We start from the raw sequence: 136048 nt of genomic DNA, 5'->3' as shown, positions 1-136048 counted from the left end.
ACTTAGAGATATATTAAGAGCAGGGTTAGAAGAGTGACAAGGAGAGGTGCTAAAAAACATGACATATGTGGAAAGATTCAAAGAATTGGAGTGACTCAGGTTGGAGAAGAGAAGGCCGAGAGGAAACTGAATCATTTTCTTTTAGACAAAGAAGTGCTCTCTTGCTGGGGGATGGTGACCAGCTGTCCTCCTTTGCCTCTGCATGCAGAGCAAGGGGAAATGGGCTTAGACCGAAGGCAGGGCTAAGATTAGAGAGAAGGAAGAACTTGGCAGTGAGGGATGTTGTATAACCTACTTTTCGAGACACTTGGGGACTGAGGAGACTCCCACACTCCTGGTCCAGGCCCAGTGGACGTGTATTTGGGGATGGTCTGGTAGGCTGGCTGGGAACGGAGGAGGGGGTCCTGTGGGCCTTGTGTATGTAGCCTGATCTTTCTCGGTGTCCTCAATTTCCCGTTGGAAGTTAAGTTCCCAAATTTTGGAGCTGGCAAGGCAGCACCTCCCCTACCCACCACGCACTGCACCAGCGTTCTGGGCTGGGTAATAATGCCTGTCATTTCCTCTCCCGGGGGAGTGGGGCTGCAACCGCCCTGACAGCCCCGAGGGACTGAAGGCAACTAAAAATAGTGCATTAAATATAATCTATTGAGGGGCACATTTGCATTGCTTTTCTTTCCCCATGCCTGTCTCTTCATGCTTCCGGACAGGCCAGGCCTGGGTCTAACTCTGGGCACTGGGAATCAGATTCTGGGCTCCAGCTGCTCTCATTTTGTTCTCTAGACAAGAGATCTGAGGGAGCAAATCCATAAAGTACAGTTGGGGGGCCTCAGGGGCATGCCCTGCCACTCCTGCTCATTTCCCTTTGGGTCCTGTGGGTCCTTTAGGGCCCAAAGGTACAGGGAGAGAAGCTGGAAGAGGGGGAGGCAGTGTTGAAAAAGAGAGCCAGCTCAGGCTTTGTTCTCCCATCAGCCACTTCCGTCTGCTACACAATCTCTCTGAGGTTAAATATTAATTAAGAGCAAAATGACAGTGAGAGCTGAGCAGTGTCACTTTCTGTCCCAACACAAATGCTAATTTCCTTCTTGGTATAAAGTGACTTTGGAGTGGGATTGGCAGCCCAGGGAGAAGAGCTGGGGAGGGGGAGCGGGGGGAGGTGTGGAGAGATGGGTGGCCCTGCTTCAGAACCATTAAGAGGAAGGAGGCAAGGAAGGTATTGGTGCTAGAATTCCAGAGGGAAGAAGAGGGCTCGTTAGGTTACAGAGGACACGGTCACAACACAAGCCTAGGCTCTCCTCACTTGAACAACAGTAATCTAAAAGTTGGGATGGAGCGGGCTCTCCCACGTCCAAGGCAGGGTTCTTAACCTGGGATCCATGCACTGGTTTCAGGGCTCATGAAACCCTGGAAATTGTTTGAAAAACTGTGTTTGTGCACATAAACAGCTTTTGGGAGAGTTGTGAATTTCCACCAGAGCTGGTATGATGTCCCACAGTGTCATCCTCAGCATGTAGTACCCATCTTTGAGGTCACCTCACGATTCAAGATGGCCGCTAGAACCTTAGCCAAACATCTATCTTCTAGGCAGAAAGCAGGAGAAGGGTGGAGTGGGAGAAGGGGGCAAAAAATGTCCACTCCAGTTTTTGGTCCCCTTATTAATGAGCTATCCCAGAAATCCACTTCCATCTTCCTATCCACACCCGCCTGCAAGAGACGCTGAGAAATATGGTCTTTCAGCTGATCGTGCTGCAGCTCCATATAAAAATCAGTGTTTCTGTTAATAAGAAAAAGGAGGGCCATCCTGGTGGCCGAGTGGTTAAGTTTGCACGCTCTGCCTTGGTGGCCCGGGGTTTCACCAGTTCGGATCCTGGGTGTGGACATGGCACCACTCATTAGGCCATGCTGAGGCAGTGTCCCACATGCCACAACTAGAAGGACCTACGACTGAAAATATACAACTATGTACTGAGGGGATTTGGGGAGAAAAAGCAGAAAAAAAAAGAAGATTGACAACAGTTGTTAGCTCAGGTGCCAATATTTAAGAAAAAAAGAGAAAAAGGAGAGCATGGTAGACAGCTAGGAATTTCTCCTGAAATCTGCCTCACTAAAGTTCAAGAATCTCACATTCGTGGGGGGAGATGTTACCATCTCTCCAGGGTTTCCATGTCCACTGCCCAGACAAAGCCGAGTAAGGAAAAAGGCCGCTCGTCCAAGTGTCTGCCTTGTTTTGGAGTCCCATCAGCCACTCTTGAGTTCACACTTAGGGGCTGGTCCTCCCAAGTGAGGTTGCAGGTTTAGCCTCTGACAGGGGTGGCTATCTGAAAGGAAGCTAAATAAATAGGCGCTTGTTCCATTGAGGAACGTGGCCCAACAGGGGGCTTTGTGGTGTGTGTCTAGGAATGGCTTTGTTTTATCTCTCATAATTATCTTCTTCCTGGCAGCACTTTGCTCCCCACAGCCTGGAATGGGTAGCTGAGGAGAGGAAAGACATTTTTACTTCTTTCTGAAATATGCAAATAGGAAGGGGTCTGGTGTGTGGGTGTCAGAGAGGTGAACTGGGCCAGTGTGACAGTCCACCTGTTAAGGACCTGGGTGGTATATTTGATTCAATCTATTTCTCTTAGGTCTTTGTGCCTTTGCATGGGCTGTACCATATGATTGCCGTGGTCATCCCATGGCCGACTTTTAATCTCTCTTGAGGCATCAGCTCCATGAAACGGTTCCTGATTTCTCTTGCTACTTCTCCACCCACCCCCAGCCCTGCCTCAGGAAACGTCTTGTAATTCTGAACATATCTTCATTACAATTACAATGTCCTCACATTGTTTCATACTTTTATTTGTCTTCCTCAACTGGGCTAAGAGCTCCTTCGTGATAGAGAATATTTCATGATTACCTGTGGTTTACAACTCTGGGGAGGGCTCATTACATGTTTGATGGAGATGAAAAAAATACTTTTAAAGTGTTAATGAGCATCTTGTGTGGGCAAAATATTCTAGAGGTAAGAAGGGGATTAAAAAAATAAAAATTGCGTAGACACTGGCTTCTAGGAGTTCATAGTCTAGTGGGGGAGACAGAAGAAGAGATTACTTGTCTGACACAAGGTGATGGTGAAAAGGTGCAGGTATTTTTAGAACAGGGGAGGGAGAGATTAATAGAACGGAGGGGGATCTGGGAAGGTAACACGGATTTGTGTGAAGCTTTGAAGGAAAAGTCCACCCCCCGTCTTTAGGGCAGTGACTGGGAAAGAAGGGGGAGGAGAAAGGAGAAAACATGAGCCCTCTTTGGAGATCAGGGGTTTTGGCAGGATTGGAGAATCCCTCTGGGAATCTAGAAATGTTTCTGTTTGTTTGTTTTCGTATAGGAAAACTGGTGCTCTAGGTGTGTCAGGTTGAGTACAAAGCCTGACCTTTTTCTGGAGGAAGACTGTTGTTTTGTTCCTGCGTGGCTTGAAGGTGCTTGTGAAGGTGTCAGGACTGGGAGATGGCGTACAGAGAAGAAGAGGCAAGAGGCCTGGGTGGGGCTGGGGTCTGGGCTGGGTACTACCTTGCTCTGGGAGTTTTGGAGGGCTTTGGGAAGGTGGTCCTACAATAGGTCCTCCCCTCACCCTTCCCTTTTCTGTCTTTCTTAAAATACCCTGTGTTCCTGCAGCAGTGCGGCTGCTAATCTAAAATAAAAACAGCAGGAAATGCAAATGGTCAGGTTCTCCTAGCAACAGGAGCCAACCCACGCAGGGCGTGTGGAGCAGAGCAAAACTGTCCTGAGGCTGAGATGCGGGTGGCTGGGGCGAGGAACAAGTCTTCTCTAACAGCTTCGACCCTCTAACTTCAGAGATGGACTGTCTTGTGGCAGCCGCCTGCTATGCAGAAGGAACTCTCCATGAACGGGACTGGAGCAAAGGATCATGTGCTGGGGAGAAGGTTCAAGGGTAGGGGAGACAGCAGCAGGCCTAGTTGAAGACATCTCCTGATGGCAGTGGTTGTAATGGTGCCTCTCAGAACGTGACACTAGGGGTCGAACTAGGTGCATGATTGAGAAGGGCCAGGATTTGTGTGTATGTTTCTATGTGTCCATTTGAATCAACCCATGGAGCTTTGTCATTCCTAATGTTATGAAACAAATGGAAGTATAAGATGCCTCAGATTACAAGGTAAGGGATCTAAATCAGGAAACTGCAAAGACTCTTAGAGATGCCTGGTCTAACCCCCTTCTGTTACAAGCGAAGAAACTGAGGTACAGAGAGGTGAGTGACTCTCCCAGGACACAGATTTAATTAGTGGCAGAGGTGGAATTAGAAAACAGGTATCCAGGCCACGCCTCATTCCATTTTGAGTCAAAGCTACTATTGGCCCTCCTCTGCACACAGCTAGATAATTAGAAGCCATGATAACCTTACTGGGCCTTTGGGGCCGAGGGCAGGGGGCAGTCATCTTAGGGACATCAAACAAGTGTAAAGTTATTTGAGAGACAAATGGCAGCTGCAACCCATGTGAAGTGCTGTGGAAAAGTGAGCACCTGACGATGAGAGAGGCATTGAATGGAGGTTAGAAACAAAAGGATTGTCGCTCAGAGTGCCACATAGCTCCTGGCGGTTGCTTTCCACAGACATTCCGTGGGGGTCTCTCAGTGGGAAACGAGAGGAAGAACATTACCCTGCTAAAGTTACATGGGATGAAACTGGAGAAAGTGAGGTGACTTGCTCAAGGGGACAGATCCAAGTGCGGTAGAACTTGGAATAGAACCCTGGAATCCTGCCTCCCAGAGAGGTCCATGTGCCCTAGAAAGTGTGGTTTCCTATTACATAAGCAACTCTTTTATTACTCACACTCTGGCTTCCTCCTGCAAGTCTCGTACAGCATCTCCCCCAGAAAGCATGGTGGAAGAAAAAGGGTTCTTAGTTCCAGCTGTCTTGGCGACTGGAGTGCATGGTCGAATCGTGAGGATTCCAGGATAGGTAGTAGGGTGGATAACAGCAACAAGCCATGTTGGGGGAAACGGCTAATGTACTCAGAGCTTGATTTCAGAACCACTGACCTCGGAACGATCTATACATCTGCATGCTTCACTTCCTCGTGGCCCCGTGGTACCTCATGGCCAAAGGTGCCCTCAGTCCTCACTTTCCCAAGTTGCCTCATCTTTCCGGGTCAAAGCTTGAACTGAGGCAGTCAGTTGATGAATAGAAGAAAGAACATGGGCTTTGGTGTCAGCAGCCTGGGCTCAAATTCTAGCTTAGTCATTGGCTGTATGACCTTAAGTAACTTAGCTTCTGAGAATTGGATTCTTTATCTGTAAAAGGAGAGCAATTTGGTCTCTCTGATAGAGTCATATCTCATAGATGTATATAAAGTGCTAGCACAGTCAGACATACAGTAAGCACTCAACAGATATTGGTTTCTGCACTTCTTACTTGTGGCTGCAGCTGCTCAGGGACCAGGTGGGAGTTTCAACTGCCATTGCCAAGGCAGGGAATGCTATTTTCCAGGTAGCCCAAGATGGAGCTCAGAATGTAATTCTCCCACACGTGAAAATTAGTTTGCTTTTCTTACTGATTAAATAGATTTTTATGGATTGATCTGGGAACATAACATCCATGTCTGTTTTTCACCATTGTGTCTCCAGCACCTAGGATAGTAGGCACTCAGTAAACAATTGTGAGTGAATGAACAAATGTGTTGTTTATGAGAGAAAAGGCATTTTAAATTAAAGATAAACAGCTTACAAAAGAACATTTGAAACATAAGGAGTGCATAAGTTTGGTCTGCTTACAAAATCTCTTTGAGGCCAGGCCTAGAGAAGACAAGTCGGGGTCCAGGGTGGGTCCCTGATCTGCTATCGGGTCTACCAAGCCGTGACCTGAAGCCCAGCGCTGGACAGCCTCCTGGCTCAGACAAGACATCAAGCTACAGTAAATCACTAAATGGGTTCTGAGGGGGAGGGTCTTCCTGGGATATCTCTGGGGGGCTGTTGGGGCCAGGAGAGTGGACAGTCAGCCTTGGCCTTGGAAACTCCACCCTCTATCCCACCCTTCCAGCAGGTGAGGGGAATATTCAGCTGAGGTCTCCTCCAAGGAGTGCTTTGCTCTTCCCTGTTATTTGTAAATATCTCCCTGCCACCTACCCCACCGTCTCAGTCTCTCTCTCTGTTTCTCTCTGTCTCTCTCTTCTCTCTCTCTGTCTCTCTTATACACACACACGTATATGAAGTTGGATATTGATACCACCATTTTAACTCCAAATTGTATTTTTCAAATGAGGATGGTTCTGGCTTATTCATTGTTCTCTTGCTGCTGAAGTTGTCATAAAGATCGATTTCTCATTACTGAGATAGGAGCTCCCTGTGTCTCTTGGGGGCAGGGACGATGGCCTCCCCATGGGACCTCTGGGAAATCGCAGAGGGTGTTATAGCTGTGGGCTCAGCATGTGAAGTCCCAAGGGGATTAGAGCCCACTCCTCCTGAGAAGCGTGCACCCGCTGAGCTTATCTGCAATCTCTTTGAGTCCCAAACTCATTGAAGTGTCCAGATCCTCTTCTTTTTGCTTCCTACACCGAACACATTATACATCAGAAGAGGATTCGGCATTCCAGAATCCCTAAGTGAGAGACAAAGTGTTTGGTTTTAGCTTTTCCCTTTCTAAAATAAGGGTCTTTGCTCCCTGGAATCCAGCTGCCTGATATCATTATCCGTGAAACTGGTGGTGAGTAAGAAAATCGTATTTCTCTTCATGGGTGGGAAATCAGGTCATCCTCTCCAAAGGTAAAGAATACTCCCCCAGGCTGCGGAGAGCAGATTCTTGTTTCTACCCAGAAAAACTACAGAGGAATACTGTGGCTGCCTACTACTGAGTACCAGGGGAAAAAGCCGAGATATTTTTAACATACGGAATATCAGTGAACAGAATGCTAAGGAACTAGAAAACTTATTCCAATAAATATGAAGCATATGCTCTGCCTAAAGCAAACGGAGCTTTTGCTATATACAAATTTCATGAAGGAAAAAATGTCGGAAATTGCAGAAATATCTGGCCGTAAGTGGGCTGCAACCACTTGCTGCAGGAGACCTGGAAGGCTGGGCAGATGATGTGGGAAAAGAGACTGGGTGGGTCAGGGGTGCATGGGGTCCTTGGCTGTCTTGTCATGCAGGTCTAGGGATTGTCCAGAGCCCTCTGGAGTCCTGGGAGCACAGGCTCCAGATGGACATTCCCACACACACAACCTCAGTTTGTAATGTCAGGGTGTGCATCACCAATAATGGGAACATCATCTCCAGCTTCACTACCCTGAATCCTCAAACATGGAAAAAGCCTGTCTCAATGGCAGAGATTCCTGTGAAAAATGGCACTTTGAGTTTTATGCGAGAGGTTCTTCCTTTAGCAACCAGAAAAGGCAATTTGTATTCATCTCATTAGTGAGGTTCTAGTAATTGGGGATATTAATTTTATTGCTAAACCTGACAAATATTTTACTCTCTCCTGTAGTGGGTAATTGCATCCCCAACAGCCTCTCCTTTTGTGCTGCCAGATGGAAAGGATGTGTGTTTGCCATTTTCATTAATACAATTAGTACCTTAGCATCGCGCCTGCTCCCTCCCTAATGCACGCTCCCTAAATGGGGAGGGGGAAGGGAAGACAAGGCAGGAGGCCTGCCCAGGGGGTCTGGGTCCCAGCCGGCTTTCGGCGGAGCTGGCGGGAGAGCTGCCCCAGGGGAAGAGAGCCAGTGAGCAGAGTGGAGGGAGGTGAGGCGCTGCCAAGTGCTAAACCCCGACAATAAAACCACCACCACTAACAACTGTGTGGTTGAGGAGAAACAAATCATTATGCTGCCTAAAACTCCCCCTGGATCATCTCGGCCCCAGAACAGCTCTCCGCACAAAGGGCACCGCCGCACGAGTGGGCGCCTGGAGCCTGACGGCTGACACGCTGCAGCCACTCCCGCCCCCGGCTGTCCCCACGCCTGGGCTCTTTTTCTCCTCAAGCGCGGCGGCCCCACTGCGAGGTGCTGGAAGCCTCGTAAGGGAAGCGGGATAGCTGCACTTTCAGCAGGCAGATACTATTTGAAACCTGTTCTTTTCCCTCAGAGTAGGAGCAAAAATAATGCTCAGGCTGCCTGGGCCTCCATGTTGCTCTCTGAATCATTCCCTTCTCCATTCCGGTTCCGAAGGCTGCTAACTTTGCCAAATATTTACTACGCTCTTGGCCCCGCCTCCTCAACCATCAGAGGACTCTGACAGGCAGACCTTGCTTCTGATAGAATTTCTCTCCTGGAGAGATGCAGCAGGGACAGCCGCAGTGTGGGGGATGGACTTCCGCTGCGTCTCAAGATTCCTTTCTGCTGGTCTCACGAATGAGACCCGTGATTCACTGATGGTTCGCCCGACTCCCCTGGCTGCCGCCTTTTCCCTGCTGCTAGGGAGATGGGTGCGTGGTGCCGCTGATTTCCAACCTCGCCAAAACCAGAAGGAAGGCAAAACTAGACAGGGCACGCTTTCCCACTCTTCCACTTCGTCTGGCCTCTGAGTGCCGATTTGGGGACCGACAGAGGGGAGCCTCGGAGAGAAACCACTTCTAGGACGCCCATAGTCTGCTCCTAGGAAGGAGTCTGTCCTTCAAGGGACTGTGGTTGTTATAGAATGGAAAACAGTTTTCAAAAATCACCCTTGGATGTATCAGCTAAGAGTGGCCATAGCCACTACACTGCAGATTTACCAGGGATATTACATTCTTTTTCCCAATTTTGGGTCACCTTCTGAACCATCTGAGCCAGACATGGCGTTGGTGGGAAAGACTTACTTTAAAACACTCGGACTATTTCACAGGGATTTGGAATAACTTGGGTAGAAAGCAAGCCCATGACCTCTAATCCTGGTTGTGTCCCCAGAGGACAGGAAACTCTGAACTTCACGTGACTTCTCTAAGAATGACGCTTCTTCCTGCAACTGGGGCTTTTGAAACAAAGCTAAATGGAAACACATGAGCCTTTTACCTGTTTTCCCTGACTAGAATGGACTCACCTTTCCTTTCCATCATATGATTCCAACCTCTTCTTCCCCCAAGAATCTTTCCTTGACCGTAGCTGTGCAAAATAATCCTCTTGGAGAATGCACAACCTGACCTATTCACTTACTACTGATTGGTTGTCCTGTACAATTAAAAGCGGCAGGATAGATTGCTCTGCATCCTGTTGCAAAGTCTTTTCTTGTTTAGACCTCACTTAAAACCAAGATCCTTGTTCTGAGTTTCCTGATAAATGGATAGGAGCAACACATTCATATGTGGTATGGTTGCTTCTAAAATCCGGAGAGTCCTGCCAAGCATCGTGCCTCTTTTTTGTGGGTAGATGCAACCAATTGTCTTTCACTTTAGAGAGTATATCTTGACATGAACTAGACCACTAGATCCTTAAGAACTTCCCTGAGGTGGCAAGCTTGAGCTTTCTATCATAGTCCCAATGTAATGGACCAGTATGATGTTCTACAGGGTATCAAGACAATCAAGTTTTCTCCAGACTCTGTTATGACAAAGAGCAAGAGCATTAACAGTATACTGTTGTTCCTGGCACATGAAGTCAAATTGCTTCTGATTATCTTTGGTGATAGGAATGCAGAGTGGAGTTACCACATCCAGAAACAGCTGCAAATGGCACCACTGATTAAGTGCGTGATAATCTACAGCCATTCTTCAGGACCATTTGACTTTTGCAAGAGCCAGGAGGGAAGTTAAAGGGGGATATGGTTGGAATCACACCTCTGCCTCTTTCAAGTCCTTAATGGTGGCACTAACTCTGTAATTCTTCCAGGATGGTGGGCTTGCTTTTGGGTTACTAAAGTGGCAGGGGGGAGTGCACTGGGGTAGGGCAGTTCTAGTGCCTTCTACCTGGCCCTCCCTTCTGGCCATAGACGACTTCACTTTGTGGGTCAGGGAACCAATATGAAGGTTCTTTCAGTTACTAAGTGTATCTATTCTAAATATGCTTTCTGAGACTGGGAATGGTGAAACGATGCATGGTCCCACTGGACTTGGATGAAAACTCCATCTTTTACCTGACTTTCATAAGCACACTCTGACTAGTGAATGAAGGTGGCATTTCAGCTTTTAGGAGTAGAGCCAGTTCAATTCATTTCTTAAAGCCTTGAAGAATAGAGTAGCCTCTGGAACCTCATGAGGGAATATAGCTAGGGGGTGGTTGAACAGGTTGCATATAATCCATTTTAGCATTCTCATGTTCTTTAGCATTTAGACTTCTTCCTCTGTCTATAGGATGCCAGGGAAGTTCTGGCCTTTCTCTCTTACTGGCTGTAGCTTACTGTTGAGACTGGCTAACCTAGTTGACTATTAATGCCACTTCTCAAGTGCTCAAACCATGACATTAAATCCTAATTTCCAGTTGTACAGTACCCAGTTGTAAATTTCAAATAATTTTTAGCTAATTGAGTCTTAAGTCAAGCTCTTCTTGGCCTAACAACCTTAGAATCCACTTAAACGCATGCTCCGCAGACTCGTGTTGATACAAGTTTAGTGAAGTCCTGCAGCTATTTTGGCGTACAGTCTATCTTTTCTAGACCCACGTCTCACACTTTACAGTCTGAACTATGCTGTCATTTAACTTTCCTTGAGATCTAGAAGCAATAAGGGTACTGGAGGCGGGTTCTGAGGAAAATCGAATATCCTTGGTGCAGTCATTGAAAGATTTTAGTTCAATGGAAATTGGGTTGCAGGATATTCAGGGAGGTTTAGGAGGATTTGAGCATTTAAGTTCTCAGTCTCACCCATGTCTGCACAAATGTCTCCAGCCCATATCTTGGGGTCCCACTTCTTTCCCATCCGTACCTTCAGCTTATTGTAAGGGACTGAAACTGAAGGATTTGAGTATTTAACTGGGTTTGCAACTCTGCAACCATTAAAATCAGTTTTTAGACTGGGTCCTCAACCATGTTAGTCCAGAGAATACAGGGGAAGGAGTCTTTTGGAGCTACCATAGAGACTTTCTGATTTTCCACCTGAGTTGGGTATTCAAGGCTTTCGATATGTCCTTTTTCCTGTTAACTCTCTTTGGAGCCATCAAAAGTGGCCAGCTGATTCTACAATCTTTATAATCTCTATTGTCACCATGGTGACTAAGTGTCACAGCCACTTTATTGCTGTTGTCCTCTACCTGAACTTCATTCCTTGCCACCATCAGTGATAAGTTGGGTCACGGTGATGCCACTGAATGCCATGGATTACCAGTATCCCATTTTATTCTGGCAAGGAGGTTAGTTATGTGCTTCTTAAATATGAGAGCAATAGAATATCAGAATCTCATTTTGAGGGGTTGTTTTCTTGGGCTCTTCCTGATATCCATTCTTACATCAGTCTAGAGCCTGGAAGACAACACATGGCACACTCAAATAATGTAATTGAGGTGGATTTAATAAAGGGACTGTTTATAAAGATGAAGGCAGGGCTGGTAGATTGAATAATTGAGTTCGATTATTCTTCGTTCCTATATTTATCCATACACTTTCATGTCCTCATTGTGGATGGAGTGTACTTCCTTGACTCTGTGGGCTTGGTCATGTGACTTTTTGGCCAAAAGCACATGGGTAGAAGTGAGAGCATACCGGTTCCAAGCTTAGGCCTTAAGAGGAATCACATGTTTTTGTTTGTTCTTATGAGCCTCTTACGAGCCATCACAAAAGAGAATACCTCCTGGTCCAAGGAGGATGAGAGACATGTGGAACAGAATTTCTCCACCTACCCCATAGACCTACAGTGAGAAGCATAGCTGCTCTAGCTACCAAAGCATGAAGTAAAGATGTCCAACTGCACGTAGCCTAAATCAGCTAAATTCTAGCTGACCTGCAGATCTATGAGAACAAATGGTTGTTTTAAGACATTGGACTTTGGAGTGGTGGATATGCAGATTAGCATAGCAATAGCTAGCTGATACACTAGAATAAATAAAAACCAATAAGAGATGGGACAGAACCTCAGAGATGTTGATGGTAGGCTTAAATGATCAAGGAGAGAAAGAAGTTACTAGAATGTGGAGAGAGTAGCTATAGGAGAGGATGTTGGACAAGACCTGTGACCTTTAGTAGAGGGATATAGACAATCCATAGAAACCGAGGAGGGAGGCAAGGGGAATTAATATCATCCCCTTGCTCTGCTTCTGCCGTCTAACCTCCTGCTGGTGTTTCTTATTATCAAAACTAGAAGGCAAGGCAGCCGATTGATGGAGGCCATTTAAAAAATTCTCCTAGTGCACAAAACAGGGTGAAGGTCTGGAAGGGAAAATGGAAAATATAGAACACATTTTGTGTATCTGAAAATGCCTTGTTTTACCCTCATGCTTGTATGATAGTTTGTGGAGTATGGAATTCTAAGTTTGAAATAATTTCCTTCAGAAGTTTGAAGAAATTTCCAGTGCAGTGTAGCTGTTGAGAGATGTGAAATTCTTCTGATCTCTTACCCTTTATGTGTGACCTGTTGTTTCTTTCTCTCCCAAAATTAGAGAGAGCCTTGCAGTGGATTTACTTTCATCCATTGTTCTAAACCCTCAGAGGGTCCTTTCAATCTGGAAACCTGTCTTCAGTTCTGGAAATGTTTCTAGAATCATTTCATTGATTATTTACCCTATTCTGTTTTCCTTCTCTTTATTTCCCTAAATTTCTAATTTTCTTTTTCCTACTTTCCATCTTTTGTCTTTTTACCTCTCTTTCTAGGAGATTTCCTCAACTTTTTCTTTCAATCCTTCTATTAAGTTTTATTTTAATAGCATTTTAAAATTGAGATATGCCTCACATAGCAGACAGCTCACCACATTAAAGTGTATGCTTGAGTGGTTTTTGGTATATTCACTATGTTGTGCAACTAGCGCCGCTATCAAATTCCAGAACCTTTCCGACATCTCCAAAAGAAACCCTGCACTTTTTAGCAGTTAACCCCAATTCCCTCCTACTCTCATCCCCTGGAAATCACTAATCTATTTTCTGTCTCTCTGTGTTCACCTATTTTGGACATTTCATATAAATGAAATCATACAAAATGTGGCCTTTTGTGTCTGACTTCTTTCACTTAACATAGTGTGTTTAAGGTTTATCCATGTTCTAGCAAGTAACAATACTCCATTCCTTTTTATGGCAGAATAATATTCCACTGCATGGATATACTACATCTTGTTTATTCATTAAGCAGTCAATGAACATTTGGGTTGTTTCCACTTTTTGACTATTATGAATTTTCGTGCTATGAACATTCATGTACAAGTTTTTGTGTAAACATGTGTTTTAGTTCTCTTGGGTATACACCTAAAAATGGAATTGTTGGGTCATATGGCAATTCTATGTTTAACTTTTTGAGGAACTGCCAAACTTGATTGAGTTTTAAAATTCTGCTACCAAGTTTGATATTTCTAAGAGCTCTTTTTTTTCCATGTTCTGAATGTTTCTCCTTTTGAAAAATTAACTGTAATATCTCTTCTCTCTGATGATATCAATGATATTTTTTCTTTTTTTTTTTTAGATTTCTTCTCCCTGCACAGTCTGTCTCACAAAGTTAATTTAATTTAACTTTTAAAAAATCTTTATTTTCTACGTTAGAGGCTTTGCCCAAATGTCTATGTCTTGTATTCCTTGGCTGATCCAGAGTGATTCTATTCAAGAATGAGGAACAAGAAAATGGATTAGACCATTTTCTTTGTCATGTGGGTGGTCTTATTGACTGAGTTTCAAAGTGATTTGATGGGCTATTCGTTGAGAACTCCTGATGTCAGTTATTTAGGTTGGGTTCTTCAGAGAAGGACCTTCCAATCTCTCATCTGGAAGGTTAGGATCTTTCTACTCTTGCTCTGGGAGATGATTGGGAAAGAGAACTGGAAGTCTCTGGACTCATGATTTGGTATGCACATGGTCACTTCACACTGTCCTCACATGGGCCTGGCATCTTCCAGTCTGCAGGCTGTTCTCTTCCCTCTGGACTGAAGGCCTCTGGATTTCTGCAAGGATAGGGGTGGTGGGCAGGTTCCCAGCAGCATGGAGTGGCAAAGGGAATCTAAGGATCCAACTGCTTCTCAAACAGCTTTTTACCCAGTTTTCTTCTATTTAGCCTTCCCGCTTTTACCTCTAGTTCCAATGCTAGCTGACACTGCCTATTCCTGTGCCTCTCGTGAATTTTGCGGTACAAATTGTGTTGATTCTCAGCTGTTCTCACTTTGGGCCTGGGATTTGGCTCTCTCGATTCTGCTGAATCTGGTTCCCAGCTTCCAAAATTTGTTGATTTTGTCTCATTTCCTGTTGTACTAACGATGTTTTAATTTAAAAAATTCACGTGCTGTTTTTTTAATGGAGTTTCCATAGGATACAGAATTAGATGCATGTGTTCGGTTTTCTATCTTAATCCAGAAGTCTCCAATCCACCCTTCTAAGTAAAAGAAATCTGATATTTTGATTCCTATCTGATTTAGTCACTGTCTAATTACTGGACAGAAACTATTATACTTTTTTTTTTGGAGCAAGATTAGTCCTGAACTAACATCTGCCACTAATCCTCCTCTTGTTGCTGAGGAAGACTGGCCCTGAGCTAACATCTGTGCCCATCTTCCTCTACTTTATATGTGGGATGCCTGCCACAGCATGGCTTGATAAGCAGTGTGTAGGTCCGCACCCAGGATCCCAACTGGCTAACCCTGGGCTGCCGAAGAGGAATGTGTGAGCTTAACTGCTGCGCCACCTGGCCAGCTCCCATTATACTTATTTTAATAGATAGAATTTCATACAAAGAATTGTTAACTAGGTATAAAGAACTGTTACATGGTGGCTGAAAAAGCCAAAAGAGAGAACTCAGCTGTTATGAAGACAGAAATTGCAGGCAGCAGCTACCACTCCTAGGGCTGGAGGAACAAAGAGAAGAATTACTCAAACTTAGAAACTTAGTAAAAGGGGCTCACAGGGATGAAACTCAGACCTCTGAGGAGGGACACTGCATGGCTGGGGCTGGTGTCTCGGAGGGGACATGATGAGGCTGGCTATGAGTGTTGGAAAGCTGCCTTCAACTGCTCCTGGCCTGAACTGCTCCTCTGGGGTGAGGAAGAAGCAGTATTGTGTGACACTGACAAGCATAGGAAGCCAACAGGAATAACAGAAAGGAGCATGTGCCATCCTCCTCCTCCCGCCTTCAAGTCTTTCCCTGAAGGCCTTGTTGTCAGAGCTGAAAAGAGAGCCAGCTGGCAAAGAAGAGCAATGTGCAGAGCCCAATCCCAGCATCATGGAGTCAACTGGAAGGCGGGCTTGAAACTGAGGGGCCATAGCTCAATAACTGATATAGCCTACCTTTTGGCTACTTGGATTCGCACACACCCTGGTTAGCATAGCTAAACTTCCATCGACAATGTGATCAATTCTATGTTTCCACCTTCTTACAAAATCATTCTCACTCTCTTCCCCAAATGAGGAGACACAAAGTCCAAACAGCAATTGTATCCATATATGGGAGATGGTCTCACTATTTCTGAACTATATCAATTGCTGATTAAATTCAGTCATAGTCCCATCTGAATATTCTGTTTCTAAACACTATCTTTCGATCTTAATTTTCCTCCTTAGTTTCCCTCAATTGGTTCAGAATTTGGGCTGGGAAGAGAGGGATGTTATATATTGACCTTCTTAAACACTAACAGGTATGCTTATCATCAGCAAGTTTATTAGCTATTGTGCCAATTTACATTCATTCCCAAGAGCAGTATCAGTGAGTTCCAGTTGTTCAACTTCTTCTAATTAGTGTTGTAGGACTTTTACGTTTTGCCATTCTACAAATGAGAAATTGTTCTCACTATTGTTTAATTTACAATTCCTTATTGGGGAGGCTGAACATCTTTTTTTCCCATGTTTATTGGACTTTGGTTTCTTCTTCTGCTCATATTTTTGGCCCATTTTTTTTCTTAGTGATATTCAGGAATTCACAAATTTTTTTGGTAAAAATATTTAAAACATAAAGGTAAGAATAAAAGATGATATAAAAGGTATCCATGTTCCTGCCATTCAGCTTCATTAAATTGTCTTGTTTGTCTTCATTCATTATTTCATTTGCTTCATATTAAAAAAATAAAATAAAATGTAAATATCCTTGAGATCTTTTTACCCTCTTCTCCAATCCTCTATTTTCTTCCATTCCTCCCAAAGTAATCACTATCATGAATTTAGTGTTTATCACTGCTATGCAAAGTTTTTATACTGAGTAGGTGTTATATTCTGGATACTAATCCTTTGTTAATTTTATGCATTTTTGAATTGCAAATATCTCCTCTCATTCTGTGCTATGTTTTTCACTTTGCTTATGGTGTTTTTTGATATATGAAAGTTTTAAATTTTAATGTGATCCTATTTATCAGATGCTTCTTTTATGGTGTGTGCTTTTTGTGTTGTATTTTAAAAATCCTTTTTCTATCTTTTCTGTACTCTTTTTGTGAATGTATGTTTTATCTCCTTGATCAATGTCTGTGTTCCTTTGAGGAAAGGATCATGACTTATGTGTTTCTATCATTCTCTGCAACGTTAATTCCAATAACTCCCAACTGGTAGGTCAAAAAAACCTAACTGGTGGACAGCAGCTCATTGTCTTTCTCTGCGTAGCGGGCTCTGGCTGCTGCTCTGTTTAGTCACTATCTTATGTCCTTTCCTCTCTTTCCCTTTTTCTTCTCATCTAAATTTCTCCTTTTCATTCTTTTACCCGGGACTCATGAGTTTAGAAGAATATCGGTTACAACTGAACACTATTAAAAATGAAGGGGATTAGTTGGCTCATACAAGTGGAGAGTCTTTGGACTTCAGCTTTGATCCAGGAGGTCATTGATATGATCGCTAAAGGAACAGATAACATGTCTTTCTGTTTTTTTCCCCTCTTCCTACTGGGTCAGCTTTATTCTAAAGCTTGTTCTTCCTTGCAACTATATGACATTTTTATGCCAATTCAGGGTTCCTCAACCTTGACACTAGTGACATTTGGACTGGATATTTCTTTATTGTGGGGGTGGGGTGTCCTGAACTTTGAAGGATGTTAAGAAGCATTCCTGGCCTCTACTCGTTAGATACCAAGAGCACTCCTTCACCCTGCCCTGAGTTGTGACAACCCAAAATGTCTGTAGACATTGCCAAATGTCTCCTAGGGGGTGAGCTCACCCTTGGCCGAGAGCCTCTATCCTAATTAGATGGGCCTAAATCACATATCTGGTCCTGAAACAATGAGAGCCTGCTGATGGATGGAAGGTACTAAGTGGCTTAAGCCAATCTGGATTTATCTTTAGAGCTGGTTCAACTTTTGGTCTGTCTTGATGAAGCATAGAAACCAAAAAGAAAAGCTAGGTACTAGTAGAAAGGGCGAAGCTGGAAGTGATACTGTATAGTCAAGAAATAGCCACTCCCAGAAAAACTTGATATGAGGCCCAAAGTGGCAGTTAAGTGGCCATTGCCGCTCTTCTCCCATTTTAATATCCGATAATCAATCAGTCCTAAGCCCTCACCATTAGCTCTTCCATTCTAATGGAAGCAGAGAGAGAGAGAAGTATCTCTGGTGTCTCTTCTTATAAGGGCACCAATCCCATCATGAGGACCCCTCCCTCAGTACTTCATCTAAACCTAATTATCTCCCAAAGGCCCCACCTCCAAATATCACTACATTGAGGATTAGGGCTTCATATGAATTTTGGAGGGGACACAGTTCTGTACATAATATTACTATTTGGAATTTTGGTAATTATAATTCATTTAGAGAAGAAATAGAAATTTATATTTTTCTGTTACATCATTGAATTTTTATACAGATGACATTAGAGGAAGCAAAGAGTTTTTAAATGTGCAGGTATTTCAGAGATTTTCAATTTACCCATCATAGGTCATGTTTCCTGGGAACGGTTTTCGAGACAGGGTTTGAGTAGAGGTGGTTTATTGGAGAGTACATTCAGGAACAACACCTGTAAGGATGGTAGGGAAGCAAGACTGGATGGAGGATGAATTTGAACTGTGATGAAGTTGCAACAGAGGCTCAGCCAACTCCAAGGCTGAGAGCTGGGATGGCCCTGGAGAGTTGTTTCAATTTGAGGCAAGGGGTCAAGTGGTATTACCACTGCATTGACTAGTCATTACAGGTAAGCCGCCTCCAGGGAGGGTACACCTAGGGTGAAGCAGCTCCTTAATGCTGAAGGCAATTCTTAGAAAAGAAGCAGCCTTCAGGCCTGAAAAAGTCGAGTGGGGCTGAGGACAGATCTGGGCAGCATGCCACAGCCTTCACTACATTACCCAAGCAACCTAAAAGCAAGTGCCTCTAAATTCATTATTGGGACAGCATTGCAGTGATCATATTTCCCTACTAATTGCTTGTTAAGTCTCCAGGTAAGCTTATTTTCTTTTGCTTCAAAGATTTCAAAAACAAGTTTTCCTGGTAGTTTCCCAAATCAGTTTAAAGCCTGGTTTATCAAATGGGGCCCTACTTCTTAATCATTTCAATGAAATAAGACGCTGTAGTTCTTTGTCAGAAGCCTCTGAGACAGGTGTCTTCAGGGATCGATTGATGGCAGACTTTCACCCTTTCTCCATTATATCTGACCCCCTTGGGATAGTATGTTTGTACACTTCCTGTGGTGATCCCTTGGTCTTGGAATGTTGACAATCCTTTGTCAAGGTGTTTGGTAATGAGTGTGGTGGCTCTAGAGATTTTAGTTACAATAACATCATCGTCCAGTGGGCTTTTATTTTTTGGCTCTACACAACAGAGACTGGTTACTCCCAAGCACATTTCTTTCACAAAAATAACTTCATGTTCTGAAGTATTGTATTTTCCATGTTCAGTCTCCTCTGAGAACCTCACAGGCATAAATAATTGCCAATCCCAGTAGCTATATTTGTAAAAAGCACTTCAGATGGGAAATGAGTTTATCAACATTATAAATTGATATAAATGGGTCACCATTATATGTTCGTTACACACATTTGGAAGAGGGAAAATAGGACTAAAAATGAAGAGACAAAAGTCCTAGTCTTTCGTCTGTAATCTGCTTTTTAGTAATATCCTTAAGCCAAGAGAGCTTCAGGTAGGAAATTAGTACCTGGCTCCTGTATAGCCTCTCTTCCCTCCCATAAAACAAAAACATGGATATAATTTCATAGGGGAAAACCCACCATTTGAAGAAAATTTGGTGCTTGTTGAAATGTGCCCAAATGTCAGAAAACTCAAGTTGTTTTGAGGTTTCCAAATGTTAGAAAACTCAAGTTGTTTTGAGAAGAACTACTGGGCTGATTTTATTGAGAAAATTAGGGGAGTCAGAGTTTAGTTTGAGTTAGAACAACAACAAAAGTGAATATCATATGTTTAGAGACAGAATAAGAGCAGAGATTCGGGTTCTTTTCCTGGGCTCATCTCTTCCTCAGAGAGACACTGTTTGAGCTCCACAGCGTAGTGCGGCAGAGAGCAGGTCCCTCCAGATTATGTTGGACTTAGATTTATTAAAAAGGCTGATTGATGGTCTTGACAGCAGACTCCAGAATTTTCTAATTTCTAGGTACAGTGTTTATAAGAATATTTTATGAAAAATTCATGTTCACAAACTCTAACTTAGCCTCCCACAGAGCAAAGTTTTGCATATATTTTAAAAACAGTTTAAGTTCTTTCTCTCTCACATGATTTTTCATATTCTCCTAGACTCCATAGCTCTTTCTTTGGGGAGTTTCCCCTGTTTGCATTGCACAACTCCAGGAACACCATTAACATTGCAGTTTATGGGGCAGGCTATCCAAACATTCCCATGTTTGTCAACCCCTCATTTGCTGTTTTAAGTTTTTCCTTTCATTCTTGATACTTCCCTGGGCTTTGGTTTGACAAATAATTTAATAAACAGTGCAGTGTAGTGAGAAGCCATGTGGTGATTAAAGTATTATGGTGGGTATTTGTTGGTTGCCTGCCCAGCATCCAGTATTCCTTCCTCCTGACAACATTACCCTATTTTCTATAAGGGATTTCAAACTTCCTTGACTTTCAGCCAGGGTTTTCAGGCAGACCTGACCCCTACTCCAGGGGTGGGTTCTGATGGTGATAGGTATAAGCCAATTTGCATATTCTTTTCCCTGGCTTTAGTGATTCATTCGGGGATGGATGTATAACACAGCCAAAGCTAATTTGATGGAGGGAGATATCTGTTGGAGCTCCTCTCACTTCTATATGAGCCGTTAGAGATGATTCACTCTTTCCTGCTGCATGTACGAAAGGCACTAGTCAGTGAACAAAATAGCAAATCTCTGTCCTCAGGGAGCATACATCCTAGTAGGAGGAAGAGGGTAGTGAACAAGATATATTAGATGGTGATCAGAACCAAAGAGAAAAATAAAAGATATGGGCAAGGGGTTAGAGAGGTAACAGGAGGTAAAATCTGCATAGAACTTTGTAGACCATTATGAAGACTTGAGCTTTTATTCTGAGTGAGATAAGAAGCCAGCGGAGGTTTTAAGCAGAGGAGTGACGTGATATGAACTAAACTATAATAGAATCCTCTGGCTGCTGTGTCGGAAGGGGAAAAGGGTGGAAGCAGGGAGACTAGTTATGACAGTTATGAGGCTTTAGTATATTTAAATATTGGTTCCTTGGGGCTAGCCCCGTGGCCGACTGGTTAAGTTCTCACGCTCCGATTTGGCGCCCCAGGGTTTCACCAGTTCGGATCCTGGGCATAGACATAGCACCCCTCATCAAGCCATGCTGAGGCAGGGTCCCACATGCCACAACTAGGAGGACACACAACTAAAAAAATATATACAACTATGTACCGGGGGGTTTTGGGGAGAAAAAGGAAAAATAAAATCTTTAAATATTGGTTCCAATTAGTCACTCCTCTTAACAGAATGAAATCTAGAGAGAGAGAGGGAGGCAGATCTTGAAAGAAATTGTGAGTGCGGCTTTTGGCACACCCAGGGGTTGACTGGAGTCAAACATGTAGATACTCACAAACTTTTTGAGAAAAGTTTATTGACAAAAGCACTACCAACTACCAAAAGAGACTGTGAATGTGCAAGATATAAACAGAACTTTGGGCTCTCAGTTTTTTTTTTTTTTTAAAGATTGGCACCTGGGCTAACAACTGTTGCCAATCTTTTTTTTTTTTTCCTGCTTTATCTCCCCCCCCCCCCCATACATAGTTGTATTTCTTAGTTGCAGGTCCTTCTAGTTGTGGGATGTGGGATGCCGCCTCAACGTGGCCTGATGAGTGCTGCCATGTCCGTGCCCAGGATCCGAACCCTGGGCCGCCGCAGCGGAGCGCACGAACTTAACCACTCGGCCATGGAGACATCCCCTGGGCTCTCAGTTTTTTACAGGTAGGAATCAGGTTGAGAAACCCACTTACTCACCAAAAAGGACATATTTTCCAATGCCCTTTCCAAGTGACTAAGGAAGATGATGGAAAAAGAATGATTTAGACTGTAGAACCAAGAACCATGGAAAACAGACTGGAGAGTCATTCTTAGGCAGCAGAACCAGTGCCTAATCATGGAACATTATCCCCCCTTCCCAAATAGAGGAACCTGACAACCTTTGCTCAGTGGGATTTCATAATTGTTATGGACCAGTGACTGCTATTTGCTTCCATTATTCCCCTTTTCGAATGAGAATAATTTTTTTTGTGGTTATATTGTCCCTGTCCATCATTTATTGTATGTTGGGTATATGAGAAGAAGATACTTGCTCTTTTAATTCATAGGTCTCTACATCAAGAAGAGCTGTATCTGGATCCAATGTAGATCCTGGATTTCAAGGACTTGATGGATCTTTTAGGGGTCTTGGGATGGAAGTACATGAGAAAGTTACATGTGAAAAGGATGTGAATAGTTGTAACCAAGAGAGTAGACTGTGGTAGATTGAATTATTGGTTCTTCACAAATCTTCACTAACCTGTTGTAGTATTATGCATACATGAGGCCTTTGCGATGGTTGCATGGGGAGCAGTGTATTTCCTCACCTCTTGATTTTGGGGCTGGTCAAATGATTTTCTTTGGTCGATTAGATGTCAGTGGAAGTGGTATGAGTAAAAGCTTGAAGTATTCTTCCATATTGGCTTTCCCACTTGTGCTTCTGTGAACACCACGAGAAAACCATGCCTTGGGTAGGATTTTCCACATGGGCTCTGAATAGGGTATAGGAAACGGAGGCACTACAGTTGACCGTTGGGCTCACAGCCTGAAGCAGACCTTCCCCAGCCAACCCACAAATCCTCAGTTTAGAGCAGACCTGAACCTAATCTCAAGCCAGGAGTCCAGCCTAGCTCAGCTAAAGTGCTACTGATCCACTGACCCATGAGAAAAAGTAATTGTTTTAAATTACTTACTTTGGGATGGGTTGTGCAGCATTGACAGAGGTTAAGTGACATGGAGACTAATTGCACTAATTCATGAGAGAGATGATGGGAACCAGGACCAGGGTGGTAACAACAGACGTGGTCAGATTCTAGGTATATTTTATAATTAGAGCCCGTAAGTTTTGCTGATAGATTCCAAATGGAGTGTGAAAGAAAGAGAGTTGAGGATGAATTCTAGGTTTTTGGCTTGAGCAAATAGAAGAGTGGAACGGTCCGTTTCTGAGATGGTAAAAATTGAGGAAATTGAAGAATGAGGGGTAATAGCAGGAGCTGTTATCGTGAGCAATAACATGTTACTGTACATGTTAAGTTTGAATTGCCTATAGACATCCAAATAGGGATGTTAGGTAGGCAGTTGAATATACAGGTTTGGAATTGGAATAGAAAAGGGTCCATTGTATACAGGTATACATCTGGGAGTAATCAGTATGTAGATGGCTTTTAAAGCCATGAGATCAACAAGTAAATGTGATCACTTGAAAAGGGGTCTGAGGACTGAGCCTGTGGGCACTTTAGAGTTTAGTGATTGGGGAGCTGAAGAGTTACCAGCAAAGAAGATTAAGAAGGAGCAGCCAGAGAGATAAGAGGAAAACCAGGTAACTGCTAATAAAGTTTTATTCATATGTGTTGTTATAATACCACATCCATTCCTCCATACTCTCTCTTCTTTTTCCTCCTTTACCAAAAATATTGCCACGAGACTTGTTTGTGTGTGTGTGTGTGGGGGGATTATATGGAAAGCACAGTATTAATCACATTACTCGTATAACAGAATTATTTAAAAAGTTAACTTTTTTTTCTTTCCTGCTATATACTCACCAAGGAAAAAAAATCTTTTTCTCTTTTCATCTCCTCTCCAAGGACAGGGAAGCTAAGTCTTTGCATTAATTGTAGGTCCCCTTGACAATCCCCCAAGCAAAATGACTTTGTTTGAGGAGAAAAGGAATTGGAGGCTGGTGCTTTGAATGGACTAAGGGAACAAGAAGCTGGAATCCTAGAGGAGAGTTGATTACTTTTTTCTCTCTAAGCCTGGGAAAGGAGGGGGCCTAAGGAGGGGAGGAAGGGACCCAGTGGATATTAGAGACTTGTGTTTAGCTGGTATGCAGCTCTCTAGTGGCAGTAAGACACTGGAAAGGGGATGGCTGCCTGGAGGAGATTAGAGAACCTATGCCGCAACCTTGAAATCATTGGCGTAAGTCATCTGCATTTGACTGGAGAAGATCACCTGGGTGAACCTGTACAGCCTGATAAAGTCTCAGTGAAAGGGAAGGGCAACGGGGCACCTGAAATAAAACTGCTTTGCAGAAAGAGAATGTCTGAGCTTAAGACAAGGATCTAAGTGTTTGCAGGAGAGCACTTGTTATGCATAACACATGGCTAGTTTTAGAAGCTCAAGACCGAAACACCCAGGCATGTTGTTGAGCTTTGGGGAACAATGGCTGTGTGGGGAACTAAGAGAAGTGTAACCCTAGCACCAAAGCATGGGGCATCCACTGTGGTGCAGACAGAAATCTGAACCAGTCAGGACATTACTTCAGTTTGCTGGACTATGCTACATTATTGTGGTAGCAGGCAACAGCATTAATTAAATAAGACTCTTTCTCCACATTTCGTTTTGGGAAGTGAACTGCATCTTTTGGTCTAAGACATGAACCCCCTGTTTCTTGGATATTTAAGGGTAGGGAAGCCTCAAAAAGGAGAAACTGAACTTTCTGAAAATAAGGCACTGAGGGCTTGAATGTTTCCTTGAAAAAAATAAAATAAATAAGGCCTCTGAGTTTGTGCAACAGGTATTATCATTTATACATTAAACTTGAGAAGTTTTAGCTGAAGAAGATAGTATTTACGATGTTATGATAGCTTTTGTTTTTTTCAAATATAATGTATCAGTCTTATTCTGTGTGGTTCTGGAGAGCAAGACAACAAAAAAACTGTTGGCTGCATGAGTATAAGAACAGATATTTACTACTAAACTATTAAGCACATGAATTATGCACCATACACTTTTCAATAAATGATTGAATGCATGCATGATAAATGAAAATCAATGGGTGAAACTTATAGGGAGGCAGATTTTTGACTCAGCTTATCTTTCTAATAATTTGAGTTACCCAAAAATTAAATGGACTATCCTTGAAAGGCAGTGAAATTCTCTATCACTAGGAGTAAAATAGGAGTTAAAGGACCATTTTTCAGGGATGTGACAGGATTTATTCATTAGATAATGGTTAGACCACATAACCTCTGAGATCTCTGAAAACTCAAGATTCTCCGGTTCTAAATCCAAGGGTCTCTATACATAGACTCGGGAGAAGTATAAATAAAACTCATGATCTCAGAGAAATCTTCAAGAGGCATGTGTTCAATGGCATGTTTATTAAACAAATGCTCACGACAGATTTTCATAACAGCAGCAAATGTTATTTCACTACATTAAATCTCACTAAGAAAAAAACGACAATCACAACAAGGTTGATGGATTTGGATTGTTTTTTTCATGTTTCCTGGGGGGCAAAACCAGTCTCCTCAGTTTTCCTCTATTTGCTGTTCTTCATGGTCATCCGATTTCATCTTCTTCACCTCTTCTCTGACTAAGTGTCCCCGGAAAGCTGCTTGGATCTTGACAGCAGCATTCTCCTCTTTATCCTTATCTTCTTCAGAAGCTTCCTTCAAGGAAAGGAGAAAAGTAAGAGACTTCTTGATGCCACAAAAATAAGTGCAAAAGTTTAATCAATTTAGGGGTGCAACAATTGAGATCTGTTGCTTCCTGAGGGAATTTTATATATTGCCGTGTTGTATATGTACCAAATGGTTAATGCCAAAATAGCAGGCATTTTATGTTGTCACACTTTTATACATCTCTTCAATAAAAGATCATTGCCAACTTTTCACCCCCCAAAATAACTCCTGTTTAACAGTTTCCTGAGCAATAACATTTTGGGGAGGGAAAATAGTTAAGAATTCTTGAAGCATGGTAAAAATGTCAAGAAGAATAGTAAATGTGCTGTTTCAAACAATCATGATTACATAAAATAGATTAAAGTGTTCACTTCTTAATTTCTCAAAGATTAGCCAAAGAGAAATCCATTTAGTTTGATAGTGTCAGTTTTAATATGGTTGGTTGAATTTTTGTATATAGCTTCTTTTTTTTAAAATTTAGGTATAATTTAAGACAGTGAAATGCACAGATTTTAAGTGTATAATTCAATAGATATATAGCTTTTAATATATCTTTTTAAATCATAAAAGTGATACACACACATTTGAAAACTTAAATATCGCTGTTAGTGAAGTTTTCTCCCACTTCCCGAATCCTACTCCTAAGAGGTAACCATTACTATGGGTTGAGTATATGTATCCTTCCAAAATTTTTCCATATACAAAGTATTCATGTGGGTATATGTATGCCTCTTTAAAAAATGAAATCATGCTAATCACAATGTTCTGCAACTACTTTTTCCAGGTAAGAATATATCTTGGTTCTCTTTTTCTATGTTATTATTCAGTATATAATTATGCCCATTCTTTTTTTTTTTTTATAATACCATTGCATTACATTGTACTGATGTATTTTATTTACTGAGTCCTATTGATGGATCTTTAGGTTGTTCACCCCCACCCCCTCATTACAAACAATGAGGCAAATCTAGCTGTTAAAACCTTTAAATGCAAACAGAATGGTATAAAATCCTCCGAGATGTTGCTCCACTATGGGCAAATGAATTATGCTGAAGTTGGAAATCAATGGGATCTCAATTCAAAGTCACGAAAACCTGTGTACGGGCACCTATTAAAGATGTAAGAAAATGACACTCCTTTTCTTCTTCCCTGATCTCCCATTGCATGTTATGCCAATGTTAGGCTGACTGAGCTGTACTGATATAATTCTGGGATAATTTATAGAGATTATAGGGAAAAGTTATGTCCCACTGGATAGGAGGTAAGGTATTCTTTGAGGGGGTGGTCCATTTTGGGTGTCAATTATTGGGTAACTAACTGGGACATTAAGACATGGAAAGGAACTCAGAAGTTTGGCCTTGAACATTGTAAAGAGTGTGTTCTTTCTCACTAGGCTTGCTCCTCTTGAGTCTGGACTACGAAGAATATAAACAGTGATATGCTGGTAAATGTTTAAAAACTGGCTCTCCAGAAAAAAAAGTCCTGATTTGTAGTATTTGCTATGGTCTTAATACTTTTACTGTGACTCATTTCAAGTTACCAAAGTGACATTACTGAACATGGGGCCGTGCAGAGATGTGCCCAGTTGTCTCTTGAGAGCTGGCTGTAGCACACCACTAAATACAGCTATCTTTGAGGGTGGACCCTTCCTAAGTCTTTATTGTTTAAATGCAGACTGTCAGGCAGGAAGCCATTTTTGTAGCGGGCAATGCATGGAAGGTGAGTAAGACACATCGTGTAAACCCATTTTATTTGATTGTATGTAATTCCCTGTGAGTTTCCTTTTGTTATCTCTGAACCTTTGACACTGTGTAGTGGTGACAGCATCAATTAGTGAAAAATTTCCAGTGTGGAAGGTGAACCTGAAGGATCAAGACTGGCGCTGTGAGCTCTGCCTGTTCTTCCCCTCGGTGAGATTTTTCCATCCACTGACAATCTTGGAAAATAAGATTTTATTTTTAAGGGGAAGAATGAGTTTTCCTTTATAAGAGGCATCACTAAAAATGATCCACCAGTTAGTTTATCACGATGCTAGTTATCTAGAAAGCAAAATCATAATTTTAGCAATATGGATAACAGACTAGATCCACATTTGGAGTACAATTTTAAATTGAGTGATATCATTCTTTGTAGGAATCCAGTAGTACGTGGAAACTATAACTTACCAAGGCTGTGACTGGAGTCTCCTCTTTCACAGATGTCTGCGACTTTTCTTTGCCAGGCTCACATTTCTCAGGTGATTCTTGCTCCTGGGGAGAGGGGAGAGGGCCAGATAGGCAATGTTTCCAAAATAGTAAAGTCTTGGATCAAACTGCTTAAAGGTAATTAAATATTACTTTAAGTTATTGAGAAATAGTGGGAATTAAATATACACTGATTTTTCAACAAGGAAAGCAGGTTGGAAAAAGAGGAAACAAATGAAAACTCTTAAGGAAATACGCATGAACAAATTTAAAGATGAAAGACCTGGTAAAAAATGATCTTTTGCTTTTGGAATGTGTGTGACATTATTTGATATTAAAAACAAACCAGTGTCTTATACTAAAAGTTGATAAGATGCTGTAAAAAACCTGAAAAAAGTATAAAAAAGAAGTGCCAGTAGTTTCTAAAATGGAAACAAAATAAATATTGTTGTGTTCCATAGTATGAAGTCAAGTTGATTTTTTAATGAAGTTTGTAGATTAAAAACTGAGTCAAACTTACTTCAAGTTTTACTGTGGGCAATGATTTAAATAGAAAAAGGAAAACTACCTCTGCCCATTTTTACATGGTTATTAAAATCTTCCTTCAAAATAGAGGCATTACTAATTCACAACCTAGGGAAAGAGCTTCTTTTATCCATAAAAGAGAAATTTAAGGACATGTAAGCTAATCAGACAAAGTCTTTTGAATTCAAAAGAGAAGAAAAAAAAATCCTGAAATTGCTATGTGACACAAGGATTTAAAAATTATTTTTTTGATTTCAATTAAACATGAACACAGAGAATCCAGTTAAATGGAAATAAAATACCCCCATATCTGGCAGACACAAATGGATGGAACTTCACTTTTAAACTCATGGAATAAGTGACAGATATTTTTCCAGGAAATTCTCCAAATCTGCTGTGGAACACCATCAAAACTTGAACTTGTTAAGTCCTTTTAATTGTAATATCTGCTGTTGTTTTGTGGCTAATGTATTATCTCAGTTGCCTGCAGTAGTGCTTCTCAGACTTTAACATATCTACAAATTACTTTGAGGATCTTGTTAAAATTCAACTTGATTTGTAGAGCTGGGGTAGGGCCTGTGACTGAATTTTCACCAAGCTTCCAGTTGACACCAATGACACTAGATCCCACACAGCCTTTCTCAACTAGTGTTCCTCATCTCAACCATACAGTACAGAATGTTTTGAGTGACTATTTTCTCAATTGTCTCAAGGATGGTACATAACTAGAATCATTCTAGATACAAAGGAGAGACATTGATTTCTTTCATGCAATGGGTGCCTTTGGCTTAGGGTTTATATTTTGAGGAAACTTGGTTGAGAAAGGCTGGTTTTGAGAATGCTGCTAAGGAGAAGACAGGTTCAGTCTCTAAACAGATTAGTTTTACAGAGAAAACTCTATACCATTACCATCTTTAATTCTAATCAGTCTTTTGTAAGAAGTCAATGATAATGAAATAATTGGACAAATAGTGTTTTATTTTACAAAATATCATTTATTAATTCGACAAATATTATCTGCTATTGCTAAGCACTGTGATAGTCAATAAAATTTGAAGAACAAATGAGAGTGATTATTCTCTAGCTTTCAAGTACATTCTTCCTGTTGATCATCTTTAAATTTGAGCTAAGTATCTGTACACGATTCAGATATTTTAGAAAAGAATTTTTTGTCAGAAAGAACAGTACAACTGAAAAAGTTTAATAAGGTATTTGTGATGCCTCTCACAATTTTCATGATTCTGGGGAGATCCCAATAATCTTTGTTTTAGCAACAGAGAGAAGAAATAACCAAATCCAGTAGCTTCACAGGACCATACCTGGAATGCATGGTTGTTATAGAAGCGGTCATCTACCTTAGCTCCCCATTCTGCTGGATCAAAGTTGGTTTCTAAATAATAAAAATATAATAATTGCAGAGTCATTTCGAATTCATTAAAGTAAATCTAGAATAGTAACACAAAAGTTTTCTTTTTCGAATCACAGGTTCTTTACTGCCAGCTGAAAATGATATTGATGTTGTACATAGCCTAGCACTGCAGAGATAAACAGTGACCAATAAATGTATGATGACAAATTACACATCAGATGAGCCTTTGAGGATATTTAGAAAGGCAGTAAAGAAATACAATTGCTGCCTTCATAGAATTTATAATACAATGGGAGAGAGTGAAACAAATGTCAATACTTAAAATATAAGTATAGCAACATATAAACATGTATTAGTAAACACAGGAAAATGTATAAAAATAAATGCTAAATAGTAAGGAAGTTTGGAAAAGAGAAGGATGGGGGAGGTTTTAAAAAAATGAGACATATTATATAGCCAGTTGACATACACAGGAAGAACTACCTATATTTAAACAGAATTTTTCTCTAACTTTTCATTATGAAGAATTTTAAATCTAGAAAAGCAGAGAGACTAATACGACAAATTTCCATGTGCACATTACTCAGATTCAACAATTATAAATTGTTAAATTTATATTTATCTTAAATTATTATAAATTATGATTTATCTTATTTTAGTTCTAATTCCAACTTTCCTGCCCTCACTTCTGATTATTTTCAAGCCAATCCCAGGCATCCTCTTACTTTATCTACAAATATTTATTTCAGTATGCATCTCTAAGATACAAAGCCACAATACCATTATCACACCTAAAAATACTAACAATTGCTTAATATGATCAGCCATCCAGATTTCCCCCACTGTCTAATACATTATTTATTTATTTATTGTTGGTTCGTTTAAATCAGGACCCAAACAATGGGGACATACAGCCTTTTGTTACATCTTTTAAATCTCTTTTAATTGAAAGCTTCCTACCTCCCACCCCGAATTTTTCCTTGCAATTTATTTGTTGAGGAAATTGAGTCATTTTTCCTTTAGAGTTTTCCACAGTTTAGATATTTCTGACTGCATTCCCATGATGATTTTCAACAAGTATCTTTGCCTTTGAATCTCCTGTGCTAGTTAGATGTATATGTTCCATCTGATTCAGGGTTTTTTTTTTGGCAAGAATACTTTATGTTTTAATTTGATCATTGCTTCTTAATTTCTGGAGTACTCAATAAAGAAAAATTTTCCTTCATCAACTACTTGGTTACCCTGAAATACAGTTCTTACAGAAAAGACAGGTTAAAGATTTGACTCTTTCCCATAACTTACCAGTTTTCAGAATAATCACTTGGTTCCTTAGGATCCTCTCAAGGAGTTTTCCTTTATTTTTTTGCTTAGGAAGATTCACCCTGAGCTAACATCTGTTGCCAGTCTTCCTCTATTCTGTATGTGAGCCACTGGTACAATGTGGCCACTGATAGAGGAGCGGTGTAAGTCTGCACCTGGGAACTGAACCTAGACAGCCAAAGTGGAGTGTGCTGAACTTAATCACTAGGCCACCAGGGCTGGCCCTGTTTTTATTTTAAAAAAATCATTTTGAACTCATGAGTATTTAACAAATTGGATGAATTTCATTCATTGCATTTATTATTCTTATTGATGCTCTAATTGTCCAAAATTGTCCAGGAGGAGCTTTCTCGGGTACTTAGATGCTCCTGAGTCCTTTGGAAATAACTCTAGTAATCTTCGATAGTTTCTTTATTTTCTGGCATGGCAAGATGTTCAGGCTCCTCTTGTATATTTCTTGCCCAGTTCATGGAATTAGCTAGTTCTCCAAGAAGCCCTGGTTCCTGGGAAATGGTGGTCAGAAGGCCACAGGTTAGGGCTTAGGTGCTCACTGGTTCTGGGTTGGTCATTATTTTGAGGCATTTTAAAAAATGTACAGAGCTAGAAAATATTTTTTTCATTTTTTCAAGAGAAAATATATCATGAGGTCACACTGATATTTTTCAATTCGAATTTAGGATTACAGGATTTTATTTACTTCTTTCGTTTTTGTACTTGTATATCATTTTTCTTACACTAAAAATCTTATTCCTAATGACAGTAGGATAGTTACTTATTTGCTATGTCCTACAATATATAAAAAATAATTTCAAAATAACTATACTATACTATTATTAACAATGACTACTGAAAACAATTTAAGAATTTTTTTTACTTCATTTTGCTTTTAGGCTATATCCATCAGGGATAGACAGTCAAATTACTGTGTTAGAAAGTCACTTGAAATAACTCCTTTCTGTGTGGTTATGCTACCCACCCAATACTAGCTGGTTCTTTTGCTTCACTTTCCTTCTAAATTTTAAAAATTGCTTAACAATTTTTAAATTTAATTCCATTTTATAACTATGTTAAACATTTATGATTTTGAATTCAGGATATATTCAGAGAAGTCTAGCTTCTACCCTGTTTCCTCCACTCTGCTCCTTCTCCCGCTAGAGGTAAATGTAAATTTTGTAAAGATTTACTCTTCCATTTAAAAAATATAAATGAACAGCTACATATTCACATCAACACCCCCTTGTTAGATAGTTGGTAGCATACTAAACACACTTTTTTCCACCTTACTTTTTTCACTTCATCCTGAAGATCGCTCCATAGCATCATATAGAGATCTTCCTCATTCTTTTTTTTTTTACAGCTGCATATTATTCCATTATGTGGATGTACTCTAGTTTATTTAGGGATATTTGGTTTGTTTCCTCAAATAATGATGCAATGAAAAGAGAAGAAGTGGAATTTCTGGTGAAAGGTTAAATACATACATAATTTTGGTAGATATTGCCAAATTCCCCTTCTTCTCACTCCAGCAACATACGAGTGCTTATTTCCTCTCTAGCCTTGCCTAGAATAAATTGGCAAAGTTTTGGCTTCTTGCCAATCTGATGGGGGAGGGTGGTGGTGGTATCTGTTGCCCGTTTTTTATACAGGGTTGTTGGTTTTGTTATTTTTATTTTTTATTTTGCTGATGAAGATTAGCCCTAAGCTAACATCTGTTGCCAATCTTCGTCTTTTTCCTGAGGAAGATTAGCCATGAGCTAACATCTGTGTCACTCTTTCCCTACTTTGTATGTGGGTCACTGCCACAGTATGGCTGATGAGTGGTGTAGGTCTGTGCCTGACCAAGATCTGAACCTGTGAACCCGGCCGCTGAAGCAGAATGTGCAGAACTTAACCACCACGCCATGGGGCCGGCCGCATTTGGTTTTTCCTTCACTGTTTTTACAAGCTCTTTATTTATTAGATTTATTAACCTGTTGTGATATAAATTGCAAATACTTTTTTCAGTTTGTTATTTGTCATTTTATTTTCCCCGTGTTGATTTTTGCCATGTAGAAGTTTACTTTTATATTGTCAATTTTATCAATCTTTTCCCTAATTGCTTTTTGGACTTTTAAAATAATTATAGCAACTTAACCAAATTCTTTTTCTCTTTCATGTTATAGAGAAACTCATCCATGTTTTTTTCTACTATTTGTGTAATTTCAATTAAAAAACATTTAAATCTCCAATCAATCTGGAACTTATCCTAGTGTATGATATAAGGAATAGACCCTATTTTATCTTTTTCCATCTTTATCACACCACCATTTAATAAAAAACCCACCTTTTCCCTACTGATTTGAGATGCCACTTTCATTATATACCAACACATTTCCTATCACAAAAACCAAAATTAATACTAGTAATTACCTACGAAGAATGCCAGCAAGGAAATTCTCACATTGCGTGAGAGACTGTCCTAGAGGACTTTTTTCTTCCCTTTTGGAGAGACTAAATTGTATTACTCATATCAGTTGGATAATTCACCTTTGGTTTACATGAGCGGAAATGGGTGTGGTGCTCAAAATTTTTTGAAACAGTTTTACCCATTTTTTTTTTAGTTACAGAGCTAGTATTTTGAGACCATTAATCTGAATCACCAATTGCTTTAATTATCATGATCCAGTAACAATGACTCAAATGTTTTTGTAATGGGATGTTTCTGAGGTCTAAAATTAAGTAAATGACTACAGATTTTTTTATTGCATGAATTTGTAAAATTAATGTTATAGTAACAAAATTAAATTAATGTTAATTACAATTCATCTCTTACCCTAAAGGATTTCTCTTAACAGGTTTTTTGTGGCACTTAAGTCTCAGATTGTACAATAAATATTCCACTGACTGAATATAGAAAAGACCAGCAACATTCTGGAAATTGGCAGAGATTTTGAGCTTTACCAGGGTAGGACAAAGAAGGCAAGGGGGTGGAGCTGTGCAGTGTATATGGGAGTTGTTTCAATTCAAGCCTTGGGGTAGGTTTCTTCCCTTTGTAAATTGATTTAAAATGGAATGTGGCTATTTCTAGCCACCTTTACCGCTCTGTTAGAATATCGTAATCAAACGTAATGATGACAACGGCTTATAAAAAATGGTTGTTCTAGTCAAGAATGGGATTTTAGTAGATACTTATAGCTGTAATAATTCCAATTTTGGCCATTGGGTCAGGTCTTGATAGTCCTTGGAGATTTGGAAATTTTACTTAGGAAAGTGAAGAAACTCTGCTTTGGCTCTTAACCAAAGACTAACTGTTAGCTTGAATCTTAGTCTCTGGGCAGGATGGCACCTTGGGAGTACAGAGAAAGAATATAAACTACCTTCCCAAGGTGGAAGTTCACTTTTCAAAGCAGTTTTTCTCTGTGCCTTTATTGCAGAACAGTTTCATGTTCCCCAGCGAATACCAATGTATTTAATCTAAGGAGTGCAGAATTATTTTTTACACACTTAGAATGCTTTCAAGTAAGAAGAATCAAAATGTAAAGAAAACCACGAACTCTCCTCCTAGGAAGAACGGACAGTCAACTGCCTGAGATACACAGGAATGGCCTGCTGGAAAATGAAGAGCTCGGCTGGATGATCTCATGAGGTCCTCTTCCACCAGTGTGTCCATGAGGAATACAACAAAGAAGGTCTGGGTAATAAACTGGTAATTTTCAATAATGTGACATAATGTGATTTAAGAGAACCTGTCAAAAAGGCACATGTTGTTTCAAATAGCACTAAGTATCATTTGAAGCTAGCTGCCTCATAAAGGCTTTCCGTGGAATAGGAGTAGTCTTAAGCAAGTTTCACCATAACCAAATGCTTAGTCTCTTACTCTTTTAAAAATGTCTATTTTAAAAAAGCTTACTCTCTCTTTTCTCTAGAAGATTCTCAAAATACGCTGCTGCAAAAGCTGGTATATTGTCCGGTTGCTCCCTCAGAATCTCGCATGTCAGCCCTTCAAGGAGATTTCCAAATCCTTGAGGAATTCGGTAGTGGGTGTTGGAGAATGGAATCGACATCTCCTTGGAAGGAACTGCCTATTGCACCTAGAGATTCATTAAAGAGTACGGTGTTTAAATTTGTCTGATTTCACTTATATAATCACAACTATGACAGCAAATTATTTCTGAGACCCAAATTTTCTGATTGTCAATTCTTTGTTCCCCAACACAACCCACGTCCATCCATTTCTTCCCAAGAATTCTGAATTCTCCATTATTAGTTAGAATATTATAAATACAGACCCATTTAATAGGACAAATCATTTTTAAAAACTTACAAAAATCACAGATTTTTCACTACAACAATAGTACTTTTTCTCTCTGTCCCTCTTCTTTCTGTCTTTAAAAGGTGAGGGTAATTTTTGATATCCCACAGGAATTGAGTGAGAATAATTGTTAAAAATTCATGATAAATTGCCAAGAAGACACTGTGTAGGGTCTAAAATTAAAAAAAAAAATTACTCCTTGTTCTAGAAATTACTCTAATTTGTTGAATGAAGAAGTTTCACTCTTAGTCTTTCCTCAAAGCACCATACGCTCTGGAAGGGGCGGGGATGGGGAGGGCAAGGTCAGGATTTCGCAATCCGTCTCCAAAGCTTTAGGATTCTTGTACTTTCTGGTTTTGCCCTGACCAGGTCTTCGTTTCCCGTCTTGGAATACAAGGGCTCGATTAAATACAGCTCTCAAGCAGGGGTTGGGCCACTGAGTATGCAAACAACGCTCAGGGACCTGGCCTGGTTGTCCGAGAGGATGGTCACTGCCAAATAGGGCCGGGAGCCGTGGTAGGGGTCGAGGTGAGGGGCTAGACGGTTTGATGCGGCCCAATCCTTGGAGGTTTTCTTTTTCGAGGGAACAGGAGATGAGGTACCGAATCAGACCAGGGCTGTGAAAGGCCTGGTGAGACCCTGAACCAACCTGGGGCGTGGGGGGCGGTCAGAGGGGGGACTCAGGTCTGGCGCGGGGCGGGACGTCGAGGATCTGGGCTTTCAGGCGCTCGCAGACGGGCTGCCTGGGCTCCCAGTCGGCCCTAGGGTTCCCGGAGTGTGTCCGGGATCCTGAGAGAGTACGAGAGGCGACGGGAAAAAGCGAGGCCTCGGTTGTGGAGAAGAAGTGGGGTAAGCCGCCTCACCTCTTGGTTCTCTCAGAGCTGGTGCCGATGGTTCCAGTTGTTTTTCTCGTTGCTGGGTAACCGTTTTTTTTTTCAAAATTCAACTACGGCGGCCGAGAAGCGAGGAGGAACGGCCTCGTCCGGCGGCCGCGGGCCGCTTCGCGGACTGAGCCGCCTGGGAGGGCGGAGTCCGGCCGCGCCGGCCCCGCGCAGGCCCCGCCCCCGCCTGGGTCGCGGCCCGGAATTCGGCGCTGGGGCGGTGGATCCTCGCCAGCATGGTCCCCCTGGGGCTTGTATTTGAGTTGGTGCTGCCGTTAATCCTGTGGGCCGACATAAGTGCAGGTGAGGCGGCCTGGCCCGAGCCCTGCCTGTCAGTCGGCCTGCGCGGGCTCCGAGCTCCCGCGCCCCCCTCTCAAGGTCGAGGAAGGAACCCCGGCCCGGAGCCAGGCTCTCCGAGGGGGCCTGGGCTGCAGGTGTCTGCCGGGCGGGAGCTCCGGTCGTCCGCTTCCTTCACTCTCTTCCTCCTCCGTTAGGGTGCAGCGTGTGGGGCAGCGGGAGAGTTCGGTTTCCTGCATGGCGAGGCCCAAATGTGCCCAGACTGAGGCCCCCAGGGTCTCTGAATAACTGCAGGGGAGCTCGGCGGGGAGGGGCGAAGCTAGTTGGGTAATATTTGGAAACAGATGGCTGAGTCATCGGAAACATTTCAGTTCTGCCCCCTCAGGGGTACCCTTGGGGAGGGTTTGCTTCAGGCTGGGTTCCTTGGGGGAATTAAATTTTACTAGTTTAAGTGGTGATTAGGGCTAAGAAATACAACCCCCTCACTAGCTCAGAATATTGAAGGCTCAGCTTTGATTTCTGGTGTGGCTTAGAGATACTGGTGGTGGGGAAAAAGGCATAGATAGCCCTGGGGAGGAGAGTGACTCATTTTGACGATTGTGCAGGTCAGATCCTCTCTTTTGACCCTAGGCTGGACACTGGGTTACAACCATGGAGAAACCGGAACATGAAACCTCTCTGCTAATGCAAAGTAAAGTGATAATGCTGGACCTGTTTTTTTCCTTCACACCACTCAAGTAGTGGACCCCAGCATCCCTGTTAAGAAGTGAAAGTTGAGGTGGAGAACGGACAAAATGCAGAAAAATGCTGCACTACCTGTGAACCCAAAAAGTACCCAGATTCAGACAAGCTGCGGCCCATAAGTGGTTTTTCAGGGTTTAACAAAAGTGTAAACTAGCAGCGCTTGTCGTTTCCTGACTCTCATCCCCACTCAGTGACCTTTGAGTCAAGCATATGAGGTTGGGAGAAGGTAGAGAGTAGGGCCATAGTTTTACTAGTTTCTCTGTTAAAGGCTAACTTTAATATCAATATTTTATCTTTGACTTTTGGTCATATTCTTACTTAGCTTTCATGGACATTGACTATATTTTTCATTCATTAGTGCTCTAAATTTTCCTTCCTTCTTATTTTGTTGCCTATCCTGAGATCTTTCCTTCAGATCATCCCCCCTGTGCTCATGTTTATCATGTAATGTTTGAAAAGTACTAAAATATGTGTAGCTATGGGAGCCAGCCCGGTGGCGCAGCAGTTAAGTTTGGACGTTCTGCTTCGGCGCCTGGGGTTCAGCAGTTTGGATCCCAGGTGCCGACATGGTACTGCTTGGCAAGCCATGCTGTGGCAGGCGTCCCACATATAAAGTAGAGGAAGATGGGCACGGATGTTAGCTCAGGGCCAGTCTTCCTCAGTAAAAAGAGGATGATTGGCAGCAGACGTTAGCTCAGGGCTGATCTTCCTCAAAAAAAAAAAAAAAAAAATGTAGCAATGAAACAATCAAATAAACACCCATGGGCACTTCACCCAACTTAACTAGAACATTGCCTGTTTTACTGGATGTTCCTCCCCAGTGCACCCGCCATTTCCTCATCAGAGGTAACCACTGTCCTAATTTTGTCAGTCTACTTTTAATGACTACTTTTAACTTCCCCAGAACACTAATTCCTGTTTTCCTACTCCAACACCCAAATGAAGGGAAAATTGAAGACCTAAAAAATATTCAAATGTTAAGAGTCTTGTATTTGACAAAAACAGTGAGCAGTCCCGCCTCCTTTCTTGTTCTCCTGTTGTCCATTGCTCAATTCCTTGGTAATGTTCCACTGTCTACTCTTATCACCTTGGACTGTGAGCTTTATAAGGACAGGGAATATGACTTTTCTTTGATTTACCACCAGTATCTAACTGTGACAGACTGGAAATTGCAATAATTTTGGAATCAGGTGGTGTGGTTTCTAGGCGTGTCATAAACCTATCTGTGTGATTTGAGACCAGTCAAAGAAGTTTAATGTCTGCAACGTGTTTAACACTGTGCCTGCCACAAGTAAGCCTCCCAGTAGAATGTAAGCTCCCTGTTGGCAAGGATTTTTGTCTCTTTTCTTTTTGTTTTTCTTTCACTGTTATTTCCTCAGTGCTTAAAATGGTACCTGGCACATAGTAGGCGCCAATAAATATTTGTTGAATTAATTAATTAATATGCAAGCTATTTAATAAAATTACCTAATCTACTTGGGTCTCAGTCTATTGATCAGCAAATAACATGATTATACCTCAGGGTGTGAAAAAGATCTTTTCCACCGCTAAAATTCTCTAATTCAGAATACAGCCACGCACAAAGAGGTTTGGTAAATGTGTGTTGCTGAAAACAGACTGACTTGGAAAGGTATTTCCCCCAGCCTATGAAACTGGCTGTACAGGTCTCTTTGAGCCCCTCACTTGCACTGGCTTGTATGCAAGCGGCAGGCAGTTTTCTTCACTCCATTGCCCTACCCCCTCCCTCTCTCTGCTTAGCTCTTAGGCCTTTGGTTTTTGGTTTTTGTTCCATATGAAGCACCTACCCAAGACTAGGCCCTCCCACACATGTGCCTCTTCTTTTCCCTCTAGCAGGCTGCCAATGTGCTTATGCAATCCTGGGGTGTTATAGTCTCTTCTTAGAGCATTTTGCTCATGGTAGCTGTGCCTCTCAAGCCCTGGGGGCCTTCTGGATGATCTTTGATTGTCACGTAGGTTTTATGATGGAACTAACTCATAAGAGAGAGCTGAGGATGTTTAGGGACTGGGCTGTTATTTGAAGCAGTAGGACAGATAAGTCCCGGGGTCTGTGTAGGAGACCCCATTAGCTATGCTGCCCTGTTAAGTATAGCCTAAGGGGCTGTCATCACTTGTATCTTGCAGGGAGGAAAATGTCAACCTTGTTAGTTCTAATTCTCTTTCCTGCCTGTAATTTTTGTTTAAAACCCTTAAAAAAATCTTAATTTTGCTAATTAGTTTCTTCTAAGGATTTTTGTCTGTTTTGTTCAGACAAATTGGGATGTAACTTAAGTTTTTTTTTCTTTGTTGAGTTTTGATGAGGAACTCACTGAGATAATTTGGATAGATGCTTGTTATTAATAAAATACTTCAGATAGGCTGGATGTTAAAAATAGGAATGATCTCATTAAGGTGAGTTCTTATTCAGTCTTGTTAGTGACTCTCTAGAATAGAATCCACAGTTTCAAGTGTTCTTCCTCTTGTTCTTTTTGAATAATTTCGCTTGTGAAATGGGTAACATTGCAACGAAAGACCTTTGTTCAGATATTTTGACCTTCTGTCACTCACTGACCTCAGTTTTTGTGTCTTAGTTTATCTGAATTTACCTTAGAAAGAAGCAGACTTGTCACAGATATTCATAAATGCTCATTTAGAATTTTCGATGGGTTCTCAAAAAACCACAATAAGGGGAATTATTTGAGGGGAATTGACACTGGTAGGAAAGAGAGGGGGAGATGAAGAATGGGGAAAAGATTAGAGAAGGCTGTATTGGAGAGAGGCAGGCTTCTTTATTCCCAGCTACGAGAAGTAGGTGTGGTAATGGAAGTTAGGGGAAGGAAATGGCTTATTTTTCTCATAAATACCATCTGTGGTGTGCAAAAAAGGAGCATTTTAGTGATTTGGGGGAAAGAGTTAAACCTTAGGCCAACCCTGAAAGCAAAGGAAGGTTAAGAGCTCTGAATGGGAGGAGGCTTATGGCACATTGGTTACCCCAGGCTCTTTGAGTTTTCCTTATTCGTCATCTTGTACCATGATGCATATTGTTGGAAACTGTTCTTGTTATGTTGCTTACCTAATTAGGAGAAACAAGATCTAGTTTTAGAAGATTAAAAGGACTGGTTATTCAAATTCTCTTGTATAAAGACTGTCTGTTCCTTGCAGTTTAACCAGATTCAATTGGTGACGAATCTCTCCAATGATGTTCTTCTAAATTTTTTAGGTGTTGGTTTTCGCTTTGCTTCGTACATCCATGATTACATGGTGCTGCAGAAGGAGCCTGCAGGGGCAGTGATCTGGGGCTATGGCGTATCTGGAGCCACAGTGACAGTGACTCTGTGGCAAGATCAGGAAACCATCATGAAGAAAGTGACCAGTGTGAAAGGTAAGGCAGCCCATCCTCTGTTCAGCTTTTGTCGTCTTCTGCCACCTGCTGGATTATCTGAAAATGAATGCTCATGCTCCAGCTCAGGTCATCCATCCATCCATCCATCCATCCATAAAAGTTATTTGAGTATTTACTATGTGCTAGGCACTGAGGACACACACACAAAATAAGACTGAGTCAAAGTCCCTGTCCTTAAGGAGCTCATGGAATGATGGAAATAGACACCAAGTCGTACAGTGCACTGTGATAAATGCTATGATGAAGGTGTATATGGGGTGTCATGGGATACAGAAGAGAAACAGCTAACTCCGATTGGATGGTAAGGGAAGGTTTCCACAGAAGGTTATGTTTGAACTGAATCATATTTAAAGGAGAGGCAGTATGGAGGAGAGATTAAGAACGTGGGCTCTGAAATTCACTGTCTGGGTTTAGGTCTTGACTCTGTCAACTAATGGGTATATAACCTTGGACACGTTATTTAACATCTCTGTGTCACAATTTCTTTATTCGTAAAGTGGAGATAATAATATTTAGGATTATTGTGAGGATTAAATATATGTAACATATTTAACATATGTAAAATACTTAGAACAGTACCTGGCACACAGTAAGTACTAAATAAGTGTCAGCTGTCATTGTTATTGTTATTATTATTATAATATTTAGTCAGTCATTCAAATATTTATTGAGTGCCAACTATGTGCCAGATAATGTGCTAGTACTGGTGATACAGTGATGAGCAAAACATTATGTGGTCTCTCCCCTATTGAAGCTTATAGGTTAGAGGAGGAGACAGAATATTAATAAGCAATTACAGTTAACTGTGGTAAATGCCATAATGGGGAAGTATGGGGTGCTATGGGAGTACTTGGGAGGGATAATTAACTTAGTCTGAGTTTTATATTGAAAGATGAGTATGGCAAACCCGGTAGAGGGAAGAGCCTGGCAAAGGCAGGGGACATGAGTTAGCATGATCATTGGAGAAATGGCAAGCAGGTTGGTTTTTCTGGAACACTGGGGTATGTGACTGGTGGTGGATGATCTGAGATAAGGTTGGAGATGTAGGGGGGCTTGTTTGTCTTTGCTAAGGAGTGTATACTCTGTTTTGGATCAATGGATTTTAAGCAGCAAAATAACACAATCAGATTTGTATTTTCTAGAGATTACTCTGGCAGCACTGTGGAAGATGGGTTGGAGATCAATAAGACTAGAGGTGGTAGGACCTGTTAGCAGGCTATTATTGATATTCAGGCAATAGACAGTGAAGAGTTGACCCAAGATAGTGGCTGTGATGATGTTCAAGAAGGTGAGAATTAGCAGTCTTCATGAGCAGAGAGGTCTGTCTAGAAGAGATAAAGGTGTATAAGAGAGTGTGCGGAGGAGCAAAGCTAGAAGTTATGGGATGCAGGAAGGCATACTCAGGGCTGGGTCAAATGGAGACCTGATTATATCTTAGTTGGAGGTAGCTACGCAGCTGTGGGATATTGAAGTGAGAGGCAGGCAGGTGAGGAGGCTGCTCTGAAGGGTGGTGGAGTTAATGTGGGAGTTGGTGGTTTGAGCAGTGACTTGAATACATATGTGACGGAGAAGCTTGTGGAAATTTTATTGGCCCCTGAAAACCAGGGTGGCCTAATTAGTCTTGTCAATATACGGTACTGATATCCAATCCAGAGTGATCCAGACCTTGCTGCAGGCTCTTCATAATTCATTTCCATTCAACAGGCATTTTAAAATACTATGTACCCGGCATAAATGCAAGGTAAGTGTTTCTAGTTCTTGGATTTTAAGACTTTTTCAGGTAAGAGTGTTACTTGGTGAAACTAAGAGACTCGAAAGGGAAGCTTAAGCTGATTGAGAAGTTGTTCTCTTTTAGATTTAAATGCTGTTAGTGACTTGTAGAATGTACGGAAGATGAAGAATTCAGGAGACTAGCAGTGCTTTCCTTTTGTGTCCTGTCCATTTTAGAAATTAGCAGCACAGAGTACAAGTAGTGGTGCTCTCAGTAACGGTGATAATTTAGAAATCCAAGGAAGTGCATAGTGTAAAAATAAGAAATAGGATTTCCTTGGTGCTAATAGTTAACATTACCAATAAAAATTTAGAAAACAGAGACTACATAGTACTGTAGAGATAGAATAGAAAGCACCTAATATATAGCATTTCAGTTTGAAAACATAATCTTATTCATTACTTTTAGTTTTGCTCCCTATCATGGCTATTTCAGGACCAATATTTGGAGTGGCCAGAGATGAGGCAGGGAGGTAGGTGGTGACAAGAAGGAATAAAAAGTATGAATTAGAGAATGGGCCTCTCTTTTCCTTTACAGTGATAGTGAACTTGCTCACTTAGAGTTCAATTCTATAAATGTCGATTGAGGGCTGTCTATGTATAAAACACCAAGCTAGGAACCCTAGAGAATACAAAGAAGAATACAAACAGTGCCCGTCCTCCAGGAGCTCACTGTCTCATGCTGTCCTTTCACATTTTGTAGTTTAGGGTCAAGTCGTGCCTCAGTTGCTTCACTGCAAAGTGATGCGTCATTTGGAGTTAAAATATCCAGCAGCAACTTAAGGGAACCAAGTGATTCATGGACTATTGATGGCAGTTTCACAGGAAAAGGGGTTGTTGTTATTGGTGGTGGGGGGGTGTAGATCTATTTAGTAGGCTCTTCACATTTGCTTGGTAGAGAAGAAAGGTATTTCAGTTTATATAAAGCTGCAAGCCTACTTCAATGGGCATCTTGTTCTGTCCTGCCCGTAAAGTACAATGGATAAAGTGTTACTTGGAATGAAGGAGGTAGACATATAGGAAATTTCATAAGGCAGAAAAGAAAATGTTCCTCAAGGGAGACACTACAGGGTACGTTGAAAGGTTGACTTCTGTTTAAATTTTGATGAGGACTCTGGGATTTTCAGCCAGACTACCTCAATTTGCCACTCTGTCTATCTCTATTAATATCTAAGTTATTACCTAGAATCCCTTAGGTGCCCACAGCAAAGTGGAATTAAACAACAAAAAAGTTTTGTCCAGCAGACTGACGCTTAAGCATTGGGAAAATTAAAGCCTGAGGGATGCTTGGGAATACGGTCAGGGACTGGGCCCGTTCGAGCCATGTTGTCAAATGAGTCGTCATGATTCTTTCAGACACCAGGAATAAAATTGGGGAGAATAGGGTATATCTTCTCACATGGTGGATACATATATAGGTGATAAAATGAGTGTGGGTCTGCCTGAATTTATCATGATTGAGGTAAATAGATATATTTTCTCTAACTTAGAAAAACACAAAAAGCCTAAAGCTCTTAGAAAAATAAAAAGCTCCTGGTTGCAGTGTTAGCATGCATACTAGTTTTCTATGCTACATAATAAATTACCACAAACTTAGGTGCCTAAAACAACGCACTTTTACTATCTCACAATTTGTGTAGGTCTGAAGCCTGGCCGTCATTTAGCTGAGGTCTCTGCTAAATGTCTCTGGGGTCTCTCTCAGTCGAGGTATTGGCCAGGGCAGCTCAGCTAGGGATGATCTACTTCCAAGGTCCCTTCGGTTGCTGGCAGATTCGTTTCCTTGTGCCTGTAGAATTCATGGCAGCGTCTCTGCTGCTTCAAATCTCTGAGCTCTAGACCTTCTTTTAAACGGCTTACCTTGTTAGGTCAGGCCCACCCAGGATAATCTCCCTTTTTATGAACTTAAAGATAACTGATTAGGGACTTTAATTCCATCTGCAAAACCCCTTCATCTTTTTTGTATAATGTAACCCAATGACAAGAATGAGGTCTCATCCTCTTTGTCAGTTTCTCTTGGTTGGAAGCAAATCACAGATTCTGCCTGCACTTGAGGGGTGGGCATTACACAAGGGTGTGACTTATTGGGGGTCCCCTTGGCGTATGTCTGCCACAGAATGCTATAGTTTAAGAAACTTGCACAAACGTTTTATTGATAGAAAAGTATTTTAGGTTTTCTTGGTTTTACCTTCATATTTGGTGGTGGTAGAGATGAACTTTATACAGAATAAATGCACATTGGGGAGGGGCAGTTTAGGCAGTAAGAACTTCTTTACCTCCAAGTCACTTCCACAAATTACTGAACCAGTTCGCAGCTGTGAAGTGCCAGGGTTCTGCAGGGGAAGAAGTGAACAGGGCTGCTTCTTTTAGTTTTAGGTTTTTCCTCTTGGGAAGGGAAAGGTCATGGATAATTTTCCTTTTTCTCTTCTTGGCATCTGAGATTTGGCACAATAACCTGAAAAATAGTTAACATCTGATGTGAATAGCAATAGGAAAAAAGCAAGAAAGCTCTTTACGACCAATCCTGTCTCTAGACAAATTATCTTAATTTTTTCCCTTTGATTGTTCTTCCCATTTTGAGATGGAGGTTGGTCAGGGAGGTGGAGAGAAAATGGTGAGAGTTCTTTATTTATGCCCTTGGCTGGAATATGAAGAGAAGAGAGACAGTAAGAAATAGGCCACCAGATATGCTAAGCATTAGACACGAAAACACAGAGCCCCAGTCAGTTTGCATGGCTTTCTTGTCAGTGTAACCCAGGGCTTCTGTCTGCTTGATGGAGTGCTTGGCACACAGTAGGCACTCTAAGTAGCTGTATAATGAAGGAGAGAAATGAATCTTCCTAGATGGGAGGAGAAGGAATGTGAGGAAGCAGAGATTTGAATGCAAGAAAAATGAGAATTTACAGAAACCTGGGCCTGGATTGGTAAGAGAGGTTACAAAATAGCAAGTGACTAGGGCCTAGAAGGAGGAACCAGAGCAACTGTTGCTTGGAAAGCCCATCATCAGTAGAAAGCCAGCTGGATGGTGAACTTCAACTCTTTGTGGTTGGTGACTCAATTTTATTATTTGGTGAGTCAACACAGTTTCTAAAAACTATAATGGTCTTCACTGGCCTGTGGTGAGCTCCACTTTAACCAGTTAATCCTAATCTGACAGGCCAAGGACTTGTGAGATGTGGTGGCCATTGCCTTTATAATCCTGTCCTTGCCTTTAGTCTAAGAAACAGTCTTCACAGGGGCTGCTCTACTTTGTATGTATTTACAAGGGAGTAAATCCTCATTCTTTTAAATGAGTTGTTTCCGAGTTAGTTTGACCATTAGTGACTTCTCTGTAGTGGATCTTGTTTCCCCTGCCTTGCCTGGCAGTTCACTTCACTTAGTACCCATTATTGTGTTGGAGTTTATTCTTCTTTTATCAAGTGGGAGAGGAAAAAAGCTAGAAACTGAAACAGCTTGAGGACTATCACAGAAGGAAGTTCTCCAAGGTCTTTGTGGAAGTTGAGAGATTTCCTTGTGAGACCAGTTCTTCGAAATAAGGCTCAGGTTTGATGCCTGGTTATCTTCAGATGCTTTAGGCCCTAGAGGTTGCTCATTGTCTGGCTACAGTAGGATGGTTTTGCCATGGTTTGCCCAAATGTCTCCCCCTTCCCTTGTTGTCTTTCTATTGCTGGGCAGCAAAATTTTTTGAAGCTCTGGTGAAGGTAGGTTTCTTCACCAGCCTTGTTGCCTGGATTGAGACTAAGTGTAAATATCTAATTAATAGCAGTCACCAGGAATAGATTGTACAGTAGTCGAAGGTTAAAAAATGGTTCTGTCCTAGGTTTTCTGTAGGTTGACCTCATCACTAATAATGAGTAATGTTGGTGGCAGGAGGACAGAGCTCCAGTAAGATATGTCAGTGCAAGAAGCCTGGAAAGACCTTGGCAAGAGTGTAGTGGGGACAGATTGGAGTGTCTGCCTGCTCAGAAGTGAGCCATACGGAGCACATCACACCTGTCCGACACAATCTGTACTAGCTGCCCACTGTTTCCAAAACAGTGGTTTTTCTGCTTTAGGTGAATTATACATTTAATATGTCGATGTCTGGCTATTAGTGGTATAAAAACACTAGTGAGCATTTGGTCCTGGGCTTAATTGACCTCTTAGGCATGGGAGTAGCAAGCTTAGTCAGTTGTGCTTTTGAGAGGAGCAAACATGCACCCTTTCACTGATGCCTGGAGGGTTTTGGACATTTCCCCCAAGACTCTGAGCAGTCCTTTATGGTTTGAGCTTTTACTAATCTCCAATCGTGCATTGAGACTTTTCATGCTTTTGCTTAGCTCTTGCTGAGTAGAAAGAACTTAGCACAGTGTCTGCCACATAGTAGGCACTTGGACAGTATTTTTATAATTATTCTTTACAGGTTGGTATAATAACTTTAGGATGCTCCATTTCCAGTTCTTACCACTCTTTCCCTTTGAACTTACATTGATCTGGTGGGCACAAATTATAAATCAGTTCGTATTCTTCAGCATTATACCAAGAATATTTATTTTAAAGTGATCGTTTATCTGTTTAGTCTCTTTTCTCACTCTTGTTTCTTCAACTTTGTTCATGTTGTTTGGTTTTCCTATGCATAATTTTGCCATTTTCAAGATATCTTTCTTAAGTTTCCAAGTGTGATGTTGGCAGCGGTGGTGGGGTGAGTGGGTGAGAGGTAGGAAGGTGGTAGGGAGGTGGTTCCTAAGGAATATGCTATGAATTTCTGAAATAGGGTCTTGGATAACTTTTCATCTCCCTAATTGAGTTCGAAAACCTTAAGTCTGGTGAATAACTCTGTGAAAATAATTAATTGGGCAAGCCTAAATGTCTTCTTTGTAGAGGTTAATTTATATACCTCCCACTCCTTCTTTATGTGTCCCTTTCCACTCACCTGGTTAACTGTTGATAGAACCCAGAACCACTAGTAGTATTAATCTTGGTAGCACTATGGGGAGGAGGTGGGGGGATTGATAACAAGGATGATACCATCAGTGAGGCGAAGTTTCAGATCGTGGATGATTATCTCTAACCTGTGCTCACATTTGATCAGATAATCACAAGTTAGTTTGGGGCACTATGTAAATCTATTAGATTATGATTATGTTAACAGTGACTGTTCGAGAGTATAATAAGAATTTCTATTTTATGTTTTTTATTAAACTCTCCTGAATTTTAATCTCCATGTATTTTTGTCTGTCCTCTTTTAGGATTATAACTGGTAACTTATTATTCCTGTAAATGCTTCAGTTAAAAGTAAGGAGGGATTGGTACAGATTAAGGATAGAAATGGTGCTGCTTTTATTATTTCTATTCACTTGTCTGAGATTTGGCCAATCTTTATAGCTTTGAATTCAGTTTATCACAGAGGCTTGGAATAGCCACAAGTGAGTATGATACATGACAGGATTGGGCTTTAATTTCATTTTAATTAATTGATTGATTAATTCCATGGAGCCTTGTTGTTATTTCAGCACACTCTAATAGCTGGATGGTGGTACTGGATCCGATGAAGCCTGGTGGACCTTATAAAATGATGGCACAGCAGACTTTTGGGACAATGAACTTCACCCTGAGAGTTCATGATGTCTTATTTGGAGATGTCTGGCTTTGCAGTGGGCAAAGTAACATGCAGATGACGGTTTCCCAGGTAATTTGGAGAGTGTCAGCCAATACGTAATGATGATGATGATAAAGAGGAAAAAGGGGGCCAGCCTGGTGGCGCAGTGGTTAAGTGTGCACGTTCTGCTTCGGCAGCCTGGGGTTCACCGGTGCGGATCCTGGGTGTGGACATGGCACTGCTTGGCAAGCCGTGCTGTGGTAGGCGTCCCACATATAAAGTAGAGAAAGATGGGCATGGATGTTAGCTCAGGGCCAGTCTTCCTTGGCAAAAAGAGGAGGATTGGCAGCAGATGTTATCTCAGGGCTAATCTTCCTCAAAAAAAAAAAAAAACAAACAGGAAGAAGAAGCCGGGTAAAGAGGAGAAGGAGGTAGAAATCTTCTTTTTTACCATGTGCCAAGATCTCTTCTAAGTACTTTGCATGTATTAATTTGATTTAACAGCTTTATGAGGTAAGAACTGTTACTCACATCTCACAGATGAGGAAACTGGCCCATGACGTTAGATTACCCACCTAAGGTTATGCAGTTAATAGTGGAGCTAATGTGACTCCAGAGCCTGCTTTCCCGATCACGGCTAGTGTACTTAAGTGTGCCAGGCACTGTTTTCTCACTTTTTTTCTTACTTTTGTTTTAATGCTGAGCAGCTAATATACTATGTGTCTTTTGTTGTCATGGAGATTAAAAAATTGAGACTGAGTGTTAGTCATCCAACTAGTATGACTTCTAGCAAATCACTTGGTATTCCTGAGACTTTGTTATTAAAACATGCTTTAAAAAAATTATGGTTAAAATGAATATAACAAAATATTTATCATTTTATCCATTGGTAAGTGTGCAGTTCAGTGGCATTAAATATATTTGCAATGCCCTGTGTACTCATCACCACTAACTATACTCAGAAGTTTTTCATCATCCCCAACATAAATTGTACGCATTAGACAGTAACTCCCCCTTTTCCCCTTCTTCCAGCCTCTGGTAACCCCTGTTCTGCTTTCTATTGTAGCATATATCAAAATTGTATTCCTTTTAATGGCTGAATTGTATTCTATTGCATATACCACATTTTGTTTATCCATTTATCTGTTGGTGGACACCTGGGTTGTTTCTAACTTTTAGCTATTATGAATAATGCTTCTATGGACATTGGTGTACAGATAACTGTTCTAGTCCTTGCTTTCAATTCTTTTGGGTATATACCTATGAGTAGACTTTCTGGGTCATCTGTGAATTCTATTTTTAACTTTTGAGTAACCACCAAACCATTTTCCACAGTGGCTGTACCAATTTATATTTCTCCCAGTAATGTGCAAAGGTTCCAGTTTCTCTACATACTCACTAACGTGTGTTACTTATTTTTTTCTTTTTGTTAAAGCCATCCTAGTAGGTGTGAAGTGGTATCTCATTGTGGTCTTGATTTGCATTTCCCTAATGACTAATGATGTTAGGTATTATTTTGTGTGCTTATTGGCCATTTGTATATCTTCTTTGGGGAAATGTCTGTCCAAGTTCTTTGACCATTTTTGAATTGAATTGTTTGTTGTTGAATTGTAGGAATTCTTTATATATTCTAGATATTAATTGCTTGTCAGATATATGATTTGCAAATATTTTCTCCTATTCTCTAGGCTGTTTTTTCACTTTCTTGATAGTATACTTTGATACACAAAAGTTCTTAATTTTGATGAAGTACAGTTTATCTATTTTTTCTTTTATCTGTGCTTTTGGTTTCATAGTCATGAAATTGCTGCCAAATCAGTGTCATAAAGATTTTCCCCAATGTTCTCTTCTAAGAATTTTATAGTTTTAGCTCTTAAGTTTAGGCCTTTGATTCTTTTTGAAGTGTATAGTGTATTCTTTATGCATTGTGAGGTGAGGGTCTAAACTTCATTCTGTTCCAAGTAGATATCCAGTTTATCCAGCACCATTTGTTGAAAAGACTGTCTTTTCCCCACTGAATGATCTTGATGTTCTTGTCAAAAATCCATTGACCATATTTATGAGGGCTCATTTCTGGGCTTTCTGTTCTATTCCATTGGTCTATATGTCTCTCCTTATGCCAGTATTGTTTTAATTATTGTAGCTTTGTAGTAAGTTTCAAAGTTGGGAAGTGTGTCTTCCAACTTTATTCTTCATTTTCTAGATTGTGTTGACTATTCAGGGTCCCTTACAATTCCATATGAATATGAAGAATTGCTTTTCCATTTCTGCAAAAAAAGGTGTTGAACTTTTGATAGATATTACATTAAATCTGTAGATTGCTTTGGGTGTGTTGACATTTTAACAATCTTAAGTCTTCTTATTCATGAGCATGGGATGTCTTTCCATTAATTTAGGTCTTTAATCTTTTTCAGCAATGTTTTATAGTTTTCAATGTACAAGTCTTTTATCTCCTTGACTAGATTTATTCCTAAGTATTTAATTCTTTTAGATGCTATTGTAAATGGAATTTCTTTCTTAATTTTCTCTTAGGATTGTTGATTGCTGATGTATAGAAACATATGATTTTTCATATTGATCTTGCCCCCTGGAACATTGCTGAATTAGCTTTAGTAGCTTTCTTGTAGATTCTTTGGGATTTTCTATGTATAGGAGCGTACCATCTGCAGACCGAGATAGTTTTACCTCTTTCTTTCCAATTTGGATGCCTTTTATTATTTTTTTTCTTGTCTAATAGTTCTGGCTAGAACTTTCAGTACAGTGTTGAATAGCAGTAGTGAAAAGTAGACATCCTTGTCTTGCTCCTGGTCTTAGGGGGAAAGCTTTCAGTCTTTCACCACTGAATTTGATGTTACCTGTGGGGTTTCCGTAAATACCTTTCATCATGTTGAGGAATTTTCCCTCTATTCCTAGTTGCTTGAGAGTTTTTATCCCGGAAAAGTATTGAGTTTTGTTAAATGTCTGAGGCTTAGTTTTTATGACTATACTATACCTGTCATTATATCTGACCCAACTAATTTACAGGGCCATTATGAAGATTAAATTATTTTGTTTGTCTCTAAAGGCCCTTATAAATTGAAAACTGCTGTCTAAATATAAGATGTCATTATTTTTTCAACTTTTTATCATAAAAAATTTCAAACACACACAAAAGGTAAGAGACTTATAAACACCTATACACTCATCACCTAGATTGACACGTTAACATTTTGCCATATTTAGCTTATCTTTTTTTTCTGTGTGTGTGAACCATTTCAAGGTAAGCTTCAGACATCTTGATACTTCAGTTAGCTGTCTTATATTATGTTGATATATATTAATATGTATATCAAATTGACGTGTATATATATATTTCTTTTTTCTTTTCATGGGAAGAAGAAATAATAATAGACCAGTGATTAATTTTTTGGCTCAACTTTTTCATAGCCTGGAATTTCTTTTGTTAGTGTCACTTTTCTTCTCTATTTCAGTCATGACCTTTGAAGATTAATTATTCTTTTTTTTTATTAAAAAAATTTTTTTTAGGGTAGGTGGGGAGAGTAGGACCTGTCGGGGAGGAAGTGACTTTTTTTTTTAAAGATTGGCACCTGAGCTAACATCTGTTGCCAGTCTTTTTCTTCTTCTTCTTCATCTCCTTAAAGACCCCCAGTACCTAGTTGTATATTCTAGCTGTAGGTCCTTCTGGTTGTGCTATATGGGATGCCGCCTCAGCATGGCCTGACAAGTGGGGCTGTGTCTGTGCCCACGATCCGGACCAGCGAAACCCCAGGCCGCCAAAACAGAGCGCGTGAACTTAACCAGTTGGCCATGGGGCTGGCCCCAAAGATTAATTATTCTTAAATTTGAGACCTAGCATTTTTTTCTCCTTTGTTATAACTATACAGAGGCTTCACTGGGCTCTACTTACTCTGCTAGAGTGTCGGGAGGAAGAGCACTATGTAGGCTCCCAAGTAGGGATGGGGCACATGCCATACATGGAGAATCAAGAGGGACAGAACAAGGAAATGCTGACTTGCTGACATGTTGGTCTGCGATGAAACTCACCTTGAGGTGTTCCTGTCTCCCGTGTTAGAGCATAGGGCCCATTTGATAGACTATGAGTGAGTCTTTTATGTAAAGCTGGATAAAAAGGACATTGAAAAGGTTATCAAGGGAAGCCAGTCTCTTGATAGTTTGATTGGTATTCTAGCAAGGCAGCAGTGGTAGAACAAACGCCTTGGAGCTATATGTCTTTAGCATTCATTTATTTTTGGGATCAACTCTACTTTCTAATTAAACACAAAAACAATCTAGAATAAAGAGCATGGATTTCTGGGTACAGCATGATAGGAGTTAGTGCTCTGGGCCTCAGAATTGTCATTTTATTTGTTTAGTGGAAGCTATCTGACTTAAAGGTATGAGTGACCATTGTCGTTTCATTTAAATTAAGGTCAAGGCAAGACAGTGTAATAGCAAGTTCAGAGACATTTTTAAACTATATAGGCTTAAAATATTGCTGAAATATTAATAGATATTTTTTACTCAGTATCAGAACTCCAGAGAAATTAAAATGAGTTAAGTTCTTTGGCACGTTTGAAATTGGGATTGGTTTTCTCTGCTTATCCGAATCATGTGATTTTTCCATAATGAACATGAAGTAACTATAGTTTTTAAAAGAAAGTTACTAAAACAAGAAATTGATATTGATTTCACCTCTTAAATATTTATCAAAGGCTCAGTTTACAATAAAGAGGCAGATTATGTAAATAAGAATTTTAGGAATAAATTCTTGAATTTGAATTATTGATTAGCACTAATATGTTCTGTATACTTTGATTTGTTTCCTTTCATAGGTTGAGAACTTTGAAAGATGATTGTCTTCTCTAGCTCTTTCTCTAAAACTCAGTTTCTTCTCAAGTTATTTTTCTATCTACTTCTCTCTATCTATCTACTATTTATCTATCTACTTCTTCATCTGCGAGAAATATTTAAATTTGAGATTTAAAAGTCTCTCCAACTAGAGCATGGTCTCAGTTTATTTCTTTTTTTAAAAGATTTATAAAACAGCCCTTTCATATGCTTTATGATTTCTTGTTTTGCTTCTATGGCTTCTACCCCTTATAGTTTCTTCTTTTTCTCACTGTTTACTAAATAATGCTACTAAAAATATCTCCTGGACATATCCATTTCATTTCATCATTAGTTTTCTAATTCAAAGTTTAAATTCTCTTATTTATGTCTTCCTAACCAATATTTTGTTTTTTCTTGCTTCCTGTCCTACTTAAATATACAGAATCCTTTTAAATTTAAATGTTTATTAAACTGAGCTTTTCTGGGCTTTTTTTTAGCGTAAGTGAAGGGAGGCAAAAATGAAGTTTTATCTCTTGATAGAAGCGTGGTTCTGTATAGAAGTGGGGTTGCTGTTAAGTCCTTTCCTTAATGTTTTGATTGCAGTTCCGTGTTTGCACAGAAAGGCGTGGACCAGATCTGTTTGTATCCATACAGTCAGGTTCTCAGTTGCAGTCTGTCAGGGGATTCCATCCCATCTTCTGTCAAGCTAAATCAGATTTTGATTGTTAAGAGTGAACACATTCTTTCTGCCTAGAATTTACTCTTAAGCATTTAAGCATCTTACTTCTTAAGCTAAGGCTACAAACTCTGAGATAGAGAAATAGAAAAAAGAGTCCATTTGAAACATCCCATTTGTTGATTTTTTGTTTTTTTGTTTTAATTCATGCACTTGCTTTGCAACACAGCATTTTAGGTGCTGACAGTATCAAAAGCCGAGCTTTCTAGTCTCCTAACACTCTGTAGAACTTTATTTCATGATCAAAAGGATGTTCTACACAACTCCCAGCACACATGTGCAGGCATATGTGTGCACACACACACGCACACACACAGGCAAACACAGTGTTTGTCTCTTTCTTTCTCCTTCCCTACCCCCCATGTGATTTTTCTGAGGAGGTAAGATTTCCACTATAACCTACCACTCTTCACATTTAAATGAAATGGCAGATTGCGTGCCCATCTTGTTGTCAGGGTAAAGTGGAATTTTAAAATCAAGTGTTATTTATAACATGGAGTGAGATGTTTATAAATGGAGAAAAGTCTAAATGTTCATCTGTTGCCTCCTAAGTCAGGGTAGGTCTTTTTTTCTTTTTCCTGAGGAAGATTCACCCTGAGCTAACATCCGCTACCAGATTTCCTCTTTTTTGTATGTGAGCCACCACCACAGCATGGCCACTGAGAGACGAGTGGTGTAGGTCCACACCTGGGAACTGAACCCAGGCCACCGAAGTAGAGTGGGCCAAACTTAACCACTAGACCACTGGGGCTGGCCCCAGGGCTTGGTCTTATTGGATATTTCTAGTTAGGCTCAGAAGAAGATGGCCAATGTTAGACAGTACACCCATTTTTCACTGTTTTAGCAATCCCCCCATTCCTGCTTTACACGTAGAAAAATTAAAATCCAGAAGAGAAGGGCTGGTATCACATTACAATAAAAGAATCACAGGATGGGGCCAGCATGCTGGCGCAGCGGTTAAGTGCACACTATCTGCTTCGGTGGCCTAGGGTTCGCCAGTTTGGATCCCAGGTGCGGACATGGCACCGCATGGCAAGTTATGCTGTGGCAGGCGTCCCACATGTAAAGGGGAGGAGGATGGGCACGGATGTTAGCTCAGGGCCAGTCTTCCTTGGAAAAAAGAGGAGGGTTGGCAGATGTTACCTCATGGCTAATCTTCCTCAAAAAAAAAAAAAAAGAATCACAGGAGTTATGTTGGCTGGCTTATTTATAGTTGCTACCCTCAACTTTAGAACTGCTGTATTGCATGTAGTAGAAGGTAAAATGACTTCTAGGGTCCAAATTCTTTTAAGTAAAGTTTCCCTGTGTCCTTTAGCATGTGTGCGTGCCATGCATGTGCATGCACGCACACACACACATACATACGCTTACACCTATGCCTTGCTCCCCCATGCAGACCCCAAGCCAGGATTCTCTGAGGAAATAGATTCTTGATGTTTCTTCATTAATTCAAGAATGTGGTATAAAGGTTACAAAATGAACACCGGCGAGCAGCTGCTTTGATGGTGAACCGCCGGTCCCTGGAGAGGCAGCGGTGGTCTCTCTCAGCCGCAGCAGTCTTAATGACTTCAAATACTTTGGTATTCATTTACATCCTCATTTAAATACTCGGTAGCAAAATAATTACACTGAGGTGTTTGATGAGATGAAATTTGATCTCAGCAGATGGAGTAAGGCTTCCCCTTTCATCAGCAGGGAAACCAAGTGTCATTTAAATGAAAATCTTCCTGAAATCTCTTTATTCCTAAATTTGCTGCCAATATCCCTGAGGAAATGCTTCCATCAAAAAAGGCTTGGTGATATTGGGACAGGCTACCAATTTCAGAATTAATTGTCATCAGGTATAGCAAGAATTTTCCCCCACCACCATTTTTGTTAACGCTTTCTGTGGCTTTCAAGTTTTGGCTTGAAATAATACACAAATGTGAGTTTGAACATGGAAGTTCTCCAGCCAATGTTTTGGCTCCAGTTCTTTGTGCTGGTAACAATATAGGAGAATGCCAACCAGCCCAACTCTGTTGGCCTTGAATACTCTGCAGTGTTAGAAGTGGGTCTGAAAGACAAGTAGCATGTTCCCTCATACTGCCTCCCAAGCTGGCATCTCATTGCGACGAGGCACTTGAGTCCCAAGTCAGCACGGAAGCTGGTGTGGGTGGAAAGAATGAAAGCAGTTTTATCCACTGTTTCCATGGAAGCAACATACGATCCTTAGCGCTTAGTGCAGAACTGAATTTCAAGGGAGGTGACTTTTTACAGGTACTTGCTGCTGAAAAATAATTTCCCTGCCAGAGTATACTGTGAGTGCATTAGCCTGTTCTTACTCTTTAATGTTTATTTTACATTAAACTTGCCAGGCAAGATCCTGAACTAACAGGTCTGGATTTCCCATGGAATTTTCCTGAGGCCATGTGTAATCTTTGTCCCGATAGTGGGAAGACCAGTAACCCTGACTGGCTAGAGCTTCTGCTACCCAGGGAGCATTTCAGGCTGTGGCTCCCATTGTGACCAAAAGAGCCATGTCATTTGCATCTGGCTATCTTACTGGCCACAGCAGGCTCAGTGGCAAGTCAAAAGGCGATTCAAGGGGCTGCATATTTCAGTGAAATGCTCTGTGGGGGCACTCTGGCTGCTCCATCATTTCTCTTACACTGTGGGCTGGAGGGCCAGCTGTATTCTCTGTGGTGAGTGGGAGGGAAAGCAAACCAGCTGCACACTCTGTGGCTAGCGGCCAATGGAAAGTATCCCAGCCTCCTGTGCATCTCACTGTGGCCGTCCTGTCTCAGCTGGAGCTCTTTTCCCTGAGGCCCATGATAACTGGGTTTCCTGATGCTCCTGTTAGCCCTTTGTTTTGGGAAAACTGGACTAGTCCAGGGAGATAGAGAGAAGACAAGAAAAAACAAACACAAATAAGAAAGCAAAATATGTTTATGATACATTCTTTTTAAAATAAAGGAAAACCATAACTAAAAAATCAAGATTGAAGGAAATAGCACTTATGTGTAAGCTCAGAGAGGAATGATGTTTCATAGGACTAACAAAGAAACTACTCAGTGTAGCACACACATTTTTGTCCAGCAAAACTGTAAGCCATTCCTGTCGTACTCTTGGCAACTGATGAGGTTTCATGAAATGATTTTGGAAAAAGGGATGTGTCTTTGGATGGCCCCTTTTCTTTGTCTGGTTTCCTGGGACTGTCCTCAGCAGTCACCCTGAACACCACTTTTCAAATTGCCATGTTTCAATGCTTTCCTTTGGTGATTTGCCGGGACTGACATGAGAGTAGAAGCATTTTTGAGACTGACTTCAAGGTGTTTTAGTAGTTCAACAATCATTTCTCAGGTATGTTTCCTTTGAATATACTTCTCCTATGTAGTAAAGATTACACAAACCTACCTCCTCATGGCCTTTTTGGCTCCATTTTTGAAAGAAGCTAATACTGTGGCTTTATGTTATCAGATACTTTTTTTGAATAGAAATATTTTAGTTTCAAGATATCACAGTGGTCTAATTGATAGTTGATCTTCTTTAGCCTAAACTACTCCATAGCTCCTCTCTTCTAATACAGACTTGCTCCTTGAGATCTCAGATTTCATTGTACTCCTGCCTTCTTTGGGGACATGATTCATCAGGATCTCTGTTGGTCAAGGTGGATCAAGGTGACTCAGACCAGCCCATCATCGGTTTTGGTCATTCAGTTGATCTTGGTATATGGAAGGCTCAGAAAGAGCTCAGAGGGTTGGTAGTGTTTACAAAGAGGGAGTAGGATAGTTGACACCCACTAGGTTGGTCTAAGAAATGACATTCCTATTTCTTTTCTAGATATTTAATGCTACAAGTGAGCTGTCTAACACTGCTGCCTATCAGTCTGTCCGCATTCTCTCTGTGTCTCTTGTTGAGGCAGAGCAGGAGCTGGAGGACCTTCCTGAGGTTGACTTGCAATGGTCTAAGCCTACCGCAGGTAAGTGATTGCTAGAGCATGCACCATCTCTTAGACTGGGCTAGTGCCCTATGGAATCTGTAATCCTGAATTTTGTTCTGATCTATTTATTATTATTCAACCATCCTTTCATTCATTTATTGACTCTCCACCCCATTCCTGTTGGTGGCCAATTCATATGTTTCTTCCCAAGAGTCTAACAATGAATCTTGCCCTTTGCTATGAGCAGATGACTCTTCCTTCACCTTCACTGAACACCCTGAGGCCATTCAGCATGAGCTCTGCCAGCATGTCTCTTCAACACCTCAATGCTCTATTCTCCTCTTCGCTATCTTCCTTTGGTTCTGTGTCTGAACACAACTGACTGGTGTCTTTTCAGGGCCACCTTTGATTTTGTCTCGTACCTCCTTCAGGGTCTTCTTTTATCCCTCAGGCTCTGTTCTTTTACCCCCTGTCCATTCGGCAAGAAACCTTTATTTCATGCCCACTCTGTGCTATGCCCCAAGGATATAGTTGTGAGCAAGACAGACTCTCAGAGCTTTTCTTTTATTCTAACAAAGCAAAGCAAAACTAAATATAACAAACACCCTCCTCACCTCTCCCCTTTGCTTTGTTAAACTTTTCTAGAACATCTTTGGTTTTCATCCTTTTCATTGTCTTTCCATGTCTTCACTCTGACCCTTTGTAATCTGGCTTCTGCTTCTACCTCAACAACTTGTTCCCCTCAAGGGTGTTACTATTCTTCTAATTATACACTCTGGACACTTCTGTAGCATTTGACACTGCTGACCACCGCTTTGAGAAACCACGTATTCCTCTTAGCTTGCATGGTGCTTCCTTTCCCTGGGTCTCTTCCTCTGTCTTCTTCCTCCCTGTTTCTTCGCTTTCTTCAATCTCTTCCTCCAAAAGTAGTCCCTTCTGCTCTTCCTAGTCCTTTTTCTCTTGTCTGTATGTGCTTTGTCTTGGTAACCTCAATTGCTCCTATATTTTCAAGTATTAATTCATTCAGCAAATTTGAGTGCCGACTGTGTGTTAGGTACTGTTCTCTGTGCAGGGAGTGTAGCAGTGAATACAACAGGCAAGACCGTCTAATCTTATGGAGTTTATATCCTAGTGCGTGGGATACGGAAATGAATAATAAAACTAGTAAATTATATATGAAGTGTTTGATACTATTTAGTATCACACTATCTGAACTCTCCCTGTAACAACTTAGGAATTGAATAGATTCGGGTAAATTTTTGGATGAATCTTTTGGTCTATGACCTCCTCCTACATGTTATCCAAAACGCAAGAATCAATTATATTTGGATAATTTATTATACCTTGCTGTCAGCTCCCTTTCACTCTCTGAACTCAGAGACTGAATAAATCTTTGAATATTAAGGGATAGGTTAGATGGTGATGCATGCTGATGAGACAAAAATAAATCAATGAAATATACCAGGGAAGGGGGCAGTACAGACCAGTGGGGCTGGGATGGGGTTGTGGTTCCCCGTTGAGAGTGGCTGTGGTACTCCCAACTGAAAAAGGTGACATTTCAGTAATAACCTGAAGGAGGTGAGGCAATGCAGATGTCTGGGGAAGAGCATAGGAGGCCAAGTCCCTGTCATATTTCAGATCTCGCCTGCCTCTTCGACTGTTGTCATGTCTCTTTGACTGCAGCTGGGAAGGTTCTCTGAGTTTAAGGACTCATGTAATTGGATTGGATCCATCTGGATAATCAGGACATTCTCCCTGTCTCAAGGTCCTTAACCCCAATCACATCTATAAAGGCCCTTTAGCCACAGAAGGTCATATTCACAGGTTCTGGGCATGGGGTGTGGATGTCTTTGGAGGTACTTTTGCTTACCACACATTCTCACTCTCAAGCATTTTCAAGTGGCTTTCTGTTTTCTTGACTCTAAGATGTGACTCTAACCTCCCCTCCTGTCTTATCTCCTAATATTCTCCTTTTATAATCTGTGCTCCAGTCAAATACTTTCAAAATTTTCCTATTCTTTGTGCCTTTTTATGTATTGTTTCATCTGCCTAGAATGCCAGCTCTGCTTGTTAAACTCCTGTCTACCCTTCAACGCTTCCCTACCTTTCTCCCCTTCCCTCTTATGTACCTTTCCCCCTGTCTACATGTCAACGAATCCACCTTGATACTGGCTACCCACAGGCACCCTCACCAGTCAACAGACGTTTACTGACTCTCTGGTAGGTACTAGACACTGGGGATACTGAAGTAAATAAGATGAAGTTCCTGCCTTCAAGGACCTAATAGTTTGATGGGGAAAGGGAAACACTATGCACAGAGTGTTATGGAGCACAGGGGAGGAGGTCAGGCTTTGTTAGGCTTTTTATGATCTGCCTTTCATTTGATATTCTTCCTTTTTGCTGTTAAAACCCCTTAACACTTGTTTGTACCTCTTAAGGCTCTTAACCATGTTTTTTTCTTTTATTTTGTTCAGCTGAATATTTGTTGTATTCTGTACAATATAAGACCTATGCGGAGAGGTTCCGTGTCTCTCCATATTTCTTTAATTACTGTATCTCAACCATCTAGAAGTGCCTGGCGCCTAGTAGTTGCTCAGTCAATTGTAATTATGTTGAATTCTCATTATTACACTATCAGCTTTTTGGGCACTGGGCCTATATTGAGTTTGAATCTTTTATAGTGCCGAGCGAGTGACTTATACATAGTAGCTCTTTAATAAATACTGGGTTGAATTGATCCCGTCAGTTCTATGTGTGTGCATGTTCCCTTGTTCATCAGCTTTCTTCTGACATGGAAATTGCCCGTTCTGGTCTGTGTTGGTTACTGGGCTGTATGGACACATGAGCTAGACTATACTGAACATGTAAACACTGGTTTTGGTTTCTGTTGCTTTCCTTTTTGGCCAAACTTCCTGTGACTTACTTGTCCATGTTTTCATTACCATAGCTATAAAATTGGGTATAAAACTACCCAGAAAAAATATACATTTCTTTTCAACATGCTCCCTGCTTGCTTATTCCCCTCCACAGAGCTAAGTGGGGATGAATGATGAGGTGAGAGGAGAGGTGTAGATGATAGTAGTATAGAGGCCCAATGGCCTTTCCGCCCCTCACCTGTTAAAGAGGAATATTAATATTCCTAGGTTCTCAGGAACCTGTAAGTGATGGGGTAGCATGCGGTGGGGGGAAGCCGTCTTGCCTGGCCAGAGAGCTTTGGCTCTCTGCTAATGAGACAATTGCCTCTCAATCTTATCCTACTTTTTGAAAGTCTTAGAAAAGAATACAAGGAATGACCCATACCCATTCTTCTCACCTAGACTCATCTAGTAGCTACAGTTTGTATCCATATACTTTTTCCCTGACTCTTTCTTTAACTATTTCTGTGAACAGAAAACTTGGGCCATGGAAGTTTCCAGTACATGTCAGCAGTGTGCTGGCTCTTTGGGCGTTACCTGTATGACACTCTGCAGTATCCCATTGGGCTGCTTGCCTCCTCGTGGGGTGGGACACCCATTGAAGCCTGGTCATCTGGAAGGTCACTGAAAGCCTGTGGGGTCCCTAGGTAAGGGTAAGAAAGCATCCTCAGTCTGGGAGAAAGCTTCCCAGGAAATTATGGAAGAGAGAAGGATCACGGTCTCCTCTGGGGAGTCAAGTGTGTGTTGAATGTCCAAATATGTACTGAATGTATGTAACTTATTCCATGCACAGAAGTCACCATTGCAATCCTCAGAGAATATGTCAAGAAGCAATTATGATTCCTTTCCTCAATAAGTAATAGCTAATACTTACTGAAAGCTTTCTGTATGCCACATATTGCTGTCAGAACTGTATATATATTAATTCACTTAATACAACAACCTCTTGAAGTGTAGAACCTATGAATATTCTATGGATAAAGATACCAATTCTGGGAGAGGTTTAGTAACTTGCTCATGGACACGACTTGTGAGTGACAAAGGCTGCTTCAATGTCTGTGTTCTTAACTACTGTGCTATATAAGAATAAATAGTCTAATAGGAAGAAAAAATGTACCTGTAATCAAAGAAATATCTTAGTCTACTGATTATGAAAGCACACTTAGGAAAAGCTAGACCAGGAAGAATATTTGGGGTGGGAGAGAAAGGGCTAGTTACTAAAATCCTGGTATTAGTATTAACATAGAGATTAACAGTCTGTGACCTGCTTTCACAGACATTGTCTCATCAATTCTGGGAAGGCCTCTGGGAAGAGGATGGACTTGGGCTCTTGAATAGTGTGGTAAAGGCTTGTCTGTGGGGAAGTGAAGACATTCAACTTGGGAACAGAAAGAATGGCCTGTGGAAGAATAGGAGGGATCTAAAGCTGGGCCTCCCAGATCTCTGGGGACATGGAAGGGACAATACCAAGGGTGTAGGGAAGTGGGCATTCTCTTACATGACTGCCACGAGTATAAATTCATATATAAGTATTTCACAGAGAAATTTAGGAACATGTTTAGAGCATTACAAAAATGTGCCTTTTGACCCAGCAATTTCCTTTCTGGGAATTTATCTTAAGGAAATAATTAAGCCTGTATGAAATGATTTAGCTGTAAGGAAGATAATCTTGGCATTGCTTATATAAAAGCAAAAAGCTTAAAAAAATCTAAGTGTCTATCCATTGAGCAGTAGTTAAATACATTTATTGCCTCTATGAGAGACTCATAATGAAACACTCTTCCTCTTTGGTTTTGATGACCTTATCTGCAAACTGGGATGGCCCACTTTGAACTCACAGAAAGCTGACTGATACACTTATCCTGGGAAGAACCTGGAGGTGAAATTTGGAGACTGTTCACTTGTTTTCATGTGAAACAGAGAGGTTCAATTTAATTCTCTATTGCTTATCTCAGAAGTTTGACCCAAATGAAAGGTGGATACACTCCCAGCTTAGGGATCATCATGTGATCGATCACTAGCTCTCTCCTGACACTATGCATCTTACTGATTTCAGGTTCACTGCATCTGATTTTGTAGCCGGTCCCAGTCAGCACTCTGTCCTCTGGAATGCCATGATCCATCCGCTACATAATATGACTCTGAAAGGGGTGATATGGTATCAGGGTGAGTGTTCCATTTACTATTTCTCCATTGTATCAGTTAGCTTTTCCTGTATAACAAACCACCCCAGAACTTAGTGACTTAAAACAGTAATAATTTTATTTAGCTCTGTTCTGGGGGTCGGCAGGTAGTTTTTCTGTCTGGGCTGCTTTGGCTAATTTCTGCTGGGATCTCTTATGTGTCTGTGGCCACCTGGCAGGTTGTTTGGTGGCTGGATGACTCACGATGGCCTCTCCCTCATGTCTGTTGACTGGGAGCTGTCCATGTGCTGGAGTACCATGGTTCTCATGTGGCCTCTCATCCTTTAGCAAGCCAGCTCAGACTTATTTATCATTTACATAGCAGTTTCTGGGTTCAAGTGTATCAAAGGAGAGCAAACTGCAAAGCTGAAGTGCTTTTCAAGCCTCTGCTTGCCTCATGTTTACTGATGCCCCTTTGGCCAGAGCAACTCACAAGTCCAGTCCAAAGATCCTGCAGGAAGGCCCACTTCCTAAGGGCAGATAGAAGTTGGGGAGTAACGTGTGGCTGTTTCTGCATCTACCCCAAACTCCTCTCACAATTTGGACTGTTTTTAGGGGAGTCCAATATAAATATTAACAGAGACCTGTACAACTGCACATTCCCTGCACTCATTGAAGACTGGCGCCAAACCTTCCACCGTGGCTCCCAGGGGCAGACAGAGCGTTTCTTCCCATTTGGATTTGTTCAGGTATGTGTTGAGAGGAAGAGGGTTTTTGGGCACTGAGGTGCGGATGTGCTGTCTAGATCTCTTTCCTGGAATCCATGTTCCTTTTTATGTCCTCGTAGCCTGCTGGTCAAGACCTGAATGTAAGACAATTCATCTCAGTTCATTGGTGGGACAATTAAATCTTTAGAAAAAGTTAATTAGTAACTAATATTTCTTCTTATTAAAAAAGCATTACATGTTCATTAAAGAAATATTAAAAAGATAAGCAAAAAAAGAAGCTAAAAACATTTATAATTCCACAATCCAGACATAACCAGACCTTTTCTGCTCATGTATTTTTAAAATAGGATCCATACCACAATACTGTATCTTATCTTGCTTTTTCTCATAATTTCATATTCTGAACAATTTTCATGACAATAAATATTAATCTTTAGCACAATTTATAATGATTGTAGAGTGTTCAGAAATGTGGCTGTATTGTAATTTATTTAACTAGTCCTCATTAGATGGGCACTTAGGTAGCTTTAAACATTTTGCTTTTTTAAGCAATGGCATGTTTATTTTTTTTGTAGCTAAATCATTACATATGTGCTTAGTTATTTCCATAAGATAAATGAAATTGCTGGATTAAATTGAACACTTTTTAAGGCATTGAAGATGTCCACAAATTTCTCTGTAGAAATTTATAAATTTGTATAAAATGATTCTCTTAGCACCTGTGTGTGAGAATGTCCACTTCCCCACACCCTCCCAACTTGGTGTTATCCCTGCCACTCCTTAGAATGAACCTTGCTTTCGCACTCCTAGCCCATCTCACATGCTCTTTGTCTGGGGTGGTCTTTCTGTCTCATACTTTCCCAGCTAACTTTTCATCTTCCTTTAGGTCTCAGTCTGCATATCAGTCAGAAAGCCTTCTGTGACTATCCAAAGTCTGGGTTAGACACCCTCTCTCTCCAGATGGGTGATTCTTAGCACCCTCTGCTTCCCCTTTTTACCTGCATGGAGGTTGCACACATGGCTGTATTTCCCTGGATCACATTTATATCCCCAGTACCTAATTGGTCGACACTTACTAAACATGGCCTAACATACAAATGAAAAAATAGATCAAGAGAAACCATACTTTTAATTAGCAGTAACTAGTCAGTTTCTGCTTTCAGCCTTGCCTAAAAGGAATAAACGTATTTAACCAAATTCATAATTGCCTTGCCTTACCTGTTCATATGACCCCTCCAAGACCTAGAGTTTTTAGCAGAGTGGTAGTTCTGACTTTTCTCAAACATAGCAAATCAAACAAGTAAGGTATTATAAAAACAAGGCTCAAGTCAACATAATAATGGAATGGGCTTTAATGTTTGAATTGGACATACATACTTCCAGACAGCTGCCTCTGCACGTCCCACGCATAACCTTCTTCTCACCATCCTCCCTATCTCCTCTACCTTGTCCTATTTCACTATACCTTTTTTTGGATGAAGACTTTTATAGACCTTCTTTCCACTTATAATTACTTTACAATCATTTTCTTCCTTCTTTCTTACATTTGTTTTGACTTTGAAAAAAGATTTTTTTGCTCATTATTTTCAAAATAGCAACTCTTGGCACCAGTTCTGAACTACTCTTGGTGGAAGCTACATTTGGACTTTTGAGGTACATTTTTTTTATCTCTTAGCCTGTGTACATGGTGATTTGAATGTGACTTCAGCCACTTCAAACCTAAAGTGTGTGTTGAATGCTTATTAGATGCCATGAACTGTGTGAAGGGCTGGCAATGTAGCATGAGTCAGAGGCCTGGTCCTTGCACTTATGTTTATGTCTTTCAGTTTATTAGTTCTTTAGCCTTTGGGCTCTAACTTTGTCAATGAAAATATGCTGGTTACTTGTGGAAAACTGGGAGTATAAATGTACATCTTCAAAGGGAAGTATCAGCTATGAGAATGTAATGGATCAGGCATGGATCCTGGAGCTAGTCTGCCTGGATTCAAATCCCAGCTCTGACACTTCTTTAGGTATATGATTTTGAACAAGATATCAAACCTCTTTATTATTTTAAGTATTAAATGAGTTAATCCATGTAAAGTGTGGCACATGCCAGATAATAATGTTTATTATTATTAATGAGAGAAGTCAGAAAATCTGGAGGGACAGTTGGTCTGTAAGGAAAGGTGAATTGGCTTTATAGAAGTGCTGGGTCTGAAATGATGGTTGCGGTAACTAGAGCATAGTTAGAGATGTGGGACTGAGCTCAGTGGAGAGACCAGGACTAGAGACATGTACCCGAGAGTGATTAGTAGAGAGGTGTCCTGCAGCATGAGGGGGAAAGAAGAGCATGTGGCTAGGGACTGAAGTCCTAGGCGTATCTTTTTTAAAGGGGTTAGGAGGACCAGTGGAACAGACTGCAAACTGTGTGTTTGTAAAATCCTCTAAATTTGGCCACTTTTACATTTTTTGCCTAATATATGCCTTCATTAGCAACAGTATTTCTACCAAACACTGTGGGAGACCGCACAGTGCCCTACTAATATCTCAGATTAGGAAAAACACAGGAATTTCTTTTGGTTGTGGAGTATGCTGGTGTCCCCATGTGGCCAGTATGTAGTAGTGCAATCAATGAAATAAGTGGAGAATTGCTACAGGAATTTTCAGCAAACTGCCATTTTGAGAAAACTTCCTTGGCTTGAGTGGCTATTATTAGCATTCCTTCCTGTTGTGCTTGAAGCTGGAACTTACTCTAGACTCTTTCTGGTAACTTTGTTGCTACGATCCTTATTATGCCACTGGCTGATGAACATGGTTCCACTTTCATTCTTCTGGGTGTAGTGTGGGAAGAAGATCACTGGATCTTTCTAGTCCTGTTTTGTAGTTTTCTTGAGATTCCATTGTGAAGTGTCAGCACCTTTTATCATTTCATACATTAAAACCGATTTACTTAAGAGATTTTAATAAGAGAATTGGAAGTGTCCTCTTAGTTCCATCTCATATCCTTTGTTCCTTATCCTTTCTGCTACTATTGCGACTTCTCCAGTGTTTTCCTGATGATTTTCTAGTCTTTCTGGAACAACTCAAGAAGCAGAAAACTTCTTCTATCCAAAGCTTCACTTGGCCACATTTGGAGGGATGATCTCAGGTCTTTCCTGGGCTATGAGAGTAATAAGACTAGAAGGAACAGTCTATTGAGAATGCAGCTCCTCTGATGCAGAAATTCTGAAATGGAGTTCAAAGACAATGTGGTTGCTTGCCCAGGCTGTTTCCCAGTTTGCGACTTGACTTACTTTAAGATCATAGTTTGTAAAAGAGAGGTAATAGGTTGATGCCTCTCATTGGCTGGAACTAGGGCTAAGAATAGGTGCTAGCTAAGTCAGAGAAGAGGGTGATATAGACATCGAAGAAGTAAGGAAGGAAGAACTAGTGGGACCACGTGCATTGTAGTAATATTAAGTGTTTTTAATATTACTATGTCATATCAGAAGGCTCCAGTGTTTCCTCCATATGACTGAGGTCAACAAGGCCATACATGGTCCCCCTGCCTCCATTACCCCTCTGACCTCATCTCCTAATTTTCTTTGCCTTGCTTACCCCATTTCAGCCACACTGTCTGCCTTACTTTCTTTAAGCGCACTAGGCATATTCCTGCCCTAGGGCCTGCCGTTTTCTTTTCCTTCTGCCTGGAAAATTCTTTCCCCAGTATATTAGTTTTCTATTGCTACATAACAAGTTACTGCATATTTAGCAGCTTCAAACAATACCACACACATTTTTTACCTCACAGTTTCTATGGGTGAGGAGTCTGGGCATGCATGGCTTAGCTCAGTCCTCGGCTCAGGGCTGTGGTGAAGGTGTTGGACAGAGCTGGGGTCTCATCTGAGGCTTTGGGTTTTCTCCAAGGTCATGTGGCTGTTGGCAGAATTTATTTCTTCGAAGCTGTAGAACTCATGGCACTAACTTCTTGAAGGCCAGCGGGTGAGAGGCCTCTGACTTCTACGCCCTCTTTTAAAGGACTTACCTGACTGGATCAGGCTCAGTATCATACTCTTCCTTTTGGTTACCTTGAAGTCAACTGATAAAGGATCTTACTTACATCTGCAAAACCAAGCACATAATTCAGATGTTATAGATTTTGAGTGTTGGATGTTATCCTTTCTCTTGTGTCCCATATCCAGTGGCTTGCCTGGTTCTGTCAGTTGGTTTTTTAGATTATCTTATTTCTAACTATCCCATTCCCACTACAAAACTTCTAGGTTAGACCTTTCTCTTTTGTGTCTAGAATATTATAGTAGCTTCTTAACTAATCAATCTCTCTGCTTTCAGTCTTTTTTCTTCACAGAACTATTTACATGATCACTAGATTAATCTTTTGAAATAGTCCTTTAGTCATGTCAGTAATTTCAGTGGCTCTCTAATTTTTAAATTGAGGTGAAATTCACATAATGTAAAATTAGCCATTTTATTATTAGTCAATTCAGTGGCATTTAGTACATTCACAGTGGTTCCCTATTGTTTATAGAATAAAGTATAAACTCTATCAAACACTTGCCTCACTGTTTTTCCACCTTTGTCTTTCCTATGTAAATCCTCTAGTCCAGCTAGATTGGTCTCTCCAAGCTGCCTTTCTGCTTCCCATCTTTGCATCTTACGAGGTTCTAACATGTGAACTATGAGCATCCTATTTGTAGTGACTTCTCATATTTTCTGTGCCCATCCAAATTTTTTTACATATTCTAAGGCCATGTTTTCTTATTATAATAAACTTTGTATCTTCTAAACTTAGTGCATTTGCTGTCTGTGCCACCAGTAAAGCATGAAATCCATACTATTTTATACTGTATTTATTAACATTTCTTATGTGCCAGTCTGTCCCCTCAACAAATTGTGAAGTACTTGTACCAGTTAGCTACTGCTGTGTAACAAACCACCTCAAAACTCCATGACTTAAAATAATATTTATTTTTATAGCTCACATGTCTGGGTAGCTGGGTTGGTTGACCTTGGCTGAGCTCCACTGGGCTCTTCCAAATCTCTGTGGGTCAGCTGGGGGGCTGTGTTCTGGTCCAGGCTTGGCTGGAGTAGATTAGATGAGGCAGCTCTGTTCCACAGCTCTCATTTTTCTTCAGCGAGTAGTGGGCTAGCCCAGGCATGTCGTTCTCGTGGTGATGGCAGAAATGCAAAAGAGCAAGTGAAATCACACAAGGTGTCTAGAGACCTAGGCTAGGAATTGACTGTGACTTCTGTTTCAGTCTGTTGACCAAAGCAAACCACATAGCGAAACTCAGAATCAAGTGGTGGGGAAATATACTCTTTCTCTTAGTGGGAGAAACAAGCAAGGCTATATGGCTGGAAGGTGGGGATATAGGAAGGTGTGAAGAATTGGGGTCTTTGATGCAATTTACCACGAGCTCAAGGGCAGATTCCTCTCTGCTTCCTTACAGTACCTGGCCCTGTGTTGTATACAGATGTATCAGCTACCTATGGCTTTGTATCAAACTCAGTGGCTTAATACAGCAGCCATTTTATTTGCTTATGATTCCATGGGTTGGCCAGGCAGGGCTTAACTGGGATGGCTTATCTCTGCTCAGTGTGATATCAGCTGGGCTTGCTCATGTGGCTGCAATTTGAAATTGGACATTGGCACCTCTGTCTCCTCATGATCTTCCAATTTCTAAGGCCCCTCTCTCCACATAATTTCTCCAGCAGGGTAGCTGGGTTTTTTTTGTGTGTGTGGCCATCTCAGGCTTCCAAGAGAAAGAAATCATAAGGCAAGGGCTTTTGAGGCAAAGACTCAGAAGCTGCACAGCATCACTTCTGCTGCATTCCATTGGTCAGAGAACATCCAGGCTTAGCCCAGATTCAATGGGAGAAGAAGTAGACTCTACCTCTTGATGTTAGGCATCGCAAGGTTACTTTGTGCCATGTGGGATGAGAGGGATTCAGCCACAACAGTAAGAAGCTTAGTGAATACTTGTTGAATGAACATTTAAACAAATGAATGAAGCAGAAGCAGGGTCTGCTTGTGAAAAGGACTCCAGTGTAGGATTCTGACACAATAAAATTCTGATATAACAATCTCTTTACTTTGCAGTTATCTTCTTATTGGTCTGCTGCAACCTCAGATGATGAATTTCCTGAGATCCGTTGGCATCAAACAGCAGACTTTGGCTATGTTCCCAACCTAAGGATGCCCAACACTTTCATGGCTGTAGCTATGGATCTCGGTGATCGGAACTCATCTTTTGGCAGGTATGGTTGCTTCTTGTACTTTGCTTGAACAATATTTGTTCTTTGTAGGCTTCACTCTGATGTTCACTTGTGAGGGAACGGAGAGTAGGTGGTCTAAGGATTGGACCTTAGAAGCATTATCTATCAAGCATTCATGCTGGGATGTGCTGCAGTAACAAAAAACACCTCTTAACATTTCAGTGCCTTCATGCAACAAAAATTTATTTCTTGTTCATACTACATGTCCAAAGAAGGTCAACAGAGAGGCTCTGCTCATCATAGCCATTCACAGATCCAGAGTGACAGAGGCTCCATGGTCTGTGCTTCTGTGGTGACCTTAAAGTCTCACACTGGCAGTTAAAGGCTTCCACCTGGAAGCAACGTGAGACACTTCTGCTCACGTTGCATTAGCCAAAGCAAGTCATATGGCCATGCCCACCTTCAGCAAGAGCAGGAAATGGAATTCTCCCATGGACTCAGGGGAGGAGTAATGGAATATTTGTGAACAGCCCTGACGACTACCACATATTAGCTATAGGATATGAGGGGATTTCAAATGTGAAATGGAGCCCAACACATAGTGTCTGGATTATAGTAGGCTATTGAATAAACAAATATTTCTTTATTTTTGAATGAATGAATATTTATTGAAGAGACAAATAACAGCTGGAGGGGACCAAATAATGAACAGCTGATTCGAATGAAACACAGGGCTTTTAGAGGTTGGAATAGTCTTATGAGTTAGCTCTCCTAGGTAGGTAGAATGCCTTACCTTCTCCCTCCCTCCCTCCCTCCGTATGTTCCTTCCATCCAAGTCATCTTTTTCTCACGGTTTCCAACCCATAGAAGGCCCAGAGCTCCATCTATGGTTGCCATTCACTATTTCTCTTTAACTAGCCCCGATCATTGGCTATTAGGGTCAGTCAACTTTATTTTCATCTTCTTAAAGCGTGCTTTATATAATATTTCCTTTTTTAAAAAAATATGGTTATTATTGAGCTCAAACCCAAAGTTCTCTACTTGTTCTTTGTCCTGTAGCATCCACCCTCGAGATAAACAGACTGTGGCATATAGGCTGCATTTGGGGGCCCGTGCTGTGGCTTATGGTGAGAAGAATTTGATCTTTCAAGGACCACTGCCTGAGAAGATAGAGCTCTTGACTGACAAGGGGCTGCTCAACCTCACGTATTCTCAGCAAATCCACGTGCAGAGGCAGGACAAGATATTTGAGGTGAGAAGAAGAGCAGGAACAATAGCGCTTCATCCTGTGTTGGGAGTCAGATTTTCTCCACACTGAGGCCCATCTTTTTAATTATCACTTTACTGTGGGGGAGGTCTTGGATGGTGGAGTCTGAGTTTATCTTAGAGGGGCAATAAGCACCTATTCATTCATTCACTTAGAGGCAATTTTGATAGACAGGACAGTCAAAATGAGTCCATATTGAAATGATACTCCTTTTAGATTTTCCCTTCCAGAACCACCATCTTGGCTCTGGGAACGGCCTGCAGCTTTATTTGTAGGTTACCTATTGAAAGGATCCTTGTTGTAGAACATTTCCCTCATCCTTGGATGTCTCTTTTGTCACACTATCCTAAATTCTGATATTCTTTTGAGTTTAATGTTTCCTTTCAGTGGCTTAATCTTGGTGATTTGTCACTTAGTGTGAATTAATGTAATGAAACTACTTTGTTCTAAAACCTAGCAAGGATCATGCTACAGTGGAACTGGGCTATTGATTAGAGGTTATAGGAGTCTCTGTAGTTGGGGGTGAGGGGACAGAGGCATTCCTAGATGGAACATTTAAATGAGTGTCTTTGGGAATCATAAGGCCATGAGTGTGTGTGGGGGGGTTTGTACGAAAAGAGGTCATTGGAGGAGGTGAAAGATTACGAAAGGCAAACTTTAGTTACACAGGAGTTCATCTAGGGCTACTCCTCCTCTGGTATCCTGACTATCATATCCACTTGCCTCAGGTGCTTGGTCAGTGCTTACTCTACTTGGCTTCTTTAGACACTGGGTTTTAGATGAATTCTAGCTCCCAAGAAGTCTCTGTATTCTGAGTTTTCCTCTTCAGTCAGTTGCTGGCAGTCTTCCCATCATCGGGACTGGGAATCATAGTTGGGGTCAAGACAGAATTTAACCCTTGAGTCCTGGATAATTTATGTTCCCCTCCCTGAATTGCTTTCTGAATTGAGAAAGGCTTATTACCTAAAGTTCCTCTGTGCTCCTTCTTCATTCCTCAGCTCCTTTGGGAGTGCCAAAGAGTAGTGGCAGCTCCTAGATTGCTTCCTCACACAGTCCCTGCCTGCTTTGCTGCTTGGTGGGAGTGGTCATAGCAGGAATGTTCAGGGAGGCCTTCTCTCTATGCTTTGTGTGGTTATGCTTCCTTGTCTTCCTCAGTAATTTAATGTTTTATTTATTGATTTGTTATTTATTTTATCACATGAACATTTATCAACCTGTGGCTGTGCTGACCTTTGATTGCTGTAGGAAATGGGTGGCTCCTCTTCCCGGTTCTAGTCTGGCTGAAAGAGCAGTTCCCAGTCTCTTGGAATAACCTACTAACACACCTAACTGTTCCTGTTTTATGCTCTCTTATTAGATCTCATGTTGCAGGGACCAGCAATGCAAGTGGCTTCCAGCTCCTATGAACACTTTCTCCACCCAGACCCTGGACCTGAATATCAGTTCTTGTCATGATACTGTGGTTGCTGTTCGCTATGCCTGGGCCACATGGCCCTGTGAATATAAACAGTGTCCCCTATACCACCCCACCAGTACCCTGCCAGCTCCTCCCTTCATTGCTTTCATTACAAACCAGACTCCTGGATATCACAGCAAGGACATGAAATAATTTAGCTGCAATATGATCATATCTTAGATGGAAGTGTGGATCCTTTAGATTTTGGCATTTAGGAGTTTAAATGATGACAACCATTGCTTTTAAAGGAAATTAATACAAGGTCTCATTGGACAGCCCCAGCTAGCACATGGCTGTTTTCTGTATTCTGAGATGATCCAGGGCTCATAGGCAAATGAAATGATTACTTTCTCCCCCGGTTGGTCTAGGTGTCTGTATTGGACTAATTCCAAACTACAAATTGAACCTCATTGTCATTCACTTCCTTCATTATTGGGAGTGCAGTGTCTAACACTTTTGTCCCCTTACATTCAGAGTTGTGGAAACTCAGGATTGGCAGAGATTTCAAGGCCATGTAGGCCAGGTAGTATTTATATGTACTTTACAAAATTTGACAAGTGGTTATTGAATTTCTGTATAAAGTTTCCATTCTAAACTTCCCAAGTTTTTCCTTATGTGGAACTGAAATCTTTCTTCCACTACCCAACCATCTATCAGATAACTGAAGATAGCCCTATTTGTGTTCTAAGCCCCAAACAATTCTGTTCCTTCAATCTAAATAATGAAAATGTGAATGTTGAAAACCAACAAACCAGGACCCTGTGCAGGCATTTGGGGGAGGTGCTGAGGGATTGCTTTAAGGAACAAAGAGAAAGGGTGAGGTGGTGGGAGCCCAGGATGGCCCTCAGGCTGCCCGGAGCAGGAGTGGGGGAATCACAAGCTTTGAAAAATAGGAGTGGAGGTCACTGAGAGGCAAACAGGTCGTTAGAGTTAAATATGAATCTCAGGCTCTTTAAAGGTAAGAGGTTTAACTATAAAAAGGATGATCCAGATGGAAGAAAAAAGTCAGGCTGAAAGTAAAGCTACATGATAAGCGTTTAGAAAAATAATCCAGGTGGGGCAAATATGAAAGAGGGCTTATGTGTGTACTCTGAGGAATCATAATGCTGTTGATTGGTTGATTAAAAACAGCTAATGGCACTTGATAATTGTGGTTATCTACTAAAAGTTGGAAATAAAAGTATAATCATTAGTGGCATGTATACATTTATATCCAGTCAAAACTGGGTTAGGAACGGGCTTGTAAATTGTCCTTTGAAGCATGAGAAAGGAGTAAGACTGTTACCTATGAGTAGCTTCGATTCCCTTAATGTGAAAAATGAGAACTAAAGCAGTAAGCATCTCTCCCCACACCTGTCCCCCAAGTCATCCTGGTGTAGCTCTGAACATCAGGAATAGCTTTGTCAGTGTCAGGATTTTATTTTAGTAAAAACCCAAAACAACTATGTAGTCTGCAAGGAACTTTGGTTCCCCTGAGGACTTCCTAGTACCATTAACTCCTAACAGCCATATACATCTGGCCTAATGGGAACCATGAATGTAGTAACAGACTCCTGAGAAAAAGTAAATCTATCCAGCCACCCCTCCCCACCCCCAATACACGTACACTCAGGGGTTCTTCTAGTTTGGAAGCAGCTGGAGATAGCTCAGCTCAGGTTCCTTTCACCCGCAACAACCTAGTGCACAGAGTGTAAAAAATTAGGCTTAGGTAGTGGATATATTAATGGAGGCATGTGAATTTATTTTTAATGGTTGAATAATTTAAAGCATTCTGTGATAATTCAGTTTATTTCTCAAATTAAAATAACTTTTTATGGTTTGAAAAATGAAAGTTATATCATTGTAGAACATTTAGATGCTAAGAAAAAGCCTAAGTAAAACTCACCCCAAAATTCATAATTTGGAGAGAAACACAATATTTTGGTCAATGGTCACTTGATTTGTTTGGGTTGTATTTTACATATTACATGGTATATTATCTTGTAATTTGTGTTTCTGACTTATTCTAGCAAAATAATTTTACTATGTAAATTGAATATAGATTTAGTGTTTCAGTTTGTGGGAGCCCCAGGCTTTATTTAACCAGTTTCACATTAGTAGACATACAGGTTTTTTCTAATTTTTCCTCTATTAAACTAATACCATGATAATTGTTACCTGCAAACATCATACCACTCTTATTTCCTTAGGGTAATTAATGTCGAATGACATGTTTAACGATAAATATGTTTAAAATTTTGATTACCTACAGCTTAACCCTCCCAAAGTGTTCAACAGTTTACATTCCCACCAAGGTATAGTCCCATTTTTTCCCCTCATTCTCATTGACGTTGGATGTCAAATTTAAAAAAACCTTTTACAATCCAGTAGATGAAAAGATATTTTAGGTATATGACGGCAGTGTTTTTCAAGTTTTTTAAAATGATGATCCATAGTAAAAGCATTTTTATTGTTCCATGTATCCCCAGTATTTATATAAATACATAAACACACTATAGTTGAAACCAAAGTTTCAACCTTTTGACATGCAATGCATTCCAGTATGTTCTTTATTTAATTTTAAAAGATGCAGGTCTTGACTCCCTAAGTTTAAGAATAACTAATGGGTTGAGATCTGCAGTCTGAAAAACACTGTTCTAGGAAAGCTACAAAGTGAATACTCTTATTAAAGAGCACAGTAACTTACTAAAAAAATGTTAAATGTCTTTCTTAAAATGAGACTCTCTTTTAATATGTATTTTACTCAGGCTGTAACAGAATGGAAAGATATTTGCTATATGAGAAAAGCAGCATATATCATTTCTGTATAAGTGCAAATATGTTCAGGCAACTTACGCAGAGAAAAAAGACTAACGAAAAACATTAAAAAATTAACAACTTTGAGGGGGCTGGCCCCGTGGCCGAGTGGTTGGGTTCGCGCGCTCCGCTGCAGGCGGCCCAGTGTTTCGTTGGTTCGAATCCTGGGTGCGGACATGGCGCTGCTCATCAAGCCACGCTGAGGCAGCGTCCCATATGCCACAACTAGAACGACCCACAACAAAGAATATACAACTATGTACTGGGGGGCTTTGGGGAGAAAAAGTAAAAAATAAAATCTTTAAAAAAAAAAAAATTAACAACTTTGAGTAATCCCCTTTCCACCCCTGATTTGCTATTATCCAATTTTAATAGATTATTTTTTTGCAATGTAAAGTTATACCAACTTATAAAAAGACTGTAATTAAGAATCATAAAATTAATACCGTTTAGTTTCTGATACTTTGTATTGGCCACTTTGGCGTGCTCTAAATGCTATTGTCTGATGCCCTCCCTTAGCTGCTCAGATTTATTCCTGTAAAATGTTAATCCTATTGGTGTTGTCCCCAGTTGGCAGTTATGAACTGTAGCACAGTAACAATCCAGTTCTCACCACTCTTTCCCCTTTCTTCTACTCTGGGGTCCATTTGTTCCTTCCCATTCCAGCCAGTCCTGGTACCTGGTACCATGTCCTTGCTGCCCATCCAACCAGGTGCTGTGGAGTGGTCAGGTTAGGTGATGCAGTAAAATTCCACCTTAATGCCATAAGCAGGCTCCAAAAAATTTAGCTGCACTGAATGTGGAGTTATTACATGGTTAATGAAATGATGGGGTGAGCCTGTTATGGAGGATGGGAACCAATCCCCAATCTTATCTAAATCTGTGTTATCACGTGGTTTCAATCTGTTTAGCTGAAAGCACACTCTCCAATAAGGAACCACAAATACAGAAAGGGTAAAAGCAGACTTGTTGATTTCCTTGAAGGATGTGTGAAATGCAAAGAAGATGAACAGCGTGCTTTGGACTGGACTCAAGCTTAGGAATAAACAGGATTTGATTTTGATGATACTGACATGAAAATAAAGCAGCAGCTTGGGTTGCAGGAGCTAGGACTTAATATTCCTTGAATTAGAATCAGAACCAAGGGTAGAAGGTTGTTAGAATCTTAGTACATCCATCCTTCATGAGCAGCAGCCATTTCTCACTCTGGCTTATAAAGGACTTAAGTTTACCTCAGGCAGAACTAAGTACAAAACATTATGTTCTGATTACAACAAGATGAAAATAAGCAGGATTGTCAAGAGAAATTTATTACTAAAAATAAAGCAGCTGAAGTTTTTCTCAGGGAAAATTGTCACCACAGGAACCTCCAAGACAAAAGGTGTTAATATCTTCTTCACTCCTGAATTGCTGCCTTCTTCCATATATTCTAAGTTTTAATTTAAGTTAAAAAATTCATCACGATGAAAATGATGTGGATCTGATCCCTTCTTGTTCAGTCTGAAGACTGAGTTGGGCTACACGGTGACGGAGACTTCAAGTGCTGTAGGTGAGTATCTACCAAAGGTTCGTGTGTCAGGAACATGGGTTGGTAAGAAGACACAAAGACTGTAGGCTGAAGCTCCGGGAGGTCCAAGGATCCTGGGGGAAAGAATTCCTTGAGTTCCAGTGTTGCCTGGGAATCTCAGGAGACTGATCAGACACATATATGTTCTTTCAACTCTTTAACATCCTTGCCTCTGTCAACCCAATTTTGCCTTTGTTTGCTAAGACAGGACAGATACTTACTTTTACAATGAAGAAAACTGTGGCTGAAATAGATTAAGTGACTTGCCCAGGGTTATATAGTATATTAGGTAAACAGTGAGAATTTTAATTCTGTTTTCTTATTTACAGCCCAGAACTCTCCCTGTGTGACCCCAATGCCGGATCCCTGATGGCTCTACCCACTTGTGGGAGGGAATCCATGGAACATAGGCAGGACCAAGGCCATGACCTGATCCCTTTTATCTCATTTGAAATTTTAGTCCTATACAGTAAACTTTCCCCTAGAGTTCTGCTTAGGTCTTACTTAGGTAGAAAATGAGAAACCCTAGTTTCTTGGTGGGCCCTGCCTTACTATGATCACAGATGCCCCTTGTGGCTGTGAGGACAGCTGGAGAGCTACATAGGGTGACAGATCCTCCCAACTCAGTACTCTCCAAGGTTGGAGCACTGAAAGCTTATACCACTTACTGCTCAGATATTTAGGGTACTCAGCTATGACCTAAGGGGAGGAGAGCCTAAAATGGTCAATTTTCAAACCAGAAAGGTAAAATTAAAAGATACCTTGTAGAATGGGATCATTATGATCTTCATCAAAGGTCTGTCTTTGAAAGGCTTCAAAGCTTATAGTTGCATCATTCTCTGGCAGTCCTTGGGGTAGCTGCCCATCTCCAGGTTTGCACACATCAAATTTCACCCACTGGTAACTGCAGGATTAAAGGGACTCATTATTGAGAGCTGTCTGTTAGCCATAATAACCCATTTTTACCTCCAAAGGGATTATGCATTTATTTTCCGTAGATCTCTCCCATATATATCTAAAAAACATATTAACTAATAAAAAACCCAAAAGTAGACAGATAGGACTATCTTAGTCTGTGATACAATATTCTATAGAACTTCCCAGCCCTTTTGCTGTCATGGAACACACGGAAAAGGATGATAATTATGGTACAGTGGGATACTGGCTCCTGCTCACCTGTCCAGAGGGCTAAGAGGACCAGTACTGAGGCACACTGGTCAAGGAGTAAGCATACCTTGCATACAGAAGCAGCTTAATGTATGAATAAGCAAAACAATTTAGGTCCCTGGCCTGCAGATCATGGAGCTTCTCTCAAGGGATCTGACCTTACTTACTTGATGCATTTTCGAGCTCCTGGACAACTCTGGATCAGGTTGTGGATGGTTGGATGAGAAAACCCAAAAAAGTCAGCTCCAGATGGAAGCAGGTTGGGCCTGAGTTTCCCCCTAAATATGAGAGGGAGAATTTTACTTTGAGAAGCTAGAGGGAGATAAGAATGGGTTTAGGAATGGAACGCGGTGTGAACAAACATAGTAAGATTTCTTGACTTAGATACTCTGGAGAATCTAGTTGCTAAGACATTTGAAGGATGCAGGATAGTCATCTATAAAATAAAGGATCTCCACTCATTAAAAGCAAGAGAAAAGGTCTCACTGTGCAAGAAGTGATCTTTTTAGCCTGTCTTCAAGCTATTGGTCAACTTACATAGTAGCACTTATGGTCTTGAGCAGTTCTGCATGACAGGCATCTGCAGAAGAGCTGATAATGGCATTCTGGGGGTCATCTTCAGGAACAATTTCAAACTGAGAAAGATAAAGGTGCAATTAGCTCAGTCTTCAAGGAGGAAGTAGTAGGGAGAAAGTCATACTACTCCTTTAACTATTTCTTCACTGGCACTTGAAGCTGATGTATACCATACTAGGAGGTGGGCGCAATTTCCTTAGAGTACTGTTAAAACTTCAAACAAATCCAAGAAAACAGAGAAAGTCCTTTGTTTCAGTTCTGTATTTTTTGGTTGACTGCTCACCAGAAGTCAACACTTAATTTGTCACCTTTCCAGACCCTTTCCTATCTACTTACTTATATCTACAAGTACAAATACATATGGTATTTTAAAAACAAATGACATCATTCTCCATGTAATCTTAAGTTTACTTTATAATATCTGGGTGGGGTACAGGTTATTTTGACTACAAACTCCCAATTCACTTTAGTTTTTGAATTGCAAAATATCTTTACTATTTATAAAAAGAAACTTTTAAGTCAAAATCATACTAATACCGAGGAATTTTGGCAAGAAAGTATTTTTGTAGCAAGCACTATCTAACCAACTTAATTCCTTGACCAGTTTTCCTTAAAGTTTAATGAATTTTTGCAAAGAAAATATTTCTGTAACAAGTTCTATTCAGCCAATTAAATTTCTTCACTAGTATTCTGTAAAGTTCAGTTAAACAGTTTCCATTTTTTCAATGTTTACTTTAATCAAATTATTCCAAACAGGATTATTTTCTGTATATGCGTTACTGATCATTTTTACAGAATCCAAAACAGAGTACAGTTTCTATTATTGTTAGTTTTCTTCTGCAGTTATTATTTCACTTGATTCAAATTTTACTGTGTCAAATTGCAGAGATCTTTCAGTTTGTCAATAATGACTTATCTTGTGAGACGTTTTAGTCAGTGGTGGTTTTATTACTTCAATCAATGACATATGGTGCAAGTTTAAAATACTGATGGTTTATATTTACTTCTCAGCTAATTCATGAAAAACCTGTGAGCAATTATCTTCAAATATTCCAGGATTGCTCTACCATTTGGTATTGGTCATGCCAATTCCAATCTTTTATATTGTGTGCACAGTATCCTATTTGAGCAAGGAGCAATTAAAAGGACAAAATGTCATATTTTGGTCTTGGAGTTCTTTCTCTGTTAGTATGTATAAATCTACTTCATTCTTTTAACTGCTGTGTAATACTACAGGAAGTGGATCTATCTTAATTTTTAACCATTCTCCTACTGATGAGTATTTAGGCTATTTCTGATTTCTTGCTGTTGTAAACCACGCTGCAAGTACACTGTTACATTCAATTCTTTTGTTTACATTTGCACACTTCTCTGGGAAATACTAGAATACCTAGAAGTATTCTGGGTCAAAGGATACACATGCTAAAATTGATATTGCCAAGTTGCTTTCCAAAAAGACTTTACAATTTTCATTGTACTAATGCATACTTGTTTTCCCTATACCCTGGCCAACATTTGCTGTTATCAATCTGGTATTTGCCTATTAGCAAAATAAGATCTTTTTGTTTTATTTGCATTTTCCTAAATACTAGTGAGGTCTGTTCTTATCAACCATTTACGCTATTTCTGTGAAATGCCTATTTTATCTGATTGCTTTTTATTTTGGATGATAGGAACACTTTATTTGGATATTAACCCACTCATATTTTATTCCTATTTGTTGCTTGAGTTTTTTTTTTTTTTTTATTAACGTTATGATAGATTACAACCTTGTGAGATTTCAGTTGTACATTGTTGTTAGTCATTGTTGCTTGAGTTTTAACTTTGATTATGGTGTCTTGTCATTCAGAAGTGTTTACATTTTTAATAGTTAAATCTGTTCCATTTTTCTTTATGGCTTCTACACTTCATGTCTTGCTAAAGAAAACCTTTTTACCTCACTCTAAGATTATAAAAATATTCTTCTATATTTTCTTTTAATATATTTATAGTATAAAACATTCTATAAAACTAAAGTAATTAAAAGTCATATTGGCATTTATAGACAAATAGATGAAACAGCATCATCTGGAAACATACGCAAGTATTGTATGTATTTAGTATATATTAAAGGTGTCACTTGATGTTAGCTGGGAAAAAAAATTAAAGCTCACAATGTACCTAAAAATAATGTCCAGATGGGTTAATAAGCTAAGAAAAAAAAAAGGAAACTAAACACCCCACAGACTATTCTTTTTCAAAAATATGTTAACAATTTGTCTTTCAGAGGAAATTAAGAATCAGCTTGCCACTGTCCATTAAAATTCTATTAGGACTTTGATTAGATTTGCATTGAATTGCTAGATTTATTATAAATATGGTATACTGCTACAACACTGAGTCTTTCTGTTGGAGCATTTTCTGAAGAGAAGTGCTGCACGGCCAAGGTCATCTGAACTATCAGATATGTCCAAACGGTGCTCTGACCAAGATAGGAGTGATGCAGTATTATCCACGTGTGTCAGGCAGGCTCTCAGCTTCTGCTCAAAGGCTCCTTACCTTGCCTTTACCTCCTTTCACTCAATTTTCTAGCATTCTGTAACATCGTCAGACAGTGAAGCCTGGAACTCTGAAAATCATCTGTTTTTTCCCAATGATCAGAGGTGATGGTTGGGAAAAATGAACTGCTTTGAATCATAGCACTGAGAAGGATGAACAAAGGTATTTAATAAGACTGGGATTCAGGTCTCTCAGGTCCTTAAGAGTATGTGCAGCCAGAAACTGCTAAGGGGTTTCTTTGTTACCTCCATTTTGGTCCTACCTGAAACGGCAGAATCAAACTTATCTTCCCTGTATATGGGCCTGCATTTTACAAATAGGCAGGTTTGATCAGGCCTCGCATAATCACCATATTGAGAGTAGAAGCAGCATGATTCAAGGGAAAGGGTGTCAGTAGGAGAGTCAGACAGATAAAGTTTACATCCCAGCTCAATCACTTATTAGCAGAGGTGTGACTTAGGGCCAAACACTTTTCTGCATCTTGGGGTTACCCAAATGGCAATTAAACAGTATCTACCTTGTAAAGTATGAGAACACATAATAAATATTAAGTGCCCGTCACAGAGAAGGTTGTCAAAAAATGGGAAAAATAGTAGTTATGATCAGAGTGGGTACCTGAGGTTGCAGACCACCATCCTTGATCTGACAGGTATATAGACACTTCTGGTCTGGGCACTTCATGCTGGCATAGATTCGAGTACTGCAGTAGCCCACAGGGTAGATGGCACTCTCATCATGGAAGCCAGGTCGGTCGGTGATGATCTATAAAAAAGATTCCCCCAAACCTGTGATTGAGGTCACTGGAGAATTTAGAAGTCCAGTGCACTATGGGAGCCTTTAGAGCTACTCTGGGGCTGCAAAGAGTGACTCAAATCAGAGAGAGCGCGTAGGCTGTGCAGCAGACACAACTGACCTGGTTTCCTAGGGACTGGAGATTTTCTGGGAGTGGTCTGGATCAGCAAGGGGCTGCTGCTAATGGGAACAGGGAGGGAAGGCTTAACCCCATTCCCATATTTCTGATTCTTCTCTCTCTGGTCTCACTCACCTCCCCCAGGCTATATACTGTTAGACCCCCCAGTCCGATGGGGAACACAGGCCGTCCTGAGGGATCCAGGGCAATGGGCTGAACCAGCTTGCGAGCACCTCCCTCCATTTTCTTTTTCTTGGATGTTTTCTTCAGAACTGAAACGCAAATCTGGGGTCACCCACTTTAGGCCCCTCCCAGTGCTGAGGGGAAGGGAAGAATTTACACATGAATGCTAAGAGCAATAAGCCAATCTCATTCTACACACTCACTGAATGGGCACATGGGACTTTTCCCCAAAGCCCTGAGTATCTTTCTAACCCACCCACCTGGCAGTAACCAATTTTAATATTAGTGCTTAGGACCTAAAAGCCTTACAGGTTTTAAGGCCTCTTACTTAATTTATAAGATCAGAAATTTTCCATCTGTGTGCTCAAAAGGCCACTTAGCCCATTTCCCTGCCTCTAGGAAAGACTGAACTAAAGGCAACCCAGAGAGTTGAGGGTGTGCGAGAAGGGGGAGGCCTTAGCCTGCTCCCTTCGCATTTAACCAGCTCTAACCGAAATTCCTCCACCCAAAGTGGCTTTAATACACTTGCTTTTTTAAGGGCTGTTAGGGCTGCTTAAGGATCAGCCGTGTGTGTCACCAGTTAGTACCAGGTCTCTATCATTAGCATTTGAACCACTGAGGCAAGGTACCTTCCAGTTTGTTGTTCTCTTTGCCTTTTTCTTTTTTCTCCTTCTTTGATTTCTTCCCAAATGGTTCCTCAGCCCCACTGCTAGGCCCAGAAATGGGCCCTGCTCCCTGTATAGTTCCCACAGAGCTGGACACACCATAAGTCAGGGGCAAACTGGAGCTGTGGGAAGGAGCTGCAGCCTGCACTTCCCCTTCGGTTAGAGCCTGAAGCTGGAGGAGCTTCTTTAGCAAGTACCTGAGGTCGGGGAAGGAAAGGGAACAGAGGTATGAACTTGTTTCATCTCAATTCAATATTTTACTCAAGTACTGGGAAAAGCCAGAACTAAATACAAAGATTATTACACTCATAAAAATAAGGTTCTTATTGGAACCTAGGAATTACGAAGCTTCAGAGGATAATACTTCAAGAAGCCAAGGATAAAGGATTGTAGCATATCTCTTTTGCATGTGGAGGGTCCCTGTACCTTGATGTTGGAAGGTGTTAGGCTTCTGAAGGGCATATACCATGAACCGCATGTGTTATATACCCACTGTACTTTGCAGAGTAGTACATACTGAACAAATATTTGTAGAATGAAAAGTAGTTTCTTTTATCCCTTGGCTTTTATAATTAGGGAGTTATAATAAGATTACTTATTAGATGTGACAAAAGGATTTTGTGACAAAGATGAATAGAGCTGTCTCATCACCATGGTCCAAGAAGACTTGGGTAAATAGGAACCAATACCACAGGTTGTGGGTTTCTCCGTACTTGATCAATGGCCAACGGGCCGTGAAATGCACAAAAATCCCACTAGAGAAAAATCCCCAGAGCCATAAAACCATATCAATCACCAAAAATGTGATTCTGAACACAAAATGAAGCCAGCTCACCGTCTTTCTTCTTTTGCTTTAAGAAATTTTTCCTCAAGACGAGCAATTTCATCACAAATAGCAGCATTTTCCTTTAAGAAAAATTTTCAATATAATCATACAAAATAAATAAAAGATCAAAGTATTCTGCTGGGAAGAGGAGCTATATTCCAAACCAAAGAGGTCTGTGTGGCTAGGTGAGAAGGAAGAGCTAGTCCACCTTGCAGACAAACTATTAAAAACCTATAGGTAATGGCAGAGTCACGTTCTACTATGGGCAGGGTAATTACGTAATTTATATAAGTGGAGGCACCTTTGAGCGAAAAGGTGAGGCTATTAATGATTATGCCAGAACAATATGGTAAACTACACCTGTCCTAGGCAAACAAAGATGTATGGTCACCTTAATTAGGGTATCCTCGGGCAGAGAAAAGAGCATACTGCTCAAATCTATAGATGTTTAAATTTAGTCCTTATAAATATGAGGAACGTCCATTCTCAAGTGCCTTGATTCTTGGGGTGCTTATAAAACCAACTTAACCCAAGGCATCCCATGCGATATAAACCTTAAAGAGAAAAACTAGATGGAACAAAATTAACTCTAGTATGTAAAATTCTTAAATTTCATAATCTACTTATGTGTATTCAAATATCTTTCTTTACTGATGACTCAATGTGTTTCCCAATCATCAGTCCTGAAGGGAATGCTCCAATCTGATGTTCCATAGGTGGGACCTCAAACTCTGAATGTTCAAAACAAGATCCCTTTTCTTCACAAAACCTTCTTCATGTACTTGATGGAACCAACATCCTTCTAATAACATAGGCTCCAAGCTTTAGATACCTTTGACATGTAGGGGATAAAAGAAAGGTAACAGTTAATTAGATATCAAGTCCTCTTAATTCTACTTTTCTCATTTCTCTCTAGTGCACATACCAAGTGCTAAATAAATGTTTTTGGAATGCATGTTCTAATTTCCAGACCTTTCCTTATGCTTCCAAAAAAGCTGAGAGATGTTCAAGCTTTCGGTACAAAGAAGAGGTAAGGTGGTGATTTGGGCATGGCAGGACATTCGAGGACTCCACTCCCTATTACCAAGCACTGAGGCAAGCTTGGACAAGCCACAATGTTCTAACACAAAGTTGTGGCTGGCAAACCAGTTCATTCATTCAATAAATCCCGTGCCTCTACAATAAAGGAATGGCAGAAACACTTGGGAGACTCAAAAGAGGTTAGAAGAGGGGATTACTGATAGCTTCATGTGCCTATTTTGGGGAAGGGGTCAGTTATGGGTATGCGGGGTGCTTGGGAAATAGGCTGTGCAGTGGAAGTACGAAAGAAACTAGAATCAGGGTGTCTGAGTTGGAGTCAAGGCTCTCACACTGTCACATCTGTCCCTTGAACAAATCATCTTTCTGGGGTTCAGTGCTCTCATTTTAAAAACAGTGCCTCGTTCTCAGGGTTCTCTCGAGAATCAAACGCATTTCTAAGAGTTTTGCGGTAATAACGATAATGCCTAAAACTTATTGGCACATGTTCCAGGTACCAAGCACTTTACTTTCCTCATTTAACCTTCATTAACTCCGCAAGGTAGTTAGCTCTCATTCACCGACGAGGAAACAAAACTACGCAATTTGTCCAAGGACACAAGACTAACAAGAAGTAATGTATCCTGCCAAAGCTAAAGCTGTATTAATGCTGCCACCCTGGGAAGAGGAACAGCTTGGGGAACGATTTCCCGAGTTAGGAAAGCCCTGAGGCGGAGAAGGGCCGAGCGACGGCTGGACTCACAAACACCGTGGCTTTGGCCGCTTTGCGCAGCCGCAGGTACTTGAGCCGGTACTTCTCGTTCTGGCTCTTCTTCGGGAGTTTTTTCATCCTGGCTTTGCTGGACGGCAGCGCGGCCCGCGGCGAGGAGGCGAGGCCGCCCAGCAGGCTCATGGTCCGGCCCCGCTAAGGGGGCTCCAGGGCGCGGCCGGCATCGGCTTCTGGGCCGAAGGGCGGCCGGGAGAGCTGGCTTCGCCTGGTCTGGGCTGGCGGAACCAGGTCTCGGGGAATCGACCTTTCCAGACGTCCCCAAGGCGGACAGCTGAGCCAAAAACCCTGCAACCGAACCGGCTCCCAGTGCCTCCCAGCACTTCCGCGTCTGCCTCGGAAGTAAGCCCTGCCCGGAAGTTACGTAAGGTCGCTAGCTGCGTCTGACTTCCGGGGCTGCGTGAGCGTGCTCCTGTCGGCCTTGCGCATCTCTGGCCCGGTAGGAGGGAGGAGAAGACGGGAGGCGAGTGGAGGTCGGGGCGAGGTGGGCGGCACGCTGGCCCCAAACGACCACTGTGACCCCCGTCTGTGTGGTTAGCTGAGTAGTATTACTGTTGAGCTGAGGCGGAAACAAACAAAAATCTTGCCAACGCGAGTCTCGGGCGCACTCCCGCAGCCCTGTGCGTTTCAACTCCACTTTTTCACACTTGGTACAGACTGGCCTTCCCGAGTGTAGGACGCACTTGAACGCGAGTGCTGGTACTGCTCTTTCCTTGCTTGCTTCCTTTATACAGCTCGGGTAAATGTTTAAGTGCCTGTTATGCGGTGATGTTACTAGGAGCTGAGCCTACGGTGGTGAATAGAAAAAGGGCCTGGGAATCTAGTAGGGAAGATGGAAAATTTAACAAGCAATTTTAATAACATGCTAGCCCTGAGTAGGTGCTCAGTGTTTGCCTAATAAAACCTAAAGTATTTTTCTGTACTTGTATTTATATAGCTCTGACTTTATAACCAAGGTCTGTCTGAAATCATCAGAGAGGGGGATAGACTGTTCTTTAGATGCAGTAATGGTAAATGCGCTGGTCTGAAAGTCAGAAGGCCTGTATTGATTCTTCTTCCCGCAGTGCCACTAACTAGTTGAGTGATGAGCCTCAGAGTCACAGGTTTTTCCTCTCAAAACTGAATATACTCTTTAGAATAATGGAGATGAATGAAGAGTTCTAAACGGAAAGGTACTCTACTCATATACAATTACTGTTACATATTCTAAGTGTAGACTTCTAGAATTGCACATGGAAATTAAGGAAAATGTGTACACGGTCCAAACAATAAATTCATTGAATTACTGGAGAAAAATCTAACGCTAATATAAGTAACTTAGAATCAGGGTTCAAAAAAAGAGGCTTAGAATTGATGACCCAGGTACTTCATTTTTGAAAATTGTAAAAATAGCGATGGAGTCTTGACAAAATGGTTTTAACACAGAGAGAAGGCTTATGAAAGTCCCTTTATTTCCATCCATATTGAAAGCTGCCCTTGTTGTAGCTGGCGCGGTTTTAATAGAGCAATTCCTCGTGGTGCCAGTGCGCTTTCACAAACGTACTCAAGGCAGCCATATAGATTCATTTTTGGAAACTGCCAGGAATGTTTTCAACCTACAAATTATTCATATTCATGCCTTTCATACTATAGATTGACAGTTTACCTTGGAACCTGAAAATAGGTAGTTCTCAGTAATATATGAAGAGATTTTCTTTTTTTGAAAAAAAAAAAAAAAAACCCTAGGGCAGGCCTCGTGGCGTAGTGGTTAAGTTTCAGTGCTCTGCCTTGGGCAGCAGGGTTTAATCCTGGATGCAGACATGCACACTGCTCATCAAGCCATGCTGGGGTAGTGTCCCACATACAAAAAATAGATGAAGATTGGCACAGATGTTAGCTCAGGGACAAACTTCCTCACCAAAACAAAACACAAAACCCCTTATTTGCTAACTGCCTGATTTATGTGCTGTCCAGCTGTATTTTGTTCTTGCAGGCTTTGTGACCTGACTCTATTTTCATTATTCCTCTTCACATAGATGTATCATGACTACTGGGAGGGAAAATGCTGTCATTTACCTTAGTTTGCAAGATGCTCTGGACAGTGGATTTCAGGGGAAGTTGTGTTAAATTGTTGTTTTTTTTGAGGAAGATTAGCCCTGAGCTAACCTGCGCCACCAATCCTCCTCTTTTTGCTGAGGAAGACTGGCCCTGAGCTAACATCTGTGCCCATCCTCTTCTACTTTACATGTGGGACGCCTACCACAGCATGGCTTAATAAGTGGTGCATAGGTCTGCACCTGGGATCCAAACGAGGCCAACCCCAGGCTGCTGAAGTGAACTTAACTGCTGCACCACCAGACCAGCCCATTAAAATGTTTGTTTCTTCTTTATTAGAAGTAATTCCTTCCAATTTATAAAACATTTGATGCTAATTTTAGAAATTTAGAAAATATAGTACAAAGCAGATTTTAAAAAAAGTCCATAATGCTGCCACATGGAGTGAACCACTTTTAACATGTTAGTATGTGTGTTTAATATTTTCATATAGGTTAGATCATACTGAATATAATGTTTCCTTTTTATTTACTTACCATTATTATAGTCATTTTGTAGTCTTTATGACTTCTGTATAAACATAATTTTAAATAGCTACTAACTGTTCCAATTATGACATAATAATTTTACATAATTATTTCCATGTTGTTTGACTTTTTGGTTCTTGGTTGCCGTCAAGTGCATCTTTGTGCACGAAGCTTTTTCAGTAAGGCTTATTTAGCTATTGGATCTGTGTGCTGCAGGCAACGTAAAGTTACTGAGCAACTCATTCAGTCGCTTATGTATTCAGAAGAATATTTATTTAGTGCCCGTTACGACACAGCCTTTAGGAAGCTTATTTAAGAGAGAAAGACAAATAAATGGGCAATATTAATACAGTGTAATAAAATTTTATCTCAGAGGTAGGTATTGGATAATATGGCAGCACCTAGTTAGGGAAGGGGAAAGGAGATAGGGAAGGCTTTTTGAAGGAATTATGCCTGGGCAGACTCTGAAGGAGAGCTAGTGGTTGGCCCAGTGAAGAACAGAGGAGTCATCTTGGGTAGAATATGACAGCATATTCAAAGGCTCAGCATCATGGGAAGCATAGGACCTGAAAGTAGTTGGTCAGAGTGAAAGATGTATGTGGAGAGAGGCAAGAGGAGAGACTGATGTAGTAGGCAGGATTTGGATCATGAAGGGTCTTATGTCCCAACTGAAAAGTTAGACTTTTGCCCAGTGACACTAGGAAGCCATCGATGAATGTCTATATATCAGACCCTTTGCTTGTTTTAGGTAAACTTAGCTGAATTTGTTAGAAGTGACATAACTTTTCTACTTACCTATATGAAGAAGGGCCTAAATGGCCTATGCAAAAATCCTCTGAAGAAATATGTAATATGCAGCTCTAGAAAGAAATATCAAATGAGAGACAGCGTGGTACTGTGAGCTGAATGTGGCTTTTGGAGTCAGATCAAGATTCTGTTAAATCCTGCAAAGGAATGGGAGTTAGAAGCTAAGGTGAGGTGATGAGTCAGAGAAGAGAGAGAAGTGGCTCAACAGCACTCTGCTATATATCCTATTTACTTCTAAGGGGTTACTGTTCAGTGACTGGCTGTAAGTGGATGCATAGCATCTCCTTGGGTATGAAGAGTATACCAGGGCCCATTAAGAGTTGTGGAAGAGTCCACAGCACATAATCCCAGCCCTTGGTGAAGTGAGTCCCTGGTTTAGATGATGAAAAAGTGTATTTGTACACCTCAAGTCTCCACTCATAGCTGATGCATGGCCCTGGCCTTGTCCTACATTGTCCTTAAGCCCCAAGAGCAGATTACAAATTCCTTCCATCAGTTTCTCCTGGCCCACTTTGCAGGGCACAGAGAGCCCGGGCAAGGTTGATGACTTCCACAAAACAAGGTGGGAAAATTCCTTGGATTTCAGGCTACACCAAAGGGTTTCCAGGGATTTTATATCTTCGTTCTCTTACCAGATTACCATACTTGCTCTTTGGGATAAACTGTGTATCCTATGAGGGCCACGGAGTAAACACAGTGAGAAGAACCTGCCTCCATAAATAGCCTTTAGAACCTTCTTTCCTTGTAGAATGTCTAGACTTTAACTTTAGTTTTAGTTTTTGTTTTTTTTCCTTGTCCTCATATTATGCTCTAGGTCTAATTTTTTAATTTTCTGACTCTTCAGTTCCAATGATCAGATTTGTTTCCATGTGTTGATTATATCTTCTCACTTTTAGGATAAAATGATACAGAATGTGTGATTCAGCTGAATCCAAGCTTAGCAATTCTAAAGTGGGTAGTTTTGCATATTAGTGTGTGAGGCTTGTGAGGAAGGACAGAGATTTTTACTTTCCATAAAATTTTTTGTTTCATGGTTTCTTAACTATGGGTTTTCATCATACACTTGGTGGGTGAGATGTTTAGGTTTAGAGGGTTCTAAACCAGCCAACAGAGTCATGAAATCAACAACTGTGTCAATGTTGTGCTTCTGGGCGGTTGTATCCTTCAAAACACATAAGACATTCAACCAGCTAAAAGAAATGAGCTCAGAGATGTTGGCTCGGAGGAAAAGAAGGATCACGTTGAGGTCATTGATGGGGCATCCCAACATCTTTCTGCTGAGGAGATCAAAAGCTGGGAGCATCTCATAGATGGATAGGAGTCGTTTGTCCCACTGACATAGCTGTGTGAGGTTGTATATTATCACTGGAACCATTAGGGTGTATATTGCTACAGTGGAGAGACTAACAATCTGGAAAACAGACAGGGAGGTCAGCCTGCATGTGATCAGATCAGGGATGTGAGTCTCATCACTTAGCAGCCCAGTCTTGATGGAACAGCTGAATTCCTCTTGGAAGAAGACATCCAGATGGAAGTGGCCAAGGTACAGGTAGGTGGCTGATGTGAAGAGGAGCAAGAGGGAGTTCCTCAGGAGGTAAGTAGCCACTAGTGAATGTGAGCGCTGCTTACATGCCAGGTACCGCTCTAGCAAGGGGAATTCAAAGTATCGTTCTTTCCGAGCCCTGAGCAGGGGAAGAAAAGAGGCAAGGTTAGGAGGGACCATTTAGAACCATTTCCTGAGAAAGCCCATGTGGGGAAGTAACAGAAGCTGTGTATCTGACATGGCCTTCTCCACACACATGAAAATATGCCTTCTCTGAGCACAACCACTCCTCTCCCCAAAATGAAGTGTGTGTGTATATCTTAATTCTCCAAGCAATGAGTACAGTGTGGTTAAACCCAGTGAATGATCAATGAATAATGAATAGTCACATGGATTTCTGCCCAGCAGAACGGACTATACCTCCAAGCTGAAGTAAGATACGTAGGAAGCAATAAGGCTTCTTAAATTAGCGCTGAACTGGGAGTCTAAATAACCACATTCTGGTCCTTGGTCTGTATACTCTGTGTATGATTTTTAGACCAATTCATCCATTTCATAAAAATAAATGTGCTAACAAGTATTTGTTGAGAGCTGTAGTGTTTAGGTACATATAAGCCAGTCTCTGCTCTGAAGAAGCTTACAGACTGGCTTATGGGGAAGGGGCAGATAAGATTTGCAAATATGAGATAAAAATAGCACTTGATTTGTTGCTAAAATGGTAGATACAAACCATGGTAGTTGTAAAAGTTAGGAGAGAAAGGTTAACACTGGGCTGGAGTGTTCAGAAACCTTTATGGAGAATGTTGTCTTAGAGTTGGCCTTCAAAAGGTAGATACTGTTCAGAAAGAGATAGGAAAGGAACTTTTCTCAGAGGATGGAGTAGGTGCACAAACATGAGAAAATATGTTTTCAAATCTTAGCCCAATTGTCCTCTTGGTGGGGCCTACCCTGGCTGCCCTATTTAAAACTGTCCCCTTCCTCAGTCTTCCAGCTTCCCTGAGCCCCCTTACCCTGCTTTACATTTTTTCCCTTCATACCACTTGTCTTCTGCTGTATGATTTACTTATGTCTTATGCTTTGTTCATTGTTTTCTCTCAATATGATGTAAGCCCCACATGAGTAGGTGTATCTTTCCTCCTCCCCACCCCCAACCCCAACACACACACACAGACACACACACATATCAGAGGCACCCAGAACAGTGCCTGGCACTCAGTAAATGATGAATGACTGCTTAAGTGAATGAATGGCTTGTTTAGGAGAAAAGGAAGAGACTACCTAGGTAGAGTGGAAGGGTTCTGTCACTTGCTAGTTAGAGAGAAGTTTGAAAACGTAGTTTGTGATGCTGTGGAGGGCCTTGGAAAAATATTTGGGAGAATGTGGATATTTTTCTGTAGGCATGGGGGGAGATATTTGAGGTTTCTGAGCAGGGCAATGGTATAGGAAAGAAAGTGGCATTTTAGAGAGATTAATCCCTTTGTGACTCAGTGTGTTCATATGTAAGATAAGGGTAGAGTTCTTTCTCTTCTCTGAGTACAGAAATGATAGACAGTTAGTGAGATGTGTTAAGCACTTTGAATTCTTCAGAAAGATGGTATAGAGGATAGTTTACTCTGCAAGGACATCATTTTAATGCTGAGTCCTTCACAAAGGAGTGGAAGAGACAACTCACTTCTCCAGCTCATCCCAGAAAACATGGGGGTCCGAGCTCTTCTGCCGGATCTTCACCATGTGCTGCACCAGGCGGATGGAACGATTATAGGATTTGTCCAGTTCGCTGATGATGAACAGCAGATCTGAGCTGAGGGCTGGCACAGCTGCATACTGCCACAGCAGAACTGGGAGGTACATGACCACAGCCAGGGCCAGCATGGAGTAAGGGAGGGCCTGTAGGACAAGAGTGAGCTGAGGAGGGAGGCCCAGGGTCCTGGGATCTTGTGGAGAGAGCTGTGAGAGAGGGGCTCTCATTCCCTGGTTCCTGCCTCAGAGGGGGAAAGCAATATGGAGAATGAGTACCGCAAGCCCAGGACCTAAGGCTGTCTACTAACCTGGCTGAATATAGTGAAGCCCAGGAAAGAAGGGATAGTGGATCTCCATGCTCCCCAGCTCCACTCTTCAAATGTGGGGTCTGTGTAGGTGTGTAGGGCTCTAGGAACGGGAGAGGGGGAGGGGGAGGGAGAGCTGTGCTCCCCATTCCCTGTTCCTCATGCATGTTAGCCTGAGTAGCTAACTAGAGATCATGGGATCTTAGGGGAGACCGTCTTCATTCCCAATTTTCCGCCTTTCTTTCTTTGACTGCTCCAGGTTCTTATCCGCAGACATTGAGAGTTCACTAGCTTTTAAATTCCAGCCTGGGACCCCAACATTGCTGATTTTTACTTAGCTGCTCCAGAGAGGAGGTCAAATCCTATTTCCTTCCCTGACTCCTCTCATGTGCAGTGGTCTTTTCTCATTTCCAGATTCTTGGTAATACAAAACCACACCATCAGGTACTATCTTGGAATTCTTTGGGGCTATTTTGGTAAGTATGTATGTAAGCTGACATTGAGGTAAACGTAAGTCTTGTGTCCTAACTATACTATTTGCTACTTGAGGTAAGGGACTTTTCTTTATGTTTTCTCATCCTACTTACTACACCTAAAAGGGCTGGGCCCACTATTTTGCCCACAGTTAAAACTGCTTATAAAGGTTTTTTTTAAAGCTACATTTGTACTAGGTGTTTAACATGCATTATTTCACTTGATCTTCACAATGGTGCTATGAGGTAGGTACTGTTAGTATCTGTTTTACAGATGAAGAAACTGAAGCATGAAAAGGTTAAGTAACCTGTACAGGGTTACACTTCTAGTGGGTGAGTGAGCAGGATTTGGAATGAGACAGTCTGATTTTGGAGCTTATTCCCTTGACAACTACTTGACTACAGCTTATCCTGAGCCAGAGACACTTTTTATTTTAGAGGAATGTTTGAAGAAAAAGAGGGAGGATGCATATTTGGTTGCATCTAGATAGAGGAGAAAGGGGTGTGTGTGTGTGCGCGTGTGTGTGTGTATGTATGTGTGTTTCCCATCTAAACAAGAGAGACAGGTTAAGAAAGGTATATTAGGTCACGAGAGAAAATTAGAACGTTTTCACTCCTTTCCAAGAAATGACATTTCTTGAAAATAGACTCTTCACCCCTAAGGATTCTGTTCCAGTAGGGTTGAAGTGCAGCAAGAGAATCTGGGTGCAGAGAGCTCTCAGACAATCCTACTGATCAGATGGTTTCACTCTTTTCTGACATCTGAATCCCCTCTGCAGTATCTTGAACTTGTTGCTGTCTAGATCCTGCTTAAACACTTCCAGTGACAGAGATCTCAAGGACTCTTTCCACTAAGTCTCTGGTTTTGTCTAGGTCCTAGAACTGTAGCATTCTGAGGCCTTGTAAATTGTCATACCTAGGGAGTGTTATGAGTGACTTCTGATTAAACATTGTAAATTGGGTGTACATATGACTTCTCCTCCCTCCTGAAGCCCCACTAGAATGGCAATAAAGGGATCAAAAAGACATACTCCTATAAAGACAAAATAGGAGAGGAGACGAGAACAACAAACTTGAAAACTGGAAAGCAGCTGCATAATATAGAAGATGCCAGCTATTTTGCACCACAGAACCAGAAAGACTCAGGAATTGGAGATACCAGGTATGTCTGAAGGTGGGGGTGCAGGTGGGGCTGAAGATGAGAATATTGAAAAACTGACCCACAGATCCTTTCTATAACATGATGCAGTCAAGCGACTACCCTTTCCCTTCCTGGCAGAAGGCTTCTGGTTTACTCTTTGTAAACATTAAACCAGAGAGATTCTTCACTTGGGTCCATTGAGGGTAAGGGAACCATCCTGAGAACAGGGGGATAAGTTGAATGAATACTGAATACTGAGACCCACAGTTGACTTCCAAGAGGGTTGACAGCTGAGCTTGATAACAACTGCTCCCTGCCCCCTCTGTACAAATTAAGGATCGAATCACTCTTCTTGGGGAAACTGACTAGCCCAAGAGATAGGATTACAGATACTGATATTTGAAGTTTTCCCAATGAAATGGCCCAAAGGGATCACCTTAAACTGAAGGCTGCCAGTCAATAAGCCTCATGCATAGGCGCAAAGCTTCTAATTAAATAAAAGTGGGCAACCAATGATCACCAGACGTTTGAAGAATGCCTGAAATGTGAAAGTCAATGGTCAAGATAAAAAAGTAGGGGGAAGCAGTGAAGAGGCAAGAGAACATAATGATGCAGTTCCATCCCACTCCACTCAGCCATGAAGCCAGCGTGATAGACTCCTAGCCCACCTTACCTTGTGAGGCCAGAGGGATTTTGTCTTGTACTGGCCAGACTCCTCCTGCTCGTGGTGAACCAGTGAGTCCCAGCAGGAACTGTCCACGTAGGCAGCCTGCCGGATGCTGAAGTTACTGGGAGAGAAGCAGTTGATGGGAGACCCTGGAACAGGAATGCAGCTTTGAGAGCTCTGAGTTGGAGCAGAGGAATGGAATCCACGGTGCAAACAGCCAAGAGTTTTCTAGGGGCTGCCTCCACCGCTCTGCAAATTTTTGTAGCTAGTAGGCACTTTCTTCTTCCCATGTCCCAGTTTCTGGATTTGGCCCTGCCATGTCACCGTTAGGACAGTTTGGCCCAGGCCTGCCGAGCTGCTGACTCGCTTTTGATATCTGCCAGTGGTTCTTTTCTCTCAGAGCTCCCCCTGGACTCCCAGACAAGTCGGCAGTGGGGCTTCCCTGCACTCCTGCAGTTTGGCACCAGAGGGCTTACAGTTTGTTGGTGAAGTCTCTTTCCTAAGAGAATCTTTTAGATTCCAAAAGAGGATTAATTTCCTTCTGAGCCCAAAGCAAGAGAAAGGGTGAGCATGTGGTACTGAAAGGAAAGTGGGCTTGGAGGGAGAGTCTCTGCTTTTTGCATCACTCTCTAGAAAGAGGCAGAAATGGGAACCAATACTTTTCCCCATCTTGTAGGTGAATCAAGCGGCAGTGGGAAGTTGACACACCTCCTTGGGAAATACAGTAAGCTAATCACACAGCCAGAAAAGAGAGCCAGAAATCCCAATTCTCGGCAAGTCCACATTCTTTTTAATAGAGGCAACAGATTTGCTGAGTTAATACAGCATCTAGAACACTAGATATATGTGTTTGGTAATGTTTGTGTGTGTGGTTGGGGTTCATGGAGAGGAAGGAATGGATTTATTTAGCACCTGTGATATGCCAGGCTCTGTCAGGCACTTAACATATGTTCTCAAATCAGTAACCCTGGAGATGGGGAGTAGGAGGAATGCTCAGAGAAGATAAGAGACTGCTCTAAAGCATGACCTACTAAGACCTTTAGAAGTCTTAGGTCATGAAAAGATTATGGGGCCCCAATCTGTCTCAACTATATGAAAATCAGAATAAAAGCTCAATTACTGCAATGATATAAAATATGTGAATACTGGAATTAAAACTAAATATTTTTTATTGCAAAATTTTGGAAATGACTTTCAAAATTTTTTGGTACCTCTGCTTTGCTGGTACCCTAAACTCATGCATAGTCTCTCTTTTGGGTAATGCCCAGGCCAAAGTCATGAAACCTAGACCATGTGGGAGTTGTCACACTTCACATCCCATGCAAAGAGTGAAACAAAGTGGAGTCTCTTTTATACTCTGGGTCTTGAAAGCCACTTACCAGAGGAGAACTCCTGGGCAAATGCCAGGGACATCAGCAGCAAGGGGAAGCCCACAGCTACGAACTTGACCATCCGGTCCAGGGGAAGTTCCAGGCGCAGTCCTTTGAGGCGGGGGCCCCTGCGATCCGGCAGCAGGGCATCTGAGAGCATGTACTCTGCAGCTGTGTGTGCAAGCGACATTATGCAGAGGCAGCAGGAGGGGTTCCAGGATGGTAGAGTGAGGAGATGGCAGCTTCAGGCAGCTGGCTTTGAGGAGATAGTGCCTGCAGCCCCAACCTCGTAGATGTCTGTGCTTGGAGCAGGCGCTGGTTCTCTAAATAACTGGCCAGGCCCTGAGCCAGGAACCTGGTAATTAGAGGGAGGCGTAGCTTAGTGGGTCCTCGCTGGAGGAGGGTCAGGCTTCAGCTGGGGCTGGTGCCAGGCTGCTGTCTCTGGGTTGTCCCTGAGCAGATGGAGTCCCGTGGCTTTATACTGCCCTCTCATTAATAAAGTATTTTTAGTGGGGTGGTGGAGAGAAGGAGGGCTGTGCAGCCGGGCCCCCCATGTAATTGGTGTGGAATTTGGGTGGAGATTGCTTAAATGTGTTGAAGGCCTTCGTTTTGTGGTTTGAGGTGGGAATGGAGCCCCTGGGACTCAGGACTGCTACTTCTATATGGTATTCTTTGTCCCAGGGATGACTTTGCTTTGGGTCCCTACTGTTTCCCAGAAACTGCTTTGAATTTGGTGTTAAATTGCCTTCCCTGCCTCTCATCTTTTCCCAAAATGTTTCAACCACATATTTACAATTTCCATGTAATTTACTTTTTTAAAAAAAATTAAAAAAATTTTTTTTTTAGCCCCATCAATTCTCTAGAAAGCTGAGGGATGGGTGGCGCTGTTGAGTGGTGGAAAGAGCACGACTTGAAATTTGGAGGGAAAAGTCTTCCACTGGAGAGCTAGCAGTACTCATTTTTTTACTGCGTGATTTCAGGCAAGTCACTTTTGGCTCAGTGTGCTCATCTGTCACATGGTATTATATTGTAACCTTATAAGATTGTGAGGGTTGATTAAGAGTATTACATGTGAAGGTGCTTTGTAAACTGTAAACTGTAGCGCAAATGTCAACTCTTATTTCAGTTTGGTGGGGTTGGGTGGGTGGGAAAGCTAACACTGGGGCATGGGGTGCTCTTGTCTCTAGCATTGCCCTGACACTTGGCAAGAGAGGCCCTGACTTGGGCCTTCGCACTGGTCCCGTTTGGCCGCATCCTTCCCACAAGGCAAGGAGTACATGGGGCTAGGGGGATGTGCCCATTCAGAGCCCATGCACCCCCTCTAGACCACTCCTCTAGCACCTGGGATGCTGCAAGTCCCTGTCCAGATGACCCAAGGCTGTAGATCATGCTGTGGGTGTGCACCCCCAGGCCTGAGGAATGGCTCGTTGTGGGGGTTTGGGTGGAAATTAGAAGTCCTAGGGAGCCCACACATGCCATTGTGAGGCTTAGCTGGGTTGGGAAGAAGGGGCCTGGGGAGTCTGAGGATTCTAAATTTGAACCTGGCATTCCTGATCCTTATGAAGGTTGTATTTGTGTGTGTCTATATATGTAAAGGTAGAACATACTTTATTTAACAGTTTGTTAGCTTGATTTATAACTTTTAATTTTTTAGATATATGGTATGTGGACCTCTATTCAAACTTTTTCTTTGGCCCACAAATATTTGGGCTGGGATTACCACTCTGCCCGTCCCCAGGCTAGAGGCCACCTCTGATGCAGAGCTGCCCTGTGTGTGCTAACTGGAGTGATCCTTGCCTGGCAGCAGGAGAAGCGATCCTTTAATTCTCCTCCCCGTTAGCCTCTCCATGCTCCCATTTCTGATTCTTTCCATTATGTGCATTTTTGCCCAATGCTTGTTATTTGTTTATATGCATATATTTTCTTTTGCCTTTTAAAAATAGTTTACATTTTGGGCCAGCCCAGTGGCATAGTGTTTGAGTTTTCACTCTCCACTTTGGTGGCCCAGGGTTCACAAGTTTGAATCCTGGGCACAGACCTACACTCTGTGCATCAAGCCATGCTGTGGCAGTGTCCCACATGCAAAATAGAGGAAGATGGGCGCAGATGTTGCCTCAGGGACAATCTTCCTCAAGCGAAAAGAGGGAGATTGGCAATAGATGTTAGCTAAGGGCCAATCTGCCTCACCACATCCCCCAAAAGTTTACATTTTTAGTGGAGTATAATATACATACATATACATACATTAGTATGCACATAAGTGTACAGTTCAATAAACGTCCATATGATCAAGAAACAGATCCGTACTAATACCCCAAAAGCCACCTTTGTGCTCCTTTCTAATAACTGTCATTTCTCAAAGGGTGATCGTTATTCTAAGTTCTAATAGCATAGATTAGTTTTGCCTTCTTTATACTTTATAGAAATGAAATTGTATGTATATACTCTTTTGTGTCTAGCTTCTTTTGCTCTACATTATATTTATGAGAATCATTCATTTTATTGCCTATTTTTGTACTTTATATAAATGGAATCATATGTGTGTATTTTTTGTGTCTGGATTCTCTGCTCAACATATTTTTGAGACACATTTGTGTTGTTGTATGTATCAGAAATCCATTCCTTCTTATTGTACAGAAATACAACAGTTAGTTTGTCTATTGGTGGCATTTGGGACCATCAGTAGTTCAATTGTTGGACATTTGGATTTCCAATTTCTGGCTATTACAAAATAATGCTACTGTGAACATTCTAATATGTGTCTTATGGTGAATATATTTCTGTTGGGTATATACCAATGAGTGGAATTGCTAGGTCATAATGGTTTGCATATGTTCATCTTTATTAGTTTTCCAAGTGGTTGTATCAGTTTTCATTTTCATCAACAGTTTATTAGAGTCCTAGTTGTTCCACATCTTTACCATTATGTTTTTGCAATTAAAAAAAAAATTAGCCGTTTTGGAAGGTGTGTGGTAGCTCAGATTGGGGTTGTAACTTGCATTTCTCTGATGATGAGTGCAGCTGGCCACTTTGAGCATTCAGATCTCTTTTTTGTGAAGTGTATGTCCAAGTCTTCTTTCGCTTGCTTTTCTGTTGGATTTTCTATCTTTTGATTATTGATTTGTAGGAGTTCTTTTTATATTCTGGGTATGAGACCATTACCAGATAAATGTTTTATTTATATCTTCTCCCACTCTATTGATTGACTTTTTATTCTCTTAATGGTGTCATTTAATGATCAGAAATTCTTAATTTTAATATAGTCAATGTATCAATTTTCTTCTTTTCTGGATAGTGCTTTATGTATCCTATTTAATAAACTTTGATTATTCCAATATCCTGAAAAATTTTTCTTAGCTATTCCTTAAAATATTTTTGTTTTACTTTTATTATGTAGATCTGCAGTCCATCTGGAATTTCTTTTGTTTTTTCTTTTGGTGAGGAAGGTTGACCTTGAGCTAACATCTGTGCCAACCTTCCTCTATTTTGTATGTGGGATGCAGCCACAGTGTGGCTTGATGAGCAGTGTGTAGATCTGCACCCAGGATCTGAACCCACAAACACTGGGCTGCTGAAGCGGAGTGCGTGAATTTAACCATCATGCCACTGGGTCAGCCCCTGGAACTTTTTAATATATTATATGAGATAGGGAGTCAAGATACATTATTTTCCATGTGGATATCCAATCAACTCAGCACAATTTTTTCTTCCGCTTTTCTTCCCCAAATACCCCCAGTACATAATTGTATATTTTAGTTGTGGGTCCTTCTAGTTCTGGCATGTGGGACGCTTCTTCAGCATGGCCTAATGAGCAGTGCCATGTCCGCGCGCAGGATCCAAACCAGCGAAACCCTGGGCTGCCAAAGTGGAGCGTGTGAACTTAATCACTTGGCCACGGGGCTGGACCCAGCACAATTTATTAAAAAGACCATCCATTTCTCATTGTAATACAGTTTGCTGTTGTCATAAGTCAGGTGACAAGTTGTCTTATTTTTCTATCAGTACTACACTATTTTAACTATTATAGCTTTATAATAGATCTTTTCACCTGTAGTGTAAATCTCCTAGTTTTACTGTTTTTCAAGATTGTTCTGGCTCTTCTTGACCTTTTGCATTTCTATATTAATTTTACAATCAGCTTATCAATTTCAAGAAAAAAAAAACCTGCCAGAATTTTTTATTGGGACTGTAGATCTGTAGAGTAATTTGGGGAAAATTGATATCTTTACAGTGTTAAGTTTTCAAATCCATGAACACAGTATACACTTCTATTTATTTGAGTCTCTTTAATTTCTGTTCATAGTGTTTTTAGTTTTCAGTGTGGATAACTTACACATCTTTTGTTAAGATTTAATCCTAGGTATTGATGTTTCTCAATAGTATTGTTAATGGTATCTTTTTTTTTATTATTTTATTTTATTTTTTTAAAGATTGGCACCTGAGCTAACAACTTGCCTAGCTTTTTTTTTCTTTTTCCTGCTTTTTATGCCCAAATCCCCCCAGTAGATAGTTTTATACTTTTAATTGTGGGTCCTTCTAGTTGTGGCATGTGGGACGCCGCCTCAACATGGCCTGATGAGCAGTGCCATGTCTGCGCCCAGGATCCAAACCAGTGAAACCCTGGGCCGCCAAAGCAGAGCGCACAAACTTAACTACTCGGCCACAGGGCTGGTCCTCTTTTTCTTTTAAACTGTGATAATACTAAGCTGCTTGTGTTATAATCAATTCTATTCCATTACTTCTTCTTTTTTTTTTTTTGAGGAAGATTAGCCCTGAGCTAACATCTGCTGCCAATCCTCCTCTTTTTGCTGAAGAATACTGGCCCTGAGCTAACAACTGTGCCCATCAACCTCTTCTTTATATGTGAGATGCCTGCCAGAGCATGACTTGATAAGTGGTGTGTAGGTCTGTGTCCAGGATCTAAACCGGCAAACCCGGGACTCCCCAAGCGGAATGTGCCAACTTAACCACTGTGCCACCAGGTTGGTATCTATTTAAAAAATAATTTGATTTTCTAATTATTGCTAATCTATGGGAACACAGCTCAGTTTTGTACATGGATCTTTTATCAACAAGCTTGTTAAATTTGTTGGTTGATTTTGATAGTTTATCTGTAGATTCTTTCGGATTTTCTATCCATACAGCTATGTCATCTATGAAAAATGACAGTTTCATTTTCTAACCTTTGTGCCTTTTATTTCTTAAAAACATTTTATTTTCTTGCCTTATTACACTGGTTAGGACTTCCAGTACAATATTGAATAGAGGTAGTGATAGTGAGTATCCTTGTCTTGTTCTTTCTTTCTCTCTCTCTTTTTAGAAAACGTTTGGTGAACATTCTTTTTCACAGTAAGGAAGATCTCTTATATTCCTAAATTGCTAAGTGTGATTATTATAAATGGATGTTGAAAGTTTTTGTTTTTAAAGTAAGCTTTTTTTTGGTGAGGAAGATTGACCGTGAGCTAACATCTGCTGCTAATCTTCCTTTTTTTTTTTTTCTCTCAAAAGCCCCAGTACCTAGTTGTATATCCTAGTTGTAGGTCATTTTAGTTCTTCCATGTGGGATGCTTCCGTAGCACGGCTTGATGAGCAGTGTGTAGGTCCATGCCTGGGATCCAAACTGGTGAACCCCAGGCCACTGAAGTGGAGCATGTGAACTTAACCACTCAGCCACGGGGCTGGCTCTTTGAAATTTTAAAAATACTTCTTCTGCATATTTTGAGATGTCCATATGATTTTTTTCCATTACATTTGTTGTGATGAAATGTATCAGTTGGATTTTGAATGTTATACTATTCTTGCATTCCTGGAATAGGTTTGTTTGATTCTGAGATATTATCTTTTGATTTTTCGGTGATTTCAGTTTGCTAAAATTTTGTTAAGGATTTTGCGTTTATATTTACAAAAGAGAGGAAGCTTGGTCTAATATTCCTTTCTTGTAAGGACTTTGGTAGGTTATGCTCGCCTCACTAAAGGAGTTAGGCAATAGTTCTTTTTTGTCTATTCTCTGGAAAAGTCTGTGCAAGAGTAGTATGACTTCTTCACTAAATATTTGGAGGAATTCACAGGTGAAGCCATGTAGGCTTGGGGTTTTCTTTTTGAGGAGGTTTTAGTTAATGGCTTCAATTGCCTTATTAAATATTTGACTATTCAGATTTTCCAGTTTCTGTTAATGTTAGCTTAAATGCACTAGTTTTCTTTTCTTTTTTTTTGAGGAAGATTAGCCCTGAGCTAACATCTGCTGCCAATCCTCCTCTTTTTTGCTGAGGAAGACTGGCCCTGAGCTAACATCCGTGCCTATCTTCCTCTAGTTTATATGTGGGACACTTACCACAGCATGGCTTGCCAAGCGGTGCCATGTCCGCACCCGGGATCCGAACCGGCGAACCCCAGGCCGCCAAAGCGGAATGTGTGCACTTAACCACTGCGCCACTGGGCTTGCCCAATGCACTAGTCTTCTAACTGCATGAAAATTGCTCTAAAACTTAGAACTTAAAACAACAAACATTTATTATTGCAAAGATTCTGTAGATCAGAAATTTAGGAGCAGCTTAGCTGGGTTTTTCTGACTCAGGGTCTCTCATGAGGTCATGGTCAAGTTGTAGACTGGGGCTGCAGACATCTAAGAGTTTGACTGGGATCCACTTCCAAGCTGTCTCAGTGATTATTGGCAGACAGTCTCAGTTTCTTGTTGGGTGTTGGCAGGAGGTCTCAGTTCTTCACCATGTGGGTCTTTCATATGGTGACATGACAGCTGGTTTTCCCAGAGCAGGTGATCCAAGAGAGACAGCAAACAGGAAGCCATAGTGCCTTTCATAACCTAATCTCTGAAGTTGCAACTGCTACTTTTATTTTTTTCTATTCAGTAGAAGGAAGTCACAAAATCCAACCCATATTCAAGGGGAAGGGAATTAGGCTCCAAGAATTTGTGGATATTTTAAACCACTATATTAGATAAGTTAAATTTTTAATTTTTATTTATTTATTTATTTATTTATTGAGGAAGATTAGCCCTGAACTAACACCTGCTACTAATTCTACTCTTTTTTTTAACTGAGGAACACTGGCCCTGAGCTAACGTCTGTGCCTGTCTTCCTGTACTTTATATCTGGGATGCCTGCCACAGCATGGCTTGACAGGTGGTGCATAGGTCCACACCTGGGATCCGAATGGGCAAACCATGGGCTACTGAAGCAGAACATGTGAACTTAACCGCTGGACCACCGGTCTGGTCTCCAGATAAGTTCAATTTTTGAGAAAATTGTCCATTTTTCATCCAGTGTGAAGATTGTTTGCATACTGTTATTCATAAAGTCCTCTTATTATATTGTAACAATATTTTATTATAAAAAATTAAATATACATTAAAGTTGAAAGAATTTTACAGTGAACATCTGTAATAGTTAATTCTGTCATTAATATTTTACTTGACTTGCTTTTTTTATACTTCTGTCTATCTATCCTTCTATCTAGCCTTCAATTTGTGTTATTTTTTTGGATACATTTCAAAGTAAATTGTAGACATTGATATACTTCTTCCTAAATACTTCAGCATGCACGTCACTAATTGTACTTCAATATTTATTCATAGTTTGTTTCTTTTAAGGTAAAATTTACATACAATGAAATGCACAAAGCTTAAGTGTACATACAGAGATTTTGACAAATGCATATACCTGTGAAATCCGTACCTCATCAAGATTAGAACATTATCATCATTCCAGAAAATTCCATCTTATTCTTGTTAAGAGATCTTAATTTTCTGGTGAAAATCTCCGTGTTTTCATCTAATTCATCTGTCTTCTATTTTCTTGATCATATCAATCAGAGTTATTTTAAAATCCTATTATTAACTCCAGAATTGGGGTAATCTGTGAATCTGCTTCTACTGTCTACTTTTTGTGTATGGTCTTACATATTTGTCATTTTGCCTTGTATGCTGAACATTGTGGATAAAAGAACCATAAGAACCAGAGATCCTCTAGATGATGCTATTGTAGAGGAGGAACAAATACTCCTCTACCTTAAAGGTTCTTCTGGCTGGTCTAAGAATGAAATTGACATAAGACAGAATAACAGGAGGAAATCAAACAAATTTAATAACATGTATACATGGGAGAAGCCCAGGAAAACTGAGTAACTCGCCAAAATGGCTGAAGCCACCACCCTAAATACCATTTTCAGCTAAAGACAAAAGAGGATGTTGTGGGTAGTGATTTGGAACTTCACAGTGGAGGCAGGCAATTCACATGGAGATTGAAAAGCAAATGTTTGGTAAACAAATGTTTGCCATATCTTGCAAAGACAATGTGACATGATGAGGACTTTGATTAAATGGGCCTTGCTAGGTTCCTCCCTGTCTGTCATATCTAATTCACATGGTACTATGGTTATAAATAGTGATAGCTCTTTCCTGGGACAGGCCTTCTGTCTTAAATTCTTTTCGGCAGTTAGGGGGAAGGTCAAAGTTTCTTTCTGAGTCTTTTGTTCTTAAAAATAATCAAGCCCAAAAGACACATTTTGGGGTGGTAAATTCTGATCCCCAACACTATCTTTCACCAAAGATGGCTCCCTTTTCTTCTTTTTAGCATATAGGGTGAGGGGGTAACCACTGGTTCCAGTCGGGCTCTAAACTGAGTTAGATGTGTGCTGGAGTTTTAATAAGATTCAGTCTACAGTTAGTTTTTCCCATTCATGCAGCCTGGTCTTTCCAGGTTTTTGATTGAAGAGTCTGTTGGGTCTTTGTCTCTTAAGCTCTGAAAGTTTGTGAGAGGTTCTGTTATCCTCTTTAGAGGATTTCAGTTTAGCTCTTTGGCCTCCTTCTTTCTGTAGCTTCACACCCAGCAAATGCTTTGAAAGAGAGACTGGCTCAGTGAGTCTCTATCAGTGAGTTTAATGCAGGCTCCCTCCCCCTGCAGTGACTTTGTTTCCTAATCACCACAGAGTGCAGAAGATCTCATTTTGCATTTTAGAAGCTTTGGTTCTGTCCACACAACCCCAGTACTCATAAATGTCCTGGGGAAAGACTGGTCATGTGTTTGAAGTTGCTCAGATTTCCAGTTGTCGCTCCACCCTTATAACAACCACTAAAAGCTTTGATGGTTTGTTTTTTCCCAGCAAAGGCCCTCTGCTTGGACCGAGACCAATGGTGTGTTGGCACCCAGAAGCAGAAAATTCCTCCGGGGCAAAAACTCCTGGAGATTGTCATCTTACCCCAGAATGGTTCTCTTCCCTCTGGAATTTTAATTCATTTTGTCTTCATTTCTTCCATAGCTTCCAATATCCACAAAACATAATTTTTGTAACTAATGTAACTTTTTCTATTTGTTGCTGTAGGAGCATTTGCCTGCCAAGACATACTGCACTTTGCCCGAAAGTTTGTGCATTATAATTTTAATGTACATAGGTGATTTTGTATTTTATATCTCATTATTTCTTACTTATTTTTTTACTCTACCCTGTAGCTCTAAAGTAAATCCATGTTGCTATGTTCACAGCTAATCTGTTGTTTCTACTGCTGCAAAATATTTCATTTTACCTACTCACTTGCCTGTTGATGAATGCTTGTACTCCTTGTACCACAAAAAACATGTTTCCTCTTATGGTCCTACAAGATAATTCAACATGGGTATAGATCCAGGACTAGAATTTCTAGGTTGTGGGGCAGCATATCCTTAACTTGTCTTAAGTAGTATCATATTGCTCTCTAGAATGGCTGCGGTACATAAAATTTCCTATATTCCCACATCTTCACCGACAGCACCATCTAATTTTAAAATTTTGTCAGTCTCTTATATGTAAAGCAGGTGTTCTCAAAGTATGGTCCAGGACCCTGTGAAAGTCCTTGAGCCCCTTTTAGGGGGTCCGCAAGGTGAAAACTATTTTCATACTCATATTAAGACACTATTCAGTCTTTTGAGTCTCATTCTTGTATGAGAGTATAGTGGAGTTTTCCAGAGGCTACATAAAATGTGATATTTCAATGGACTGAATGCAGAGGCAGATATGAGATCCCATCTGTCTTTTATTAAGCCAGATATTATAGAGATTTGTAAGACTGTAAAGCAGTGTTACTTTTCTCACTAAATTTTTGGAAAATATAGTTATTTTTCACGAAAATATTTATGATAAAATGTAATGGGCTTATTATTTTTATTTAAAAATGAATGAATAAATATTTAAAGATTTTCAGCTTTAATTTCTAACATGGTAAATATAAATTGATATAACTCACATATATAAAAGCACTTTGGGGTCCCTGATATTTTTCTGAGTGCAAAGGCGTCCTGAGATTAAAATGTTTGAGAACTGTTGGTATAATTTTAATTTGCATTTCTCTTTATAATTCATGAGTTGAATATCTCTTCATATGTGCATTACTTTTTTGGGCTAACAAATTAATTTGAAGCTTAACAGCTTAAAACAACAAACATTATTATCTCCCAGTTCCTGTAGGTCAGTAGTTTGATAGCAGCTTAGATGAGTTGTTCTGGCTCAGAGTTTCTCACAGGGTTAAAGTCAAAGATTGGTTGGGGCTGTGGTTATCTGAAGGCTTGACTGGGATTGGAGGATGCTGTGGCAGAAGACCTCACCGTGGCAGACGGCCTCACTCCCTCAGCACTTGAACCCTTCCATAGGGCTGATTGAGTGTTCTCACTGCGTGGCAGCTGGCTTCTCCTAGAATAAGTAATCTGTGAGAGAACAAAGGAGAGGTGTGAATGCATCAGACTGGTAGAAAAATCCCAGAGCTTCTGCTGAAGGGTTTGGACTTGCCCTCTGTGAAGCTGATGTGGAGGATGCTGGAGAGAAAAGGCGTAGGAAACAAGAACTGTTAATCTCTAGTGACTACAATGTTGAATCAAGCCAAAAAGAAAATTGTCATATCAATATCATACATGCTAAGGGATGGGAGAGGTAATGACTGGTGAATGAATGTGACTGGTGAACTCACAAAAGGACAATTTTAATACAAATCACAATGATTGTTGAGCCAATCCCGTTACAAACAGTACAACTACCAGCAGGGAGCTGACTTGTTGAGGTATGATGACTTAGAAGTCTTTGGTCAGCATGTAACCCTCAGCCATGACAAATACAAGCAAGAAGTAGAGCTGTGACACACCGTCCTCAAAAGAGATGATGTTCTTTGACACAAAGTTACTCAGTATTTTAGAGATAATAATAGAGCAGTTGCAGAGACCAACAAATGATGAATTTCTGTGAAGTCATACATGGGACTGTGAAGCTGAGAATTAAGAAAATTATAGCAGTCAAGACCAGGCTCCCCACTATGGTGCTCCCTGGAAGAGGGGGAGCTGAAGCCCTGGCTGCCTTGTTGATTCCCTGAGAATGAAATCTGTCACTGTGTAGTGATTTTCTGCAACGATTCTCTTCCAGATAGGAGGCCTGTGGTAAGGCCTGGTATGAGCATCTTCCCCAACTGAACTGTTTTTACTCATCTCACTACTGCTGTTGATTGTTAGGAGTCAGACCAGCTGGGCAGCGTTTCAAAGACCAGCATGGTTAGAAGAAATGGGCAAGGCCTGGAGTATTTACTGCCTACAACTTTTTCATATAGTTAGAAATAAAAACTTTTGTGTTTCACTTCTTGGGTTTGAACATGTATTTTGCTTCAGAAATTTAATCTCACTTTTTGTATAGGTAATTCCAAAATATTCACTAGAATATGATAATGTAAAGCTGACATTATCCCAAATCCAGAGAGTACAGCGTGGTGTGGTTATAGGACTTGCTGAATGACAAGTCATGTCCTTATCTATAAAATGAGAAGTAAAAATATCAACTCCTGAGGTGTTTTGTAAGCACAAAATGGGATAATATACATGGAAATACTTTTTGAAAATGCTCAGTTGCTATAGAAATGTGAGTTGTCATCAGACATCTGGAAATTGATCTGAGTTTTTCCCTGGACTTGAAGCTCTATGATCCAACACAGCAGGTGTCTTCCCACTTTGTGGAGGTTAGTTACCGGCTAAATCAGTGGGCAGTAGTTGGGGTGAGAGCATCATGTGGTGGTTCCTGAGAAACCTTCCGAAACGGAGCGCAGTCTGCACCCTGATAGGGCGTGTGTATCAGTACTGATGGAGCTTGACTAAGGGAATTTCAGTGTGCACAGATGTAAAAGTTAGAAGACCATGAAGAAACTCTTATTTTAGGTGACTGCATGTGGCCTATCTGTGGTATGAACGTAATGTAGTCAAAAAAGAAGGAAAAGAATAAAGAGCAAGGAATTGTACACACCCACAAAAAATGCACATTATCACAGTATGTCCTTATGAAAAATTATATATTTGTTTATGGGTATATGTATTGAAAATAAAAGATGAAAAGAAATAGGATATAGCACTTTGTGCATTTCTGTCAATAACTAGGTTTGCTTTAAATGAAATTGAATCCAACAAATTGGTAGTTGGGCTGAAGCCCTACGATTACTAAAAAGCCAGCGTCTCTGACTCTAGACTGGAGGCACTGTTCTACTAAAGAAAGATTAGATTATATCAACTGAGAGTTTTGTAGCTTGAAAAATTGGGGAATCAGAATAATTTTGTACCTTAAAATATTGGGCAAACTAGGCTTGGAGTGTAGTTTATCCTGAGTAAAATAAGAGAACTAAGAAGAAAAGATGAGATCTGTTGCTCCTTCTGTGCTCAGAGGAGCTCAGGAAAATTCAGGATAGGTCAGGGTTAGAAGTAGGTGGAACTAGAAATAGAATACAGCATTCTCACTCATCTAAAGAAAAATGATTTGAGTGGGGAAACCAGATCCTCCTCCTCTGTATACCCTTTGTATTGGGATCTTAAGAAGTCTGTCTATCCTTAATTTCCCATTGTCATGTTACATTCTACCCCTGAAAATGGAGTATGTGGAAATATTAGGAAGAGGCACATAGCAAGTGATGGGGGGGAGGTGACCCCATGGCTGAGGGGTTAAGTTCACACACTCTGCTTTGGCGGCCTAGAGTTTCACTGGTTCGGATCCTGGGCGCAGACCTAGCACCGCTCATCAAGCCATGCTGAGGCAGCGTCCCATATAGCAGAACTAGAAGGAGGTACAACTAGAATATACAACTACGTACTAGGGGGCTTTGGGGAGAAGAAGAAAAAAAACAGAGGAAGATTAGCAACAGATGTTAGCTCAGGGCCAATCTTTAAGGAAAAAAAAAAGAAGGTGATTGGGACAATATTCACTCTGGAAAAAATACAGTAAGTAAAGAAACATCATCATAGCATAGTAAACATTAAGTACTGAGAAATAAAAATTGTGATGTACCTATATTGGAAGGATAGGAGAGAAGAATTGGGAGTTCAAAGAATGTAAGAGAACTAAATCCAAATCAAATCTAATTGGCAGAATTTCCCTTAGCAAATAACTCATCGTAACTATTATGAGAGTTAGATATTATTCTAGGCTCTGAATCAATGAATAATGTCTGAATTAGATGAATCAACAAAGAGCATTGTAAGCATATTGTTTAGAAACCCTGCTTCAGCTCTTTACTGTGTGACCCTGAGCAAGTTATTTGACTATTTGAAGCCTAAGCTTCCTTAACTACAAATTTGGAATTATTATAGCAGCTACTTCATAGGATTGTGAGGTTAAAATATTACAGTCCCTGTAAATAGTAAGTTTTCAAAAAATTTTAACTCTTGTGTTTTTATTATTATTTACATGTTCACATCATGGTATTTAACCAAGGCATCTCCACAGTGGTAAAGTACTGACATTTCAGACATGCTTTCCAGAAGCACGGGGTCTTCATTGTTGGGAATCTAAACTGACAGACATCTGTGTCTGAGGTTTATTTCCTAAAATAAAAATAATTTAAATTCTAGCTACTTTAGTTGCCTAACTTATATAATTAATGCTATTTGCATAATTCAGTGGAGTTTATGCATTCCTTTCACAAGTTTAAATCATTTAATCCTCATAAAAATCTTGGGGGCAGATGGTGTTTATTAGCAGGAATTATAATGTATTTTTTATTGGTGAGGAAGCTCAAGTGCAGATAGATTGGGAGATTTGCCCAAGGTCACAGAACTAAAACAGTGACGTGGAACTCGCACCTGAAGAGCCTATGCTTTCTTCCCTGGCCTCTAGTTCAGTGATCCTTAACATGTGGTCCCCAGAACAGTATCATCAGAACCACCTGGGAATTTGTAATATAAATCCTTCGGCCCACCCCCAGATCCATCAAAATGCTGGAAATGGGGCCCAGCAGTCTGAGTCTTAACAACTTTTCTAGGTTATTCTGATGTACATTAACATTTAAGAACCACTCTTCTAGTTTGTAGCCTTTTAAATCTGTACACCTGTGTCACTCAGGCATCATGGCACACATGCTTTTCTCTTAATGTCTTACTATCAGCACAGGGGGAAAAGAGGAACGCTGCATTATATATTTCCTCTTCTGGGAAACTGAAGCTCAAGAAGTCAGTCAAGTTTTATCCAAGGTCATGTAGCTAGTAAGAGGCAGAACTAGGCCTAGAACCCAGGACCTCTGACCACCAGCCCATCGTGCCTTCTACTGTAACGTGCTATTTTGCTATAATTTATTTTTATGTAAGATTATATTTTTTAAAGTAAAATTGATTTATTGAATTTCTGGGGATAAAGAAGAGAAAGACTTATTACTGTATTTCATAAGAATTTTTAAAATTTACAAAAGCAATATATGTGCATGAAGAAAATGAGAAAACATAGGTAGGTAAGAAAAAATGAAAAACTGAAAACACCATATTTCCTCTATCCAGTGATTACTATTCTTAACTTCTTATTGTCTATCCTTCCAGATATTTTTGTATGGATACATATGCGTTTCATTTTTTCCTAGAATGAGACCATATTATAGATGAGACCATATACTATTTAAAACTTGCTTTTTTATATTGCATTTTAAAATACATAGCTTCATTTGATTTCACCACCCCAGGCCTTCCCCTCCCACATACCTGCCCTAACCATGTTCCTTTATGGGTGCAGCAGTAAACATAGGGAAATCTACATTGCATCATAAGCTTTGTATCTTAAATTATGGTGCCAGATATGGTACCATTTGTTCATAAAAACTCTTTGAGTTGTGTTTATTATCCTCATTTTAAGATAAGGGATTTGAAGTTCAGAGAGAGGTTAAACAAGTTTACCACTGTCATCCCAGCTCGGAAGTGGCAGAGCCAGGATTTGTACTAAGAACAGACTGATTCCAAGTTTATTCTCTGAATATTTAGTGAGGCTGTATAATTTGTGTCATTCAACTGGGATGTAGCAGATTTGAAAGGGGGTGCTTCTACAGTGATCTCAGCCAAAATGGCAGAGTAGGAAACTCCCATAGTCCTTCTATCCACAAAAGCAACAAATAAACTGGCAAAAACTTTCAAAATCAACTTTCTTGGAATTCTGGATACTAACTAAAAGCTGTGGCAAGCAGGGGACACAATCAATAAAAAATGGTGAATCTCTTATAATAAAGCTTTGTGGCACTTTAACTTATCCCGGTTGCATCTCCAGCTCCCAACTCAGCGTTGGCCTTGAAGACAACAGCGTGTGTTCCTGGTATAAGTACCTGTACTAGAGGGAGCATAACAGACCTTATTCTCCAAGAATTGTGGCTGTTTGTTTTGACCTGTCTGGTGGTTCTCTGAAAGACCAGCTCAAAGGGCTTGCCTCTATATGGCCTAACTGGCAACTCTCCCAGGGCTGAGGTGGCTACAGGGAGAGGAGGCTGTTTGTGGGAAATGTTTAAAGGCAAATATATTAGTCACTGCCACCTGGGGCAAGGGATAAGAATTGGGACAAACAATAGATTAACCAAAAAGCTTGGGAGGAAAGACTAGGGAATGAGATGCTTTGAGAAATACAGACTTTGAAAAGCTCCCACATATTCCTGGGAACCTAGAAGGCCACACACATGCCCAGGGCTGGGTACATGCTCAGGAAAGACCTGAGAAGACCCTAAGCTCTCACCTCTGGCTGTCCTTCAGGCAGCCTTATTTGTAATAGCCCCAAAGTGGAAACAACCCAAATGTCCATCAACTGATCCATGGATAAGTAAAATGTAATATATCCACACAATGGAATATTATTCAGCCATAAAAAGGAATGATGTCCAGATACCTGTGACATCACAGACAAACCTTGAAAACATGCTGATTGAAAGAGCCCAGACACAAAAGGCCACATGTAAGATTCCATTTATATGAAATGACCAGAATAGGCAAATCAATAGAGACAGAAATCGGATTAGTGGTTGCCAGGGGCTGAGGGTAGAAGGGAATAGAAAGTGGCTACTTATGGGTACAGGATTTCTTTTTGAGGCACAGGGATGTTCTGGAATTAGTGCTGATGGTTGCACAGCGTTGTGAAGGTACTAAAAACCACAGTAGGTACACCTTAAAATGGTAAATTTTGTTGTGTGATTTTTATCTCAATAAAAATTAAAAATAGGAAAATTAAAAAAAGCAAAAGAGGGAGTGCTCTAATAGCTGTGAAATGCATTTGAAATGGAGCCTCCATGGCAACAGTCTCTGCAGTGACATCGGCTCAGGGCAGCTTTCCCTGGTGTTGCATCATCCAGACAAGAACCCTCCAAGGTTCTTAGAGAAAAGTCAACTTTTAATGAATCCCTCAGGTCTTATTTGCTCTTGAGTCCCAAGGAAAGTATGCCTTATGGGGCTTATTTGAAGTTTGTGATAATGAATTGTTTTTCTGTGTTTTTAAATTTTGAGCAGTGGGATTGAGGACAGGAATTGGGATTTATTAATGATTCGGAAGGAGGTAGCAAATTTCTAATTGAAAATCTATAAACAAGTCACCATTACTGCAGAGCCTTTGTTGAATATTGAAGAGAAAAGACAAGGATAAACACATTATTGATGTGTGTACATATGCTCGTAAACATAAACAGGCCTTAAAGAAAATGGGTTTTGGCCTTTGTGTTATGATTTCATAACTTCTCCAAGGGGACTCCAGCTCTTAACTCTGACCAAAAATATATCTAACTCACCAACTTGCTGAGGCTTGAATTTCCCCAAATTGAGATTTATTGCTTTTGCTAAAAAGTCTCTTCTCATTAAAATAAAAGTGTCCTTAATAAGAAGTGTAGAGTACAGGTGGTCATGTACCGGTGTTATTAGTCCCTGAAGGAATGAGTTTATCAGATCCCTTCCTGAAGCCAATTATACAATGAATAGAATTTAGAGCAGCCAGAGCTGGATGTTTGGAGAACAGAATTGGATGTACACAGTACCTTCATTGTGTGACATTTGATTTCTTAAAATGCTCAGAAAGGGGTTTTACTCCTGTAAACTCTCACTAGGTCTAAAATTTTCTCCCTTAGAGCCAATGCTTTGGGCTAAGATATGGTTACTGAAGTACATAATAAGAATGTTTTGCCTGGGAGGGATGTTTCATTGAGGCTATGTTTACCCAACAGGACAGGAGAGTAGCTGATATTATCAAGCACAACTCTGGCCCTGCCTTTTTCAAGTATTTGTACAAATATCACCTTCACCATGAGGCCTAAACTCACCACCCTCCTTAAATTGTAGCCTGTATCTCTCCCTTTCTATCATTCTTTGCTTTATTTTTAAGGATGTTAAAAATTTAGAAAAATAACCTTTATGTTTATCCACACATTTACAATTTTAGGTGCTTTCCAAGAGTATTATTGTATTATTGTATTATTCCAAGAGTATTATATTGTATCTCCAAGGTTATTTTTTTAAACAATTTTAGGGGCTCCCCAAGTTACCATCTGCCTAGAGAACTTCCTTTAACATTTCTTCTAGTGCAGTCAGCTGACAACAAATTCTCTAAGATTTTATTGTATGAAGAAGCCTTTATTTCACTTTGAATTTTGAAAGATATTTCCATCGAATATAGAATTCTAAATTGACAATTTTGTTTCCATATTTTAAAGATGTCATTCCAATATCTTACTACTGGCATCATTTCTAATGAGAAGTCTATAGTCATTCTTGTCTTTGTTCTTCTGTATGTAATGTACATTTTTCCTCTGGATACTTTTAAAATGTTCTCTTTATGATTGATATTCAGCAATTTAATTATGATATACCTTTGTGTGGTTTTATTTGTGTTTATTCTGCTCGCAGATTCATGGAGCTTCTTGGATCTGTGGGTATACAGTCATGTGCTGCATCATGACATTTCAGTCAATGACAGACTGCATATACGATGGTCCTCTCAAAAAATTAGTACCATATAGCCTAGGTGTGTAGTAGGCTAGGTTTGTGTAAGTACTGTATGGGAGGAAGACATTTTCCTCTACCCTTCTAGGTTCTTCTGGCTGGTCTAAGAATTAAGATCAGATTAACAGCAGGAAAACAAAATAATAACAGGTATACATGGGAGAAACCCAGGAAAACTGAGTAACTCACCAAAAGGGCTGAAGCTCTCACCTTAAATACCATCCTCAGCTAAAGATAAAAGATGTTGGGGGTGGGGAGAGTCAGGGACTTCAAAGGGAAGAAAAGCAATTCATAGGTAGGTAAAAAGGAGAAAATGTTTGGAAAACAAGTGTTTGGCGACAGAGAAACAGAAGAACACAGGGGAGCACAACAAACAGGCTTTTCTAGGTTCCTCCCTGTCTACCACCTAGTTTAAGTTATGCTAAGTCATAGGTCGCTTCCTGAGACAGATTTTTTTTCAATCTGAATTCTTTCAGGAGTTTAGGGGAAACAAGAAAAACTTTCTGAGTTTTTTGTTTCAATCAGCCCAAAATAATTCTCACGTAAAAGAGATGCATTTCGGAATAGCAAATTTTGTTCCCCTTCAGTATATTCTATGATGTTTGTACAACTACAAAATTGCCTAATGATGTATTTCTCAGAATGTATTCCTGTAGTTAAGAGACACATGACTGTATAATTTTCATCTAATTTGGAAAAAATTTAGCCATTATTTCTTTAAATATATTTTTCTTTCCCTCTTTCTCCTGCTGGGACTCAAATTAAACCTGCTTGATATTTTTCCATAGGGTACTGAGGCTTTATTCATTTCTTATGTCAGTTTTTTTCTTTCCGTGTTTCATTTTAGATAGTTTCTGTTGCTATGTCTTCAAGTGCATTGATATTTTCTTCTGCAGTGTTTAATCTGCAGTATTAATATAATTAAATGATTTTTTTCTCTTCAGATATTATATATTTTAAAATATCTAGATGTTCCATTTGGATTTTTTGATATCTTCCGTTTCTTTTAATATGTTCATTTTTTCTTTGAATTATTGAGCATATTGAGTGTATTTATAATAGTTTATTGTACAGTTCTTATCTACCAATTCCATTGTCTCTGTCATTTATGGGCTCTTTCTGTTGCCTTATTTTCCTCCTGGTTACAAGGCACATTTTTCTGCTTCTTTCACATCTAGTAATTTTTGATTGGATGTGGATATTACAGATTTTATGTTATTGATTTTGTTGTATTCCTTTATAGTGTGTTGGGCTTTCTTCTGGCAGGTTTTTAAGTGTCTTGAGGATCAGTTAGATCCTTTTGAAGTTAGTTTTCATTCTATATAGGGTACATTTAGAGTAGCCTTGGGTATGCCCCATGTATTTATTGAAATCTCTTCACCCTGTCTGGTGGGATCTGAATGACGCTAGGCTGTGTGAACTCTGGGAATTATTCTGCTTATTGCTCTCTGGTAATTGGTTTTGTCAAAGAAATTTTTGTTTTTTATAAACCTGGCCTCATGGAATCTAACTATGCTCATATTTGTTATTGAGCCAAAGTCTCAAGGAGAACTCTGGGCAGATCTGTGAATTATTCTTTGCAAAGCTCCCTCTGTTTCAGTATTATCCTCCACAGGTTCTAGCTGCTTTGGGCTCCCTTAGCTCCAGAGTCTGTCTGCTCAGTTCAGTGAGACAACCATGCTCTGTTGCTTCCCTTTCCCTGCTTCCCTGTTTGGAAACTGCCTCTAGAAAGAAAGTCAGGATAATCACATTTATTTTCCTTTTTTTCCTGGTATTAGATTCTTCTGCCACCTTTTGTCAATGTCCGAAAACAGTTGTTTCATATATCCTATTTTTCTAGTTGTTTAAGGCATAGGGAAAGTCTGAACCCTGTTACTCCTTCATGGTTGGAAGAGAAAGTCTCAACCCTACTTTTTCTTTGAAGTATCTTTTTTGTAGTTTTAATGTGCATTTATTATATGAGAAAAGTTTAGCATCTTTTTGTATGTTTAAAAACTATTAATATTTCTGTATTCTCTGAAATCTCTAGTCATGTCTTTTGGCCACTTTTCTCTTGGGTTGTAGGTTTTTTTATTCTCAAATTTTAGGAGCTCTTTGTATTACAGACTAGCTTTTTGTCTGAGGTATAAATATATACATTTGGATACATTTGAAATTTATACTGTTTATGGTTTGAGAAATGGATCTAATTTTATTGTTTTATTGTCTAGTTGTATCATCACCATTTAAAAAAATGGAAACCCATATTTTTCCTACTTACCTTCATCAAATATTAGATTTCTTCTTGTTCTTGGGTTTATATGAGTTTTATATTCTATTCCAGTGGTCTACTGTTCTGCTCATGTGCTAACACCACCTTGATTTAACAGTAGGAGCTTTGTAATGTTTTTGTATCTGTTAGGGTTAGCTGCTACACATTGTGTGGTTTATTCCAGGATTTTCCAAGTTATTCTTATTTATTCTTTCATATAAACTTTATAATGTTTGTATTCCTCTAGAAAAAAATTATTGCTATTTTTATTGAGATCATGTTACATTTGAAACAAACTTAGAGAGAATTGATATATTTTGGTTGAGTCTTCCAATATAAGAACATGGAAATTCTTCCTGTTTGTTAGATCTCTTTGTATCCTTTTGGTGTGTTTATACCTTTAGTCATATAGATTTTATACAATTCTTGTCAGATTTTTGCCTAGGAATTTTATTTACTTTTCTATTGTGATGAGATCTGTTGTTATATGTTCTGACAGGTTACTGTTTGTATATGAAGTATATTGATTTCTGATTTTATTCCTGCAATTTTACTGGTATTATTTTTAGTATATTTTCATTGATTCTTTTGAAGTTTCCAGATATAGAATAATATCATCTGCATACACATAGTTTTACCTCTTCTTTTCTGATTCTCTGCCTCTAATTCCTTTCTCTTGTCCAGTTGCATTTTTTCTCTTCCATACAGTATTAAGTAACAGAAGAGACAATGGGCTTGGTTCACGTTTTAATACAAATGAATCTGCATTAGTTTGCTAGGGCTGCCATAACAAAACACCATAGACTAGATAACTTAAACAACAGAAATTTATTTTGTCATAGTTTTTGAGGCTAGAAATTCAAGATTGACATGTTGGCTGGTTTGGTTTCTCCTGAGGCCTCTCTGCTTGGCTTACAGATGGCTGCTTTTTCCTGCGTCCTACAGGGTTTGCCCTCTGTGTGCATGTTGCCCTGGTGTCTCTCTGTGCATCCAAATTTCCTCTTCTTATAAGAACTTCAGTGAGATTAGATTAAGGCCCAGCCTAATGGCCTCATTGTAACTTAATCACCTCTTTAAAGGCCCTGTCTCCAAATACTGTCATGGTCTAAGGTGCTGGGGGTTAGGGCTTCAACTTACAAATTTCAGGGAGACGCAATTCAGCCCATTACAGCAACAAATATTTTTATGTTAAGAATGTTTTCATATCATATTAATAATTGTCTATTAATTTCTATTTCACTTGATATTTAAAAATAATGAATGAGTATTGAATTTGGTCAAATGCCTTTCATGTCCTCTTGGGTCCACCCCATCCCATCCTCTCAGGTATTTCAAACTCTCAAATTTCCATTTTATTTCTTGTGCCTTCAACATTCTCTTCTCTACTAACTTCTTCCTTCAGTGTACAAACATAAGCATACATTTATTACCTAAAAATATTCCAATGCCCTTTCCCTTTTTTCTTTTATTGTAAAAATGTTTAAAACAGTGATGTATACTTATGCCTTCTCTTCCTGTTTACATTCAAGGGCTGGTATTCAGTTTTAAATGTTATACTATTCCTTGCCCATCTTTCTCCTCATACCGAGTACAACTCCTATATAGATAGATGTACTTGTAAATCAAAATCTGAGTTTTCTATGTTTTAGAATTTGCTAATTGTCAAGTTTTTCTTGGGCTAGAGGGAGCTCCTGAGCACATTTTTTGATTCCTGTCCTTGAATTTTAGGCATGGTGCCACCAGGTGGCAGTAGCTGAAGGAATCAATCTATCTGAACTGAAATTGAAGATGTTAGGCTTCTGTTGATTTGTAAATACCACCTTCTACTTCTTTTTAATGGAAATATATAAATATAAAATGTGTGTATATAAATATACATATTTATGTTTTATATATACATATATAATTTATTTAATGGGGGAATATATATATATATATACTTAGTATACATATATATTTAATGGGGGAATATATATATACTTATACATAGTATACATATATATTTAATGGGGGAATATATATATATACTTATACATAGTATACATATATATTTACACATAATATATATATATTTATTTTAAAAAGTAAAATAAAAGCAAGTACTAGAGTTTGTCATATGGAAAATTTAAAAATCCTGCCCAATTGCCAGGTCCATAAATTGTGTTACTACATTCTGGTCATCTTTGAAGATAGCCTGTGTAGGGATTTCCTTTTAGCATCAACCCTGGATCTCAGGATTGAATGGGCAAGTGGACAGAGTAGGCATCTCCCTCCATTGTTCTTGGGATAAGCAGTACTAGGGTTGAGGTGAAATTGTGCATGGTAGTAATTAAAGTGTGTTTCATATGTGAACTCAAAAGCCATAGTTTCTCATTAGGTATGGTAACAATAAGACGGTATTTGAGGGAACCTCCTCTTGATTACTGCTTAGGCCTCTGATACATTTTCATGTAAAATAAAACTCTTTTAAAAATACCATCTTATGGCCACAGTGATTCGGACAAATGATGTTTTTCTCCTTCAGTTGGAGAGGAGCCTGTGGGCACAGGCTTAATCAGAAATCACAGTCTTTAGTTCAGAATTCCTGCCTGGATAATGTAGAAACAAAGGGACTAGGCTTTTCTTTTCCTAGCATAATGGAAAACAAGGGTCTAGATTCAGGACTGTCCCCTCCTCCCTTACCTGAATCTTTTCCCTTCCAGGAGCAGGAGAGAAGGGACTATAAGACCCAGCTCTGATGACACCAGGGGAGAGTGGCTGCACTCCTTGTCTCTTCTTGTTCTTGTTAACCTGGAGTCATAGGACAAAATGTTTTGGATTTGATTTTGGTTTGGATTTGTCCCTTCCCTTTGTTTGGCTCTGGGGTGGGGGAGACTGAAGCAAGGGAGGAGAGATCGTGATGTCTCTAGGCCTCCTTCCAGGTCTCAGTCTTTGAACTTGGTTCAAGGCCAAGTTCTGAGCAGGCTGGACAACTACTGAATCTCTCTGAGATGCTGTGAGGGCTGAATTCTGGTGCACAGCCTAGAGCAGCCCAGCCTGGTCTGGTGATATGCCCTGAGGGGCTGAGTACCTGTGGTGACTTCAAACCTGTGGATGAATTTATAAGAGAAGGGCACACTAAGTGTGGAAAGGGGCAAGAAGAGATAGACATTACTACCTTGCTCCTCTTCCTTTGCATGAAGACTAGCCATTCTCTTTTTTTTTTTTTTTTTTAAGATTTTATTTTTTCCTTTTTCTCCCCAAAGCCCCCCGGTACATATTGTGTATTCTTCGTTGTGGGTTCTTCTAGTTGTGGCATGTGGGACGCTGCCTCAGCATGGTCTGATGAGCAGTGCCATGTCCGCGCCCAGGATTCGAACTAACGAAACACTGGGCCGCCTGCAGCGGAGCGCGCGAACTTAACCGCTCGGCCACGGGGCCAGCCCCGAGACTAGCCATTCTCTTGATATGGAGATAGAAATTCTCATTCTGGAGGTAAGAAATTGGTTCTACCTCTAATAAGGTTCTTCTTTTCCAAACTTAGAGAAGGCTACCCAGAGGAAGATGGCTCAGCTGTGACACCTAGATCCCTGCTGAGTTCACAGACCAGAGCCACAGGCCATTCACTTCCTGATCTTAGGGAAGCCGGGGCTTCACCGCTCTAACTGTGGTGAGTCACTCAACACCCCGTGTTCTTCTTTCTTATCTTTAACTTATCCTCCATAGATCCCCTCTATTCATTTTTCAGTTCACCCAAAATGATAATAAAACTTTCTAATCACCATCACTTATGTGAAGTGCAAGACTTAGATCTTTTTATTAATTTCTTTGTCATTGGTGATCACTGTGTTTAGATACCAGTGGCCTGTGGTCACAATTGAGGCTATGTTCTCTAAGGGTTCTTTCTTGCTCATGCTTGGTTCCTATGTTACAACGTTTGCTAGAGCCAGGGCTTGACTGGGAGGCACAGACTGATTAAGTTTGTGATCACAACAGCATTGACTTTTACAGGTATGCCATAGCTCCCTCCCTCCTGCTCTCCTGAATCAGCACCAGGTCACAGCTGGTGGATTTTGCAGTTATGGGCATTCACTTTGAAGTTCCCAGTCTCAGCATCTTTATCTCATGTTTTCATTCACTTTATCATCCTAGGTATCATCTTTGATGAGGGCAGGTCCCAAATTTCAGTATCTGCAGATTCCACATAATCCTAGTCACTCTCTCTTCCTCCTCTTTCTTTTTCTCTCCTTCTCACTCTTCTCTTCTTCAGCATTCGTGCGCTTCAGAAATTCTCTTGGAACTATAGTCTAGGGTAAATAATCCAATTTGAGTGTGCTATATTTTTGAAGTAACACTGGTTTATAACATATGTAGATTTCAGGTGTTGTACATAATTATAATTTGACTTCTGTATACACTACATCGTGTTCACCACCAAAAGTTTAGTTCCCATCCATCACTGTACAAATGTTCCCCTTTACCCCTTTCACTCTCCCTGAGATCTGAAGGAACTCAGATCCTTCTCCTTTGGTAAAGATCAGTTTGTTCTCTGTGTCTATGTGTTTGTTGTTTTTTATCTTCCACATATGAATGTCGTCATATGGTACTTGTCTATCTCTGTCTATTTTGCTTAGCATAATACCCTCCAGGTCCAGCCATGTTTCATAAATAGCAAGATTTCACCTTTTTATGGCTAAGTAGTATTCCATTGTATGTGTATACCACATCTTCTCTATCCATTCACCCATCAGTGGACAGCTAGGTTGTTTCCATATCTTGGCTATTGTATATTATGCTGGAGTGTGCTGCTTTCTACTGGGACCCTGAGGGATATTGTCTTAGTTTTCTGGACAAGCCCTCAATTTCCTTGACCTGGATTCTAACATTGTCTCTTGCTAGCCCCCTCTCTAAATCCTGTTTTTATTCCCAACCAGCCATTAATTGTGGCCATACTGTGTATGGAAAGATCACCAGGAAGCAGGAAAATGATTCCTGCCTAGCTTCAAGTATTCCTTCCTGCCTTTACTTTTCTGGCTCCTGTGCCCCATGACCAGGACTCTTTCTTCTCCTTGCCTCACCAAACACACAGATTTGCTCTGCCCCATGGCTCCTGTACACTAAACCCTCATCTGCCCAGGTCTGGCGTACTTGCCTGCCCTAGCAGCCCACAGGACAGGGAAGGGTAGGACACTGGGAAACTAAAGATTAAGATTGGCAGGATACATCTCTCTGCTCTCCTTCCCCACAGAGAGTGGTGGAGCAATGTGCCCCCTCCTTTCTCTGAACTTGGGGATGTTGTAGAAGTAGAAAACACTGGTGAACTGCTCCAGGACAGCCTCCACTTCTTCCCTTCTAGAAGTCACTTAGGTTGTAGGAGAGCAAGCTCCCCAAGGAGCTCCCAAATTGATTTGGGAGTTCTCTGGTTTGCCCTTGACTTGAGATTTGACTTTGTATATTTACCCCAAAGTTGCACATTGGTTCCCACAAGAAGACCCAAACTCTGACCGTGGAGGGAAATAGCTAGGCCAAAAGGGAAATAGTCCTTTTAAGAAGCTGTGTCTTAAGATTTCTTAATTATTTCTTGGAGGTAGTTTCAAAATTAAAGGTATATCTCAGTAATAACACAGTACTGAGCTATATTTATTAGAATTTACAAGCAAGTCTTTAAGATGTGACAATAAGAGAGCCTGCTGTAGGCAATGATTGCCCCATCTGTGAATGGGCCATCGGCTCTAGCCAAAAGCAGATGAATCCTGTGTAACTGGGTACCTGTTCCTTCTGTACCCTAGGCTGGTAAAGAATGAGAGGGATCCTTTCTCTTTGTCCGCATCCCCTCCCGACTCATCCCTAAGAGAGAACCGTGACTCCTGAGTGTTGAGACTGGAAGAGAGCACTGGTGAAGTATGGCCCAGCCCGGCGAGCCTTCTCTTTTTAGGCCATCTAACATGATGCAGCCAAATTGACACATAAAATGAGGAGTTGCACCATTCTTCCCCAAAGCTCTCCTATTCCACTCTTCAGCACACTCAGTGATTTAGTCGTAATATCACCTACCTTTCCCTAAATATACATGGGTTTTCTGCACCTCTGTGTCTTTTTTAGTGTTGTTTTCTCTGGAAGTCTCTCCCTCATCCCCTGCTGGTCACCTTCTACTTAACATTCAGGACCCAGAGCAATGTTTCTTAGCAGATCAAAAACCTGATCATGTGTTTCCATAGTAAGGATATTAAAAAATAGGACATGGTTTTTGAGTGAAGATTGAGTATAAAATAAATAAAGGTATGGCCAATTATCTGTCAAAAAAGTAAAGACACACCATATAATATTGGTATAATCATTTAAAAACATAAGACCATAAAATAATTTTGTAAAATTGGCAATGAACTACTTGTATTAATTACATATTGAGGTCAACAGACGACAAAGGGTGTGTTTGTCACATGAAAGATAGACCTCTGCTATAACAGTGAGCATTTAAAATATAAGTGCTAACTATACTGCATGTTAAACATTTAAACAATAATGATGTCATTAGCTTGATTTGATTTTGGAAATAATTTTGAGGATATAGTAAATTATTTTAAGAAGCTTCCCAGTAAATTTTGAGCCAATACATATATGGATATCTATGTTGCCAGAAAACGTGTTTATAATTGTTTTGCTGACATCGGAGCAGTAATAGCTGGTTTATTCTTTTTGAAATATAGCTCTTGTGAGACAAATGGCCTGCAGGTTTCCCTACCTTCTTCCTCAAGGATGTTAGTCTCTGGAAGAAGAAGAATCTCTGGAATCCAGTCTGTTTGTACAATTTTTTTCCCCTTAATACACTGACAAAAAGAGCCTGGAAGGGAAAAACAAGTGTAAATACATTATAAATACATGAGTGTTTTGTGGAAGCAAGAATGAAGGGCTGTTTCCACTTTACCAGAAAGTTGGTGGAGGGGCTTGTGCCCAATCAGGGTAGAAGAGAGCTGCTGCCCAGCCTGGAATGCTCTCTTCCTCACTCTCTTCCCTCGGGCTCTCCATCTGGCTAGCTTCTGTTATAGCTAGTGATGCTTCTTAGCTGCAAAAAACAATCTGACTCTGTTTAATTTCAGCAGGAAAGAAATTTATTGGAAAGATATAGGGTAATTCACAGAATTGTATAAAAGCCTAGGGAACTAGGTTTGGGAAATAATTAGGATCCAGGGGAAGCCAGGTAGCTAGAATCACAGCCGAGACCACAGGTAAGGAATGTACTGCTCTAAGTAGCGTTGGCCACTGGTCATTCCCACTGGCCCCACCTGGTACCACTATGTAACACAGCTGATTGCAAGAGGTTGTCATCTTTGTCTTCCCATTGTGGAGTCAAAATTCTCCTTGTTTCTTTGTACCACTTGCTACAGAAGTAAAATCCTCAGTGGGAGCATCTAATTGGCTGAGATTGAGAGTCCCTCTGCATTTTTTAGAGGGCCTGGGAGCAAGTGTCTGGTCTGAATAGCTGCCATGTCAGGAGATTTCAACTAGGACTCAAACAAGGGTGGATTCTTCAGACAGAGAAGCGGGTTCTGAGGCTGGAAAGCTAAATATCCACTGCACCTCCTTATCCTTCAGGTCTCTGAATTTCACTTCCTCAGAGAGGCTATCCCTGATCTTGGAAATTCCGTTCAGTTTTATCGATTTAATACCCTGTACTTCCCTTTGGCGCACTTACCACACTTCTAATTCATTATAAGTAATAATATTTAGGACTCGTTATAATAAATGGAGTGGTGTTTTATAAGTCATGGAGGTAGAGTGAATTTCAGGTCCACAAACATGTGAGTCCAGACTATGGTTAGGGATTCTCAAGGAGAGCGTTTTCTTTAGTAAAACCCGCTCCACCCCGAGCCAAGGCTAAGACCAGCCTGCATGCTCACCCTCTCCCTGTGTGGGGCAATTTTTTTCTCAGGTTTCACCTATTTTGAGCGTGGGTTTAGAGGCTGGTGAGGAGGTTAAATGGTCTTGAATCCCACCTTCCATTCTGCCTGGGCCCCGAGCTTTGTCTCTTGCCCTCACTTGTGAAAACTCAGGCTCTCAGCCCCCAAAGACTGGTAGACACCCACAGGTCAACACGGCTCCAGCTTAATTTACACTGTCAGATTCCTGCTTGCTTAAAAGTTTTTCCCTGACAGAAACTTCCTTTACTTTCTCACAAACCATACTATGTAATAAAAAGTTGCTTTATTATTATTTATCTACTATTTTTATGTGTCACTAGTGATAGAAGGTTTTCTTCCGATCATGTATCCAGAAAGGACTGTTTTCATAAATATTTTTCAATTTTATGAATTAATGAATGGATACTTTAATTATCTTAAACAGAAATAATTTTTCCTTTTCTTTCATGTGCTTTTCTTTAACAATTGAAAAATTTTTTATTGAGATATAATTGACATATTATATTAGTTTCGGGTATACATAATGAGCCAGCCCTGGTGGTCTAGTAGTTAAGACTTGGCGCTCTCAGCATCCTGAACCGGGTTTGTTTCCCAATCAGGGGACCACATTACCCATCCATAGGTTGTCCTACTGTGGTGGCTGCTTTTTGCTGGGATGCTGAAAACTATGCCACTGGTATTTCAAATACCAGGAGGGTCACCTATGGTGGACAAGTTTTAATAGAGCTTCCAGATTAAGATAGACCAGGAAGAAGGACCTGGCCACCCATACAACAGAATGATTTGATATTTGTATATATTGCAAAATGATCACCACAATAATAGTTCACATCCATTGCCATACATAATTACAAATTGTTTTTATTGTGATTTTTAAGAATTTTTGAGATATACTCTCTTAGCAACTTTCAAATATACTATGCACTATTATTAACTATACAGTCACACACCACATAATGACATCTTGGTCAACCATGGACTGCATATACTATGGTGGTCCCATTAAATTAATACCATGTAGCCTAGGTATATAGTAGGTTATACCATCTGGGTTTGTGTAAGTGCACTGTATGATGTTCACACAATGATGAAATTGCCTAACAATGCGTTTCTCAGAAGGTATCCCTGTTGTTAAGTGATGCATGACTGTAGTCATCAAGCTGTACATTACATCCCCAGGATTTATTTATTTTATAACTGGAAGTTTGTACCTATTGATCCCCTTCACCAATTTTGCTCACCATCCCCTCCCACCCCCGCCTCTAGAAACCACCAATCTGTTCTCTGTACCTACAAGTTTTTTTTTAGATTCTGCATATAAGTAAGATCATATGGTATTTGTCTTTCTCCGTTTGACTTATTTCACTTAGCATAATACACTCAAAGTCCACCTATGTTGTTGCCAATGGCAGGATTTCCTTCCTTTTTTATGGCTGAATAATATTTTCATGTGCTTCTTGGTCATTGCTGTGTACTTGGTGAATCTTATGTTGGAGAAGGAAAAAAGAGGAAAAAGCCATTTTTCCTAAATAAACCCAGAACATTGAAATTTGGAACTAAGGATGACTCTTAGGGTGGAGAGAGGTGATTGGACCAACTGACCCAGACTTTGCCTGGAGATTTCCGTGTCCCTTCCCTTGGGTGTTCTCTCTGAAGTCTACCCATCAGCATGTGGGCCTCAGAGGGCCGCTGCTTTCCTTCAACACTGGACAAATGACCACAACCCTTGTTGCCCTTTGGTGCATCTTGAGACAAGCCCAGAGAGTTCCAACAGGACTCTCCTAAAGTCTAGGGGATGACCAAAGGGAAATAAGCATGGAGCATGTCTGCAGAATACGTCTTATGAGATATTGTTTAATCACTGTCAGCTGTGGAGTCCCACGGGGTTTCCACAGCCCAGCTCCTGTGGCAGAGGCCATCCTTTACCCTTATTATCCAGGATCACATCTGGACTTTCTGATCTCAGAGTCCAGACTGAAAAAGGAAAGCCAGGTCCTCTTTCCTTTTCCATCTAGGCCGCTCTTCTTACAAGGTTGGTTTCTTGTATGAGAATCCACTTATCCCTTAGGTGATTGCCACTGGTAACACGTTTCCTTTGCAGGAGAAGTACCCAGCAGGGCACCTCTATGTTTTTCAGTTAACGAAGGCCTCAGAATTTGCACTCAGGTCAACCTGACCACAAAGCCCATATAGTTTGTGCTGTATGACGCTGCTGCAAGGTTTGCATCTGTCTGCGCCTCAAGATGATAATTCTCTTGAATTATGATTCAAGAGAATGAATTGATGATAAATGGGGATTTATACGTGAATTTCCAATCTAAACTATGACATAAAGACATTGTGCCTTGAAGAAGAACATGATCTTTTGAGGTACACTAGATGTGCACTTGCATGTCTGCTCTGCTTCTTACTAATCCCTGAACTTGAACTAATTCTCTCACTTTTGTTAGCCTCAGTTTACTTGGTCTAAAATGGAAATACCACTTATTTTTTTATTATGTACTTGGGACACCAAGCACAGTTGGGGAAGTTCCCTTTTGAAAAGATAGGGATGGAGTACGAGTGTGTATACTAAACCGTGACACTCCGATGCTCTTTCCCTTGCTGGTCTTAGTGGTCCCCAGCTTACCAGCACCAGCATCACATGGAACTTATTAGAAATGCAGATTTTCAATCCTCGTGCCAGACCTAGTAAATCAGAAGCTCTGGGGTGCAGCCCAACACTTTGTCTTCACAAGCTTCCTAGGTCATTCTGATGCAGGCTAAAGTTTGAGCACCATCCCTCTAGTCAACAAACTAGTCAACAAACTGTCTCAATTACATTGAGGTCCTAGGCTATGAAACCATGAGAGTGCCCAATCTCCCTCAGCTATATTAAATTCAAAATAAATTTTTTTTTGTTGAGGTCAAAATAGTGTATAACATTGTGAAATTTCAGTTGTGCATTATTATTTGTCAGTCACCATATAAATGTGCCCCTTTACCTGTTATGCCCACCGCCACCCCACTTCCCCTCTGGTAACCACTAAACTGTTCTCTTTGTCCATGTGTTACTTTATCTTCCACATAGGAGTGAAATCATACCGTGTTTGTCTTTCTCTGTCTGGCTTATTTTGCTTAACATAATACCCTCAAGGTCTATCCATGTTGTTGTGAATGGGATGATTTTTGTCTTTTTATTTTTTATGGCCAAGTAGCATTCCATCGTATATGTATATACCACATCTTCTATATCCATTCATCAATTGATGCGCACTTGGGCTGTTTCTATGTCTTGGCTATTGTGAATAATGCTGCAATGAACATAGGGGTGCATAAGTCTCTTTGAATTGTTGATTTCAAGTTCTTTGGATAAATACCAGGTAGTGGGTCATATGGTATTTCCATTTTTAATTTTTTAAGAAATCTACATACTGTTTTCCATAGTGGCTGTACAAATTTGCATTCCCACCAGCAGTGCATGAGGTTTCCATTTTCTCCACATCCTCTCCAACATTTCTTATTTTTTGTCTTGGTGATTATAGTCATTCTAACAGGTGTAAAGTGATATCTCAGTGTAGTTTTGATTTGCATTTCCCTGATGATTGCTGATGTTGAACATCTTTTCATGTGCCTATTGGCCATCTGTGTATCTTCTTTGGAAAAATGTCTGTTCAGATCCTCTGCCCTCTTTTTGATTGGGTTGTTTGTTTTTTTTGTTGTTGAGTTCTGTGAGTTCTTTATACATTATGGATGTTAACCCCTTGTCGGATATATGACAAAATAGGACAAAATTTTAATATATGAAATGACACAAAAATTACATAAATTCTTAAGTTAAAGTAGTTTCTAGCTTTTTTTTAAAAATAAGTTTTTCTTTTGCTGAGGAAGATTCACCCTGAGCTAACATCTGTTGCCAATCTTCCTCTTTTTGCTTGAGGAAGATTTGCCCTGAGCTAACATTTGGGCCAATCTGCCTCTGTTTTGCATGTGGCCTACCGCCACAGCATGGCTGACGAGTGGTGTGGGTCTGCACCTGGGATCTGAACCCATGAACCTGGGCTGCCGAAGCGGAGTGTGCTGAACTTGATCACTAGGCCACAGTGCCAGCCTTCTAGCTTTTTTTTTTGATTGAAAAATTGTGGAGATGTTTTCCAAAACCTTTTCGGTGCCTTGATTTGCTGGTGCCTAACCATATGCTTTGTTTGCTTGTTTCATTACTTCCAGCTCAGCCCAAAGTAATGAAACTTTGTCAGCATATGAGTCACACTTGGAGCTGTCTTACTCCTAATTCCAGGCAAAGAGAGGAATAACGTGGTGGAGACTCCCCTGTTGCATGGTGTAGTGGCAGCAGCACATTGGAGGGGAACTCCTGGGCCAGGGACATCAGCAGCATGGGGAAGCCCACAGCTATAAACGTGACTGTCCATCAGGGACTAGGGCTTCTGAGAGCATGTGCTATGCAGCTGTGTGTACAAGCAACAAGATAGTGCTGAGCAGGGGTGGGGTCAGGGAGAGTGCTGGCAGAGACAGTAGGAGAGATCCCAGGATAGGCAGGGCAAGGACACGATGGCTTCAGGCAGTGGACTCTGAGCGGTTATCTATGCTTGGAGCAGGAGATGCTTCTCTAAATAACTGGCCAGGCCCCTGGTAATTAGAGGGAGGCTTGGTCTGAGCTGGTCTTTGCTGGAGGAGATCCAACTTCAGCTGGGACTGGTGTCAGGCTGCTTACCCTGAGCTGTCCATGAGCTGGGGGCAGCTTTGGGCTAAACTCTCACAATTGAAAACTTTTTAGCATGGTGATGAGGAAAGGGAGTCTGTGGGGCAGTGACTCTAAGTAATTGGTGTGGAATTTGCTTAAATGTAATGAAAGCTCTCATTTTGTGGTTTGGAATGAGAAGGGAGCCCCAAGACTGCCTGGGATTATTACACCTGCATTTTATTCTTTTTCCCAATGAAGGCTTTAGCTCTGGACTCTTGTTTCTGTTCCAAAACTATTGTGTATTGCTAATGGCCATCCTTCCAGTGCCTCTGCCCTGGACTTTTTCCAAGTTGTTTTGACTACATTAGGTCCTTCTGAAAAGCTCCAGAATGCATGGCTGGGTACAGAGGTGGAAAGGGCAAGAACTTAGAAAGCTGCAATCAAAAGATCAAGGTGGTGGTATCATTTTTTCACTCTGTGACTTTTGAGAAACTGAAAATACAAACCAATAATGGCCAGGCTATGTATAAAAATAGAATTCTTACCCACAACCTCTGCAAAACCAGCCCAGGAAGCAAAACCACAGCCCCTGCAATAAAACTGCCCAGAATGGGCAGGACTCGTTGACTGCCAGCTTCCCTAGTTTTTGCCCTCACTTCCAACCTGGGACCAATCAGAGAGAGCCGAATATGCTTCTCAAACCAATCACAAAGGATGCCTCATTTCTGCTTAGCCTGCCTCCAGCTTCTCCATGGCAACAGCCTCCAATCAAAGCACACCTGGAGTCTTCCCCTTTCTTTCCACTCCTCTGCCTGGTTATGAGTCTCAACCAAACATAAGTGACAGTGGCTGACCCCCATGCTATACAAAGCTCTAAATAAAAAGGCTTTGCTTCTTCTTGTTGGGTGGTTTTTGTTTATTCTACACTTTGGACAAGTCACTTAGCTCCATTTTTCTTATTTTCAGACAGTATGTAGATAATCTCACATTTGTGAGCATTGATTGATACTGAGTGTTAAGATGCTTTTTTTTCCTAAAAAAAAAAAGAACCACTTTATTGAGGTATGATTGACATACTAAAAACTGTGCATATTTAATATATACAACGTGATGAGTTTGTAGATAAGCATACAAAATGTATGAAATTATCACCACTATCAGTGCTATAGCCATCACCTCCAAAAGTTTCCTCCTGACCTCTTTATTTTTATTTTTTGTGATAAAAACACTTAATGTAAGATCTACGCTCTTAGCAAATTTTTAAGTATACAATACACTATAGTTAACTATAGGCAAGAAAGGAAGCAACGCTTTGAGGTTTAGTTTGGGTGTACTTCTTAGAGGACACATCTGAGAGAATGGTCCATATCTACATTCCTTGTATCTCTAATGGTATGAAAAATGTGTAGGAAGCTTATGAAATACTCACATAGCCTTCCTCTCCTTTTTAAGAAAGCCCTATACCACACCTACAATTAGAGGAAAAAAACTTGAGAAAGCCAATATAAAATTTGCCTTCAATTTAATATGACTTTCCCATAATGAATGGTCTTATGCATATATATCTGAATTTACTCTTTAAAAAAAAGATGCTTTGTAAACTGTAGTATGAGGGACAAGCATATCTTATGTCAACAGTGGGACTTGCCCTCTGGCAGAGGAGAAGCAGCTATGGGAGGGCACGTGGACAAAGGTCACTTCTCCCCATGGTAGTCTTCTGAGACTTGGTAAGGGGTGCCCTGTCCTCACTCCTTCTCTGGCTGTGCCTGTTCTCAGGGGGTGAACGGATCCAAGGGGATATGTCCAGCCCAAGCCTATGTTCCTCCTCTGGGCTTTCCTTTCAGTGTGGGGATACCAGAATTCTCTGCCCAAATACCCTGTACCTGGTTATAAGGCCCTTCCCAAGGCCCATCCCCCAAAGGCAGACCACACAGCTTATTGTTCACCCCTAGACCAAAGGGCTGGCCAGGGGGTGCCTGAGTGCAGGGGTATGGACGGAGCCTGGACGTGAAATATGTGCATACTGTGGAGTGGGACAGAACTGGGAGGGGGTAGTGTGGGGGGCAAGCTGTGGCTGTGGGCAGGGGTCTGGGGACCAGGGAGAGCCTTCCTTTAGTATCGTGTTCTGGTGTGGAACTCCTGGAATTCTGAGATTTATAAGTTTGAACCTGGACTTCTAGTTTGTTGTAAAGGTATATTTGTTAAGGTAGGAAGAAATAAATATTTCACATTTTGTTAGCTTGATTGGTTTTTCTTTTTGAGGAGGATTGGCTCTGAGCTAACATCTGTTGCCAATGGTTCTCTTTTTTTCTCCCAAAGCGCCAGTACACAGTTGTACATCTTGCTTGTAGCTCATTCTAGTTCTTCTATGTGGGATGCCACCACGTCATGGTCTGATGAGCCATATGTATCCTGCGCCCAGGATCTGAACCGACAAACCTAGTTTGCCAAAGTGGAGCGTGTGAACTTAACCACTCGGTCATGGCGCCAGCTCCTAGCTTGATTTTTAACCTGTAAATATTTAGAGAATCCTTCCCCAAGCCTCACAAATATTAAGGGTGGGCCAGCCTGTCTCCCTATTCCATACTTCAGTGGTTAGCTCTGATCCAGGGCTGCCTGGATGTGTTGACTGGTATGCACCTGGGGGTGGGTCTAGGAAAGGAATTTTTATTTGTTTCGCTTTTCCCCACACCCTACTTCTGTGCGTCTTATCTCTCTGGGTAACCATTTTAACCTGCTTAATGCGTATTTTATGTTCCTTTTTTTTCTTTCTAAATGTGCTTTTTTCTGATTTGTTTCATGTAATTTTAATATATATAAGTGATATTGTATTTTATATCTCATTATCCTTCTTACTTTTCTCACTCAGCCCTAGAGCTCTAGGCTATATTGCTTATAGCTAATCCTTTGCTTCTAACTGCTGCAAAGTCTCCACCGCAATTTATCTATTTACTTACCCAGTGGTGGTCCTAAGGAGATACCTCGTTTAATTTGCACTTCTCTGATTAGTAATTGGTTTGAGCATCACTTCCGAAGCTTGTCAGGAACGTCAGGTTTTCTCTCCTGTACAATGTTTGTTCTGCATACCTTGCTTGTTTTTTTCTGTTGACTTTGATGTCTTTTGTTGATTTGCAGGAGTTTCTAATATATGCTAGTTAGCTATCTTCCGTTCTATTTCTGTTAACTCTATCCCTGGTTTCTTTTAATGAACAAAAATCCTAATTTTTGATATAATCAAATTCACCAGTTTATTTGGCTTTATGGTTTCTCACCTTGAGATAACAAATATATTTTCCTACATCTTTTTCTAACTAGAGGGGATCTATAATGGTAGTGATGTCATCTCTTGCTGGAGGAAGGTCAGGAAAAAGTGGGTAGAGTAGGCACTTGGGAATGGTTCTTTCAGTATCTGTTCCACCCTCCTTCTAGTCAGGGTGAAAACTAAAAATTACGTATCCCAGATTCCCTTGTAGCTAGAGCTCTGGGATGTGAATTAATTCCCACTAATTAAACTCATTTATATGAGATTTGAAAAGTGGGAGTGAGCTGGTTCTCACGGTTCAGTGTATACAAATCACCTGAGGGCTCATTAAAACACAGATTACTGGGCCTCATCTAGGTCTGGAGCGGGGCCCCAAAATTTGCATTTTTAACAAGTTTCCAGGTGATGCTCATGCTAGGGTTGTTACTTGCCAGTTTCATCAGTGTGAGAGGCAGTTTTCTTGGTGGCAGCAGGAGCTTCTTGACCTCCAGGTCTTATCTTTTGTGGGGTCACTTTGGCAGCTCCCTCACTCCTCCAGTCATTCGAAAAACTACACACACGTAATTCCCTGTATTAAATCCCCCTATGCTTGAGAAAATTAGGGTTATTTCTGTTTCCCATAGTAAACCACTGCTCGATACAATAGTATACCAAAAATAGCTATAATTGACAAGAGGATGTCCATAAATCCTTTCCCCAATATCAGGCTGCTGAGTCTGAAACATGTGTCCTTGATATTGTTATAAGCAAGGGGAGCAGAGAGAGACTTGTCCCGTGGCCACTGGATTTACCGAGTGAGGTTGGCAGTAGATCTATAGTTATTTAAACACGACATGGGATTTTGCAGCAATATGTAATCTAGGGGGACCAATCATCCTGGTTTCTCTGGGACTGAGGAGATTCCCAGGATGTGGGGCTTTCAGTGCTAAAACTGAGAAAGTGCCAGGCAAACTCGGTAAAGTTGGTCACTCTAGTGTAATCTTTCCCTAGTCGTCTTGGAGAAGTTGTCTGTAAAGGGGAAGAGGCTAGAGCAGATGGTAATAGGTGTGGATCTGAGAAATGATTTTCAGGAGGTATTTGAAATTGGAAGAGCCTAACTAGGGCAGGCTTAATAGGCTGTTCAAAGGGACTGTCAGCCTAAAACCAAGGGGATAATGTATGAGAACCAAGAGTGTGGGGTCTGGAGTCACTTAGATTTGAGTTCGAATCCAAAGTGTCTTTGTTTACTAGCTATGTGACCTTGAGCAAGTTACTAAGCCAAGTTTCCATATCTGTAAAATTGGGCTAAAAACAGTATCCCCTTGTTGTGAGGTGTAATTGAAATACTGCATATGGAGAGTTGCATGGCTCAGAGTAAGCAGTCAAAAACATGTTAGTGGCTATTATTATTATTATTGTTACTAAGGAAATTACATAAAGGCATTGAGTATAGGTTGCTAGGCAGGAATAAGTAGAGAAGAGTGAAACAGGAGAGGAATAAGTCTGGATGAGAGGGGCTGTGTATCACTTCTTGGTGACTTTTAAATTCACCTCTCTTTGCTTTGCATACTCCCAAGGGAAAAAAAGTAAGAATATATTTTCTATATAGAACGTAATAAAACAATGAATGAATTTTACATGAATGCTGAAAGTTTAAAATTTCTATTAAAATTATGATTAAGATAGTAAATATTTGCCAAAGAACTCACTAGGGAGAAAATGGATCCCAAATGAAAGAAAACATGAACTTGAAATCATTTGGTTTCAAAGAGAAATGAGAATAGAGAGAGAAAGAAGGAAGAGGGAAGAAGGGCAGGAGGCATTCACTCAACCATGTAGAGAAGTGATTGTTTGCCATCATGCTTAGGCAAGTATTCAGAGGGCATCCCTCTGGTCTTTGTAACAACTTACTTTTAAAACTGAGAAAGAATGATAATATTTTCGTCAAAACATTTTTCTCCTCAGTGTTTTCTGCACAGCAGCCTTTACTTCCTTATTCCTCAAGCTGTAGATTAAAGGGTTCAGCATGGGGATAATTGTGGTGTAGAAAACGGAGGCCACGTTCTCTTGGGCCAGGGAACTGGCCGTGGAGGGTTTTAAGTACATGAATGCAGTAGATCCATAGAACATCCCCACTGCTGCAAGGTGAGAGCTGCAGGTGCTGAAGGCTTTGGACCTTCCCTCTGTGGTGCTGATGCGGAGGATGCTGGAGAGGATGAAGACATAGGAAATAAGGACTGTTAAGCTGGTGATTATGATGTTGAATCCAGCCAAAAAGAAGACTACCATCTCAATGTCATAGGTGCTAGAGCAGGAGAGCTTCATGAGGGGGAGGATGTCACAGAAGTAATGACTGATGAAGAGCTCACAATAGGATAGTTTTAACATGAGGCCAGTCTCTATTGTTGAGCCAATAAGCCCCATAGCATAGACCACAGCCACCAGCAGGGTGCAGACTTGATGAGACACGATGATGTTGTAAAGCAAAGGGCTGCAGATGGCGACATAGCGGTCATAGGCCATCACCGTCAGCATGTAACACTCGGCAATGACAAACACAAGGAAGAAGTAGAGCTGTGACATGCACCCGGCATAGGAGATGATGTTCTTCTCTGACACAAAGTTCACCAGCATTTTAGGGGTAATGACAGAGGAGTAGCAGAGATCCACGAGTGACAGATTGCTGAGGAAGTAGTACATGGGGGTGTGAAGCTGAGCATTCAGACAAATCAGTGTGAACATGCCCAGGTTCCCTAGCATGGTCACTGAGTAGATCCCAAGGAAGAGGAGGAAGAAGGGGAGCTGGAGCTCTGGCCGATTTGTTAATCCCCCAAGAATGAACTCTGTCACTGTAGAGTGATTTTCTGCAGCCATTGTCCTCTGGTTGGGACCCTACGGGATGCGAGAGAAGAACCCCATGAAAGGCTGCATCATGGACTTTGTGGTGAAGGTAATTTTGAGAACTTGGGGCCAGCTGAGAGATCCTTGGCTCTTTCCTGATGCACTTTCCCCTCATCCTGCTGTTTGCTGGGAGGAAGACCAGACCCTGGGTGTTTCAAAGATATGGAGATGAGAGGAAAAAGGGGGAAAGATCTGGAATTTTAACTGCTTTCAGGTTTCTCAAATATCCTAGAGCAGTGGTTCTTAATGTGTAGTCCTTGGAGCATCAGCATCTCTCAGGCCTCACCCCAGACCTACCAAATCAGGAACTCTGGGGATGGGGCCCAGCATTTGCATTTAACACTCTCTCCAGGTGATGCTGATGCAGGCAAAGTTTGAGAACCTCTGCCCTATAAGGAACAAGTAGTATATTTCATATTTTGTAGTTGGAGATGTAATTTTGCTTCAGAAATGAAATTTCCCTGTCATCTATGCAATTCCTGAATATTCCCTGAATGTGAACATGTGAATACCTATCTCAAATCGGTGCAGTGTGAGGGCGATATGGTAGTTACGACAGTATTGCTGAGTACGAGTCAATTTCTGTATCTGAAAGACGAAGAAATTAGTGATATCAATTACAAAGGTGATTGTAAAAATAACATGGGCTAGTGCATATTTAGAAAAATTTTTTGAAGCACTCAGATCCTATAAAAATGTGAGTTGTCATCAGGTGTCCAGAAGTTGTTCTTAGTTTTTCACTGGACTTGAGACCCTAAGACAGTGCTTCTCAACATTGGCTGTATATTATAGTCACCTGGAGAATTTAAAAGTATTGATGCCTGGTTCTTCCTGCTGAGGCTCTGATGTAATTGATCTGTGGTGCAGCCTGGGCCCTACCACATAGTGTAGTCTAGAGTAAGTACTTGGTAGCCATTTTTAGTATTATAATTGTTGTTATTATCTTCAGATGATAATATCAAACCATGGCTCCATTATTGCCCTAGTGGCAAAGAACTGAAATTATAGATATTTCCCTAAGAAGCATGGATCAATATTGCTGGATATGATACCTATAGACATTACCATCTATAATATATATTTCTTAAGCTAAAAGCCTTGTCTTGCTATTTTAATTGCTTCCTTATATAATTACTATATTTTGTATAATGCTCTTCAAAGGTCAACCATATAAACTAAAATTTTTGGGTCTGAGAAGTTATTTATAATAGATTTTTATTCCCATTGTCATATTAAGAAAACTGAATTGTCAGACACCAAGTGGCTTCTCTGGAGTCTGCTAATTATTGGGCACTTGGAACTCAAACTGCTCTCTCTTGACCATGAACTTCTTCTCTTGGCCCGAGTGTGTATCCTTATAAATCTTTACACCTACAGTTCTAAGCTATGTTGTGGTTGAATCTGTTTTAGACTTTATGTTTTAGTTTGTGCAAAGCATGTGAAAAAAAGAGGAATGCTATATTATCTTTTCCATTCTTTAGAAAATGGAAGCTCTAAAAGTTAAATAAGTTACCCAAAGTCATACAGCTAGCAAGAGGCAGAACTGGGCCTAAAACCCAGGACTTCTGACCTCCAGTCTATTTTCTTTCCACTAAACTATATTGTTTTGTTGTAGCTTATCTTTGTGTAGCACTTTATTATTATTTAGTAAA

General features: G+C 40.6%; 5 protein-coding genes and 1 long non-coding RNA gene across 9 annotated transcripts; 2 read left to right on the top strand and 4 right to left on the bottom strand.

The window, feature by feature from the left end:
• Nucleotides 1-24715: 24715 nt before the first annotated feature.
• SPA17 (sperm autoantigenic protein 17) lies at nt 24716-35726 on the bottom strand. The gene is made up of 5 exons (XM_008521090.2): nt 35589-35726; nt 34324-34504; nt 29065-29135; nt 27203-27286; nt 24716-25025 (listed from the first exon to the last, which is right to left on the bottom strand). The coding sequence occupies exons 2-5, from the start codon at nt 34475-34477 to the stop codon at nt 24885-24887; spliced, it is 450 nt and encodes a 149-aa protein (XP_008519312.1). The 5' UTR covers nt 34478-34504; nt 35589-35726; the 3' UTR covers nt 24716-24884.
• On the top strand, nt 35683-73392 carry SIAE (sialic acid acetylesterase). Its single transcript, XM_008521088.2, has 10 exons — nt 35683-35909; nt 39865-40026; nt 47307-47482; nt 56778-56916; nt 60268-60439; nt 61849-61958; nt 62531-62664; nt 68723-68880; nt 69898-70090; nt 71463-73392. The coding sequence occupies exons 1-10, from the start codon at nt 35843-35845 to the stop codon at nt 71712-71714; spliced, it is 1563 nt and encodes a 520-aa protein (XP_008519310.2). The 5' UTR covers nt 35683-35842; the 3' UTR covers nt 71715-73392.
• Nucleotides 73393-75651: 2259 nt separating this feature from the next.
• On the bottom strand, nt 75652-86306 carry TBRG1 (transforming growth factor beta regulator 1). The gene is made up of 9 exons (XM_008521092.2): nt 84570-86306; nt 82799-82869; nt 81928-82160; nt 81251-81387; nt 80821-80967; nt 77629-77726; nt 77259-77369; nt 76686-76828; nt 75652-75998 (listed from the first exon to the last, which is right to left on the bottom strand). The coding sequence occupies exons 1-9, from the start codon at nt 84717-84719 to the stop codon at nt 75853-75855; spliced, it is 1236 nt and encodes a 411-aa protein (XP_008519314.1). The 5' UTR covers nt 84720-86306; the 3' UTR covers nt 75652-75852.
• A 2656-nt stretch (nt 86307-88962) lies between these two features.
• Nucleotides 88963-95527, bottom strand: PANX3 (pannexin 3). Its single transcript, XM_008521094.2, has 4 exons — nt 95210-95527; nt 93837-93979; nt 91177-91391; nt 88963-89643 (listed from the first exon to the last, which is right to left on the bottom strand). Exons 1-4 carry the CDS (start codon nt 95388-95390, stop codon nt 89004-89006), a joined length of 1179 nt encoding a protein of 392 aa, XP_008519316.1. The 5' UTR covers nt 95391-95527; the 3' UTR covers nt 88963-89003.
• On the top strand, nt 91210-106804 carry LOC139083871 (uncharacterized). 4 transcript variants are annotated; one of them, XR_011540904.1, is made up of 6 exons: nt 91210-91349; nt 91964-93184; nt 94507-94603; nt 96047-96180; nt 99966-100182; nt 102327-106804. It is a non-coding gene; the product is annotated as an uncharacterized lncRNA (long non-coding RNA). The 4 variants fall into 4 exon arrangements; XR_011540905.1 differs by lacking the exon at nt 94507-94603 and having other exon boundaries at nt 104318-106804; XR_011540906.1 differs by lacking the exon at nt 91210-91349 and having other exon boundaries at nt 92237-93184; nt 99962-100182.
• Nucleotides 106805-133439: 26635 nt separating this feature from the next.
• On the bottom strand, nt 133440-135488 carry LOC103551569 (olfactory receptor 8A1). Its single transcript, XM_008521095.2, has one exon. The coding sequence runs from the start codon at nt 134367-134369 to the stop codon at nt 133440-133442; it is 930 nt and encodes a 309-aa protein (XP_008519317.2). The 5' UTR covers nt 134370-135488.
• Nucleotides 135489-136048: the final 560 nt, after the last annotated feature.

This window comes from Equus przewalskii, chromosome 6 (genome assembly GCF_037783145.1).
Source record: "Equus przewalskii isolate Varuska chromosome 6, EquPr2, whole genome shotgun sequence".
In the NCBI taxonomy this organism is placed as follows: Eukaryota; Metazoa; Chordata; class Mammalia; order Perissodactyla; family Equidae; genus Equus; species Equus przewalskii.
The sequence above is the reverse complement of the archived record's forward strand: the minus strand, read 5'-3'. Positions and strand labels throughout refer to the sequence as shown.

Coding starts and splice junctions, on each gene's coding strand:
- LOC103551569 (XM_008521095.2), bottom strand. CDS start 134,369: ATGGCTGCAGAAAATCACTCTACAGTGACAGAGTTCATTCTTGGGGGA.
- SPA17 (XM_008521090.2), bottom strand. CDS start 34,477: ATGTCGATTCCATTCTCCAACACCCACTACCGAATTCCTCAAGGATTT. Junction 27,287..29,064: donor ATAACAACCATGCATTCCAG/GTATGGTCCTGT, acceptor CCCTCTCCCCAG/GAGCAAGAATCACCTGAGAA. Junction 25,026..27,202: donor AGACTCCAGTCACAGCCTTG/GTAAGTTATAGT, acceptor CTTTCCTTGAAG/GAAGCTTCTGAAGAAGATAA.
- TBRG1 (XM_008521092.2), bottom strand. CDS start 84,719: ATGAGCCTGCTGGGCGGCCTCGCCTCCTCGCCGCGGGCCGCGCTGCCG. Junction 82,870..84,569: donor CGGCCAAAGCCACGGTGTTT/GTGAGTCCAGCC, acceptor TTTTTCTTAAAG/GAAAATGCTGCTATTTGTGA. Junction 82,161..82,798: donor AAAGCAAAAGAAGAAAGACG/GTGAGCTGGCTT, acceptor CCCCGACCTCAG/GTACTTGCTAAAGAAGCTCC.
- SIAE (XM_008521088.2), top strand. CDS start 35,843: ATGGTCCCCCTGGGGCTTGTATTTGAGTTGGTGCTGCCGTTAATCCTG. Junction 60,440..61,848: donor AAAGCCTGTGGGGTCCCTAG/GTAAGGGTAAGA, acceptor TACTGATTTCAG/GTTCACTGCATCTGATTTTG. Junction 70,091..71,462: donor GGCAGGACAAGATATTTGAG/GTGAGAAGAAGA, acceptor CTCTCTTATTAG/ATCTCATGTTGCAGGGACCA.
- PANX3 (XM_008521094.2), bottom strand. CDS start 95,390: ATGTCGCTTGCACACACAGCTGCAGAGTACATGCTCTCAGATGCCCTG. Junction 93,980..95,209: donor TGCCCAGGAGTTCTCCTCTG/GTAAGTGGCTTT, acceptor TTCCTGTTCCAG/GGTCTCCCATCAACTGCTTC. Junction 91,392..93,836: donor AATCCCTCTGGCCTCACAAG/GTAAGGTGGGCT, acceptor CTTGTCCTACAG/GCCCTCCCTTACTCCATGCT.